We start from the raw sequence: 121,473 nt of genomic DNA on the forward strand, positions 1-121,473 counted from the left end.
CATGATGCATGTTTGTCCAATTTTTGACAGTAAACAAATTATAAAATAAAAAACAACAAATTAAATAAATTGTGTTTTAAGGGAGATTAGTTGAAAACACCCAAATATAATTATTTTCTTGGCCTTACTTCACATAACATCTCTCTCTCTCTCTCTCTCTCTCTCTCTCTCTCTCTCTCTCTCTCTCTCTCTCTCTCTCTCTCTCTCTCTCTCTCTCTCTCTCTCTCTCTCTCTCTCTCTCTCTCTCTCTCTCTCTCCTCTCTCTCTCTCTCTCTCTCTCTCTCTCTCTCTCTCTCTCTCTCTCCTCTCTCTCTCACACACACACACACACACACACACACACAAAACACCCTCAACAAGACATCAAATATCAAAGTGGACACATGAAAAACCTTAAAGATAAATACAAATCCATTGTTATCATTGAAGTGTTTTTCATTTGCTGTACACGGTCTTATATCAAGGGGGCATGAAAGAGGACTTGTGGGTCTTATGATTAGTGCAGAGCATAAAATAGATGAGATGACCCAATCTAAGTTGCACATAATAAGTATTAAAGTATTACATGATATTAATCCTGCCATTCCATTACTCGCTCAATCACGGCATGCCAACTAATTACTGGAGTCCACACACACACACACACACACACACACACACACACACACACACACACACACACACACACACTTACATCAGGTCGCAGTAATCTTCTTAGTGCACAACCAGACTGCCTCTGTACTGGTCAAGAAACAGACTAAGAGAAAAAGAGAAAGACAGAGAAACTAGAAAGATTAGAATGCATTGCAATGATGGTTCCAGATAAAGCAGCAGGTTATTTATTTTCATTGTTTGCGAATAAATCCTCCAGCATGGTGGAAAAAAACTATTTGTAGATGCAGATTCTCCTTTTCCCTCAGATGTGAACAAATCTTGTTTGAGTGGTGTGACAGCATTCAAATCAAATGTAAAACACACACGCTAGCAGAGATGAATGATCAGGGAAGTATCAGGTGGCGTTCACATAATACAAACTAATACATGTGTGTGTGTGTTAAAACAAATATATGCAAAAATATGCACATAATAAATAATAAAATAAAAATTCACCTTATGTCAAAGTATATATATATATATATATATATATATATATATATATATATATATATATACTGTACTGTATATAATGCGCATACACAAAGGTTATGTTTTCATGTTTTATGGGGACTTTCCAAAGACATAATTATTTTTATACTGTACAAACTGTATATTCTATCCCCTTACACTAACCCTACCCATCACAGAAAACTTTCTGCATTTTTACATTTTCAAATACATCACTTATATGATTTATAAGCTTTATAATACATTTTTCCCACAAGAACAAGGCTTTTGGATATTGCCATCTTTGTGGGGACATTTTGTCCCCATAATGTAGGGTGTACAAGGCTACACATGCACACACACACACACACACACACACACACACACACACACACACACACACACACACACACACACACACACACACACAGTTATTTAGGGTCCGGTACCTCTTATAATCAATGCTGAAAACAGTTGTGCTGCTTAATATTTTTGTGGAAAGCATGATACATTGTTTTCAGGATTCTTTGATGACTAGAAATTTAAATAAACACAATTTTTAGTAGAATTATTTTTGTAATATACAAATGTCTTGACTGTCACGTTTGATAAGTTTATTGAACTTCTTATGCTTCCTATACACTCCCCCCCCCCAAATCCCATAGTACTCAACAACTATTTTTCCAAAAGCAAAAGTCAGTTCCAGACTGACTTTAGCAGTGAACTTTTTACTAGCAAAAGAGTCCATTCACCTCTGACCCTGCTAAAAACACTGTTCTCCTTTGCTAGGGGTCAAAGGTCAGAGTTATGTTGATTAAACCATATTTGTGTGATCTCACTTGCCACGTCTAGCGGTGACGAGTGTGATGGCTCGGAGCGTTTCATTAGCAGTTCAACTTTTGACCCTGTGTTTTGGGTTGAGTAGGTCAGTCCGGACAATAGAGGGTGAGTTTAGGGGTGAGAGTGCAGGAATGTCCGACTGGCTACATCGGCCTTGACAAGGTACGTCAAACAAAACCCTTTCGACTTCACCAATGGTACTTCCTCCTTTACTTCCATATATTGACCTGTCAGTGGTGTAATACTTGCTTCTTATTCATTCTCCTTTTATAAAAAGCGTTTTCTGTTTATTAAAAGCTAATGACCATCTACAACAGCACCTGCAGTAATCAGAGCCTTGCCCTTGAGCCACAAGATTTGCTTGTTGGTATTGTGTCGTCATCTAAAACAGTGGCTAACTGACATTCAAATCCCTCTCTCTTGCCTAACCTGTGTGAACAGTGCATTCACAATGCTATAAATAGAAGTGTGGTAGCATATTACAGAAGTACAGGACTCTAAACAAAACCATACATAGCAAACATGCATAGTAAGTACTTGAAATATTTTTGACCGTGTTAATCTGAAGGTGGCGGTAGTAAGATTAAAATATGAATGGGTCGCCACTCTGACCCAATTTTAATACTTTATCTGACCTAATCCAGAGTGCATTAACTTAATCCCCACAATGAAACCTCAAGGATTCAGTGAAGGCAGATAAATGACTCAAAATCAAACCATCATATAGGAGCTTATGACTGACATTATTGATGATTATAGAGTTAAAATCCTTCATATACGAAGAGACTGTTTATCTATCTATCTATCTATCTATCTATCTATCTATCTATCTATCTATCTATCTATCTATCTATCTATCTATCTATCTATCTATCTATCTATCTATCTATCTATCTATCTATCTATCTATCTATCTATCTATCTATCTATACATATATAATGTGTGTGTGTATAGAGAGATAGATACAGGTATGTGTATATATATATATATATATATATATATATATATATATATATATATATGTATGTGTTTTTGTGTGTGTGTGTGTATATATATATATATATAGTCTCTTCCTATATGAAGGATTTTAACTCTAATCATCAATAATATACACACACAACCTGCTTATTCTTTATTATATACAGTTTCATAAAAATGCATTCTAAAACCATGAACTAAAACTGTGACACTAGGGCAGTAAAACACAAATCGAAGTATGGGTATTATTATATGTAAATAAATAAATAAATAAACAAATAAATAAATCTAAATTTTCTTCATGTGTCTTGGGCACTTGATGGCTAGTTTTTAATCATCCATTTTTTAATTATATTTAATTTGAATTTGTTTTGAGAAATTATACATAGGATTTTTTTTTGTCCACAAAACATAAACTGCGTTTAAACATAAATCTTTAGGCTTTTAAGATCATAAGAAACATTTAAGTCAAGTGTGTCAAAAATTTTAACTGGTATTAGCCTGAATCACTAATTCAGCTGACTGAAATTGACAGACTGAAAAGCTTCAAACCTAGAAATCACAAACTACACAGAACTCAACAGTGAAATGCTTTGAATGATGTGGTCAATTTAAACTACATCTAAAAAATTGGCAAATTAAAGCTTTTTCAGAGCTACTGGAAAAATGATTGACCGGTCCCATTTCAGTGCTATTTTATATATTAATGTGTTACTTTGTGTACCTTTTTCTGTGTACTATTAGGTGCTCTTAAAATACACAGATGTAAATCAGTCTTTCTTTCACTAACTCACCATGTCTTAAAAAAAGAAGAAAAGAATAAACACAGTAACTTAAAAACTAAAATAAATAAACAAATAAACATGCACAAACGCCTTTATCTCGGAATCCACACACACACACACACAGGAAGCTTAGAGGAAGCCGAGATCAGCTCTCTCGCAGCAACGAGACTACTGCAGGAATTCACACCGTGTGTGTGTTTGTGTAGCAAAGCCCTTCCATGTTCCGTGTGTGTATGTAAAGCGGTCTAAGGATAAACCAGGGACCACTAAAAAACATGCGCTCTCAATTTTGGTTCAGTCGCTGTGGGAGGTCACAAAACATAACGACTGCCGTTGCATAGACAGCAATGTTTCAATAAAGTATGTTTCCCCTCATGTCCACACACATCTTATTTAAATGTTGTCTAGTAAATGGAACAGACATGATTACGTTTTTACCTAAGGGACCAAAGGGAACCTCTCACACATACTGTATGGAGATTCACCTGTTAGTTTCATGTGCCCATTGCCATGGGAACTGCTGGAGGGATCAAGTGGAGGATACTGATGACTGATTCACTTATCATGGAGCACGGCTGACTGCTTCTTCACATACTTGACCCTAACCTGGTGTTACTGCGAATCCAACGAAGGATCTAAGTGATGGGATACACCATGTTTTTCCAGAGTGCCAGAGCACTTTAAAACAGACTCCCTGCAAGCACGTTTACATATAGTGACTAGCTATATTCTTTATTCTTTAATTTTGTATAGCCCCTTGAGATGTACCATCTCATTTTCAAGGGGGTCCTTTCAATCACTGATTGTAAATAACAACCTGAGCCACACATGCTCAAAACAAGACAATACACAATAACACAGAAAAACAAGAAAAAAACAAGACATCATTCACAGCATGTTCCCCCCCCAATTTTTCATAGAGCGTGCAGTGATGTGTCATGAATGGATACCTTAAGACAAATCTACATTTGGAATTAAATTACAAATCTAGAGCTTTAAGAGAAGTAACACTTGATGTGTGATAAACAATATCTGCATAATCAATTAGCGGTAGAAGGAGTTGCTGCGCAATTCGCTTTCTTGTATCAATAGGCTTGTTGCATAAACAGAACGTTCGATATTTCCGGGTTGTAACGGTAGGCCGCACGACTTCCGGTTACTCCTGTCAGAGCGAGTCTGACAGCGAGCAGCTGCTTGTCAGAGCGAGAACGCTAACGTTAACTTTAGTTAGTCAACGAGGAAGATGGCATTTTACACACGATGCTTGCAGGACCTGCCAAGGACTACCGTTAACGATGTACATAGGATTATACAATCCTCAACATCAGCCCCAAAGAGCAAGCGGGAGAAGGGGTTTAAAATGTATATTTCCAGCTACATTGACCATTACGAAGGTAAGTTAATTTACTATGCTTTGTTTTAGTCTAGTAGCCTAGCCTATGAGCTATCTTGCTAACCGGTAACGTTAAACATTGAATGAGCCTGATGAATATTATATTGTTTTAATTGTTTTGATCATAACATGATATTATTCTTAACTCAGTGTCAAACAAAGAGCCAGAGACAGGGAGAGTGAGCGTCCGCGCTACCTGCCATAGGTCACTGAGGAAGAATGAGAAACCTCACGACCTCAGAGTAGGATCTAAGATAGTTCAGTTGTTCCAGCCAGTTCTGCTCCAAACATGTCCTGGGGATTTTGTGTTGCTAGGATAGGTTCTGTATCAGTAACATAGGCAGAAAATAGCACTCGGATATCTAACCTAGCCCCCATGAAAACTCCAGGAACTGCTTGTGACGGCTGTTGTTTATTATAAGTTAAGTTTAAGTTAAGTTTGTATGGTAAGTTAAGTTGTAAGTTTGTTGGAGTTTCAGTTATCTGTATGTTCAGTATTCATGTAACGTTTTTGACTTGTAATAGCCTACTAACATCTCACATATGTAATACTAACATATATAACATTTATAAAAACAGAACTAAAAACGACCTTTTTTGGTCATTTGTTAACTAATATGATATGGTTAAGCCTACCATGACTAACAATCTGAAATGTTGATTTTGTTCCATTTCCTGTGCCTGTACTATATTTAAGATGGCAATGGTTATTGGTAATGTTTTTTTTTTTTGTTTTTTTTAAGATTACACTTGAGCACTCATTCCCGGTGCAACTGTATGAGGCTGTGTGTTCATGTGTGGCTGGTAAGGCACTGTGCAATCACAATGTTGCACTGCTCTATCAGACAGCACACTTCTCGCAGCTTCAGATCAGTGCTGTACCCCCTGTCCTTAGTTGCACTGAAACAGAGCAACGCTGGCACAAGCCAAGGTCTATGGTAAGTCTGAGAGCATTATTTACCACACTGTTTCATAGTGTAGTCAGTCAGCTGAATTGGTATGTGTGCAAAGCTTGCTTTCATTAAAGACCATTACTATCAACAGGGTGTGAAGCCAGGCCGGGTCAGAGACATGGTCGTGTTGGCAGCCAAACCCAAGCAAAAGACGGTTGGAAATGGTGTAAGGTAATAATGTTTTATGTTATTTCTATAATTTAGATAAAACATGATTTAAATATGAAAATAAACACATCTGAAACACAGCATGTTACCATGTACACAGGAGCACACTTTACAAAGCACTGAGGGGAGAACTGCCAGATGTGGACATGCTCAAAGTGGCTGAGGTGTATAGTGATTTCCCTGCGACCTTGGCACCACTCATCACCACCATGGCCATTAGTTCTGATGTTCCGTTAGTCCAGTCAGCACTAGGGGAAGTGCAGGAGGGAAGTGCCATCGCCTCTCAGCACCCAGTAGCACCCACCAGGACCATCCAGTTGCACTCAGATGCACCTCCACCTCCACTTCTGCCGTTGGCTGATTACAGGTTGGAGCCTACAACCTGTCAATTTGTTTGCAGTGAACAACAACAACTTCATCTGGTCTCCCTCCAGACAAGTATTGAAATGGCCAGACAGGTGGAGGCTTCCACACGGGACCAGAGCTTGTCTGCAGAGTGGCATCAGGTTCGTCGACCACGAATAACGTCCTCACACTTTAGAGAGTTGTGCCATGTTCGAGGTGAGAGTACAGCACAGCAGCTCGCTCAGAGGATTTGGAAGGGCACTGTTCAAACTGCTGCCATGAAGAGGGGCCTGGTACTTGAACCTGTTGCCATTGAGGAGTACTGCAGGATCAAGAACACAAACTATTGGCCTTGTGGGTTTATCATCCACCCTGATGCCCCCTGGTTAGGGTCTTCTCCTGACGGGGTTGTATTTGACCCAACCGAAAACCCTCCCTATGGTTTGGTTGAGATTAAATGTCCAAATTGCAAGAGCTATGTTGATTGCAAGTACTTGAAGTTGCATGGCAACACAATGCAATTAAAACGGCAGCACAGCTACTACTGGCAGGTCCAAGGCCAGCTTCTAATAAGTGGAATGGAGTGGTGTGACTTTGTGGTGTTTGCAGAGGATGACATGGTCATCCAAAGAATCTACAAAGATGCAGAGGTTGCACAAATCATTAGGGAGAAGGGGGATCACTTCTTTTTTTATTTTTACATGGCTGTGTGTTTGAAATAGATACTGTTACTATTTACTGTTACTCTTAGAATAATTTACAGTAAATCAGTTCTATTTTTGTATGTATTTATTAAATTGTGAATGTTTGTAAACAAACAACATATCAGTTTAACCCTCATTTATGTTGTCACTTGTGATCTTTGGGGTCTTCAGATACCCCAGACAATAACATTTAATTTTGTAACAGGATTATAAAAATGTTTTTACAAATGCAATTTTACTCTGTTTGTTAATGTTTTTCCTCAACATTTGTGTAGTTTTGGGAGGATTTATAATATCTTGTAAATTTCTATGAATAGATTAAAAAATATTTATTTAAATAGGCTTTTAACAAAAAAACAACAACAGTATTTTATGCAAATTTCACTTTATAAAAGACCCAGATATCTAACTTTCATTCATGGGGATAACATGGATAATTTTAAATGGTTTAATGTAACATTTATGCCCATTTTTGAAAAATCAATTTAACCACTAGATGGCTATTGTCACATTCACTGTCTGTCTTCATCTGTACTACACTTCCCAGTATCCTCCGTCATCATCATCACCTGTTCATCATCGTTGTCATCCCCGCCTTCACCTGTGTTTCACTCATCATCGTCACCTGTTGTCTTTGTCATTATCTCTGTGTATTTAAGCTCCCCCTGTTTCTCTGTTCACTGGCCGGTTATTGTTTGTGTTCATACACACTTGTTTCGATTGTTGGATTGTTTGAATATTAAACTTTAAGTTTGCTGCCTGAAACATTACAGCTACATGGCTCCATTATACTATTTGACTACCTGAAAGATATATTTTCACAAGTTGGATTCATATCTAAATGTTATAAAATGTTTAAAAAAAATGTCAAAATTTAGCATTTTTTGTACAGAAAAAACTACAAAAAAAACGTTTCTCAATAATTTTACATTATGCTTAGAATCAAATCTGAACAAAGTGTTACAAAGAGAAATGTTGGACTCTTAAGATGTTATTTATTTCAATCATCTATTACTAACTGTAACAGAACAAAAATGAACAGAAATGAACAATTATATTACATGTTGGGTAAAAATACATGACCATCAAAATGGAATGAACTGAACAGCAATAACAAATGAGCAAGTATGTGTGTGAGAGAGTGTGTGAGTGCATTTACAAAGATATATATAGATTTGTAAAAATGAACAATAACATCTCTACATTTGTGTATGTTTGTAAACATACAACATACAGTATCAGTTCAAGTTTTGTATAGATTCGTAAAAATTAACAATAAAACTTGAACAAAGAAATTGGAACTGATTGTAAACTGATTCATAAAAATTCTAGTCCATTCATTTCTGTGTTGCCCATGCCTTAACCAGTGGTCCATTCTGGTAATTCACCAAGAGACAAGCGACGGTGAACAACTGGTCAATGCTCCCACACACTGACAGAGGAATGACTTTATCAAACAGTTTGTTCTCTTTTACTCGCCTGATGCACCTCTCAACATGCACTCTCACACGGGCAATAGACTGTGTCTGCTGGACATCCTCTTTGGTCATCTGTTTGTTTCTTGCAAGGAAAGCAGGTCGGTAAACCTTTCCAGAGAAGAGATTGTCCACAAGAAAGCCTTTGTCAACCATAATGGCCATCTCTGGTGTGAGGAGTTTGGCTATTCCTGACTGCTTAAAAATTTCCCGGTCACTCATGGAACCTGCATACAGAGGTGACACAAAGGTGATGGGACCATGAGGTGCAATGCCAATCATGGCCTTGAAAGTGGTGTGTGACTTGTATGGGGAGTAGACTTCGCTGTGCAAAAGAAGAGAAGAGGGAGTTTGGCAAAAGATTTCTGTGCAGTCAAGCACCACTTGTGTGTCTGGGAACAAAGCAAACTCAGGTGGTAGATGAGCCTTTAATTCCTCTGGTGGTATCCACAGGCGGATGGAACCCAGTAGATAATAGAGGAAATGTGTCCACGATGTAATTATTCTGCTTGCTGTGGTGGTATGGATGTTGAAGCGTTTGGCTAGGTCCCTCAAATGCAGGCCCACAGAAAGGTGCATCAAGAAAAGCAGTAACTCATCTATCGGTGCTAGTCTCTGTTAAAAAACAAAAACACACAACACACTAGAAATCACTTGTACTGTAGTATTAATGTGTGTTGCCCTAACAAATCATCTGAAAACACCCTTGATTAATAATGGAGCCTTTGACAGTCAAGATATGTCAAGTAAACTGTAACAAATGTTAAGACTAACAACATAACTTACTGATGGTCTCAGAAGGCTAGGTTCTTTGGAGGCAGCATGGACACTGGTGATCCGTACCATTTTAGTTGTTGCAGCAGGCTCCACCAATTGCCAAAAGGCCTGGAAATGCTTGTATGATGCAAATCTGCAATGAAATTATAATCACTTTAGAACTTTATGTTCATAATAATACAAAATGATGACTGACATATTATTGATGGAACAACATACTTTTTTAAATTTTACTTCAGTTTCTCAAAAAGGAAATTTTACTTTTACTCGAGTACATTTTTTAGGGAGTAATTGTACTTTAACTTTAGTATAGATTTTCAGTACTATAACCCCCACTGCAACCCAGACACACATAGAGTTAGCTACTACATACAATTGCATAATAGCATGGACCAACCTTGTGTAAAAACGAATATCCTCATCAGATCCTTGGAGGTGTTGGAGTCCAAACCGAGACAGCAGTTGCAGTGATTGGACTTGTTGTTGGAGCTCCTCTACCTTTCTCCTCAGGGCTTCGTTTTCATCTGCCAGATGATGTGTGACAAGTGCAGTAGTGGGGGTGACACAGTAGGCGTGATCACGATGTACAACTTCCATCTCTGTGACCACCTCGTTGTCAGACGCCATCGGTAGGTCAGGGGAAGGAGGCCTTGGCCGACGTTGCCAGACATTAAGCCGAGGTGCCGGGACGCTGAACTCATTCCAGGCAAACAAACAAGGGACACTGCCTTTCTTTAGTCGTTTCTCCCCTCCAGTCGTCGTTACAAAATCCTCAAAAAGGAAATGACAACTGCAGACTCGAGTGCATTCAGTTGGAGTGAAGCTATCCCTGCGGATCTTGACTAGCCACTTTGATCTCACCTCAAGATCCACAGGGAAGCGATGAAAACTAATCGTTCCATTGTATTTCGACGAATTTCCACATATCGGCACACAACAGTGTAAAGACGTTCGTCTGGATTGACGCTGTAATTTAATTCGTTTTTCTTTTAGTCTTGAGAAACTCATAATTGCCGTCTAACTAAACTATCACTCTCTCGCTCTCTCTGAGAGGAGATAACGTCAACGTAACCGGAAGTTGTGCGGCCTACCGTGACAACCCGGAAATATCGAACGTTCTGTTTATGCAACAAGCCTATTGTAAAGCAATCAATTGAACAGTACAACTGACACAAACATTGTTTAACTTTCTTAACTGTAGCTTCAATATGATCATTGAATAATAGCTCAGTATCTAGCCACAGACCCAGGTACTTAAATGCATTTACATTTACAAGAGATCTTCCATGAATCATACAGATTTGTAATTCATTCATATTAACTTTAGATGGTCTCAGTTTAAACAACATAGTGCAAGTTTTTTTCTCATTAAGAAAAAGGTTGTGCTCTCTGAGCCAATTCTGAACAGTAATAAAATCCGATTGTAGTGCATTTTGTACCTGGTCCTTCTGGTTATGCGATGTATATAAAACCGTATCATCAGCATAAAGATGAACATTACAGGATAAACAAATACTGGGCATTTCAATAATATAAAAAGAAAAAAGGAGTGGCCCCAGCATATATATAAATGTGCTAAACCCAAATGGGTAACACTATAGACTTCCCTTATAAAGTCACTTACACACAGTATAAATACATTAATTATATAGTCGCTAACACACAGTAAATACATTAAAGGGTAACTAAACACTAAACCAACTATTTTTAGTTAATGATCTGTAAGACTGGGGCTTTATTAATGCTGTTCATTGATTCGAGTAACTTTTTTGACATTTGGGTATAAAGTGTTTTAATTCTACAATATATGGTGTAAAAACGTCTGAGTGCTGCCCTCTTCAGGTTGAACGGTGGCTACTGCACTTGAATTTTCCTATTGGATGTTTGCGGTAGTTCGTGACGGTAGCGGTGAGACGTAAGCCGGTTTCAGCTTACCACGCCCTTGGTACGAGCTACCACGCCCGTGGCAGTATAAAAACCATCAAAAGTGGTTTCGTCAAAACCACTTTAGCGAGTCAGGAGTTGGAATTGCGAGTATTGAAAACGATCAGGATAGAGTATCCGTTCATCCCCTCTATCTCCGCTGGGCTCCGCCCACTTTTCCAGCATTTTTCAAATATTGCCAGTGGGTGGAGTCAGGCTCTGACCAGGGGTTTAGTTACCCTTTAAAGGCCCACTGAAGTGCCTTGGAATCAAGGGGGTAATCCATCCGCCGGGGGCCACCATTGTAGCTGGCTATCACCTACTGTTAGCATCCCATTGACTCCCATTCATTTTGGCGTCACTTTGACAGCGAATAACTTTACATCTGAGGCGTCCAAAGACTCAATTTGTCCATTATTTATTTCTCAAGAAATGGGACAATGGATAAAAGGCTCCATTACTTTGTATCTTACGTTATGGTCCCGTAGAAGCCGTTTTTGTAAAAATAGGCTAACGATTGCGTCATAACCACGGGACGCTCTGTCGCACAGTAGAGAAATTACCGTATAGACAGAAGGAGAAACTCGTAGGCAATCGTTTACTGTCTATGAGGCAATCGGGTGGACATGGAGGGATAAAGTCAAGGAAGAAGCCCATAGATGGAGAGTTCATAAAAGCAATGGGACAAAATATTTCAACAACAGATTTGTTTCAGATTTCAATTCAGATTTGTCTCGGCACAGCTACTAGAAGGTCAGAACGGTTGCTCACGTGACCTCTACGTCGTCAAGCTCAGTTTTGAGCCTGCGCAGTGCGCTTGGCTATCAGGAAGTGAGTGCTTTATGGGCTTCAACTTTCTCCGTTGAAATCTATGGGGTCGCTGTGTCCATTTCTTTTATTGTCTATGCTTGGAATGCGCAGCTTTGTATGATGCGTTGACGTAATTTCCACTGAAACAGGAAGCTAAGGCGAGACATATTGAATGGCTCCTCCCCCTTTTCAAATAGCCAATAGCATTTTGTTTACCTCACAGACTGCAAGTAGTACTTGACAGCAACATGGAAGCGAATCCGAGCGCTGGTGATACATTGGATTCAATAGTAGAGGAGTGAATAAATTCTAGCCATTTCATTCTTAACCAACGTACAGTTAAAACGGAATAAAACTCGTCTCGAGCATTTGAGCAACCGAACACACATCTCCAACCCATATTTCTCTGTGACGTGTCAACGGTCGCTTTGGGCAGGTGGTATTTATATCATAGGGGGCGGGACTTCAGATTCTAGAGAGCATTTAATTGGACAGAATTTGTGATGAGAAGCTGAAGTCTGCGGTGATGTCAAAATAATCCGTGATCCATTTTAGCGGAAGTGAGAGACTAAGTTTTAAATGCTTATATCTCCTAAATGCGAATTTTGTCAATGTTTTGGAACACACCAGCTTATTCATTGCTTATAAGCTAACATATTCATACTAAAAGCTAAAAAACTAAAATGTTGATTTCAGGGGACCTTTAGTGATCTGTTAAGCATTATTTATTAATAACAGTGTTACCAAGACATGCCTGCTAATCAGTGAGGAAATATAGTTTTAAACAAAACTGCACAAGTCAAGTAAAGAGCTGTGGGCCTTACGTGCTAATTTCATGCTTTTGTCAACTCTTAGCATAGCAATAAAACATAGTTTTCAGACAAGAATAGCATAGTCTTGTGAAGACAAAGACGAGGTGAAACATAGGGCAGTCTTTTGGAAGAACTTTCTGCTATCATATCTGAGGCTACGTCTCTATTTCTCTCTCTCTCTCTCTCTTCTCCTAGCGCGAGCGCCGCCGCATTATGTCCTACCTTTCTTGATGATTGTCTGAAAGACTATAATTAATCGGAGCAGAAGTGTGGCTGTTGACCTTTTCGCAGGTGATCGTCAGCGTGGCTATGTTCGTTAATCGCCGAGCGATCACTCTCTTGACGACGGCAATTACAGATGAGTTGCCAGCGCAAGCCACGGGGGGACAGCCAACGCGGCATGATTTATCCTCACATACGTTTTTCCACTTTCTCTCTCTCTCACATACACACACACACACACATATCTTCTTACTACACACAAATCAATCTCATGCTGGCCCTCTGCTGCACATTTTACCTGCGTATTAGCTGCCATTTGTCTGACATTAGAATAATAGTAGGCTGTACCAGGCTTTAGTGATCATCGCCAGAGAACACACAGGTATCATTATTCCCCGCCTCCATCAGCCTTGTCACTTTGTGCTAGATAGCGACAATGCCATAGAACATCCTGTTTAGAGCTGTGCCTATAACAATGTAATAAACTATAATAGTGTTAAGAAAAATTTGATAAAGAAAAATGTGTATGATTCGAAAATGTATATAATTAAAGTACTAATTAGGGTTATTATAGCTCATGTAATGAGAGCAGGGACCATTACAAAAGAATCGGACATGAATAAGTGATCCAATAAAATCCCCTTTTCTGTACATTCGATAAGCAGATTTACTATAAATACATAAAACACTGCCAAACATTACATTACTGGTACACAATTTGACATGTATTGTTAAAAATGAACAATTATTATGTCATAATTTACTCACTCTCATGCCATTTTAAACTTTCTTCTGAAGAACACAAATAAGATTTGCATTTCTAATTTTTTTATAAATGTTCTCTGAGGTCCACTTATAATGTTAGCTAAATTTTAAACATAAAAAAACCATCATAATTTAGAATATGATATTTTCTATTCAGTTTTGACCCTCTCATTGAAATTCTTTTGACATACATGCCACACTCAAGACTTGGAAGTAAACACCCACTGTTATGATTGAGTAACAGTGTTGCGTATTAAAATAAATTTCAACGTCCCTGCCATTACACATGTGGAATTGGTTTGAAAAGTTCTTCTGATGTTGAAAAATGGCAACTGGTGAAATTCAGCTATACATAATGTTTAAGTACTTGGAGTTACCACAGTTTGGCCTATAGTTAGAAGTTTTGGAAGCTTGGTTTTAATAAAAGATGTTTTTGGATTAACAAGAAAGTTTTGTGTTCTGATACTTGCAAGATATTTTTTTATAGTACAATCAATGACCTCTTATAAGTTATTTGGCTCAAAAACAACATTGCAACACATTGACTTTGTATAGACTAACAAATATATTACAGAAGAAATAAATTCATACAGGTTTAGAGCATGAGACTGAGTTGGCAAATTATGACAGAATTCATTTTTAGGTGGACTATCCCTTTAACAACTAAATTAACATGTAAATATAAAGAAATAGTGTTTATTTTTGATCACATGATGCTTTCCTAAGCTGGATTTTCCAAATGGTCTAAAAATACACCATTCAAGTAACATTAAATTCTCTTGTATTACATAATGAAGTCTAAATGTAGTAGCAAAATTTACACCCAAATTAGTGTAAAAGAATAGTGTAATGCACACTTAACAACACATTTACACAGACACATAAAGGAAAACAAAACAAAACAATGGTTCCACATGTTCAGGGCCTGGCTAATTGAAATGTTTGTATTGCTCCACAATCTCGCTCTCGCTCTCTTTCTCTCCTTGCACAGGCATAATTATTTGCAATTTGCCTAAGACATCCATTTGCTGGGATGCCAAGCATGAAAAAGAGGCAATTTCTGAAAAATGGAAATGCCTGGTGGAACTGGCGGAGGGGAAATAATGCAGTGCCATCCGCAAGCTGATGTCTGCCATCTGATAAGCGTTACAGGCGCAGGAATATTAATGCCACATCACCGGGACACAAGGTGCACACTTTTATTAAGGGGATGCTAGTAAAGTGAGAGATATGATATTTATTTTGTAATAGCTGTAAGAATAGCTGGTTTGGAGAGATGTACAGAATATCTTCATTTGCTCAGAATCAAGTGTTAGAAAAGGAGGTTTGGACCGAAAGATCGGTTTTGGATTGTACGGGTGTCATGTTTAAAATGACGGTGGATATCTGAAGAACTGACAGTTCAACAAAAGGGTCAACCTACCAGTCAGCGCACATCACCACGTCAAAGCGACCCTCCAGAGCGGACACATCGGCCTCATTGTCCCATCTCACCACCCTGAAAGAGGACAGAACCAGGGATGATAGCTGCGTCATAAAGCCTGTTGCACAATTTATCATTCATCCAAGACCCCCATAATAATGATGCGTCCAGAGACATTTCACACACCTGACACTCGTTTTATTTGCGCCGTTGTCTGGCGGCAATCGTCTTCTCTCTTTTCTTTAAGTGCTAGGGCCGGTTTCCAGGCAAGCAAATCTGATTATTAATTAGCCATTATTAACAGTCAGTAAACAAAAATTACGTCTTGTGGAAATACAATCTCCTCTCTCAGCGGGGGTCCGCACCGCTTATTCACTGACTTGAGAAAGCGAATCCACCCCCCCTCCCTCCCTCAACCAATCACACGCGACCTTCACCCCACTCAAACCGCGCGCTCTGACAGGAAGCCTAATCTCTAAAGAAAACAATCAAAGTAATGCAGGCTAATTATACGTTTACTCTTTCACTTCATCAGCCCAGTGTAAATACACAGGGAGGGGGAAGTGTGCAGAGCAAGAGAGAAGAGAGGAGACGAGAGGGGGAGAGAGTGGTTAGATCACTGAGTGCCAAAATTACTTTTTAGGTGATAATGCATTTGCGTGATGGTGTGCACAGTGGATGAGCTGTGTTTTGGCAAATGTGAGAGAGGGGTGTTAGAGAGAGTGTGTGTGTGTGTGTGTGTGTGTTTGAGTTTTCTAGATGAGGGCATTCAATCACGGAGAGTGGCTCATCATCGCTCTGCCTGGATACATCTTAGCGCGTTAGAGAGCGTAGCGCTCGCTCCGCGGGCTGTGGATACCTCGTTACCAGGCCAACTGGGTTCAGGAAGTGACACGGAGCCTTGCGACCTCATTTTTGCCTACTTATTGACACTATTATGTCCCGAACACAAGTGCCGTAAATGCCTCTTTACCCAAAAACACTTTCCTATACTTCATGGCATGCTCAACTCCGCAAAGAATTCACATTCACATTGAATAATGACACTTGAATTTGTATTGACATAAGAGATGGACTTCATATGCAGTAATGTAAAAGCAATATTAGTGCTCTGTCTTTCATTGTCAGAGATATTGGGAGGTGTATGAGAGGTCTTACCTGCTGGACACATTGGTAGACAGGAAGAGCCCTTCTCGTCTGTTCCTCTCGATCACACTGCGCACATCTGGTGCTCTATGTCAAGAAATGCAACGCTATTTCATTATTAATAAAAGCATGAAAATCAAACATCAACTTCATGAAGACAGATATATATCTACTACCACCAGTCAAAGGTTTGAACACACCTACTCGTTTCCCATAATAGTGGAGGCCTCAAAAGTATGAAATTACACAAATTCTAAACTGGATAGTTTCAGTCATGGATGCTTATTGGTCAAAACTGCTATGCACACTGTCAATCAACAATCTGTCACAATCAACTTGAGGTGCACCCTGGGAGGATTTATAAACGGTACTGAAGGACACTTGCTGGACACTTGATGGCTGCTTTCCTTCACTATTCAATTCAATCAAACAAACAAACAAACAAACAAACAAACAAAAAACCTTCTAATAATACTTTAATATTATTATTCATATTATTTATTCATATTATTATTAAAAACAATGTATCAATTATCATCAAAATAAATAAGTAAACAAGTAAATAAATAAATACATAAATAGATGGGATTTTAAACTTTACTTACTTTTCACTTTACTTAAAGCCTTTATGTATAATGCATTATATAAGCATTTTGAATGCATTAATTACGCCTTGTAATGAACATAATTAATGCATTGTATGATCTCATGAATAATCATAACGACCGTTACAATATATTATAATACATTGTTACACCTTTATAATGAACCAAACAACCAATCAAACAACCAATGTCAGATGTAATGTGTGAATATTATAATGCATTTAACTTTGGTTACAATTATTTATGAAATTATACAATGCATTACAATGTACATTATGAATACCATTATAATGCATTGTACATAAATTGTAAAGCAAAACTTTTGCCTTTCCCCCAAAAAACGTTGTGTTTGCTTTCAAAAGTTTTGATTAAATAATATGAGGTGGGAGGCAAAGGTATATTTCATTGCTTTAGCAAGTGTTTCAAACTTTTGCAAAGTTTCTCGGGGAACGCAAAAAGAATTGAATATAAATTTGTCTGTGACAAAAAAAAAAACACAGTCAGAATAGATAGATAGATAGATAGACAGACAGATGAGACACTGTGGAACAATAGCAAGATCATTTCCTTTATCCCTCTGACTTCAAGCCTATTACATGAGCTGATTTCTTGTTTAATGTTACTCTATTATGTCAGGTTCTCTTATATGACATTCAACCCACACAGTCCGTTTGCTTCCTTTTCTCTCCGCACCTCATCCTCAGATTACCACTGAGCTCAAAACCAACTCATGCAAAGCATCATCATAGGTAATCAATAGGGAGGCTTTTAACCTGCGGCCATCTCTTCGGATGGGCCTCCACCCATTGTGGTTATACTCCGGGATTGATGTCAGTGCATCTATGAATAGACCTTTCGACAGTTTTAAACTAATTCAATTACGATTTCTCGCTTTTTCTGCCCCGCTTTCCCTCTCGCTCCATGGAAAACAACCGTAGCAAATCCAATCTATAGCGCAGGGATGGAGGGCAAATCCCTTGATGAAAGAGGGGAGGAGGCTGGGTGCGCGCATTACACTGGTGCGATCTGCTGCTAAGGAGAGAGAGAGTGGAAAGCTTACAGTGTAATCCCATCAGGAAAAGACCACTGGGGGAGAGGTCAGCGCTGAACCGAGACACAATATGATCAAAACTGCACTTCCTGTGTAACACCTGTGCATATATTGTCTTCCAAAGTTTCATGACTGCTGCTTTATAGAGTTTGTAAAGCTCAAGAAAGCAGCAGCCATTAAAGAATGTGAGAAGTGAAATTTAGCAGCTAACAGTAGGGTCTCTTGATTATACATGCACAACTTTAATCTGAGCTCAGCCAGTCTTTTGAGAACACAGACTGAGATCAAAACTGAGTCATGAAACCACTCAGCACTTTGTGGTACACTTTAGTCACTCCCAATTGGGCTCATTGGGCTCATTTCTTGATTAAGTATGCAGAGAGAGAGAGAGAGAAAGATAAAGAGAGGGGTCCATGTGTTCTTGTAGTAACGTCTAATTGAGTCATATTTAGTAGAGGAAGCAAAAAAAAAAAAAAAAAAAAAAAAAAAAAACCCATTTACATATCGTATTTGGAGTAAAATCCAATTGTCAGCGTTTATGTACACATATACCAAATAACAGGCGTCTTAACACTAGCCAGGGGTGCGTTTCCCGAAAGCATCGTTAGCCAACTATGGTCGCAAGTTCCGTCGTTACCAATAGAGTTCAATGGAAACTGCGATCATAGTTGGATAACGATCCTTTCGGGAAACGCACCCCAGGTTCAGTTCTCCAGTTGAGAATTTTGAACTATATACACTATACTAGTTATTGATGCCGTTACTGCATCATAATAATTATATATAATTATTACATATAAATAAATGTCTTTTTTAGGTGGACAGGCACAATGAAATATATCATTTAATTGTCGACCTTAAAAAAAAAATATATATATTTATTTATTATATAAAGTATATAAAGTATAGGTCCCACTTTAGATTAGGATCTAATTCTCACCATTAACTAACTATTAACTATGTTTTTTTGCCTCGGTGAACTCTAATTACTGCTTTTTAAATAGTTATTAAGGAAGTTGTTAAAGCTGCAGTCGGCAAGTCTGGCAGATTGAGTGGATTTAGGAAAATTTTGAATGTTTACAACTCTCATGCCCCTCCCCCACAATCAACGGATACCCTCCCACCGAGTTCATGCTCGTCAGTGCGTGTGCACCAGATTTTCAGTGAACGGAACGCGCCCGTCTCATCAGCATCCATCAACACCATGGAGTATTTGGAGGTATGCTGTCCTGGCTAATCTACCGATTGATTGCAATTGCTAACGTCATTTATACTCTAAATGAGCTTACTTGATTTTCCGCCATCACTCTTCGTTACTGCGCGATCTTCCGCGAACTTCAGGCGTGTGCATGTGATTGTAACGTGCGCGAGGGGTGGCGTGTGCCCGATCTGTGATTTACAGTCAGATCTCACACCCCCCTGCGCTGATTGGACATGATGAACCGGGAGCTGTGGATTTTTGCAAAACAAATAACACGCTCCAGGTGGAGTTAGAAGCTCGGGTTTTTTCTAAAACCACTTTATTTATGTTGTTCTTTCAGATTATAGTGTCGATTTCACTGAAAATTATCAAAAAAATGTTGCCGACGGCAGCTTTAAGTTTAGGTATAGTGTGATTAAAGGGTTAGTTCACCCAAAAATGAAAATTCTGTCAGTAATTACTCACCCTCATGTTGTTCCAACCCCGTAAGACTTTCGTTCATCTTCGGAACACAAATTAAGATATTTTTGATTAAATCTGAGAGCTGTCTCACTCCTCCATAGGCTTCTATTGTAATTGAAACGTCAAAACGTAGGTTCACCATTGGCCAGCATCACACTCATGACCAGCGTCGGCCAATAGTGAGCCTACGTTCTGACGTAGCGCTGCGCTGTTACACTACGTAAACTCACTCAGAGGCCCCCACAGAATAAAATGAATAGTTGAATAAAGTCATTATTTTTGTTTGTTTTTTGAGCTCAAAAATTATTCTCGTCGCTTAATAAACTTAAGGTTGAGCCATTGTATTTTAACGATGTTTTTACTAACTTTTCTGGGCCGGCAGGTTTCAATTACAATAGAAGTGAAATGAAAATTTTAATTTTTGGGTGAACTAACCCTTTAAGGGATGTAGAATATGGAAATGCAGAATAAGGCATTAATATGTGATTTATAAGTACTAATAAACAGCCAATATCCTAATAATATGCAAGCTAATAAGCATATAGTTACTAGTGAGAATTGAACCCTAAACTAAAGTGTTACCAAAGTATATATAAAATAAAAACTTTAAATTGTATAATATATACAGTAACAGTACAAGAAAAAAACACGTATTAAAAAAACAAGTTATGTACTGTATATGCACAACTGTACATTGACAGTTTGGAACAATCCTTTGATCTATGATCCATGCTAATTTGATTTCACACACTAAATGGTTTTAATAATTCTGTCATACCTTCTTTTTCTTCCCTCTAATACAAAGAAAGAAAACACTATGTATACAGTTCTCACAAGACAGCTTGTCCTTTCCTGGCCTTGTCCGATCATCAGATCATCTCTTCAGCGTTCTATTATGGCAGACACATCTCTGAAACAAAGCACTGCCAATTAATGCTCTATCAGCCTACTGCCAGTCTGTTCACACTCTATTACAGGAAGCAGTTTAGAGACAGACTCTGAATGTTTTGAGTATGTCTTGCTCTGCTCCCTTTCCCTCCATTTTCTTTTAAACAAATCTCTTCTCAATGAGGAATTGTGTTAATTTCATGCCACGGCCATTGTTCTTTGAGTCTTGATATTCAATAAAAGCTCATTGTAGTGGCAGCGCTGGCTGTTGTACTAACGAACGTGGGCACGGTAATTTTGCAGCGTTTTGCTGTCACGTCTGTCATCTCCGTTTTTCCTGCCTTTGTGAGCCAAGCGACGTGGCTAATCTGAGTGACTGCGGTGGAAAGACGAGATGGAGAGCGGGAATAAGAAAAAGCAAAGAAAGGGAATGAAGAAAGAAGGTTCGAGCTATACCCTGACACCTGTTTAAGCTTCATCTGTGCTCCTGGCAAAAGGGAAAGTCAATAGAGGAATGGAAGAAGGGGGGGGAGAGGGCGAGAGACAAGGAGCAGGTGAGTCAACACACACAGCGGTAGCCTTCAATGACATGAATATGTATTAAACATGCTAAATGCAGGTTTCGGGTGTCAGCTAGATGATTTGCCTCACATTCAGATATGTCGTGTGTGTGTGTGTGTGCGTGCGCGCATATGCGGGTATTCTTTGACAGAGTGCACGTTAAGAATGGCTGACTCTGTTCCAAAACCTAGTGAGTTGCCTCTGTCTGTATGGAGCATTTTAATAAGGTGACGATTTACAATGTGAAGGTTTTTTCATAATTATGCTGCCTTCTAAGTTACCTCATTTTGGACTAATTTATCACAGAATCTTAATGAAAATAATTGTATTAAGATGGTGGACGAACAAGAGAAATGCTAATGATAATACTGCTGAAAATCAAACCTATTTAAACCAGCATAAACTGGTTTGGTTTGCTGGTTTAGGCTGATTATGTTCTTGCCTAATTAAAAAGTGCCCAAAAACCCTTTAAAAAAAAACAGTCAACATACCAGACTGACCAGCAAACCATCTTAGGCTGGTTTAAGATGTTACATTTTCCTGCTTTTCTTCAGCGGGGAAATTCAGTACAGAACCATTCAAAAGTTTGGGGTCGGTACGATTTTTTAATGTTTTTGAAAGAAGGCTCTTATTGTCAATTTGGATTATATTATTTCAATTTAAAATAGCAGTTTTCTATTTGAATACATTTTAAAATGTATTTTATTCCTGTGATGGAAAAGCTGAATTTTCATCTGTCATAACTCCATTGTCACATGATCCCTCAGAAACTCTATGCTGATTTGCTGCTCAAGAAACATTTATTATTATTATCAATGTTTAAAACAGTTGTGCTGCTCTATTTTTGTATTTATATTTTTGTGGAATTTTTGATACATTTTTGTCAGGATTCTTTAATAAATAGAAAGTTCAAAAGAGCAGCATATATTTGAGATCAATTGAATGCATCCTTGCGGAATACAATTTCTTCTCTTTAAAAACACTTTAGTTTTCGATCCAATTCTCTTTAACTAACTATTAACTCCTAATTACTGCTTATTTATAGTTAGTAAGGTAGTAGTTAAGTTTAGGTATACAGGGGTGTAGAATATGATCATGCAGAATGAGGCATTAAAATATGCTTTATAATTATAAGTACTAATAAACAGCCAATATCCTAATAATATGCATGCTAATAAGCAACTTTAATCACGAGAACTGGACCCAAAACTAAATTATTACAAAAAAACAAAAAAAAAACTTACCGAGCCCAGTCCGTTGACCGATATTGTATTAAACAATATTTGTGCATTCAGTATGTATTTATTCTCATTAAAAAAGTGTCTTTCTTCTCATGTTGCCTGTAATTGTTTCTTGTGCACTTAAATCCTGCCTAAGTAGATTTGCACATGTTTCAAATCAGTCAATTATAAGGTTCCATTTCAGTTCAGGCACTGCCTTAGAAAGCAGCTGCCTATGTAGGGAGCGGGCAGCTCACTAGGTTTTTGGCACAGAGCCACATACCAGTCTGAAATGCAAGGATACTTTGAATTGCCTTCTCGTTGCCATCAGATAGCAGAACTTCCTTCACATCAGCACAAACCGCAATCTGCCGGAAAAGAGAAGAAAAAAAAAAAAGATGAAAAATAAACAAATAAATAAATAAAACAAAAGCAAGACATCCTCAGCACACTGTTCGCAAGCAGTCATATCTGAAGAGCGCTGATTTTTAAAGCCCTACTCCAAAACGACCATCCGTCTCTCTTTCTCCCCTGCTCCCTCTCATCCATCTCTGTCTGTCTCTGCCGTTTTTTCATTTTATGTCTGCATTATTTTAATCATTCAATCAAATCAGTCAATACTTTTATCATTCCCGGTGGCTGGGAGCCCTCTATCTTGCTATCACTCTGTTGGGTAATTGCATTGTGACAGGGGATGATGGTGAGCGCCGAGCCTTTCATTTGCAGGGTGGCGTTTATCATGCGGGGCCATCGCGCTCTGCTGTCACTCCTTACTCGGCTCGCGAGGCCTGCCTGATGCCCTTCATATAACTTTGTACTGCGAAGCTTCTGCCTTTGTGCTGCTCCACTGTCAGCTCTTTCTGTCCTCTTTTTATATAGTCTTTTCATTCAAGTAGTCATCTTTATCAGAGGTGCCGTGTAACAGTTGTTTGGAGAGGTGCAGTGGGCAGAAGCAGGGAGTGTGTGTGTGTGTGTGTGTGTAAAAGTGCTTGCAAGGATTTATATTTCTGATTTTGGATTTCTTTCCTTAAACACAGGAAGCAAAATAACTTTGTCACACCTGCCAATGCTGAGTGAATTTTAAAAATGTAATTTTTAAAAAATATATATTTTTTACCAGCCATGAAACTGAATTTTGCATTATTCTTTAATAAATATTATTTTCTTATTTTTTAAAAATCATTATCATTGTTATCATTTGCAGATTATTTCGCAAATAGTTAAGAGATGGGTTTAGGAATGGATATAGTGTACACTTCCGTCCAAAAGTATTTTAAAGTCCTCCTGTAGTCAATCATTTTATCCCTTAAAACTCATCTTTGATCACCAAAATTACATATTTAATTGTATTTTTTCCTTTTTCTTCAAAAAATTTCTTCATGCCTTAAAATAGCTTGAATGTAACTCTACACCCTTGCCTCATTTAGGATACGTAGTTCTATGAATATGCTAATTAGCCCCGCCTCCACTCACTCACACCAGATCAGAGATCCACTCGTTGACGATCACACGTTGACCTGATTGGTTACAAGGTATTTTGTGATGTCAGAAACACCAGCATGTTCAAACCATGTTTTTGAGACTTTCTTTGGTTCACTGAAGTTTTAAGGAGAGAATATTCAGTATTGGTGTTGACTAATGAATTTGCACATGGTTTGTCTTAAAGCATATTAAAAACACAACATAGACATATAAACAATATTAAAACCTTGATTTTCACCACAGGGGGACTTTAAAATAAACTTTTATTCAGGGTGCATTAATTGATCAAAAGTAAAGACAATTATAATGTTACAAAAGACTATTTTAAATAAGTTATGTTCTTTTGAACATCCTGAAAAAAAAAGAATTTTTTTTTCAACATTGATAATAATAAGAAATGTTTCTTGAGCACCAAATCAGCATATTAGAATGATTTCTTAAAGATTATGTGACACTGAAGACTAGAGCGATGATGCTGAAAATTCAGCCATCACAGTAATAAATTACATTTTAAAACATATTAAAATAGAAAACATTTATTTTAAATTGTACTAATATTTATTTTTATCAAATAAATGCAACTTGGGTGAGACCATAAGAAACATTAAACATTTTGTATATATTTGTTTTGATGGCATAATGTGACGAATATACCATGTGTTGTCACAGAGAACTAGCCTGGCAAGCCAGACCTACATCAAGATGTTAGGTCTGGGAACTCACAATTGGCATACCTCAATCCGAGGGCCGGGATAAACGGTTGTCTTTCAATATCCCTCGCCACGCAATAGGACAGCGCTACAACCAACCAGAGCAACGAACGGCTGTGGCTGAGTGAGTCCCATGCGTTTTCCACCAGTGAACCAGCTAGTTGGTATATTCAACTTTTGCCGTATCCGGTCGTCAAAACTCTGAAGACATCTTCCTTTTTTAGGAATGACTTAAGTGACGTTCTCTTAACTCCAAGTCATCCAGAGTCGCGGGCAAAGCCGATTCGAAAGACCGCTGTTCGCCAGCAGCATCTTCTTTGTTTTCAAGCAGAGGGAAATCACCTATGGAAATCACGCGGAACCGTCATAACTCTACCGTCATTATGTTAAGCCCGCCCACCAACTCAACACGATCTGATTGGCCGGACCAGTTTTTGGTTTTTCCAGCTCAAAAGTCTATGGAGAGTTGCTAGACCACACTTTGCTGCAAAATAATTTTTGCTGCCGCTAGGGTGCGTCTAGATTTCTAGGCTAACAGAGAACAGCTTCCTGGACAAAAAGTCGTTTTGAAGATGCACAATTCGCAAAATCATTAGCAGACTGTTTAAATGTCTTTATATGAGCTGCTCATGTTAACATTAACACAAAGGGACTGACAAAATGAGACCATGCAAGATAAATATCTCTCCAGAGTGATGCTGTGTTTTTTGCCCTGTGGGGAAGAGTCAGGTCACGGGGCCCACACCACCAGCTAGCCATATGGGCATCAAGACCTGCAGGAAACCAACCAGTCACCCAAGAAAAACACGGGCGGTACTGCCAAAACCACAGCACTCCAGGGCACAGGACAAAGAAGAGGAGCCATTTTTCCTTGTCGAGGACTTAGATAAACACAGGCACTATGTCAGACCTGAGAAAAGGTGGAATGCGAGCTAAAAAAAAAGAGATGAGAGATTGAGTGGGGGGGGTGGGGGGCGAGGAAGGCGATCCACTGGTGGTCCGTAATGTCACAACACGGGGGTATTGAGTGGAGAGATACGGGAAGGCTGGTCTTGTGAAGGTGAAATCGATAACATGTTAAGCCTGTCCATCTGGAGAGGTTACTACAAACTACTATACACTACACATAGCTAGAGTCTAAGCCACTGGTGTGTGTGTGTGTGTGTGTGTGTGTGTGTGTGTGTGTGTGTGTGTGTGTGTGTGTGTGTGTGTGTGTGTGTGTGTGTGTGTGTGTGTGTGTGTGTGTGTGTGACTAAGAAAGAAAGTGCTTGCATATGCAAACCCGTGTGTTTGAACGCTTTTGATGACGTTAGCCCATTGGGCCACGTGTGTTTATGGTCACTGAGGTAGAAATGTCAATGTGCAACGGCCGATTTCATGTTGCTTACAATATGCCATGTTAGATTACCCATGCTGATGCAAATTGCCCATTTGCCTGTGATCGTCTGTCTGTGTGAGAGTACCGTGTCATTTTTGCGTTCACTTTTGACTTACCATGAGCCCGGCAAGACACGTCATCCCTCCTCCCAGCTCACACACCGAGGAACCCCTGTGAGACAGAGAGACAGAAGGGGGCTTGATGCGCTGTTTAGCGTAAAATTTGAAGTACATGAGTACAAGAGTGAAGTTTTTCAGTTTAAATGAGAGGAAAACAGGAGGATGAGAGAGATAAGGAGAGACGCAGAGAGGGAGATGGCTGTTGTGTCTTGACAATAACGCTAATTAACTTGCCCGTGTAGGGGGATGCCATTGATTGGAATGCAATTCCACTGGGCTCATTGATCTTAACCTTCCTCTCCCTTCTTCTCTCTGCATGTGAGCGGGTGTATATGTGTTGACAAAAGAAAGCGCAATTGTCCTTTTTTCCTGCTGGAAATGTGGATTTGCGGTACAGAACTGGAAGTTAATTAAACGTACGGGATCAGTTTTCTGCTTCGATTCTGTACAGTACAGTGATGTATCAGATGGTAATACTGTTGTATTTTTATATATGTATAATGGTACTGAATTAGGGGTGTTGCAATATACCAGTATTTATGATAATCGTGATATTTAAAAATAAAAGTAGAGATATTGATATGTTAATTTGACATGATAATCCTAAATAATCCCGCACCAGTAACTGACTCTCCAACATGCAATGCCTCCTAGGTGGAGGCATTGCACCTTAATGCTGGTTGCCACCCATCGTAAAACACAAAAAAGAAGACCTAGGCTGCGTCCGAAATCACATACTTCCTGTGTAGGTACTTATTTTAAATAAGTAATTACTCTGCGACCGTGTGATGTAAAAGGTATGAATGTATTCCAGAATGTAATGTTATCATGCTATTCACAAACCCTCTCCCACGGCCTCATGGGATGGTTAAGTATACATCATACGCACACTTCAGAATCTCACCACGAATAGTAGGTCATCCGTGTAGTTTTTGCTTACTCCTTTATGAGAACTGTGAATATGGACATACTTCTTTTGTCACAAACTGTTTTTTAACTTGCCGCACAAAACACACTGAATTCAGCATAAATGCTTAACCTTGTTGCAAGTGAACGTACTTGCAACCATAGTTGTGTCCCAAATGACGCACTACACACTATGTACTCAACGATGTAGTGTATGAATTTTATGAGGTTATTCTGTCAGTAAGCTGCGACATAATATTTAACAATTGGAATGTATAGGGATAGAGGAAGTCTTAGGATCACATATAGGAGGTGATATAAATAAAGAATTATTGAAACGAAAAGCATTTTGGATTTATAATTTGAAATCACTGGCTCTTAACGGCATAAATGAGGAATTCGATTTGTATGTTTTCCTAAAATGTGATGTAGAGATATTTGGAGATTTTTTACAAATGTAATGTTTAAATATGTTTAAATTAAATATTCTAACTGTGAAGATCGGTGTTGATTAATGACGATGTATTTCTAATGACTTCAATCATTAGGTCTTTTACTGTTGTGCAATTGATGTGGTTACCTGGATTGATATATAAGGATTTTTAATTTCTCTAAATGGTTAAAGGGAAAGAAAGGTGGAAACAGTTTTTTTTTTTGACTGTGGGATACTCTGTTATTGTCTTTAATGTAAAATTATGTCTTGTGTTTCATGAAAATTATGCGTCGGATGCGTTTAACAGGATCATATTTTATGTGGATAAGTGCTGTTGAACACACATTAATTGAGTGAGTGATTTTTAACATTGGCCAATTTTGATGACGTCAATCTAATTAATTGTTTAAATAGTGGCGGAGGGATTTAGATTATTCAACATACTGAGGAAGGCCTGTGAGCCGAAACATCTGTTGTATTATTCGCGTGAAATAAAGTGACTAAAAGGATTTCGGATTCTGAGTGCGGATCATAGCTGTTTCTTGAAGTTATTCTGTCATTTAACATCGGAATCTGATAGCCCCTCCCCTTCTGCTGCGACAGTTGAGTGCATGAAGTGTCCAACATTCCACACTTCGTTTTTTCGGTTAATTAAGTGTATCATTCGGGTATGTGAAGTGCACTTTTTCATTTTGGAATTTTCAGTGTGAACACACTACTCACACTCAGGGCTGTTGCTAGGGACGGAAGGTGGTGACGAATCTAGGGCCCTTCGGCCTTCCTTAGGGGGAACCCCGCGATTTCAACCAAGGGGGACAAGGAACACGATTTCAAGCACCGGGGCTCTGGATACCCCAGCTACGGCTCTGCTCACAGTACTTATACTACAAAATGCCACAAATTGGGACACACGTTAGCATCTGGCTAAATTGCGTAGCATCTACAGCAGAATTTGACCGGAAAAATGTAATTCAAACCACATGTCAACAACTATATAGATATTGGAAGCATTTTCCCCACTCTTTAAAAAGTTTATAAGCCTAATTGGCTTATAATAATATTTATAGCCTAGATAGCCTAATTGGCTATCTATGCATAATTCTTTTATTATTTGCACTTAGAATTGCTTTTTTTTTTTCTCAGAACAAACTAAAGTTGTTTTATAAAGTCACAATTTTCTTTTTTATTCAGTGGCGGAATTTTTTTTTTTTGAGTCACACCACAACAGTAAACACATACAGAAACCTACAGCAGCCGAATGGAATAATTCATATGAAAGGTAATTCATATAATTCCCACAGGAATGGAGAATTTACACAAAGACTATAATTTGCATAGAGTTCATTTGTGTTTGTCATACGCAAAATATACAGTAGAGAGTCCTTGTAGATCAAAAGCAGTCCACAGCCGCACACACACACCGGCAGCTTGACTTCATCACTTTGCCAGTCTTTTCTGCGCTCTGTGACAACAGTCTCCATGTGTTTGTCTGCTCTCAGCCCGTGATCCGACACCTTCCATTGACAGAGAGACAGAGTGGAGGATGAAGAGAGAGCGATTGTTGTATGAGGGAGTGCAATTAAAAATTAATGCGCACAAAACTGCTAGTATGAGTCGCGACGGGGACAAAGCCCTAGTGACAGGTAGCTATTTGGCTGTACATTGGACTAGTGGAAAGAAAGGCGAAAAACCAAAGGGATGAAGAGAAGAGATGGGCGCTCTCTGTAAATTGACTTTTTTTTGTTCTGCTTTATCCTCCTCTTTTTCTCTTTTTGGTGAGTGCCTGATAACAGGTCTGGAAGATAGCGAGAGGGTGACAGTCCTTGATGACATACAGGAACAAGAGCGCACATCGACACACACACGTGCACAAACACACTACACACACTCATGCAAATGAACTTCAGCTTTTCATTTAGAGGTCTGAATATGCGCAAAAGCGATACACGGACCAAATCACAACAGAACACGTGTCTTAACATCCTCCGTACACACACACACACACACACACACACACATTCACACACACTCCTGCAGAAGCATCGGCCCAAGGGCGTAAAACCCTGTATATGCCCAGTTGACCTTCAGCTTGCCGCTGTGTGATCGATAAGCCTCTCTTCCCTCCTCTGCCTCTTGAATGTAAAAACAGGAAATCAAAGGCTTGTGTCCTGCCTTGAGTGCAAATCAAAAAGTGCCCCTTGCCTTTCTGTCATTTGGCCAAAGTGTGTGTGTGTGTGTGTGTGTGTGTGTGTGTGTGCGTGTGTGTGTGAGAGAGAGAGAGAGAGAGAGAGAGAGAGAGAGAGAGAGAGAGAGAGAGAGAGAGAGAGAGAGAGAGAGAGAGAGAGAGAGAGAGAGAGAGAGAGAGAGAGAGAGAGAATGTTATTGTACCTTACATTGCACACATTCTGTACGCAGCCTAGCTGCAATTGCTTTGGCAATGCAAATGTACAGTTTTTGTCATGCCAATAAAGCACACTTAAATTATAATTCAGAGTGAGAGAGAGAGAGAGAGAGAGAGAGAGAGAGAGAGAGAGAGAGAGAGGGGGGTGGGGTCCTCACGTAAACATGTGACGTTTCTTCAGGCAGTAGTAGGCCATCACCTCTTCAGAAGGCCAGACACCTGAAACAGAAAGAGAGAGAGGTTAGAAGCAGCATACTCACTGGTATGCCGTAACGGCAAGTCTGTTGAAAGTACTGGGAAATATTCTTGCATACACATACTTGTGTACTCCCTGTCCCTGTGCAAAAAGATTGCCCTGTCAATCTAACCAGACAAGTTTTCACATTAGATTTAGTGCACATTACAGCATAACTGGCCATAATCAGGCCATTCAGATATGAGTGGGCCATTTGACTGAGATCTTTAAACCACCAATAACAACTATTTTTTTACTTGGCATTTAGAGACGGGCAATACATTTGCATTGAAAGTGAGTAAAAACAGTATTATTGTGAAATATTTGTATAATTGAAAAGAACAGTTCCCTATTTTAATATATTTTAAAATGTAAGTAATGATGGAAAAGTTGAATTTTCAGCAGTCATTACTCCAGTCTTCAGTGTCACACGATCCTTCAGAAATTGTATGCTCTATAATAACATTTCTTATGTTGAAAACAGTTATGCTGCTTAATATGCTTTGTGTGAATTGTGGCTTTTTTCAGGATTCTTTGATGAATAGAATGTTTAATTAATCTTTGCTGTAAAAAGTATGAATTTCTTTCAAATAAATATCTTATTGATCTTACTGAATATACAGTATAGGCTAATTATAAAACCATATGAAATACTAATGTTTATATCAACTGTTTTTTTGCAATTGTAAGAAGTGAATATTCAACTAGTTAATCATGCATGTAGTTACTGTAGTGTATAACCAACACATTTCATCTCACATTTCCTTGCATTGCAGTTAAGAGGGATTGATTAAAATCACATAACCAGATCATGAAGAGAGTAGACCTTAAGAACATATGACATTATTCATCACAGAAAGCAAGGAAACATTTGATATATTACATACTGCATGCTCACACAAGGACAAGCCTACTTGGTTACCTTCCCATGATGCAATATAAAGACAGTGTCTCACTCTCTTTTGCACTGGGGCTTTCTCTGTGTTCATGAACGCTCTCTGCTCGCTAGTTCGCTTCCAACACACACACACACACACACACACACACACACACACACACACACACACACACACACACACACACACACACACACACACACACACACACACACACACACACACACACACACACACACACACACACACACACACACACACACAAGATTCTGGCTACTTAGGCTTGTAAGCTGTGCACAAAGTGAGTGGGGGTCCAGCGAACGATTATCACAAGAAGCAGGCTGGTGGTCTTATCACCCACTGTCAGCCTCTGCTCCTTCTGCTAGCTCCAGCAAGAGCCATAAAGCTGCCATTGTCTCTCAGACACACACATACACACGTGCAGCTGAGGAAAAAACAGTCATTTCAATAAACTTAGGCCCCTGAGCTGTCTGCCTTTGATGGGAGCTCTTATGTGTTTGGATTTGTGTGTGTAACTTTACTTTCGTTTGCAACGTATCTTCATGTATAAATTTGTGAAGTGTTTTAAAAGAAAGAAGAAACAAAACAGTGTTTTTGGTGTGCAAACACTGGATCATTCTATGAAACACTGCCTTTTTTAGGTTGTACATTTCTGTAAGATATTAAACAATCTGTCAGACAAACATGTGTTCAGAAATTAAAAAAACTTAACTGTGCCAACTTAAGTTTAAAAAGGGATAGTTCACCCAAAAATTCTGTCATCATTTACTCACCCTCATATTGTTCCAAACCTGTATGACTTTCTTATTTTGAAGATATTTTGTTGGTAACATAGCAAAAAATAAGTAAAGGTTTGGGGAAATGATAACAATAAATGATGACAAATTTCATTTTGAGTGATCTATCCCTTTAATTAAGAGATTTTGATATATGTCACAATATACAGTAAATATGCCCATTACATTACCTTATGCTGGAAGGTACTTCTTAAAAGTAGAATTTAATATTGATATTTACATATTTACACAAATGCACTTTGTAGTTATCACAAGGTTGAAGGTAATAGGGTTGACATTTTAAGAGAAACCCCTACTGACAAAAGTAACAAAACGTAAGATAAAATAAAAAAAGGAGACTTGAAATTGTCTTAAAAGGATTCTTGTCAGGAAACTTGTCATTATGACAGATTTTTTGATTTATGCAATAGTTTATTACTCAGAAATGGGGAAAATATGACAGTAATAAAGTTGAAGCACAACCTGGGTGCATAACTTTTTAATAATACATGTCTAGAAAAAAAAAAAAAAACAGAGAGAGAGAATAAAGCCAAATGATAGATTGATTTCCAAAATGTGACACTTATGTATATAACAGCAAGGAGAAGTTAAAATCGCATAACTTTGACTAAAGGAAAAGGAAGGGAAAAAAATCCTGAATTTATATCAAAAACTTATTTTGTATTTATAAAAAGATTTATATTGTTGCAGCATAGTAAAAGTTGGCATCCACTATTATAAAATTATTTTCACATAGGTATATACAGTAAGCAGTCCTTTTGAAGAATGACCCTGCTAATGATTTTGTTCAGTGCATGCAAGAACGGTAGAAATGCAGAAGGTTAGAGAGAGAGAGATGGTGAGAAAAAAAATGTGTGTGTGCATTTGTAAGACAGAGTCGATATAATAAGCAGCTTATGACCTGCCTTTCAGGAAGGCCTGTTAAAGCCTGTCTCTCTCAACCTCTCTGCACCATCAGCTGGAGATTAACTCACCCAAGCAAGATTTAATAATGTCTATTGATAAAACGTCAACATATGCCTCTGCCATTAAAAGAAGGCAGCACCTGCTTGCTATTCCACTTGCTGATGAACCATCTGACATTTTGAGAGGCTAGTGTAAGATTTATCACATAAGGATTGTAGCTAGACAGAAAAAAAAAAAAACTTATGACACTTAGAGGTCATAAACAACTACTTCTAGGCTCATCCAGGTGGCCCACCTGGGCCGATTAATTCGGCTGTCTGTAATCTCTGAAGACCCAGCCTTTCTCTGTGACTGAGAATTTAAAAAGCCAATAACCGTGAGTTTGAATGATGGGCTAAATCTTATCATTTTTAATTTTGCAGTGATAAACCTAGAAATATGCTTCAGGAAAGTGTAATGCGGTGTCTTTAATAATTAACTCCTGTAGTGTTACATACACAAAAGAACATTTCTGAAGAAAGCGCCTGAGGTTTCTCAAATAGACTGTGTACACAAATGTATTAATGGCATTTTCATAAGTTAGACGTTCTTAAAAATGACATTTGAAATGGATTGATTCAGCAATTGTACAAATGGTGAGATAACACAGGAGCTGGTTAATAAGGGCAAGAGTTTTTCGGCTTTTAGAGGTCTTTTCAATAATGATATGCTGAGATATAGTTATGGGAATAGGCAGATTTCTTTCTCTTCTCTCAGCAGAAGTACACCATGAAGAAATACTAATCCTTTAAAAAATTCTCATTTTATTCAATATGCGATGAATAGCAAAAACACACTACCTTGGCAAATACAATCGATGTGCAGAAAATCTGCAGGTAATATCTGGCAAATATGCAGAAAACAACAACAACAACAATATAACTTCCAGTAAAGCAGTTTTGAATCACAGTCAAAGGCGCTATGCAAAAAAACATGACCATAAAACACAATATTTATAAGTGCTTTTTATGCAACAATTATACGATAATACGTACCACAATTTCATAATATATTCTTGGGAATATTCCTTAAACATTAAGGTCGAAGACAGCATAATACAGTTTTTTTTAAACCAAGCATCTGCAGAAGAAAATCAACGTCTGCTTCTACATAATTGCCTTTTTATCCCCGCCCACCAATTTGCACATTATGTACAGTAGTAGTAAAACACTAAAGAGACGCAAACACAATTTTACTCCAGCAACAAACGATAGAAATGTTTCTGAGGATTACAAAACATTTTTAAGGGCCAAGTAGTGGAAAAACGCAGTCTTTACATTGTGATCCTAACATTAAGTTTGGATGAACTTTATATTTCAAAGAAGTTTCAGTGTTCATTTGTTCACTTCATTTTACTGCAGATTTGTCTTTAAACAAGACAGTTCGGTGCAGGCTTTTCAGAGAGACTGAAAATAAAAGATGATGTCATGACGAATGTCGCAACACACAAGTGTGAGCAACAGTGTTTTTACCTGTGTAACAGATTGTTTGATATATTTATACTGTAGTGCAGCAGTCAAACTGTGGATATTTGTGAAAGTTGTGATTTCCCTATCTTTTCTTTGCTTCGGCATTTAGGGGGTTAATGCGGGGGTCCCGGATATGGAAAAAAAGCATGTAGAAAACACTGCTTTTGTTAATGTTTTCATCTAGGCTATGTGCTGTAATCCTGAATAAAAGCTTCAGTGAGCGATCTTCTGTTTTGTCATCAGTAAGACATTACAACACAGTTCATTTTAATTAAAACACAACCCTGCAAATGATAATGTATGTTTTTCACTTTAACGAAAAGGATAAATGATGAATAGCATTTAAGAACAAAAGTGCGACAGAAGTCGGTACTTTCATTTATAATTATTTTTACAGTACATGAAACATCGCAAGTGATCCTCTCAACAATAACTGTGGTAACTCAAAGAACTTAAATACTTTATTTGCCACAACCAAGACTTAGCTATAAAGCATAGGTGATACATATAAATGTTTCACATTGTTGGCAAATGTTTCAACTATGTAATGAGGTATTTTTCAACATAGGAAGTTCAACAATACCACAAATTATTTTAATATGCAAAATGGTTACCCAAACATAGCAGAGGGTGTTTACTTCCAAGTCTTGAATGCGGCATGTATATTAAAACATGTAAGGATAGAAAAATAGCCTATTACTTTGCATCAGGGGAATAAATTACATTTTCAAATATATTCAAAAAGAAAAGTTATTTTAAATTGTAATTTCACAATATTACATTTCTTACTGTATTTTTAATCAAATAAATGCAGCCTTGGTGGACATTTCAATAACATTAAAAATTACCTCCAAACTATTGAACGACAATGTAGTACATTTAGTACTGACATGAACACTAAGACAGACAATAAAAGTCCTGTATCTAAAACTTGAATCTAAATTACAGACCAATAGCAGACATGTGCATGTAAAGGTGTGTGTTTTACTTAGGCCAGAAGTCAAGATGCACTTGAGGAAATAAAGAAGACATGAGGTGATAGCAGATAAACCTCTTCATGGGGATAATGCAATCACTTCTCACCATTAATTACCAAATGAGACACAGATCAGTCTCTGCTACTCAAACTTGTTCTTTCTTTTTCTCTACTTCCCTCAAATGTTGATGTAAAAGTGTAGTTAAGTAAAAACGTACATACGCAGCAGCTCATAATGCTACTGTATCTGAACAGCAAAACGATGTATAAAAAAGGTGTTTTAAATTGTCTTTGAAAAAAATCAATACGTTTGCAATTTTGTTTATTGCCGGTATGGTGCAGAAAAGTCACCCAACTGTGGTCCTCCAGCAAGCAGCCTAAGTGTAGGTGAACTCTTAACCTTGTGAACTTTGGAAAAGTGCAGTGCCTGGCTAATCCTGGTGGAAATGCCAGACACTAATCATATGAGCCGGGATGAGACGCGCAGATGCCGTCCGGTACTTACTTACGCACACACTATAGTTGCTGTGCTTTGGAGACACTTGTTTGCTTGCATGTACGTAGAGACCCTCAACGTCATGGGCTTAAACAGGAACAATGAACAGGACAAACAATCAGCTTACCGCAACACTTTATGGAATGTTAGATACTGAGGTCAAAGATTGACATGCCACACAGCTCTAGCTAAAAACTTACAATGAATCAATCATACATCACAACATTAAAAATCTAAAATACAGCAAAGCGAAATGGGAAAAAAAGACCGTTTTCTCATAATTGTGTGTTCCCTCCTCCCTTTCAGTATGCGGGTCGGCCCTGAGCTTTCTCCAGATGATCTCCACATTACCGTCGGCCTCTGATAATTCCTAAGCCTCCTCCATTTCAGATCCAATAACGGATAAGAGAGCATTTCAGCATGATCAACTGCAATCTGTTCCCTCACACCGCTACTTTACTCCAACTCAGGATTACTGAACACACACTCACTCACTCTCACACGTACATCCGAAGACATCCAAAGTCACTGTGTGGTGTAACTGATTGCTTCGGACCCCAACCTATCCTCTCTGAGATGCAAAAACACAGTGGTTCCTGCAAGAGTTCAACAACGGTTGGAGAACCAACCAGATCTGTTGAAGACCTGAACCTATATAACAGAAACATCCTGTTTTAAGTTTGAGAAGTTTAATGTGCAAAATGAGATCCTAATCATTATGGTTACTAAAAAGAAGATTCTGAGTTGGAATGTTTCAATAACATGCCCACTGATTTCAAATGTTTACGCCAAATACTATGGCATACACTCTAAAGTGTGTTGCAGATGGTCACTTTGTTGATTATTAAGCTATTTATTTTTGATGCGCCATGCTAGCTGATATCCGCTATGGAGTGCAACAGTACCCGGCCGCCCACTTTTTCTGTGGCTTTGGCTCTGGAAGTATTTTAACCATAGGATAAAAAAAAAAAGTCTCTGTTAAAGAGTGATATGCCATGAACCAAACCACAACATTGCAAACGTTGATTTAAAGAATTCGGAAATAGGACAAAAAGGCAAGACTGTGTACTTAACGACCTTATTGAGAGAAGAAACTACATTACAAATGGCAATCAAATTAAAAATGACAGATAAATAACACTATTAATTGAAAGATGTTCATTGTGTATACAGAAAATATATATTTTAAAGGGATAGTTCACTTTGAAATTAATTTTTGGTATGTTTTAGCTTTCCTCAAGGGCATCCAAGATGTAGGTGTCCTTGTTTCCACAGTAGGTTCAATTTGGATATTTTTAGGTCAAACCGTTCTTGTCTGTCAGTCATATAATGCAGGTCTACGGTCACTTCCTCAAAGAGCATGCACAGAGAGGTCTTTTCCGGAAAGCGCCGGAAGTGATCTCTCGCGCGTGTACGTCACTCATACAATTGTTTTATTTTTAATTTTTTTTTAATTGTTTTCTTTTACGACGGTTTAAACATCCCGGATAAGCGCAAATTAGTACCATTTTAATTAGTCGTCTTACCTACAATCTCTGTTCTGTGTAAACAATGAGTGAGTAAACGCGCGAGAGATCACTTCCGGCGCTTTCCGGAAAAGACCGAACCGCCGGCGCCGCCAGATCACTTGGACCTGGCTGTTTTTACAAGAGGTAAAAACGATATAAATACTGTTCGTTTTCTCACACAAACCGCTCGTTTCATGTCGTAGGCCATCAATGTGTACTTACATTTACGAGTCATTAAATCATGTTTAATTTGGACTTCTCTGTGCATGCTCTTTGAGGTGGTGACCATAGACCTGCATTATATGACTGACAGACAAGAACGGTTTGACCTAAAAATATCAAAATTGAAACTACTGCGGAAACAAAGACACCTACATCTCGGATGCCCTTGAGGTAAGCTAAAACATATCAAAAATTAATTTCAAAGTGAACTATCCCTTTAAGTTTATTTAAAAATATCCATATATATATATATATATATATATATATATATATATATATATATACACACAAAAACATTGCAGTAGTCTGAGAGCAGAGGGAGAATGACTCATTCACAGTGCTTCATGGGATTGGATGGGTACTAAAGAGTTCTTTTGGCATGATTTGGGTGTTTCGATTCTCTGACTGGTGTAGATTTTGGTGTAGATCTTCTTTAGTTGTGGCCTAATGGTTCGAGTGTTAGACTGGTAACCTGAAGGTTAAGGGTTCGATTCTCAGTACCGGCATGTTTTGACAGAATTCAGCTGTTAAACAATTATTTAAAAAACAAGTTGAGATAATGCTGGCTGATTGCTTCAACAAAAACATATACCATTGTTAACAATGTCATAGTTCAAAGTAGGCCTGTCTTTAAAGGTAATAAGTTATTAAAAATCAATTCTCATATGGAGAAAATGAATGGGATTTTTACTTTCAAACCTTAACTGTTGTGCTATATAGCGGACTAAATTTTAATACTATTCTAAGCATTTAATGAAACCATCCACGTGACATGACCCAGGTCAGAATTGAACCAGAGTCCCAATGAGTCGGGTCTTTGCGTCACTGTTCTGACATATAAGCAGCTTTATAATGGTTATGGCTTCAATCATACAGTATACTGCCACATTTAAAATTGGTATTACCGCCAGGCTTTTGTTTTTCTCAAGCATTACATAATGTGAAGCTATTAAGCCAGACTTCGTGTAATGAATAACCTTTGGATTTCCGTCCATCAAGTTTCCAAAAACAGTTTCAACTGAATTCTGAGCCAAAATACCTGTTGCTGTCATATATTACTCATACCATGATGCATTTGGACATACCGCCCACCCAAAACACTTGGTTCACATTTGACAAGCTTAATCTTTTACAAACCCACACATGCATTCATAAAGACACACACACACACACCCCTCAGCAATTTTCAGTGCACAAAAAAGGAAGCCTCTAACCACACAGCTCCAGCACACCAAAAAGACAGAATACAGAGCCTTTCCGTCTTGCCCAGCTGCGCACACGAGTGTGTTTTCAAAGCCGCAACACTGTGCCTCGGGTAGATAAGGCTGCCCTCCTCTCTTGGTAAACAACTTTTTTGGATTAGGGGTGGCGGCGTATAATGAGGGGAGAAGAGCCATCGCTGCATTGTCACCGGCGCGCGGGGGCCGGTGCAACTCTTTGCTCTGCTATTTATCCGGTGGCCTGATAGCTTACTTATCTGTGAGAGAAAATGCCAAAGCTGACGGAATCTCATCTTCGCAGTGGCGCGGCGCTGACGGCAGACTAATAGATATATCAGCACGCGGGTGCGGGGCTAAGCCGGTCAGATGAGCGGGTGCAGGCCGCAGCTGATTGATTAGCATAGGCTGGAACGGCGCGGGCCGTTGACAACCCCAGATTACAGACGCCGTGCAAGCCTAAATTGCTAACTTCTCTCTGCTGCACTGTGGAACAGGGGCCCGCCAAATTACAGCCCTGTCACCTGAACAAGGTCTATTTGGAGAATGTTAATGCATATAAACAATTAAAGCGAGAGGGAGAGAAATGATAGGGATGAATAGAGAGAGAGGGAGAGAGAAGGAGAAGGGAAGAGTTTGATGAGAAAAAAGGGGTGAAGAGACGGGTGATGAGATATTGTAAACGTGCTGACGAAAACATCTCTTCTTATAAGCGCAGGCCCTTTCCTTTGTAAGAAATGAATTGTTTTAGTGCATCCGGGTAATTACCACTGAGGTTTTTTTTGCTGAGGTATAATGACCAGGGACAAAAGGCCTTTGAATGAGAATTGATTCATTAATTGATTAATTGATTCACCTCGAAGTGATAAAATAAAATTCTGTATCAAATTTATAGGCAAGACAAGTAGTTTGTTTAGGCATGGTTTGTTGGGAAATTACAAACCTGCGCACACATATTCAAACGAATATAACTATAGAATCAATTTTTAATGCGCATGTGAACGCCATCAGGTCACAGGTTCGCGTTTAAAGTCTGTTTAGAGAGAACGCCGTCGTCTTAGTGGCCCCTAATGTAATAACAAATGATAATTTTGCTGGAAGTGAATCAATCAAAACCAACTTTAGCTGGAAATAACACTATTCAAAAATCGCTATAAAGCCAAAACAATCTCTGTTACCGTAAATTGTATGTTTATCTCTGTAAAGCTGCTTTGAAACAATCTCCATTGTTAAAAGCGCTATATAAATGAAGATGACTTGACTTGACTTGATGCGTCGGGAAAAAGTTCCTATTATAAACCTATTGAAAAGTGAGATGAAAATAGTGTCACTGTGGCCCACTTTCCTTGTGATATAGCATCAAAGTACTCTTGTTGGCAGCTATCTTAACCTACATTACTGCACGGCCCTGTAGGGGATACAGGAACAGCACTGTGAGAAAATGTGTGTGCTCAGTGGGTGATAATGTGTGAACAGTTATCCACTGCTGCAGGTGTGTGTGTGATTTAATGTGTACAGGTGAGAATGTGTTAACAGCAATAACAATGGACAGGCCAGAGCCAGACACACACACACACAGATGTCTCAAGTATGACATTGTCTATCATTGTTTACTTCAGAACTGTAACCATGACAACATGTCATCATGGTGTCATCCGTCTGACAGGTACTGCAACCAGTTTTTGTCCCTACCAGTGAATATTAAACCCTTTTACTGACTGATATATATATATATATATATAAATAAAACTACACTTATAATTAAACTAAAATAAAATAAAAAAATTATACATATATATATATATATATATATATATACACACACATACATACATACACAGACATACATACATAAAAACTACATTTAGAATTAAACTAAACTAAAATTAAATAAAAAAATTATACATATATATACACATATATAAAAACATATTTATATATATATATATATATATATATATATATATATATACACATACATATTTTATATATACCGGTATATATATATATATATATATATATATATATATATATATATATATATAAACATTTATATATATACTTATTTATATATATACACACACATATACATATATATATATATATATATATATATATAACATTTTTTAATTTAATTTAAGTTAATTATTAATGTAGTTATACATGTACATATACAATTACCATGCAGACAGAGACAACATGTTGCGCTAAAACCCTCTCGGAAAATTGTTGATCATATTAAAACAACATAAAAACTTGTCGATAATCCAGTCAACCTCATTAATCGGCCAGACAGTTGTTGAACAATTAGTCTACCGTGACCCTCTCTGACATTTTATGAAAGAGAAAAAAAAAAAAAGAAGAAAAAAGCAATAGTATTATTGTCACAACATTATAAGTTGCTAAATTAAAAATAAGCAAAGATTAAGAGATAAACGTGTGCGTGATTGAGATGAACGAGTCACTGATTTGCGTTTCACTGTCTGTGGCGGGGCATTAAGGTCACAGAGCATTCCATAGGGCACATATGCTGGCTGTACCCTCAGCCCCGCATACAGCAAAGGCCACTGAATTCCCTCCGCATCCCTCTCTGACTCTCTCTTTCTCTGTCTGAGAACGGTCAAGCAGGGCGCCTGCAGGCTGTGCTTTGCGTTGCCGCTTTTCACTCTAAACGGAGATGAGCGTGGTGATATCCCCGGGCCAGCTCAGGGGGCCTCTATCTAACCCGAAATGATTTTTAGCACGCCGACTCAAGCACTTCCCAGAAGCAATGTCAACCCACTGCCAGCGTCTCTCTTTTTCTGCCTCCTCTCTCTACCCGTGTGTGTGCGTGTGCATGCGGATTTGTGTGAGGAGAGAGAAAAGCAGTACAGACAGGGGGAAGTTAAAAAGCTTAGCAGCGAGGGTCAGCTCGCGACACAAGGGCTTATCGTTTTTCTGTCGCTCCCCCGCCAGCAAAAGAAGGGACCTTTTTTTTCTCTTCGTCTTTCAGGTGAAAAGCTTACTACTTCCCCTGCTCTCTCTCGTTTTCTCTGGTGCACACCCTGGCTCCTTTTCACATCTTGATGCCTTTTAAATGTCACTTATTTTACATGAGGTACTTTGTGGAGATGGGGAATCAGGAGCAATCAGGGCTATTATCCCTGTGGGGCGATGTCGGGTCCAGATGCATTACGACACCCTTCCTCCGGCTGGCCACTGCTGCAGTGTGCCACTTCTTGGGGAATTAAGTGGCATTATGGGGGAAGTGGCTGTGATGGGAACAGCATGGGCAGTGCAGGTAGAATGCTACTCTCCCTCAGCCTTAAGTGAGACTTCACCAGGGCCTAATCAGAGAGAAAGCCCTGGACAAAGCAAAGCTCCGGACACATGCAAACCCCGGCCCACCAGGGGAAACCCAAGCCACTTAGAGGCATATGTGCACACACACAAGCGCACACATTTTTCCCTTAATATGCTCACACAATTTTGAGTGGACATGCTCCTGCTCTCTCTGTGAAGAATAATTTACATATAAATAACATATGTAGAAATACCTGATACCAAGTTTTAAGGGGTGTCATGCATTTGTTTGAAGGGGGACCAATAGCAGTCCTGGGTCACTTGGTATCCTATGATGAGATAATGATGAAAAACCTCTTAATATTTAATTTTAAATAAAAATGTATAAAAAAAAAAATAAAAAAAAATGTAAAGCTCCAACCTTGATCAAACTCACCTGCCTGTAGCTTTAGGACCTGAACACACTGATTAACTTGTTCTGGTGTGTTTGATTAGGGCTGGAGCTTAACTGTAACTGTAACTTAACTGTAAGAAAGTGGACCTCGAACACAGGGTTAACAACCCCTGCGCTAGAGGGCACATAACTGCACTTAACCCCGGGTTATTGTCGTTCTAAACACTGCTTTTAACCTTGGGTAAAAACCAGCTGCTGCGTTTGCCCAATCAGTGACCCAGACACCACAAATATACAAATATGATCGTTTATTTGATGTACAGTGTCATTTGGAAACCGCAGCATTTTATTAAAAATGTTATTAACACACATTTAACAACAACACACACACACACACATACATACATACATGTGTATATATATATATATATATACACATATATATATAGCCTATATACAGATATGTATATACAGATTACATGTATATACAGATTTAATTACATTATCGTTTATACACATACAGACACACACACACACGTGTGTGTGAGTGTGTGTGTGTAAACGATAATGTAATTAAATCAATATGCTGTCAATTAATTAACAGATTTTTTTCATTATTCTTTTTTACTTATGTTTTGTTCATTAATCTTTATTTCTTATATGATTCTTAAGCTTTATGTTTTATGATTTTTTATTAGTTTTTCCTGCGTTCTCTGTAGTTACAAATTTAACCAGCTAGCCTATATAGCAACTAGCACGCTATTTTCCTAAAAAAGAATACTTTCCTAACATAAAAAAAAAGATGTTACAGTCTTAGGCTTGGGGTTTAACAAGGGGTAAATAAAATGACAAAGGTCTACGGCATTCCTAAACAACACTACGAAAGTGTGACATCTCAGAGAATCCCAACAGACAGACGCTAACAGTGCCAGAAAAACATTAGCGGGGAAAGCCAAAACACATTAAGCGAGAACAACACTTCATGTAACTTCACAGTGGATCGAGACAAGTCCAAACGCCTTCTATGGACGACTCAAAGCATTTAAATTAGAACAAAAAGATTAAATGCGGCATTTTCTTCCCTCCTCTAAGGACTTCAGGCACCTAGCAAATGAGGGTTATTCTTTTAAAGACTTAGCCTAAGGGCAAAGATACACTTTCTCAATCTGTGTCACTCCAGATGAACTTGGAGCAGATATGCCATCGGGGGAGATATCTGTTGTTGGGGGGGATCATCTTGAAGCAAATTACAGATAAGATGAACTGAGTGCTGAGTATACTACTTGGCGGCAGATATTATGTGAGAAGTTGAGCGAATAAACGCCTTTGTCACAGTCCTCATCACCTCATGCATAATAGTGACTGGGTTGGTGACCGAGGGAGAAATTACAGTAAGGAAGTGCAAAATAAAAAAATCTTGTAGAATCTTGTATTTTCAGGTGTTCAGCATTCAAAGCAGAATTTACAGAATGGTGATTCAATCCTGTGACTGTACCTGAGTAGCACTGGTTTATAGCCATTGGCCAAACACAGTCACAGGCCAGATGAAGCCACAGGTTTCACAGACCCTGCTGCTGTGGATGAGCTATTTCAGCAGGCTTACAGCAGCACTGCATGGGCCAACACCATGGCAGGACACATCAAGATATGTGCAACAACTGCACAAACAAGTCAAAGACACAGGGCACTTAAGATGTGAAAAGAGACACACACATGAACAGATTGTGAACTGTCACCTTTTTTCACTGAAAGTCAAGCTGTTACTCACCATAGCAAAAGGACTAATCTCCCAACATACCAGAGTACAATTGAAGAGCCTATCTGGTCAGGAATGTATTGTGAGCACCATATTACCACCTCTCAGAGCAGAGAACTATTGTATCCCAGCAAACCACAGTCAGCGTGAGGAATAATAGGCTTGTGTGAGTATAAAACTCCAATTTCTGTAAGAAAGAAAGAGAAAGAACAAAAAAAAGAAAGAAAGAATGATGAACAAAAGAAAAATAGAAAGAGAGAACGAAAGAAAGAAAAGAAAGGCCCGGGTATACTTCATTTTCCGCGCTCTGCTCTGTCTTGCGCACAGTTGAGCGTGCAAGCCTTTCAAAGTATACGCCTGTGGCCTTGAGCACGGTAAGATTTGTTTGGCACACACACACTATCTAGTGGACTTTGTTTTCAAGCGCTCAATTCACTCGCATGTGCGTTGCTGTGTGGATGTCTGCGGACCCTCCTGATGACAAAATTACGTCACGCGGACCGTCGCAGAACGCGGGCAGCCGAAGTATACTTTGTGCTTAAGCTGGTTTGCTGGTCATAGCTGATCTCCCAATCTGGTCAAGCAGGTCTGGTTTTAGACAGGTTCTGGTCATAGACCAGCTAAATCAACCAGTTTAAACTGTTTTTTTTTTTTTTTCAGGAGAGATGTGGTCATTGGAGCATGAATACACAGGCACCCGGTGGTCATTCTTAGGTACAGCACTTAAAAAAAAAAAAAAAACCTAGAAAGCAAACATCTCTTTCTTGAACCAAAAGTATTAATAGGTGAAGATCCTACTTGGTCATTAAAGCAATTTACGGGACTGAGGCCTGTTGAGGAGTACTGTTATGAGACAGCCTTCGCTGCTAGCCACAAACTAAAATAGAAGAGATGACCTGTGATATGCCTGCTGGTGAGGGACAGCCCAGAGATCCTTATTACTCCGATGAAGCTCCTTGTTAAGACACCTCCAGAGGCCAAGGATGAGGAGGATGGGGAATGCAAGTGTCCCAATTTACCCCCCAGCACTACAGGGCACAGACTCACCGCATTAAGGTACAGTCAAGTTTATCGGAGTAAAGATAGTGGTCAGTTACTGACACAAAGCGACCTTGAACATCATAGCTCTAGTAAATAAGTGGCCTAGTGAGCTGCTTTACAGTCTGCGGTCTACATAGGCAATGACATTCAAATGGGCCATTAACAGCAAAGGTATTTTGCGTTTAAACAAGTGAGACGTAGGGCAGTGGAGAACTTGAGAGAGCATGTTTTTAGAATGTTGTGTCGTGTAAAAGACGCAGCAAAGGACACAAGTGCAACGGTCAAACATGTCGGTCTAGCTCACGTTTATAGAAAACCAATGGAAAAGCAGGAAAGTGAACGGCCAACTATGCAAGAAAGATGCATGCCAACTAAAAAGCTATACATAGGCAGGAAATACTGTGTGTCACACAAATTGCTGTTCATTTGAGTAGTTTAATGTGAGCATGTTGCTAAGCTATCAACATAATAATGTAATTAGAATAAAAATGCATAGCATAGAGATAATGAGTAAAATAGTTCATATTACTGACATTTAACATTTTTTTATTGATCACATTCAGCAGTGAATAAAATATATTTATATTTATATATGAATTTAAAGAGTGCAACCATGGTGATGCCAACTTCTGTGTTGGCCTACAAAAATACATCATCACTGCAGCACTCTATTCACAGAGCTTATCGCAATGCATTCTGGGACTGCCTTCTTCCTGAAGGATATATACAATGCAATACAAATTTCGGCCAAAATGAAGTATCTTAGAAGGCAGCATGAAATGTGCCATCTAGGTAGTAGCTCACTACGTTTGGGAAGAGAGCTCTTATATTGAATTACAAGGGGGAAAAAAGTATTCTATGAACTCATGCAATTTGAGGTAAATGTAACAAATTTTGACAGCTTAAATGTCTAAAAATGATCAAACCACATCCAACTAAAAAAAGTATATATATATAAAAAAAAAAACAGCCCTTCATTGCCTTTCAAGGGGTGTATAAAATCCCTCTGCAGATGAGATATTAATCAGAGTGAGCAGGAGATACATACAGTCTAATTGGAGATGCTGATTTGGTTAAATATTTAATTCCTAGAAAAGCCATGCTTCCCACAAGCATCCCTCCATCTCTCCTTTTTCCGCATGACCTTTCTTTCTGCCATCTCTTGTTGAAGACCCAGCTGGTTGGAAGACAATTTAAAGGCTCATGTTTTGATCTGCCTCTTACTAATCTATACATACAAACATACACATCTATATCTGTACACTTAAACCGTAAATATACACACATAATCTCCAAAGAGACTGTAAACCTATTTAATATGCAATGATACAAAGCACACACTGGAAATAAAAAAAGGGTTGGGGGAGTCCTGTCGGTGTGTAATTAAGCATAATTATGTACCTTGCTTTAATTAGGCTAAGTAATAGGGCCATGTTCTTGCCAAGTAAAACAGCCTTTCACAGCACAGGCACAAACAACCGGTAACCCCATAACAGAATTGAATCCTATAAGACAAAACATCAGTGTAAAAAGTAGTAATTGGTCATAATTTTAGATGATGGGAGGCAAATAGTTTCTCTCTACATTTATTACTGTTTTTATATTTCTATCAGCTGTTCTTTCATTTGCATTAGTGTGAACAATAACAGTTCTTCAGAAACATTCTTCGAAATACCTTCTTTTGTGTTCCTCAGAAGAGTCTTACAGGCTTGGAAGGACATGAGAGTCAGGTTGTTTTTTGGGTGAAATATGCCTTGGAAGTCGATTAGTTGAGATTTTTCATTGCTCAAATCAATTTTTTACCATAGCATCCTATTTCACAACAGAGCCAACTCCTTGCTGTGGACGACAGTGATCTGTTGTATGTAGATGTGTGTGTGTGCGCGTCACAATACGGAGAAGTACTGCGGTAATGAGAGCTCTCTCTTCTTCGGCTAGAGCATCATCTCACTAACCCTGCCAGCACTAGACGGCCATGCGCTGTGACGGACAGGAGCTATTGTTCGGGTGGGCTTGTATCTCTGGGTGACGAGTTGCCGTGGTGCTCTTGTCGCCGTGACACCGATGGACTAAAATGAAGAGAGCTCATCCCACCCACTCAATTACTGACCCTGACAGCTTGCCATTGTCTGCCTGGCTCTATCATTAACGTCACTTATGAACTAGCAAGGCATTTATATATAGAACAGCCTTCTCAGCCAGCCACTTTCCACAACCCTTTTACACACACACATTTTTGCGCTCTCTCTCCAATCCATACACATACTATTCGAAGTGGTCCTTCTACATCTCTCTTGCCATTTCAACACACAAACGCTAAGGAAAAAACAAACAAACCTCATATGCACCCACACAAAAAGTCATATTGACAGGATGCACGGTCGAAAATGAAAACACCATACTGGAATATAATGCAGTGGCATGTGCTATTCTGTGGGTTTGATATCACACAAAAGGGAAGGAGCTGAGAGATAAACAGAGGCATTGCAAGTGACAGTAAAGAAAAGGATGCAGGGGAGAGATAGGGGACAAAATAGAGAGACTGAGAATGAGAGTGGGCCGCAGTGCAAACCGTATCACACAGTCATTTTAACCAGCGTGATTGAAACGAGGTGAAGGCTGCGGTGGGCCCAGCCATTCCACTGTTTGCATTCATTCCAAAGAGCAGACTAAATAAATCCCCCACCATCTTCGGGCCAGCACGGAGATTAGAATGTCAAGATAAGCAAGGACATATGGCAGCCATTCAAAGAAAGCGCCAATGAAGCTGGGGCTGCCAACAATTCCCAATGTCACACTCTCTTCTTTCTTTCTCTAATGTACCCACTTCTCCCTCCCTTTCACTGCCTTTCGCTCGCTCAAACAGAACGTTAGTCACTCCTCTGCTCTAGTGCACATTGAATGAACCCATATGTAGTATATACTAGCAGAAGCAATTTGTACTGGCCTGCTTTGAAAGACAATCCTGATGTACGTTATGTGCAAAAAACAAAAACCCCAGCGTGAATAGAGACAGATTATAAATAAATAAATAAGAAAACCGAGGAATGCAGATTTGATGTTTATTCGCCTACTTAACAGTCGATAAATTTAGTGGTGCGCTTTTCTCTTCAGGACTGTTGTAACATTAAGTCATTTGATAAATACCATTTTCAGCTAAAATCATTTCACTTTGTCGCAGTCACATTCCATTCCTCCACTTTAAAGAGACAATACTCGCACCGGCGTCCTCCTGGCTCTGTACTGACTGACAGCACATGGGAGGTGTGTGCGTGGATGGGTGGAGGGGATCCTGCCAGGCCTGGTGGGGACCTCATATGAATATTTCACATCTCCATCTGAATATTTTAGGGCTGACATGCGCATGTAAACAGAGGCAGGCAAAGTGCCCAAATCCACTCAGGAGAGACTATTAAGCCGTCAGGCTCTTACTGACAGTCACTGTGCGCTGTGGCAACACAGGAAAGTCAGCAGACGATGGGGCATCGCCGCCAGACTGCTAATTTAACTTGTCTTTGGGAAAAAGAAAGGAAGGAAAGAAAGCAAGTTCACTTCTTTATGAGGATCCCCAGAGCAGAGAGCAGAGGCTGAGGTGTTGCTGGTCAACAGGCACAAGTGTTTATGTCTGTCTCTAGTGTACATTTGTTATGTGTTAAGGTCACATAAGCGGAATTTTACAGGCAAAAAAGCCCCACTGCGTCTATTGTCAATAGTGTAGTGATGTATGAAGCACAGCTCACACAGAATCAGCTTTCGCCATGTTGACAAACACAAATCTGGGTGACCAAATTGGACCCGCTGCGAAATATGTGTGGGGAAATGGTTTCCTCTTTACTCAAAAATCCAGTGGATTCCAATTGAAATGACTGGAATTCGCCAAACAAATGTAAATGTGACCGCAACTTTAGTCAAACCACTAACTGGAAGGTGAAGTATGTAATTTAATTGGTTAAAATAGTTTCTCCTTCAAATTTGAATGAGTATAGACAACTATGTTAGTTTTTTGTAGCTATTAGATAGTTAGCCATTAGACAAAATGATGAGTACTTTCAGAACATTAAAGTATCTACAACAAATTTACACATACCACAAACGTGAATTTTGAATCCTGTGTTTTAAGGACTACAATCACCACAAATATGTGAGCTTACATGTTTTACAAATCGCACCAACTTTGCAATAACAACTTGATAGCAACTTAAAGGGTCAACTCAAAATTCACATTTAAGGTATGCCTGTGTAATTTAAGTTGTAAGTATTTTCAAGTATGTTTACCACAGATACAAACCCTATTAAAGAACACCTTCCTGGGGGTATTATGGGGGGGAAAGCATTCCATGTTCACCCAAAAATTGACATTATGACTGAAAAGCAAAAGTGTTTGAGGAATGTTTTTTGCCAACACTCATTATTTTTGTCATTCCATTTGGTGCCACTAGAGGTGCAGTAATTGCTTCACTAATTTCCCATCTTTATCTATGAAACAATTTGATCCTTCAAGATCTGAATCCTGATAGGGTATCTTATACGATGTAGGATAGTTTTCGAAGAGCAAAACTCGTATTGAACAAACTTGCAAATCAGAGTAAACAAACAAGTCTGGCATAGAGGACAAAAGAAGTGAGGAGCGATCCATACGCATATCTCAATCACGCCATCTTCCTCAATCACTCTCACCATTTCATATAGTCATTCCTTTATGTCTTCACTTTTCAAGCAACATAGGAAATAAGCACAAACTCTCAGATGCGAGCAACACACACACACACACTCACTCACGCTCTCAATAAACTCTGAACAAGTCTTTGTTTCTCCTGCTTCCACTCACTGGCTATAGTTTCTTCTTTGAGTTTATATCCTTGAAACAACTGCACAATGTCACACTAAATTAGTATAATTTCAAAGCCTCTAATTCAGCCTGGATGAGCTCATAGTTATGTCACTATATGCACCTCTTATTTTCCAAGGTGACACATATGATGATGGTTACAAGTAGGATAAAGTGAGATGTAGACAAAGATCACATCAATGCTCTTTCTGAGAGGTATTGCAATCAACCAGCCCCATTAGTCTAATGTTTATCATTTCTTTTATATGTGGTAAACGATAACACATCAAACACATTCAAATGCTCTGACGTCTTCTCCAGAGTCAATAGCTAGCTGTCCATTCAAAGAAAGTTAACGGGGTCCAACATTGCAAAACACTGGACCCCATTGACTTTGGGTGGGTGAGCTAGTGTTGTAGTCAAGACCAGCTCATTAGAGTTAGATTCAAAACTGAGAAAAACTGCCTTGCCACGGACTCGACCCAAACTCAAACCTATTTTGGTCTAAGTCTCGACCAGGACAGAAATGAGCTGGTCTAGCCTACAACACAGGGTTGAGTAAATGACAGCAGAATTTTCATTTTGGGGTGAACTGTCCCTTTCCCTTTAACGCCCTAAATCCCACCAGTTAGATCACTCAGTGGAATCAAGCTGAGCAAACATCCTTCCAACGATGAGAGTCAGGTTCATTTTTCTGCTCATTCAACTATGTACCAATCATCATGAAAAGAAGTTAGAAAGACAGACATGCACAGTGCAGTGACTCAATCATGGTATTCATGCCGTAATTTCCTTTGACACTGATCACAAAGACACATGACTCCGCCTGGCACTGATCCTGTTGTGGCAGTTCAACTGTATACAGAGCAAAACTGACTGAAACAGATGCCCATCTAAGTGCTTGATAAAAAGTTAATCAGTAGAGGACAATGTGAGCACCGGCCTTCAGCAAGACTGAGGCCCTGCCAGCTGTTCCTCTCCCTACAATGAAGTCTCCAGAGCTGGGCACTCAGTGGGGGAGCAGGGCATCAGACACCAACTGGAGAGCACGGGACAGACTTCAGCTCTACGAATCATAAAGGCACGTCAGTGCTGTGGCGAATGTGGCGATCTTGTTTGCTGAGGGAAATCAAAACACTTATTTGAATTCACTTCCTCCCACATAGGAAACAGTGGCAGGAATATATTTCCATTCAAATTTACCCATGCATACACAAATGATTAGATAAATTAAAAAATAAATGAATTTAAACCAATTCTTGCAAAAGGTGGTTTTTTTTATGACTTCACATAGATGCCTTAAATGCAATCCGATAACTGACCTTGATTACAGTCTCGTTCAAAAGCTTGGGATCAGTAAGATATTTAAAACGTTTATACAGCAAGGATTTATTAAATTGATCAAAAGTGACAGTTAAAGGCATGTGTCCTGAAAAAAATACACAGTATCCACAAAAATATTAAGCGGCGCAACTGTTTCTTGAGCACCAAAATCAGCATTAGAATGATTTCTGAAGGATCGTGTGACAAAATTCAGCTTTGCCATGACAGGAATGAATTACATTTTTAAATATATTAAAATAGAAAATAGTTATTTTAAATTATAATACTTCACAATAATACTGTTTCTACTGTATTTTTGATCAAATAAATACCGCCTTGGTGAGTATTTTTCAAAAACATTTAAAATCGTACCGACCCCAAACGTTTCATCGGCAGTGTATGTTAAATAAAAATGTTAAATAAAATGTGTTAGCACATTTTTCGTTTGTTTACAATTGTTCATTTAACTGTATAAGATACTCCTGACAAAACACAATCTGCACCTTTAAATGCACAAACAACCAATCAACAAACAGATATTTACTGCAAGTCTCAAAATTAATTGTAAACTATGTTTTGATTCATTAATTTTGTAATCAGAGCAGTCTGATTCTCTGTATGTATATTCAGTAGTACGTGAAAGAACAGAACCGTACTTGATTCAGAAATGATAACAGATCTCCAAGTATTAAAGACCTCCCTACTTTAAACACAACTCACACCCTACCACCCATATTCCTGTCGATTATCAAACAGTCAGACTTATATGGAAGATGTTTTTCGATTAGCCGTTTCTCTTTTTGAGAACTGGAGTGGTCTGTATCTCTAGGAGGAGGGTACGATTCAACTAGAGGCCATAGAAAGCTCAAGGCTGGCCTTGCAGCAGAGACGCATCTGTGGAGCACTCCATAGATGAAACAGCGTGTGTAGCCAACACAATAGTCTCCCTTCTCATTTCCCCGCAGGAGGAGATGCATGGATACTTGACTCATGAGCTGGGAGAGAAAAATAAGCACCCGTTAATTCACGGTCAATGACGGGCGCGAATAGACTACAAGCATAAAAACACAACTAAATGCTTCCTCTTACTTATTCAAATGCATTGAAACTAATTAATACTCAGGATGCTAAATGAACAGGTGATCATGCTCCCAAGAGCTTGTTTTCCATCAATCACTTTGCGTCCGTTTCGAGGGTGAGAATCTATATAACTGCAAAGTAGCACGTGGGTGTAAATAAGTTGGCTGAGAATCCAGGCTTTTGTGCATGTGTGCTTTGAGGAGGTGTGAGTCCCCCAGCCCAGGTCAACAGGCAAGCAGCCAATAATTTACCCACCGACATCATATTTCATCTGTCTACCGCCTCTATCCACTGATTATGCCGTCAATACTCCGTGGATAAGAGGAGCTGACAATTGACCAAGTCGGATCGATATGGGCTAATAAGCATTTCATGGAGGAGAGAGAGAGAGAAATAGAGCGAAGGAGCGTGGCCCAACTGGAGAGACAAGTTTGATCCAATTCAGTTGTTCTGCATCTTGTGGTGTAAGTGTGATGATTGGGGCTGTTATTGCCGGTTTAATGCTAGGCAATCAAGCTATAGTGGTCTAGATATCAACAAACAACAACAAATTGTCCCTTTTCTTCTGATACCCTCTTCTCTGACTCCGCCTGCCCTCGAGGGAACAATGCCTGAACAATCGAGCCAGGAGCAATGCTTTCAGAACCAGAGGAGGGAGAATTGATAGCCACAGATGAGAATAGAAAGCTTTTTGTTTAGCATCTTCGCTTTTTTTCTTCTTCTATCATTTGTGTACCAATGTTTTGCCTCGCTTTTCTTTCTCCTCCCCATGATACCAAGCGGAGGAACCCGGCGGTCCAACTCCTGAGATAATAACACAGCCAGGAGTCGATGGAACGGTGTGATTTGACTTTGCGTAAATCACCATGTTTTTTTGTGCTGGTGTCATTTTCTTTTGCTCAAATTACCTTTTCCGCTGCCCCATAGATCACACAATTGGAGGTGCTCTATGGATACTGATTGAGGCCTTTTCTTGCTGTCGACACGCCGGCGTATCTCCACCACTGTTAAAGACATTGCTGTTATTACAGGCTATTGTGCCTTAGGTATAGGGAGAGGCATAAAGGGAGGAGAATATTGACTGCATGGGTGGAAATAGCTGGGTTTACAGTCTGGGTTTTAGGCCAGGAAATGGGTGAGCTTTTTCTCAATGGGGCATTACAGGCAGTAGGTTTTGGAGTAACGTCTGTAGATGAATAAACTGGTTAGAGAGGTGTGATTTCGGGTTGATTGTATAGTTTTGTGTTGTTTTTGAAACAACAAACAGCTACATGATATTGGTACATCAACAAAAGATCAATATCTGGTTTGAAATATGATTCAGAGAGACTTTGATGGTAATGTCAGGGTTGGTGTCAAGAGGAACGTTGTTTGGGCAGCCCTTACCAGCCAACCGTCCTTTCTAGACAAGTTCCATCAAAGGCGCTGCCCGCTGCCCTAGTCTGTTAAGTGGTTTTCATTGCTGCTTCAGATTCCTTTGCTATCACCAAGCAACTTCATGCTCATTTACATTTTTATAGATCTTCGGTGGGGACGGAGCGAGGACGTGACCAATTATCAGCCACTGCTTCATGTGACAACATCACTGTCTCCATCACCGCTGCCTCATCTTCTTCCCCGCTGAACATCCTCCACCCCTCGCTGTCCCTGTCAGAAGATGTGATGTAGCGGAGCCAATGCTGCAACACTAAAGAGACACAAATTGAGGTTGCACAGCAGACTAAATAGTCATGGGAAAGAAACATATTTGGAGGTAATTCATCTTCAAGTTCTGGAGGTTTCTTCTAGACACTGATGTCATTGACGTCCAAAAATAAAGTCGTTCTTCGTTGGAATTTTCGGCTTTATTGTAGGGTTTTTACTGTTCCTGATTTCTCTACATGGACAAAGTCCATAGGATTCCATTTCTAAGCATATTAGCATTGAGAATTGTCATGTCTACACAAATTAAATTCATTCATTCTACTATGAACCATCTGGTCTCTCTGGGGCCTCTACGGAAATTACATTACTTATAAAAATGAAAATACAATAGTCTCGGAGCTGGCTCCACATGATGAGGGCTGTTAGCATTGCTTTCTGTAGTATCACAATTTTAAGCCCTTTAGGATCACTACAGGTAATCGGATAATCTGTGAAATCCAGCCATTATCATTACACTAACACTTGTTCATTATCTTTATTGCATATAGTCTGTGCAGACTGTGTTGGAGTTTGGTAAAAGGGCATTATATGAAACATACACCCATGTCTAGCACACCACAGTGACCCCAGGCAATGTTAACTCCTCACATCTAGAGGCTGTACATACAACATGTTAATCTAAGACACTATGCCTTTATGTCCATTTATTCACCCTCATGTAATTCCAAACCTGAAAGACTTCCGTACAGCATAAAAGAATACATTTGTTTTTCAAATACAAATTAGAAATTTTTCAGAATTTTTCAACTTTTTTGTCCATTCAAAATAAAACTGGACCTCAATGATTTCCCCAAAAAATGTGGGTGAACTTTCTCTTTAAAGTCATTATAACCCAAGGTATAACTTCATAATAACTATAACTTAGGTTCTCATGTCTAAAAACTACTTTGGCAGCTTCAGCCTGGAATTTATCACTTTTCTTAAAAAAAAAAAAAAAAAAAAAACCCTGAAAAATGAAAAAGAGAATGGTCATAAAATCCTTTTCTGTGGGAAATATTTGGCTATAAAGTATGCACAGACACACATTTTGAATCCAGGAATCTACATTTTCAATGTACTACGAATTGCACCACAATAATTCCCATCTCGCATACTATTAAAAAGGACGGTGCTCTGCCGCCCACTCTCCATGAAAGGAATGATTGACAGCTGATTCCTCTGCTGCAGAAGAGTAGGGATGCTGACACAGCGATGCATTTCATTAAACTCAGCTCTGTTATCATGAAAAGTAATTTACCTAACATCTGCTCTGCCATCCTATAGTCTGTCAAAAGACCTGATGTGAGTGAGAAAGGAGAGCTGAGGGAAGCAGAGAGGGGGTGAAAGAGAATGAGACACCCTGACATTTGAATAAGACATTCTTCCTGCACCTGAATAACAATAAGAAGTGATTATAGACTATTACATCTGAGGGGAACACAACCTTTGGCCTAAACTGTCCGGCAGAGAAGACAAGGCAAATAGAGCCGGACATGGAAATCAGTGTGATTATGTCAGGAAAGAAAAAACATTGAAAATCTGGGATTCAAAAAGCTGGAAATTAATAATGTTTCAGGACTTCAAAAGAATTAAAAGCAATGAAATGTTATGTTGTAAAACTATTTCTAGGTCACTAATAAAATAAGTAAATCTGTGACATTGATCATGTGACTCTCTACACAGATGGTCAAATAGCCTTCAAATGAAGCACAAGATCTTTGGATCATCTCAAATCATGCTGGAGAACATCAGGTTTTATACAAACTGCTGCCATTTATCTATCCTTTATTTATTTCTTTATTTAGTGTTTGGCCTTTAACTTCATGCCTGTGCAAAGCTCTGGTTCAGACTTTTTTTGGCGCCAAAGCCACAGTGTTTGAGACCGAACAATATACATAAAATCATTTAATCAACAGCACCGAAAAAAGGAGCAATTTCAACTCTGCCATGATATTAAATCACCTTAATCCTCTCTCTGATATGCTTGAATATTCACCAGCCCGGCAGAAGAGCAGACAGACGCATAAATGGATGTTTAATTGGGCTTAATTTGTCCTGATTTCCACTCATTACAGTGCTGCGTCTGTCAGTCAGGAGCAGCAGTAGAGGTGAAGGGTCAGGAAGAGAGAGTGTCACTTGGCGTGGTTTAAACGCAGAACAGTTCTCTAAAAGACAGCCTGACTCACAATCCATGACACCTGCTGCCCAAGACCTTGAGATCGCCTCTATTATCCAGTTCAAATACACTCAGAGTCGCTTTCTTTTTCCCCCACAAAAAGTAATAAAAAAAACCACTCAAACAGAACCACTGTATACACTGTTCTCACACACACACATATTATTCTGATTTAAAATAAAATAAGCACATACACATTTACACATAGTTATATTATGTCTCACAGGGACATCATGCGTGTTTTGTGTGTGTGTGTTTAGGGAACCACCAATAACAGTCCTGGCCCAATTGGTACCCTAGTTGAGAAAAAAAAAAAAAAAAAAAAAATAATAATAATAAAATCATTAAATAAACCGGTTTAAACCTATCATTCTGAAAATCCTATCAATTTTCTTTATTTAGACACACGTTAGGGATCAGATCAGAACAGACGTGTACAAGCAGATGCCAATTCAATGTGCCCCCCAACCAAATCAAAGGGGAAAATATTATAAATTAATAAAAAAATAAATACAAAATTACTTTAATTTAAAAGATACCGGTATATAAAAAATAAAAATAAAAAAACACTAAACTAAAACAAATGAAATACAAATAAACAAACTAAATAACCAAAATAAATTAAAATAATTCTACTTTGCATCACTGTATAGGTACTCTTGCAGGCCACATGAAGACTTTGATAAGAATTACCAGCAGATTATCAGGTAGTTGAGGGTCAGGGCCTTCTTCAAAGATGACAGGATGATCCCTCAGTATGACACAAAGCTCAGGTGGTCTGTGTGCAGGTGAGCAAGATGATCTAAAGGGACAGCTGATCAAAGCTCAAAGCCTAATCTCAAGAGGCCAAAGAGCAGCCGCGTCTTCACGAGACTACTCAGCGACGCCTCACTACGCAGACACTACTGCCTGGGTCACTCAACAAAATGAACTCCGCTTGGCACTAAGGACAGACAAATCCTATTTTTTGAGGTAAGTCGAGCACCTTGATGAAGATCAGTCCAATGGATCCCGGTCTAAGATGTCTATGAGATCATCTGCCTTGTTTAAATCTGCACACTAAGTCCAACCAGATGCCTCCCACAAGCCTCTTACACCTGTGCATCAATCCACACACATCCATTTAAACCATTCTGCTGTTATAATACTGATCCAACCTGAAGGTTAATGACTTCGATAAGAGCTGGGCCATTGCAGGGAATCTCCAAACTTCAGTTCTCACAAGTCAATGGTACTACACGGGACCCCTGTGGAAGAAAGTGTCCACTTCATGCAAAAACAAACATTGCTTCTCTCACACCCTGAGAGCAATGTTTTCCCCACTCAACCTCTTTCTCTCCGAGACAGTTTCTCCACTCTCTCTCAATTTCTCCCTGATGACAGCAGTCTGATCATTCACCCTCTTGTTGAACTGCTCTTGGGTGCTGGGCTGGTTTTATAGCAGTCATGGTTGAAAGGCTTTTATACACTGTGTGAGATAGCACTAAGGTGCAGTCATCAGGGGCTTAGGAGAGCAAGTGAGATGTGTCCATCAACAAAAACCGAATCAAACCCACACTTATGCGCTTGTTTGGTCCCCTTCTATACAAACCATGAGTATCCAAAAATATTCTTGCAAAAACCTTTTGAAGGATTCCTGTAAACAAAGCAGAACCACAGAGAGCTCTCAGCATCATGAGGATTTAAAAACAAATAAAGCATCTCAGCTTAAACACACCAGTGACTGTGTGTGTGTGTGTGTGTGTGTGTGTGTGTGTGTGTGTGTGTGTGTGTGTGTGTGTGTGTGTGTGTGTGTGTGTGTGTGCGTGCGTGCGTGCGTGAAAAGAGTCCATTTGCTTATGTCACACTCACACAGCCCTTAGTGTTATTCTCAGATGACACACTCACTGACTAGTATACTGATAGATAGGGATGTGATAAATGAAGTCTTTTAAAGTCTATGTGAATTGTCATTTATAACCAGGGTACTGAAACAGGATATTCAGCAAGAAAAAAATGTTTGTTTTTTTCCAATGGGATTTGACTGGATCATGGAAAGTGGACATTACATGCAAGGATGGAGACAGTCAGAGAGAGTGTTTGCAAAAACAATGCCTATAACAGCTATTTCACTATTGGTTAACATTATCCGGTGTTGTTATTGCTACCTAAAAGTATTAAAAATTATGCGTGTAAATTGAAATGATAAAATATAAAAAGCTGAAATAAAATATAAATATTAGATGAAAAACTGAAGTTTAAACTAAAGAACTAAAATTACTAAACTTAAAAAAAAAACATTAACAATTGAAAACTAAATAGAAATATTTTTTTTTAAATGACAAAAGGACAAAGATATTAAAACTGAAACTAAAATGAAAACTGCAAACGTAAAAATAAAAGCTAATTCAAAATATTAATGCTAAATATAATACTATGTCCACCTTATTTTACAAAGTGGAAATAAGCAATTTACAGTGAGGAAAGTGCGAGACTCCGATTCATTATAGCTGCTATAAGTAAATAACTAAAAATAACAAAGTGCAGTAAACAGTAAAACTATTCGCACGACAAACCAGTGTGTTTATGATTATGACAATACCAGCTGTTTTGTATAGCTCAAAATAACTGGAAGCTAATGACATTCAAACATTCAAAATGAGGTGGATACTACAAATAATACTAAAACAACACTTATCCAACAGCTCACACTGTAATGTCAGCGGAAAGTCATTTCAGAAGAAGTAAAAGTTTTTATATTTTAATGAATTAAAGATTAGACACACAAATGTGTTTTTCTTTGCACCCTAATCCTAGAAATGTGAATCAAGAAAGCGGGTTAGAACGCAGTTGATGATATCAAAGTTTTTTGTGATTCCAGAAGCAGAGAAATGTTGGAGGGGTGTGGGAAGGTACACTTATATTCTGGGATTGTCCGAAAATACTTACATTTTGGCAAGGGGTTAAGGATGAGATTATTAAACTTTTGCATGTAGACTCACCTTCACTCCCCTTTAGGTTTTTTTTCTTGTTGCAATACCCTAGTGATACCCCATACCCTGTGTAGCCAAAACCAGAGATATATGCATGTACTCCTATGCACGAAAAACCTTAACAATGAACTGGATGCAACCACACCTACACAAAGTGGGTCAATGGATAGAAAAACTTACATCTATCTATACAATTGAACACATGACTGGCCAACTCCAATTGAAACTGGACATTTTTATGGCAGAGGTGGACAGTACACATGTTTTATGTATCTTGGTACATTGAAAATGACCTTTGACTCATTCCCCATTGTAATTTTTTTTATCTCTTTTGCACCATCCCACATCCTACTGGGCCACTACTATTGTCAAGCACTGTTTAGTTCGTTCATTGTTTGTAACTTGTTTCAATGTATAAAAATAAAGTTCCCCCCCAAAAAAAGCAAATGGGGTCAATTTTGATTTTATTTTGACTTTAAATGTTGCCTAATTTACTGACAGTGTGTTGAAATGCTAGTGGGATCAGTAACGCTTCTAAATTACAATAATATTCAATTCAACATCATATATACAGTGTGTGCATCAGTATTGCATATTTTCAACTGTAAAATATGAAATCTGAAAAGAATTCATCTTTTCTAACAGTGTTTCCTCCAGCGGGAGCAGTAGGGGTATATTTATTTGTGTGTGTGTGCCTAAAAACACGAGAGCTGATGAGAAAGTGTGAAAGGGAGCCCCAATTATTAGTGCTCTGAGGTTACCCTTTAATAACATACAGGGATGTAAACACATCATTAACACAGTAATGAGAGGAGTGGGTTTCAGGGGAAGGAGGAGGGGAGGGAGCGAGAGAATCCGAGTAGATGGGCAGGAGGGCACGGGGCCTCGGGAGGGTAAAGAGATAGTTTGGGGGTATTGCACCTCACCTCTAGCTGCAGTTACAGAGTCATTAGAACCACAGAGAGGGCGTGTGGCGAGCAACCCGATGACACGCTACCAGGCTGCCGAAGCACATGGTGCCCTGCAGAATGAGGGAGTAACTTTATACACACACACAATATTCTCGCCTGGATATTATCGTCAAATGCTCTAGCGGGCCGGGCACACAGATAAATCACACTATTCAACTGCAAAACTGTAGGCAGACGCAAGAAATGTGTGGCACAGAAAAAAGCCCACTGAGTATGCGTGTGCCTAGTCATACAAAAAGGCCACTAAATGGAAGAAAAATATATTTGCCCCTCTGACTCACTGTAACCCTTTTTGTTCTTGTGCCACAAGGAAGGCTAACCAGAACTGGTCAATTACGGCCAAATGAATAGAAGCGTGGTTGTTTCAAATAGATGTGGGTCCAAGGGGCCGACTCAGGCTTTGGCAGAGGGCATCAACAGAATAGTTGGGGTCCCTCGCTTTGCCCCGGCTCATTTTGTACAGAGAAAGAACCGTTTGGAGGCTACAGAAAGATATGAGTCCATACAAATGCAGGAGTCTGCAGCTGTCAAAGCAGCCCAATCAGAGCTGGAGATAGAGGTTGTGATGTGTGATGCGAGGCCGGTCTGGGTCACACTCACACAGAATACACTTAAAACATTTCAGCTCGGCATTGTACAATTTCAAATAGGCTGACAGCAGGCAGCAATAGCAGTGGACACGCATATTCCACCTATGGACACATACACACACACACACAGAGGACAAATTAACACCCCTGTGAACTCTTTGAAGTATTACGCTTGGCTTGATCTCTGATGTTAGAACTATCGTTCTTCAATTGTGGAAGCGAGAAGTATTTAGCTTTGAGAGCAAGCTACCCATGTTACCCATGTCGCCCTTCAACCCGGATGCTTTGATCAGAATATCAGAGTGTAGCAGGAAGTTCAATCACATGACAAATGGTAGCCATTTTAATCTTTTTTTATGTTTTATTAATAAAGACCAGAAGGATTAAGTGGCCAGTGACAACCCCCAGCAGAATCCTCTCCACCTACTTAATGCCTGATCAAAAAAAAAAAAAACATCAAAAGAGTTTTTGCTAACCCCTTAGCCCTATATTAAGCTAGTACGCTAAGCCGTTAGCTTGCTAACCAACAACAAACTGAAAACACAAAAAAGGGAAATATGTACTGTTGGGAATTCTATTTCACTATGTTTAGCTTTGGAAATCTAATGTGCAAAATATGTAGGGATACACAGTTGTAAAAATTCTGGACCATACACAATACTATTTTTGTGTGCGTGCGTGTGTGTGATGACCGTGTGTAAGCAATAAATGGCAGACAATATAAATACAATGTAAAGTAAAAGTAATAGATATTAATTTAGCTAAAAATGTAATTTAACTGTTAACTAATTATTACTAATTAGTTATTAGTAAAGATTAAAACATACAGAGACTGTCAGATAATGGGAAACTAATACAAAATGTAAAATAGGGGAAATGTACAGCACAAAAAAAGGACAGTAACTTACAGTATACATATTTTTTGATATTTGCTTAAAAAAATATTTAATAGGTGTTAAGAAATTACTAGTGTTTTTACAGATTAAATATAAGTGAACAGATTAAGTACATCCCAGCAAAGGTATGTAAAATGTAAAAGAAAAGGGAAAAGTGAGCATTAAATAACTATTAAATATTCAATGTTGTCTGATATATCTTCAATATATTAGCAAAAAACTCTTGTCTAATATGACGAATGGAATAACAAATGATTCCAATATACTGTCCATTCCTAGTAATATGGAATTTAAAAGACATTAACATATTTTCGTGATTTAATACACAGTACACAAATACAATACACAAAAAAGTCTATTATTTCTAATCAGGCACTGAACAGAGTACATACAATTAGTCTCAGCCAAATTGAGGCAGTGGAAAAGGTGCTCATAGTGGTGCTAATGAAGTATATTCTCACTGATTCTATTGTATCACTTATTTGTATTTGGCTGACATGAACATTGGTAAGATGCTAAGATCAGTCTGAGGGGGTCTGTGTCCTATGGTGTCTATTGTCTAGCATTGGAAGCGGAGACAATACACTCCTTTGAGCTGACAAATACAGCCAGACAGTGGAAGGTTGTGTGTGGAGTGGGAGAGAAGGCCTTGTCAACATGTCTGTATAACAATAAGGGTGTATGACACAGGATGTGCTCAGAGGACAGGCAGGAAGTGTCCTTTTGACGACTGGGTAACCGTATTCACTGAGAGAAAACAGCAAAACACATTCAGATGTAAAGATAAACATTTCATGGAAGCGTAAACTTGTTTTCTGAGGCGTAGGCTACATTTTGTTAATGCACAGGTGAGAATATAAAGCTGAGATATGAGAATGAGTAGCAATCATTCAGAGAGAATTGTCAATAATAACCTTGAGAATGACCTTGAGAATTGTCAATGTCCGCATTGAGGCGGTGAATTTAGAAAAGACCCAATTAAAATGTGAAGTGTGTCATTTTTTTCTTGTCAAAACACTTTTTCCTATCACAGTGTATTGTGTGTCGAGAGAAAACTAGAAGTAAGCCATTCATACAGTAGGGCTGATTTACTGAACACTGTAAACACACTTTTAAAAACTGCTGTTTGTCGGACCTATCCTTCTGAACCCTGAAGTGGTGCGCGTTTGTAACATGCATCCATGAAACCAAATTGAAAACAAATCAATATTTTTGAAAAATAGTTTGGTACATTGGTGTTTCACAAATCTTGGTGTCCCCTGGCTAAGGCCCAATACCACTGGTTATCACTAATGATGAATATGACAAATAATTAATCAAGACATTAGAAGAAATCACTGAATGGTAATTTAGGATTACAGTCATTTTGAGTATTTTAGAATTACAAACCACTATTTCATAGAAATATTTGAAGACCACCTAACATATATTGAAGACGTCACCACTAGTTTTGTTATTTTAGTATCAGAGCTATACACCTTTTTTATAGTTTTGGTCAGAAAGGCCCTGTTAACAACTGGTATTAAGATGAGATTTGGTCGATGCGATCACAAGTAGACGAGGCAGACACATACCTGTTTACTGTTTACACCTACTTTTTTCCACTAGGTCTTTCTCTTTTGTCCACTTTCTACCACTTCTGTCCTGATTTCTTCAAGGGGAGGGTCTATGGGCAGGTAAACGTATGGGTTTTTTCATAACTTTCGATCTAATGGACAAAATAAGTTCATGCAATTTACATATGAACAAGCCCGGAGACGACTGAAAAACATACGGAGAGCATCAGCTTTCGTTTCTGCTCTGATAGCCGGAAGCTGAACACTGTGAGTGCGTGTTAGAAGAGAACATTGTGCTTAGTACGTTTTTCATCTTCGAACCAGACTTGGGTCTCCAGCCGACAAAGTTTAAATCCCGTCTGACTAGACCACATCCAAAAATGTTTACACATTAGATCAGAACGTGGAGAGTTTTCGACCATATGAGCGTCTACACTAAGAAAGCAATCCGGTCTAATGCGTTTTCGGCTACCTGTGGACATGGTCGAAAGTGGACAAGCTCAAAACTTTTAGACCCCGTGTGATCCGATCAACTGGAACGCATCTTAAAATGCATCTTAATACCAGGTGTAAACAGGGCCTAAGAAACCATTTTTTTTTTGTAAGAAACATGCTTTTATTCAGCAAAGATCCATTAAATTGATCAAAAGTGTAAAGACATTTATAAATGTTTAAAAAAACAACACTTTTATAACCTTTTTTTTTAAACATCATCAAAGGTTTTCATAAAATAATATGAAGCAGCACAAATGTTTTCAACATTGATAATAAGAATTTTTTTAAAGCAGCAAATCAGCATATTAGAATGATTTCTGAAGGATCATGTGTCAAAGTCAAAGTCAAAAAGCATTTATGTTTCATTGCACAAGACCATGCTCTGAAAAAGGCTCTGTTGAGTCAGTAGGTCATTGTGTAATAGATTAAAATAATATACTAATAGCTCATTAAATTCTGTAATTGAAATTTCAGATTGAAAAGTCAGATTGATGCATCAAGATTGATCACCCTTAGTAGGAATTAATGTATATAATTGATTTTTGTTTTAAGAACAAGTGCTGTGTTCAGAGTCATGCAGTACTCCATTATTCCACTATGTAGGCCTATTTTGGATTTATTCCACTATGTATTTTGGATTGTCTCCTGATGAAATAATTCACTTGCTAGGTTGAGGCAGGGGGGAAATTCCCAGTGCATTAGTAGAGTCAAATTAATGAAATAATGTAACAGTGAGAAAATCTGGAAATGCTTTACAAATTCAAAAGCCTCCCCTGCTAACATCTCTCTAAACGACCCTGACAAAGGTGTAACAATAGCTGGCAGTCACTGGAGACAAAGCATTTCATCAGTGGGGTTGCATCAGACAAGACCCATGGGTAAAACCCACAATAAGCAGCTAATCTCCTAATCCACCCAAATTATGCCCAACACTGCCCAATGATGATTGCACAGGAGGAGGGAATTATAATATCCTGATGAGTTTTGACCAGGGATACAATATGTGAGTGTTGTGCTTGAATTAATTGCTCTTTGTAAATGGAAGTGACTTTTTTGTTGATCATTGATTAAACAAAGAAAAAAATTAGCCAGAGTTACTCATAAAGGCCAATTTTCATCTGTTGTCCTTGGCCAGTTCCTTAAAGGCAATCTAAACTTAAAGGGCAAGTTGGGTATTTTAAACTTAAAGCCCTGTTTTAAGATTGTTTCTGATGAAATAGAATGAAGCGATTTTTGTGTGAGCATATCAGTGAACACCCCAGACCACTCGGTGAGTTTCACGTCTTTGTAAACTAAAGTTTAATGCGTTTTATGAAGGATTGTTACACAAGGTTTATCACAAATATAACACTTAACCTACAATACAATCAAGGGAAAAAATAGCTAAAGATGAACAAAACAAAGAAAGACAAATCATAACCAAGTGGATGCTGCACACTGGTGGTTGAGGAGAGATTCCCTGATATGATTGTAAAGCGCTTTGCCTCATTCATTCAATTCACTAATGCTCAGGTTATTGACAAGCCACAAGTATTAATTTCTCTAATATACACTGGGAAAGAGTTAAATTCTTTCAAAGCAGTTACAGAAAAAGTGGACCAAGTACTTTTACCAATCGAAACAATAAACCCCTCTAGTCATTCCTCTTGTACCTTGAGTATTACTACTTTGCATTATGAATTTGTTAAAAGGAGTGGGAGCGGTATTATTTAGAATCTTAAACACAAGGCAAAGTTATTAATAAGTACTGCATGGTTTACTGTATCGAAAGCCTTTCTCAAATCAAGAAAAATGTCCCCTTTTCCACCCCACCCTCATCCCCCCTGTCAACATTATTTTTTTTTTCTCTAGAAAATAACAGATAGCTGTCCCGTGGAATGATAAGCTCTGTATTCAAAGGGTTTAGAGAACTGAATAAATATTGGAATATGTAGAGTGAGAGTCACTAAAGCTCAGTAATAGAGGTGTGAATTTTTTCCTACTAATTTTTATGGAATCACTACTAACAAAATTCCGGCCAATAATTATTGCAATGCTATGGCTGATAACTGAAAAAGGAACCATTAACATGAGTAAATGCATGCTCACATTTAGTCTAGATCTACAATAACCATCATGTTTACACAGCGCACACAAAACCTCTACACTTACAGTACATCTGATTTCTCTCAGCATGGGGACAGAAGAGGTGTCACGTCAGTCAATAAATGGGAAAACAAAGTAACTTGTGTTACTTTAAGTTATTTGAAAAAGTAACTTGGATATTTTTTTGTAAATTTAAAAGTAATGGATTACTTTACTCGTTACTTGAAAAAAGTAATCTGATTACGCAACTCATGTTACTTGTAATGCATTACCCCCAACACTTTGAATGAATCACAATATTATAGCTGAATGGATTTTTAGTTTGAGATTTGCTAAAGATTACATTCACTTAAAGGGATAGGTCACTTTGAAATTAATTTTTGATATGTTTTTGCTTACCTCAAGGGCATCCAAGATGTAGGTGTCTTTGTTTCCGCAGTAGGTTCAATTGTGATATTTTTAGGTCAAACCATCATATAATGCAGGTCTATGGTCACCACCTCAAAGAGCATACACAGAGAAGTCCAAATTAAACATGATTTAATGACTCGTAAATGTAAGTACACATTGATGGCCTAAGACACGAAACGAGCAGTTTGTGTGAGAAAACGAACAGTATTTATATCGTTTTTACCTCTTGTAACGCACAGACCGAAGCGCCCGCGCCCTCAGATCACTTGGACGTGGTTGTTTACAAGAGGTAAAAACGATATAAATACTGTTCGTTTTCTCACACAAACCGCTCGTTTCGTGTCTTAGGCCATCAATGTGTACTTACATTTACGAGTCATTAAATCATGTTTAATTTGGACTTCTCTGTGCATGCTCTTTGAGGTGGTGACCATAGACCTGCATTATATGACTGACAGACAAGAACGGTTTGACCTAAAAATATCAAAATCGAAACTACTGCGGAAACAAAGACACCTACATCTTGGATGCCCTTGAGGTAAGCTAAAACATATCAAAAATTAATTTCAAAGTGAACTATCCCTTTAATTAATAGTGTGTTTAAAGGTGGGGTATGTGATTTTCTTTTTTGACCATTTTTTCAAAATCCTATTCCTAACCCACTTACAGCCACTGAGTTAGAAGCACTGAAATGAAAATTAAGCAATTTAATCATCTGTGGAACGGGCAGGACTCGAAAAACTCCAGCCAATCATTTCCAAGACCACCTAGAATCATTGGACAGTCAGTGCGTCAATCAAACGGCTGTACCATCCCCCCCTCCCCCTAGCGCGCGTGTCCCCTTCGTGCGCATACTCAAAGCTCGTGACCCAGTCACAGTAAGTGCAAGTCGCCCCGGTACAGAGAGAGAGAGAGTAAGTGCAATCTCGCGCATCTGAGTTTTGCAGATGCATGATTGCACGTCCATGTTCTTCGAATGGGTGGAGTCAGGGCCAGCGTTGGAGGAAAGAAGGTAGGACCTTTTGAGTTGTGTATTTTCAAAATCTCCCGGCCGTTTTGCAAATTCCATACCCTACCTTTAAAGATCACATATAATGGCTGAAAAGTAATGCAAATAAAAATAAAAATAGGGAAAATTAGCCTGAACAATTAAATATCCAATATCAGTTGGTGGTACATATCCAATATTGACCGATAAATTGAAATAATATCAGGGGATTACTGATATGATGCTGACAGTAAATCCCTAATAATACGCATTATGCATTTATTTCATATCCAAAATGTAATTTTTGAGTATGGAGGTAAATATTGATCAACTGTCTGTCAATATTGCATTTCAACATCTGCAATAATAAAAAATAATACAAAATAACTGAATCATACAGTCATACAACCATACAATGCATAGATTTGAACAGCTGCCATAGAAAAATGGTCTACACCTGGTGAAAAAGTACTTTCAAAGTGTGTACGAATAACAAAAATGTCCAATGAAATGACTAAGGACTTTACAGTCTGCATTTTACACCCTTTATTAAAAAAATTAATAGCCTAATAAAAACAAAATTTTAACTTTAAACTGCTAGATTAGTAAGATTAACATAACCCACACATGATTGAGAAATATAATAATTTCTCTTGATTTACTCAATATCTGCAATAGGTGCAGTGGTCGAGTGCCACACACACATATACGCAAACATACACACACACACCACTGTAATTAGTAAACCTCCTGACTTCCTTAACCTGCTGCTCTCCCAGCAGCCCACCTATTGAAGTCCTGCTCCAGAGAAGTCCTGTCCTCCCTGGTCACAGCGTACAGGGAGGGGAAGCACCTGTCTGCTGAAAGCTGGGCAACCCAGATAATGGGACTACCAGGAGAGGCAGCGTCTGGTCGAATATTAACCCCCTACTGAGGAACGTCTGTCTAGACACACCTAACACTAGACAGTTAACTTTATGTGACTCTAATGTGAAAGAAAAGTATCCAATCTATAGCAGATTCTTATTTGATAATAAAAGAACATAAATCCACGAAAACGTTAACCAAGTTAAATGCAAAAAAATGTTTAGCAAAAAAAAAAAAAAAAAAACCCAGCAGAAATCGCTTAACTGAGCAGAGTTTTTCACCCTAAGCATAAAAGTAGTCTCTGAAAAGCAAAAGCACAAGCATTTATGTTTTTAAGCACAGCAGCTTGTAAAAGACGCTCAGGACTCTGTGAGTTCTATTCAACACTGAGTCCTCTTACACTACTGACACACACAAACACATTTTGTTCACTCAGTTGTTATCTAATTGACTGTACTTAGTCCTAACAAAGACACCAGCTGGTGTGGGCTGGTGCACCAGGCAGGTGTCTAACACCCTCTAACACTCAGGTTCACTCACACACATTAGTGGGACGCAGCAGGCAAGGTGGGGTATTACATTAATGACATACCTTTCAGAGGGTGAATAATCTGGTAGTCTAAAAAATGTAGTTACCAACTAAATTCACGAAATGTAGAACTCGAACAAAGTCAGTCTGGTATGTCTTTAAGGCTGACTTCTACCTGTGACGAGTCATCATGGTCAGTTATAGGTGCAATAGGTGATTCTCTACAAACATGTTTTTTATGGTTGAAAGTCTCCTCATATCCTGATAGCAATCACTATGTTAAGTGGTCAAATTGTATTTTTATAAATATATATCATCTGTGGACCACCGTAGGACCATAAAATGTTCATTCAATCATTTCATTCGGACTGAATGTTTCACGTACACTGCGCAGACAGAGCGAGAATGGCAGGCAAACAACCTAACTGACAAGTGGCAATATCTACATTTTAGGTTTGACAGAACAGTTCTATGTACCGCTGACTTTGCCCTATGCAGATAATTCAGTGAGATTCGACTGTGTTGCCGCTATGTCCTAAATTTGCATATGAATAAAGCTGAAATACAGTGCATTATTTCCTTCATTTCAACCTCTGAACTGGAGTCATTTCACAATCACATACTCATGTATGCAAGGCAGCACTTCTGTTTCTTCCCTCACTGTACTGTAAAGTTTTCTCACCGGTGAATGACACATGATGTAATCTAATAACGTTGTTTCTGGTCGTCTCACTTCTAGTCTGTGCGCGTTCATGTGTTTGGGAGGAGGCGTGGCTTTGGACGGCAATTTGCGGCGAGGGTGGGATCGTATGCCTTCAATGCTAGCAGGCTAAAGTTAACATTTCCCAGATCACCTATTGCACCTTTAATTGACTAGTTGTCCAACAACTGACTAGTTGATTAGAGAGGTCTAGAGATGCACAATTAAATATCCAATATCAACTGATACACTAAAGTTTGGGGTTGGTATGATTTTCTTTAATGTTTATGCTCACCAAGACTGTTTATTAGATAAAAATACATGTGAAAACAGTAATTTTTTGAAATATTAGGCTATTACAATTAACATGACTATGGTAGTGTATAGTATATCCCAGTGCTTCTCAAAGTCCGGACTCCGGTCCGGATCCGGACCCGGAGGGAATTCAATCCGGACCCGCCTCCATTTCGTATTTCAAGAGCCCTAATTGTGTGTAAGGGATTAAAAGTCTGGATTTCCTATTTTGATAAACGCATGTTAAAATCATTTGTTTATTTTTTATGATGGTCCAAAATTAAAACGAAGGCGAGATATTTAAAGTTTTCCTCCGTGATTTAGTTGCCATGACATCCAGTGAGCGTGTGACTTTTGACGTAATCGGGCGCGACCGCGACGCGACACTTCCCGGCATAAGCGTTTGAATGGGTGTGGAGGATGTCATTGTCCAGGAAAAGAAAAGTTGACGAAGAAAATTGAGTTTTCAAAGATGATCGGACAGAGAGGTATGCGTTCACAGATATCCCAAATCTCCCGGAAGTTCCAGGAGTCTCCCGCATATTGATAGCGGCTCCTGATGCCCGCAAATTAGTTCAAATCTCTCGGAATCTAGAACTCGCGAGCTCCAAACCGTGCAGCGCGCGTACGGCAGAGAGGGAGAGAGCGAGAGACCTTACGTGTGTGTGCAAATGCGCGTGTGTCTCATGAAGCGCATGTAAGCCCCCCCCCCCACCCTCTAGTTTCGGACCTTTGACATTGATGAAAATTCAGATTTGGACCTTTGAATATAGACTTTGAGAACCCCTGGTATATCCAATATAAACCAGTACCAATAATAATAATAAACCTCTATAATCGATGTGTGCATCCTTCCTCTGGCGAAAAATACAAACCATTTAGAACTACAGTCATTTAGGTAATTCTCGGCTATTTGATTTTGTACATTCATAATTGTATCCAGGGGTACCAAGTCCTATTCCTGGAGATCTACCTTCCAGCAAAGTTCATCTCCAACCCTGATCAAACACAACTGAACCAGCTTATTAAGATCTTCAGGAGCACTTGATAACTACAGACAGGTGTGTTGGATCATTCTGAACTCTGCAGGTAGATAGATCTCCAGGAACAGGATTGGGCACCCCTGATTGCATACCCTCTTCATCAACATGCTAGATCACCATACTGTCTCACTGCTGTTGGAGGTGACAATGGGCCACACAACATCAAATTATATGGATGTTTTTTTTTTTTTGCTGGAGGACACATTTGCATAGTGGATTCTGTGGGAGGCTGAAGTGTGCGAGTTGTGTTTGCTGGTGAGTGGATGAGGGTGGATGAGACTGCGTAAGTGTGTGTTTGTCAGGGTTTTGATGATGTTCAGGATCTGGTACAATTGAAAAATGTTACTGATTCCTCCCACTTGATTAACAGTAGGCCCACTACTGTTTATGTCACAACACTCTGCATAATATGCTGGTGGAGGACAGGGATCCATATTCAGTTATACATTGGAAAGTATAGGACACAAATACCGGTTTGAATCCATGTGAAACACTGCCCTGTATAATTTACAGCATTGGCACAGAGAGATTTATTTTATATGTAAGCAAAATGGTCATTGATACTGAAATAAAACCAAATGAATCATAAATTAAGCAAAATCAAATTGAATCATAAATTAAATAATTTCACATACAAAGCAGGTGTTTATATAGAAGACAAGGGTCAGTGGGAAAAAGAGGTTACTGTTGTTCAGTGAATTTACTAGGGCAAATTCAGTAATTTCAATAGGAATCCACATGATCGGGAATTCCTCATGGCTCGACAATAAGGACTGCCCAATGGTAAGCGTGAACGACACTCGGGACAGTAGAAAGAACTGTCACTTGCCTGATCGGGCCAATTCTGAATCGTCACGAAAGTTTATCGTTTGCACTTGTTTTAAAGTCTTGTTTTAAAGCCAATTTCAATATACAAGTGGAAGAATATGTGAAAGAGAACACAATTCGGTATTCGCTGTTCGATAAGTTTTGTGTGTGCAACACACATCCGAAGCTCGTGCACAGATAGCGTGCAAATACTGAATTAAGTCCTCATTGACATCCTCTCCAAACAATGGAAACGTAGTGTAGTGGAATGGAAAAACAGTATATTTAATCTGTGCATTAGTTATTAAAGTGACAGCAGCCTAATATGCCTACTGCTGCCAGTGTTTTTAATGTTAATCAAACAAGACAAATGGCTGAAATTGAGCTGAATAGCAAGACAAATTGACTGAATAGCTTTTGTAACTTTAATAAGGATTTATGTTCAATTTATATAGTGAAGACCAAGCAGTACTATTTTATATGTGAATACTTTATTCAATTTCTATACCTGAAAACTACTGTTAGACCAACCTAAACACCCTGAAGAGCACTGTTTATTTAATTTACCTGTTGTATTTATTTTTCCTATTGCTCGTAATTTGATAATTTGTTCTTATTTTATTACTGAGTGTTTACTTGTCTTTAATAATGTTTAAAATTTATATAAGTTAGGCTAATAGTTTTTTGGTGATAACCTTATTTATTAAAGGGGTCATGAACTGGCTTTTTAAATTGTTTATATTGTTGGCTGAGGTCAACTTATGACGTTCGCTTGGTTTTTACATTCAAAAACATCAAAATGAATAAGTAATAGGCTATTTTCTACCCTAGTTTTGAGCCTAGCTCAAAAACGCTCGGTTTTTATGGGCGTCTCGCATTGAAGACTTGGAAGTAAACGCCCACTGCTGTGAGTGGATAACAGTTTTGCATATTATAATGAGTTTCGTGTAATGCGCGAATCGGTGGGCGGGGCTAAACCGTCCGTGTTGAAGTAGACGTTGATCTTCTTCTGCGGGGGTGGTGTTGTTTTATCCTCTTTGTCGTCATAGTTCCCCACTTTGAAAAACGAGTCGTTTGCTGAGCCTGGTGCATGTCAATAAAAGCTTTTATTGGACTAACAAGGACGTTTTCAGTTCTGAAACTTACAGGATATTCTTATAATATGATGACCTCTTAGATGTCAAAAGCTCAAGGAAAATTTGATTTCTCAGTTCATCACCCTTTTAAGGTTACATGATACAGAAAACAATATTTTATTTTATTCTATTTATTTATTATTACTATTTTGTGGTGGGGCCAGTGACAATTTTGGCAGCCAGGGTAAGTAAAAAAAAAACTGAAAAGACAAGGGAAAAAGTGTTGAGCCCTGTTCCCCCACGCAGATTTCACAGTGGGTTTAAGTTGGTCAACACACAGACCAACAGAAAGCTGCTTGGTTTGAAAATGATTTCTGTGAGAATTGTGCATCGCTCAAATTTCACTAATTCTTCGAAGGATATAAAATGAACACAAACATTCCTTTTAAGTAAAATTCAGCTCACCACATGCATTCCATGGTCGATAATAGCTCAATGCTAACTAAATCAGGCAAACACTTCTGACTTTTGTCAATATGGTGTATTCTATACACCTCATTTTCATAGAAAGAGGCATGTTTATGCTGAAAATAATCTCATTGACTTAATCTAAAAACTTGTGGTGCAGCGCTATTCTAGTATAAGATGGATTGTGGATGGTTCATGAGCAAGATGCAAGGTTTTGTACAATCAAAAACCATGCACAAAAGTGGCGCAATTGGTTGCAGTTCGCCATTTGAATCCGTGTTTTGGTAAGAGACCATCAGAAATTTAGACTACAAGGCTACAAAGCATCAAAGAAAAGCATAAAGAAGTTAGTAATAGTCAAGTATGTATGTGTTAATGTCTGCAGGAGTCAGGCTGGACTGCAATAGAGGAGGAGAAATGGGCTTAGGGAGGAACAGCAGAGAACACACTCACCCTAGCCTATACTGTGTACTGCGCCCAGAGAGCCAATCACGAATGCATTGAAAAGTCCCCACACTGCAATTATTCAGCAAGCAAGCTACGATGATACAGAACAAGGTGGAGGGAAAGAGAGAGGGGGCAGAGAGGAGAGGATTACTGTGCAGGCCACTCACACACACATGCAATCCTAAAACGGTAGCACTCTAAAAGTCCACAGTCATGACTAATTCAAAGCTTTCCCCTGCTATTGCTATCTGAGATCTTTTTTTCAAAAACAGAGTTGCTGAAGGGGAAATCAGTCCGACTCGCACATACACACACCAAGGCTCTGTTCCAAAACCTAGTGTTCTGTATTGCCTACTGCCTAGGCAGCATCATTGAAATTGAACCTTTTAAGACTAAATTTAACAACCCAGGCTCTTTGGAAAATGTGTTTGTGGTGGTATTTCAGAGTTGAGCTAAAAGTGAGTTCAGTTTTTTCCAAAACAGATGAACGTGAATCTGGCAACGTTTCACTACGATATTTGTAGTACGTATTGTGGCAGTTCAAAAATGAAATGTCCGGTAAATGGCACTAAAAGGTTAATGCTCTCCCAGGTTTGAAAATAACACAATAACTACGGTAAACCCAACTATAAACCAAACCAATAGTGCACTGTAAAAAGTGATCAGTTGACTTAACTTAAAAAAAAAGTGCAGGACACCCGGCGTTGCCTTAAAATTAAGTAAATAAACTTCATCTGTAATTGAAAAAATTAAGTGTGGAATTGTCAAGTTTACAACTTATTTTTTCACTTACGCCTGAAGGCTATTTACTTAATTTTAAGGCAACGGGTTTCCTCACTTTTTTTAAGTTGTCAACTGATCACTTTTTACAGGTTGGTAAGTAACAAAAGCAAACATAGATAAAAATACACGCATACCATTTTAGCTTGTTTCTAAAAGTCTTTAAACTCTTTTATCATGATTTGTTTTTCACGGGACAGAGCCTGAGCGCTTCATTTCAGTGCAAGTACAACGCTGTATCAGGTGAGCTACTGAGCAAGTTTACTACATTAGAAAAGCTATACAAATGGAGCTGGTTATGTGATGCAAACGTCAAAATGTATTAGTTTAAAATCATGCACTATTGTAAAAGTGGTTTGAAGTCATAACAGGCGAAAATACATCTTTATTAATGAATAATCTGTCCCTGTAATCATATTTTGTTTGAAAAGGAATAAAGCCACTAGTGTTTATTTCAGCTGGAAGTAGCAGTGAATTTTATGTAAAGGTACATTTTTGGATTTCAGCAAAAATGTAGGTAGATGCATATTTTCCCAATTTTCTAGGTTGAAATTTGAACCCTCTTCATGGGCGAGCCCCACCAATAGTAAAGTGAAGCACATTGAACACTGGCAATTGATTCTTAACACCACCATAATATAGCACAGAAATCCCTAGGACACACAAAATATTATTGTGTAATATAGTACATTTTAAAATAGATTCAACTATTTATACTTTATTAGTATATATATATATATATATATACTATTTATAGAATATATGAAATAGTTGACATTCACTGTGGTTGGCGCAAAGAATTCTGGGATTGGCTACCTTAGATTCTGGCCGAATCAAACCAGAATAATGTTCCTGCCAATCTATTGTGTCTGAATTTTGCCTAGGATGCCTTAAAATGCTATCTAGGTAGGCAACACGCTAAGTTTTGAGACAGACATTTTGTGTGTGTGTGTGTGTGTGTGTGTAGCCACGCTCAGTATGTCCACATTCGAGTGTGAGTGGGTGTGCTTATGTGGGTGCCAAGCTCCGTTACTTTGTCCAGTCAAAGTCTACCATTATATGTCCGCTACACCTAAACTTGGAAAAGGTACATTCAACATGATAAAACCAAGACTGAACTGAGGATCAGCAAGATTGTACTTAGCTGTATCTATCACTCACTAAGAGAGCGACGCCTCATTCACGTGCACAGACACACACACACAAAAGCAGGGAGGAGGTGTGTGACCTGTGTGACATGGGCTGCAATCTGTGCTTGTTAATAGGAAGTGACATCTGCACGACCCATGGCATGTTTAGTTCACTGCAGTCCTTCCTATCCGGCCAGCCAAACACAGGGCAGCCGGTGCTTGCTTTAAGGCAAGGTGTTTGTGTACGTGTGTGTGTGTGTGTGTGTGTATGTGTGTGTATGTGTGTGCGTGTGTGGCCGAAACCAACCACACTGAAAGCTGCACTCAGACAAGAAAATAACTGAAAATTGCATGGAGAGGACTGAAAAAGACTGGAATGCAGGGAAGACGTTTGGCATTTGAAGACGCTCGCAAAAGAGTTGGCACTCGGTGCGCAGCTCAGCTTTACACACTAACGCTGAAAAAAAAAAAAAAGATGATGATGACCGAGTATATTTGCTGCAGGTGTGGGAGTGTCCATTGAACCTTTTCGTGCTTGTTTTCTGCTGTATGTTTTGCCATGCTATGCCGGCAGCTCCTACCACCAGAGTTGGTTTAGTGCTCAAAGGAAATGTCAAAAGAGCTAGTAGACTGACGGTGACTAACCTTCATGCGCACTTTCAAACTTATTGACCCTAACTTGTCATTGAGTCAATCAAACTGTACTGAAGCGACAACTAAAATGACAACTCAAGTGTCAGCAAACAAGACAGAAATGGTTTACTTGGCAGTGCAGATATGAGGATAATCGAAAAGTTCAAAAAGGAGTTTGAGAGGGAACGTAGAGGAATAGTTTACTCAAAAATGAAAATGTTTAAGCAAACCATGTCATCATTTGCTCACCCATGTGACTTACTGCCATTGAATACAGCTGTCAGTTTGATCAAAGCCCATTTTTTATTTATAATCCGGATCAGAAAGAGCTTTATTTGCCAAGTGTGTACAAAAACACAAGGAATTCTTTGTGGTTTCCAAGACCTCTGGCTACTTACAGTACATACACATGTATGTATAACACAAGAAATGACAAAAATAAAATACAAATTTATATAAAATAAAATAATATAATATAATATGAATATAAAATAGAATGAATTAATGCAACATTATACATAAATGTAATACAATTTAGTTAATAATAACTTACATTTTTAATGCCTTTTTGAAGCTTGCACAATGCAGTACGCATTCACTGCAAATGCATAGAAAAGACTGTACATCAGTACATTTAAAATTTCTCCTTTTTTATTTCCACAGAAGAAAGAAATGACTACCAATTGAGTAAGTTTTATTTAAGGGGGAAGTAATCCCTTAAAACAAATAGAAATCGCTGCCAACCTTCAGCACTGACAGTACACAGAACGAACACACAAACAGTAAACACTAATCCTACTATGGCAAGCGCCTTCTTACCAACGTCTGCCTTTCAGTAAATCAATTAGGTCTACTGAACAACCTTAAGTCACGTAATTAATATTCACAACCAAAGCCCTTTCAGATCACTTCTACAACCCCGACACATTAAAGGCTAAACGAGGATGTGTAATGCATATTGACAATTTTACGGACTTTAATTGAATATTGTTCAATACAACACTTCATGAATGTTGCACCGTGACCTAACCAGGTGTGATGGGTCAGGTTTCCAATGACAAGTGGTTACTGATCTCTGATTTCTAAGATACTTCTATTAAATAACTGGAACATATTGCTTCTGGATGAACAGATTCTAAACTGCTTCTGAAAAACTGCTTATGGAGACTGTTGTGCCCTTTGGCTTTATTTTATGCTGGTCTATAACTGGTATCATATGCTACAGTTCAAATGTTTGGGTCGGTAAGATTTTTTTTATGTTTTTGAAAGAAGCCTCATTCTCACCAAGGCTGCATTTATTTGATCAGAAATACAGTAAAAACATTCATATTGTCAAGTTAAGTCACCTTTATTTATATAGCGCTAAGCGCTTTATACAACACAGATCGCTTCAAAACAGCTTCACAGAAATAAACAGAAAAAATAATGATCCGTAAAGCAAACTACATCAAGTATGAGACAAATTCAAATTCTCTACAGAAGACAATAGTGTCATTATTTATTTCAAGTCAGTTGTTGATTCCATTCAGTTCAATGCTGCTGTTATAAAACAAAGCTGTATAAAACACTCAGCTCTGCAGAACAATGTGTCATTGTCTAGCTCAATTCAGTTCAAGTTAAAGAATGAATTACACATTGTAATTTATTCATTCTGTACTTTGATGAATACAAAGTAAAAAAAAAACAGCATTTATTTTAAATAGAAATCTTGTGTAACATTATAACTGTTGTTACTGTCACTTTTGATCATTTAATGCACCCTTGCTAAATTAAGTATTCATTTCTTAAAAAAAAAAAAAATTCATAGTTAAATAAATGTCAAAAAAGTCGCTTTATCTGTTAGTTGTTAGTAAGAAGACATCTAACTATATTAGTGTGCGGTTTTTGACCAGAATGACCGCATTAGGAAGTGAAGGCCCAGACGGTCCTCTGACTTTGGTTGGTTCTAACAGAAAGTGCTCTGGTCCCTCATCTGTACTTTCTAGAGTCGAACGTAGAGTCGAACGTCTCATCAGTGGTTGAAAAGCCCACCACGGGTGATATTTTAGCACTTGGGAGAGATAATAAAAGGCAAAATCAAATCATTTGATTAAAGTTGAACTAGGACTGCGGGACCCCTGCCACTGTTAACGACTGAAGCCCTTCTATCAGAAAATCAGACGGTCAATCAGAATAATTTGGCTGCTGTGATGATGACATCCCCAGCCTGAACATACCCCCAACGGTGTGTGTGTGTGTGTGTGATCATCAGTGAATGGAGTGGTGAGAATGTTTTCCACAAAAATAGTATGCAAAAAACACACACTCTGGGTTCTGAATGTTGAGGAGGAGGGAGTGTGTTTGTGTGATGGTGATTTGGAGTCTGAGTAGTTGAGGGCAACAAATGTGCTTTATCCACAAATACATTCTGAATTCCAGGGTGCAAATAGTGCAATCGACTGTGAGAGGGAACACACACACACACACAGAGACAAAGCCACGGATGAACAGGCCATTGTGCCTGAGGATACTTTAGTTACTATAACACTGCTCAAATAAAGTTGTCTTGTGCACTGCTTACAGGTGCTTACACACACATAGGCTGAATCTGAAATTGCATACTTCCCCCCTACATAGTAGACAAAAAAAAGAAAAAAAGAAAAAAAGAGTAGGCAAAAAGTAGCCGGATGGCCTACTATTTCCAGCAAGATACTGAAGTGTGCATATGATGGACACTTTACTATCCCATGTGGCCACTGGAGAGGATTTTGAATGGCAGTGAAGCGACGCAGCTGATGCTGGGAAGCCACATGTCATGATAATGACAACATGGCGAATGTAGTACTTCCAGATTATGTTCAGACTACAGACACTCATACTATAGAAACATACTTTTTTTAATGGCCGCAAAGTAATAACTTCAAAATCAAATCAAAATAAGTACCTACTTAGAGTATGCGATTTCGGATGCTGTTTTTTAAGCAAATGCTAACATACTTACTGAATAATACTACACAGCATTTACATAGCATGTAGGCTATATAAATATAGTAGGCTATTTAAATAATATGTAAAACTGTATGTAGTAGTACAAAAAGACAAATGTTTTACACAGTACATTGATACATTTAATCATTTTTAAACATTTAATAACATTTTGGATTTTTAGCTGAAATGTTTTAACTTTTGACAGTCCAATGAAATAATGATTCAAGAAATACACATTGTACCCCATGAGATTTTAAGTTAATATTTCAATAATTTAACAACACATTTTCAAGTACACATCTCTCTGAAGTCTGTTAATAATCATATGTTATGCAGGTAAACAAATAACATATTAAATTCTTTTAGAAAGTGCTTTATTTAGATTTTTTTTTCATTTAAATGTATTAATTTTCAAATTACATTTGTATAATTTGATTTATTGTTAGCTTTTAATCAACTCGATAAGGATAAGATGACAATATTACTAGGTGAATGAATTTAAGCTCAATGTGGGCAAACTGCATTATGGGATTTAGTATACAGCAAATGTGTCTGCAATATATCTACTGCATACTGACAAAAAAATCTATTCTGAACATACCCTAAAGTTAACATTCACTGTAAAAAAGAAAAAAGTTGCTGCCTTAAATTAAGTACAATCAACTTGGATGTTTAAGTCATTTCGACTTAAATTACATTAAACTGACTTTTAAAAAAATTAGTTGAATCTTGTATACCTTATTTTGATGAGTTAAAGCAATGAAAAAACATTTGTTGTCATAACTTATTGATCATATAATTTTTTTACAGTGTTGTTAGTCTCTGCTATGTCATAACTACACATTCTTCTGCCATATAAAGCATTTTTCTCCACTGAAGGCCCTTCAAAATTAGCTGTATACTATAAAATTCAATTAGCTTCTAGTGTCAAATGACCTGACGGAGGCGTCAAAAGTCTTCGTCCCCTGACCTTGCATCCTTTAACCCGAGGCGAGAGTGTGCGAGTCTCCGGATAATGAAGGACTGGGAAAGGTCTGAGCACACTAACAATCCTTCAGTCTCGTCCTTTGTTCCAAAGTACACACGCACCACGCTATTTCTGCCCTGGAATTACAGGAAAAGCATTACAGGGAAAGAAAAAGAGGCCAAAATGAGCGCGACATAGGGTGAGAGTGGGTGAGGGAGAGAGGTGTACGCCATATGACCACTTTAATGCACTAAGATGTTGTTGAGCAGGAATATTATTGATGTTTCTGTGGCAACATGGGCTGAAGCTGAGGATTATACTGCCAACACTCTTGAGAGAGAAAGAGAGAGAGGAAAAACAAGGGGATGAGTGAAAATGAAACAACTAAAAGGGCACCGAGGGTGAGGGGGGATGGATAGAGAGAGGAAGAGGGGTACGACAACAAGAAATGTCGGGAGACGGAGAGTGTCCCCTCAGCAGAGAGATGACATGGTTTGTGTGTGTGTGTGTGTGTGTGTGTGTGTGTGTGTGTACTGTACATTTCCAGCTTTTAAATCTTCCTAGAAATCCCAGGCAGACCACCTTTCTCCCTCTAATTCTCCCCTTTTTTGCCGCTATCAATCAAATTTGCCAGCAAAATGATCATCTGTTCAGGATTATCTTGGCTCAAGCCATCTCTCGAATTACAATAGCACTACTTTTATTCATCTATCCAGAGGGTCATCCCTTAAAACGTGTGTGTGATAGTTTGTTAATGTACACTGCTGGTGTTCAACCGCATTTGCATAATTGTATGGTATTATAGTGCAGCCCAATCCATGTTAAAATATATATAAAGATATAGATACGTCTATATATATATGCATAATACGATTATCTTCTTAATGTGATGAAAAAATACCAATATCATTTCCAAAATCCATTTTCAGAATGGCCAGATAATGGTATTGTAAATATCCATCCCTCTTTATGTAGGATTTGCAAAAAGCTTTTGTTTTGCCAGACACTTTCAGAGCGCTGAATGAACATTAATTTATTTTATTTTTGTTTCTCCTCATTTGGTCATTGTCAAAAAACATGGAACAAACATAACTCATTTGTTTGATAAATGGCATTGGCATTTCAATTATAAAACCTAATTACACTCTCTAAAGATTGTTCAAAAACTCCCTCCCACCCCGTAAACACCTGCTTCTCACATTACCTAAATTTAATCTCCACACTAAAATTGTCCCCACACTTTACCTTCCAAATAAATGTGCGATTACAAAACATACTAATATGCAGGAACAGACATCAATAAGACAGAAAAGCTCTGGGTAGTTTTTTGCTAAATAAATAGCATCATTCATTATCCAGATTAATACTTACGCTGACTAGCTTCCAATTAAAATAATTTACTCACATTGCCAACGAAATTTACAGGGGGAGGAAAAACAAAATAGCAGCAGGAGGTTTAAGTGTGTGTGTGTGTGTGTGTGGGAAAGAGAGAGAAAGAAGCTACAGGGTTTGTTTCTAAATGGAGTCTTAAAGGCTGTCATGAGTCAAAGTGCTCTATTTAAGGCTGTATGGGCATACAAACACAAGCACACACACATTCAACATAATCCAACCCAACAAGTGTGCAGAACATTTGCTGATGATTGTAACGTTAACAGGCCCAATGCGTATCATTCGGTCCAGTTAATTTTAGTGGTAAAAAGGACTAATGTAATCCATTCACTTCAATCGCTCCATTCCTTCCTCTCTTCCCCTCCATTTGGTATCAAAAATAATATCAACATGCTTCAATACAAAAACCCCAGTCTGACTATTAACGGCAAAAAAGTCAATTTTAGGGTTGGCTAAATAATTAGGCGACTGTAAAATAAAACACGATTAGGCAGGTTCCTGAGAAAAATAAGTCATTCGCATTCATATATAAAAATAAAAACACACACAATCTCTATGAAGCCACTAAACGTGCTCATGCTGGTCTGAGAGGTTTTATTATCAATCTTGACCTAAAGCCTACCAGATATTGATGTTAGACCTTAGGAAGAAAACTGAAAGACAGAAAAAGCTGCACTCCTCAGGCTGGGCTATGTTGGGATCCATTTTCCTGTTATCGGTTTCATTAAAATGTTGCAGCTGCTGCCACCTACAGTTGAGAGGAAGTACAGCAAGACAGAAACTTTTATTTCATGTTTTGCTTCATATACTCCAGGTGTTTCTAGTTCTAAATTTTGCTTAATAAAGTCTCTTCAAACTTGGGAAACTATGTAAGACACTTAAAATTAAAACTTCAACAAAAAATCACTTAAACACTTTTTAAAATATTACATAAAGTGGACATAAATATTAAACCAGGCTTATTTTAAGACACATTTTTTCAGGGTTTGAAATCAGAATCTTCATGATTTAATTTTGCGACTTTCCTATGCCTTTTCTGTAGAAATGTTATTGTTTTAAACTAGTCCAAGAGACAGACGTATTTATTTATTAAAATATGCATTTAAATTTGAAATATGCAAATACTTTTTCTATATAATCTATCAAAAAAACAAAGATTGAAATAATCAAAGCATTTCAATATGTACAATGTGATTTGTTTTTCATCAATTTTTTCACATATTTTCCACACTGTCCCTCAGTTGTGGGTCATTTCCATGATTACTAATTTTTCCACTTGTTAGAGAACTTGATTACCAGTGACAGTGTAGAGCATGTTTGAGTTGAAATAACAAACATTAGATGGACAAAATAAAAGGTAAAATTAACTTTTAAATCTTTCATATTCACAGCTATGTATCTCTTAATATACATATTTTAATTGAGCTTCATTTCCAATCAGACTAACTAGTTGTTTGCATTTAGGACACATAAAATGCTAGCCTATACACCACTGTCGTTTCCATCACAGAATGCTATTAAATTCAATACAGTGGTGAAAATAACATTTGTTCACTCAAATATTGATGTTCAGAGAAAAAAAGAAACATTAAAGAATTGTTCACATGGCCAAAGTTAAAGAAAAATCTGCATGCAATGTTATAATACAGTATCCGTACTGAGAGAATGAAGGGTTACAGAGGCTTTGTGATGAATTATGTGAGACTACAGTAGTGTAGGAGCGGATGGGGAACAGGCTGTTTGTGCAAACTCAGTCCTCACAAAGGAAACCCACCTCAGAGTAACAACATCACTAAAATCCTGTCAGACTTCAAAATAAACGGCAAAACAAAGAGTCGAATTGTGTGACGGTAAAAAAAACCTCTCACAATAACCTCATCTTCTAAACAAAGCTTTGTCATTTTCACAAGCATTTCATGAAAACCAAAATCCATCCGCTTTGTCCCACAACTCGAGAAGATAAATTTGAACTTGTTCCGAAGTTCAGTTTCTTGTTGTGTCTTGGATGTCAAGGATGCTCAGTATACATAGCCGACTTGTATATATTTTCAAATTAGTTAGTTGAAGCCAGAGTGTAGGACATGTATACAGAGTCACCCATCATATACACAGACGCAAAGTGCTCAGAAACTCAGCTGAGTGTCTCTTATATAGAAGTGTACGCATGTGTGTTACAGTAAGTACTCTATTGCTTTGCATTGTGTAAACATCTGCAGAAGCATTCAGGCACTCACACACAGATATCTGATGATTGATTTGTTTGTGTACTAGACAGAATGAGCTCTCAGTACGGAGGCCTGAAGAGGACAATCAGTAAGCTTGCTTTACGTGGAGTGTTTTTGAAGGGCATGAATATTCACCATCAAACAGCTGTATAAAAGTCAGTTTGTGGGTTTTGTGCATTATTGAACTCACTATGTAAATAAATGAAAGCAGAGTAAGCAAGATAATACCCATGACATTTTGTCATGGTGAAATGTATACCAAGTTACAGAGTAAACTGCAATTGACTTGTGCTCACTGTTGGTAGCTGGTAATCTATGGGGGAAAAAACAGCTTTTGATGAGTGGAAACAAGAGTGTTTTTGTTATTTTTGGGCTGTTGCCTTTTTTAGAATGATAAAATGAAGAAGAGACAGGACATAATTGGGTTGCAGGCTGGACTCAAACCAACGTGAGCACCAATGTGTCAAGTTCATGTGCACTACTGCAAAAATTACACACAGCGCAACTGCTTATATGTTACCGAAAGGCTCTAAATGACTAATGTAAGTGGTGCTTGTACAATATTGCCATGGTGGGTTCTGAGTGGTTAACAAGATAATGCTAGGTCAAAAGACATGGGATTTTTAGTATCCACCAAGCACATATCACAAGTAGAACACAAATGAAAGCAAACCAGGTGGACTTACAATAACTCGGGCCAGTATTGCATCCATTCACATTAAAATCACTCCCCAAAGACACGATACTGCATAACATTACTAATATAGGCCTATTCTGTAATGTTTTAAACAAATAAATGCTGCATTGGTGAGCATAAGAGACTTTCAAAAACATTTTAAAAATCATACCAACCCAAAATGGTATGTATGACAGCTGCTAGTATTGCTAGTACCATGGTTGGACCCCTTGCCTTCAGAACTGCCTTAATTCTTCGTGGCATAGATTCAACCAGGTGCTGGAAGCATTCCTCAGAGATTTTGGTCCATATTGACATGATAGCATCACACAGTTTCTAGAGATTTGTCGGCTGCACATCCATGATGCTAATGTCCCGTTCCATCACATCACAAAGATGCTCTATTGGATTGAGATCTGGTGACTGTGGAGGCCATTTGAGTATAGTGAACTCATTGTCATGTTCAAGAAACCAGTTTGAGATGATTTGAGCTTTGTGACATGGCACGTTATCCTGCTGGAAGTAACAGAAGATGGGTAAACTGTGGTCATAAAGGGATGGAATTGGTCAGCAACAATTCTCAGGTAGGCTGTGGTGTTTAAGCAATGCTCAATCGGTACTAAGTGGCACAAAGTGTGTCCAAAAAATATCCCTGACACCATTACACCACCACCAGCCTGAACCATTGATTCAAGATGGATCCATGCTTTCATGTTCTTTATGCCAAAATCTGACACTACCATCTGAAAGTTGCAGCAGAAATCGAGATTTATCAGACCAGGCAATGTTTTTACAATCTTCTATTGTCCAATATTGGTGAGCCAATGCGAGTCGTAGCCTCGGTTTCCTGTTCTTAGCTGAGAGGAGTGGCACCCGGTCTGTCTTCTGAAGCTGTAGCTCATCTACTTCAAGGTTTGATGTGTTGAGCATTCAGCGATGATCTTCTGCAGACCTCGGTTGTAACAAATGGTTATTTGAGTTACTGTTGCTTTTCTATCAGCTCGAACCAGTCTGGCCATTCTCCTCTGACTTCAACAAGGCATTTTCACCCACAGACCTGCCGCTCACTATACATTTTCTCTTTTAGGACCATTCTCTGTAAACCCTAGAGATGGTTGTGTGTGGAAATTCCAGTAGATCAGCAGTCTCTGAAACACTCAGACCAGCCTGTCTGGCACCCATCCCCATTCTGATGCTCAGCTTGAACTTCAGCAGATTGTCTTGACCATGTCTACATGCATTGAGTTGCTGCCATGTGATTGGCTGGTTAGATATTTGGCGAAAACGAGCAGTTGAACAGGTGTGCCTAAAAAAGTGGCCAGTATATAGTACATAACTTGTTAGACGTTCTAAGCTTATTTGTATCCTGTAAAATGGAAGAGAGCAAACCGAGCGCTTTTGAAGGCTCCAAGTACAAGGTCATCGCCAGAAAGTGCAGAAAGGAATAAAATGCTACCCGAAATACAAAATGGAGTGAAAGAGATGAGAGAGTGAGAAGAGGTAGAGTGGTTGGGGTCACTAGATTGTAGGTAGATGGAGGCTGAGAGTGGAGAGGGCTAGAGTGCCATTACAACTCCAGTAGCAATGATGACCTCGGAGAGAATAACCAGAGTATCTGTATTGACCAGCAGCTACATGTTTCACCCATCTAAACACTCACGAACAAAAACCTCTGCTCGTATGATTTAGGATTAAATCAGATCTCACTGTATTGCCAGACAGTTTTAGTGTGAAATAAAAGGTGTGAAGACAGACAGACAGAGTGAGGTTAGATGCACAACTCCCTCAGGTTAAATAATTTGAGCACAGAGTGTGAAAAAGATTTTTTTGCACCTAATTATTATTGTGCATACTCCGATTAGTGGCCGATAAATACTGCTGAAAATTAATATTCTATAGATATTTTAAATGTTACAAAAATACTCTAATATTTGATTAAATATGAAATTCTAGAATGTTATAACTTCAACATTTATAACATTTTATGATCTTACACATGCACGTACGCACACATACACACACACACACACACACACACACTCAATTTAATTTTGAAACCCGGATTCCAATGTGGTCAATGCAGATTTTGTTTTAGTATGAATTACAATGACTTAAAATGGATGCCCCCTTTTCGTGTTTAATTATAGGGGTTAATCATATTTGACAAAACGCCTCTGTAGACGTGCAAAGTAGAAGGAATGATTGGCCATATGGGCATCTGATCAATATCTGTGAGTATCTGTAATGCACTTGTCACTCAGACAGACTGCGAGCCAAATTAATAGACTGCACGCTTGTCTTTGATGAGTTTGTACTACAGCAGAGGTGACATGCTCAGGGCAAGCGATCATGCGCTCGGGTCACTCTTTTAATGTGCAGCGGCATGTATGTATCAGTAAGAGAAGAGTGAGGTGTAAATGCATCGTGAGTTTGTGTGTTTCTCTCTAATGGTCCTCGGGGGCAGGGAGCTCCTCCATCAGCAGGGCATTAGCACTCTGTTGCCCCGCCTGGGTATCGATGGGTCGCTGTGGTGATGCCACCCCCTAAGGGCCGCCACGCCCTCTGGACCGTCTGGCTGAATGACCTCTGACCCTGGGGCTGTTTGGCAGGGCTACGTTGACTGCGACACAGTACTGGCCATTGATCTTCCACTGACACCAGGACAGCACTTAACACTCCGACTGTGGGAGTAATGGAGCCTGCCCGCTGTTATTACTGACCCTGTGTGTGTGTGTGTGTGTGTGTGTGTGTGTGTGTGTGTGTGTGTGTGTGTGTGTGTGTGTGTGTGTGTGTGTGTGTGTGTGTGTGTGTGTGTGTGTGTGTGTGTTAGAGAGGCCAATACTGTGCAACTCTCAACCTTTTCTCTCGCTGTCCATCTCTATCAATATTAATAATGAACTTCTGTATATCCAGACGAGCAGCAGTGTGTCTACTCAAGAAATTAATCTTTCCTCACATCTACCCCTCCTTCACTCTTTTCCTCTGAATATAGTCTGATTCCTAGAGCCCAATTAGAACGTTTCACTTAAAAAGTACCATGGTATTACCATGGCTTTGGGACCTCATGAAACGTAATATTTCACAATATTGTCAAAATATTTTTTTTTTTAAGGAAAAACAGCCTATTTTTAAGACCATTCAGCATTTTTGCACGGTCACATTGTTTTCATAATCAAAATGTTACACAACAAAAATCTCATTACTTAAATGCAAAACAAGATATAATTTATTTATTCAAATTTAATCTAGCATATTTGATGCACTGCCTTGTTTTATGCTAATATATGGATTTTGTTTTTTGCTTAAATATATTATTAAGTATTACTGTAACAAACAATATAAAAAGAATTAGAAATTACAACAAAAAATGTCCAGACAAACAAAAAATACTTCATTATTTTGAAAATGTCACAATGCAAAAAAAAAAAAAAAGGTAGTCGTCTAAAAATTAAATTTTTTTAAATAGATATTGGATTTTGGTGTGAAATATCACATGGACGTGTTTTCATGAGATTAGCCCACATGGTACCATAGAAATAGATTTTTGGCCATATTCTTCAATACCATATGCACGTATACCGTGAAACTTCAAATAATAGCCCGGGCTTTTATTTTCCCAAATCGTCAAACTGCACCGGCTTGTATTTGAGACAGGCGTCTATATGAGACAGGCCTTTATAATTTAGTGTTGAGATGTTGTTCATTGAGATGTTGTTCCTAGAGTCTCTAATCTCTAAAAATCTCCAAATGCACCACGTGAAACTGTGGTCTTCCGACCTTTTACTATCGTGTCAATTGATTTTGATTAATATGCGCGAGGGAGAGAGAGCAAGACAGCGCTCGTGTTTGAAGACGTGATGCGCGCGCGCGGCCGGGGTTCTCTCTCTCTCTCTCTCTCTCTCTCTCTCTCAAGCGCAGTCAAGCGCAGCAGTCATTATATTCTACATCACTCACCGATCAAAAAAGGCTTTGGCATGACACAAATTTGCTTTGGCGGCCGCCAAAAAGTGGACGATCTGACGGGTTTTAGAAGATTAAATACAACCCGAAACTAAAAAACAGACCCGGCCTCTATTTGAGACCGGCCTTTATTTACCCAAACCTGCAGCCACACCAGGCGTGTAAAAGAGACAGGCGTCTATTTGGGACTCGGCTATTATTTGAAGTTTTATGGTATATGAACATGCAAGTCATTCAGTACCATGATATTATCATCAGACACCATTACTGTACCTTGATACCATCAAAGTACTCTTTGCCAGAGTTTAAGGCCATGACTGACACAAAACAAAGTCTATTACTAATAGACAGTGGAAAAGAATGCATCTTATATCGACCCAACTCTGGCAAAGGAGAGAACAATACAACAGCGGATCCATTCCATGCCCTCTCAGTTTCTCTCTCATGGCCACAAGCTTGTGTCTGATCGCTTCATATCTGAAGCCCATCTCTTCATTATTTACAGTAATAGCCTGTCAGAGCCATGCAAGCCTCTCTAAATAACGTACACCCACAGTTGGGCAATGTGCATGGTGCATGCACTGGCCAGTTAGAGCTCTCTCCCGGTGGCAGCCCGGGGCTAGCTGCTAAATGGAATGCTTCACCTCAATTGAATGGGAATCATTTCTCCTTTATTTCTCCATGTGCGTGACCTTGTCTTTCTTCCCCTGTGTGAGGTGAAGGACGCAGGGGGCTCGCCGCTGGCTGGTGGGGGCTTAGTAGAGGCTGGAGAGGGACATTAGAGAAGCAGTCTTTACCAGACACGGGCCCGGAGCCCAGGTCACGGCAGGGGAAAGAGGCTCTTGAGTGATCTGATTGCCTGGTGCAGGATGCGGTGGTCCTTAGAAAGGTTGCTAATAGCATAGCCCCCTTTTAGTGAGCAGGACAATACTGGCTAATTCAATCTGATGCAGAGCTCTTGTATACACACAAGAGTACATCCAAATGTAGACGGGCGTTTAACTGAAGAGAAAAAGCGGCAGAAAACATGCGTGCGCTTACGCCGACGCACACACACACGCGCCCGCATTCCTGCTGAGTTCAGGCTCGTTCGCACATTCGTTCCCTACGAATACTCGCTCGTATAGCTACGTGTACCGCAGACTGGAAAAGCCAATGGCACTTGTTTTGAATTGATTGCTAAAACGCTGGGTTTTGTGGCACAGGAGAGAATGGACTTAAATGATTCGCATTGATTAGTGATGCCCCACTTTGGAGCACGCTATGGGTTTCAGCTCACACTCGCAGCGAGGGCAACAGCGCATCATCAGTGTGTGCGCTCGCGTTAAATTGAGAGTGAGTGAGTGACAGAACAAGTGCGTGAGTTCAGATAGACTGAATTACCTCTTCATGCAACGTAATGTGACACTCGTCAATTAATATCTTCATCACGAGGGGAATTAAGTGTCAATTTAGCAAGTCAGCCGCTGCAATTTTAACAACACAGCAAGTCACTTGTTTGATTGGTTATCACAAAGTTCTATAAAGTAAGGAGGTGGCATTACAAATAAGCCAGGTGTTTTTTAGACCTTTTAAAAACTGAACAAATAACAGAGGGACATTTGTCCAATCCGATAATGCCAAGAACAGTTTTGCATAGTATGAGAGTGCCCCCAACTGGATGCACAATTAATAAAGCTAAAACAATTACAGCAGATACCGCCATATAACCACCATGAGAGGTTTAAAAATGGCCGATCCCCCCCAAAAAAACACCTAAATAAACATGCCTTCTCTCCACAAGTATCCCTCTGAAGAGTTTCAGCAATGTGTTTTTCTCACTGTGTCAAAACACAGAGGTCATATGAGAGGCATTCACTGCCATTTCAGAGGCCCCAGGTAAGAGAGATGCAATTAGGACGCTAGCACGATCAATTAAACAGCTCTCCAAATCTACAGTAATTAGCTTCTCCATTGTGGAACAGTTGTAAAAAGCCACTTGGCAAAGCAGCGAAAAAGCATCGACTGGATTGTTTGGAGGGAATGTGGGTGTGTGTGTGTGTGTACGAGTATCATTGTGTGCATCTTTGTGTGCCACAAACTGTTATACAGAGTGTGATGTGATTGTGTGCTAGAGAAGGGGTGGGTGTTGGCAGGCTCTTTAACTAGTGTACTTACAAAACAATAGTGCATCTCTCAAACGGCGGTCAGATATTTGAAGATCACGGGCACGGTTTCTACCGAAACGTACAGTTGTGTTACATTTGAAAGGCTCTTTTCTGAGACAGGCTTTACAGACATGCACCTAAAAAGCTCAGTGGGGAGGTTTGGCATCATCTGGCCACTGGACCCGCACTACATCAATCCCCCATAATCCTTTTGGGCCGGATGGGAAGGGAGAGGTGGGTGAAAGAAGCAGCAACGTCACCCCCACAACACTCCCCTAATTCTGCGTTCTGATTGGTCGGCACAGCCTCAATACGTTTTGTGAAGCATGAACCCCTGGGTTGGGACTAATAAATGACTTCTCCTTTCTGCTGAAGATTACATCCCCTCATGGCTCCACCAAGACAATGAGACAGGAACCAACCTGCTGGAACTGAGGTGGGCCACTCCGAACTGAGTGAGAGGGCAGAAATGAGGTGCAGTGGTTGAACCAGTATCCATTCACTAGATTCATTCACAACTTGGCCAGAAAGTTTATTCACCCTCATGTTGTTCCAAACCCGTATGACATTTTGTCTTCTGCAGACCATACAAAAATTATGCTTTTCTCCATACAATTAAAGTCAATGGGGTCCAAAACAATACTGAATGGACAAAAAACACTGAGTTTTTTTTTTTTTTTTAAATATCAGAAAGTCATGCGGGTTTAGAGCAACATGAGGGTGAGTAAATGCTTTTCATTTTTAGGGTAACTCTAAGACAAAAAATTCTACTTTGAGCCTTTGAAAAGAAAGATAAGAGTGGACAAAAAGCAAAAGTGTGGGGCCTCTGTCCTGTCCGGTCCTGTCCTGAAAAGCTAGTGATGTGAAACGGCTTGCGGTACATATGAAAAAGTGCAGACAATGGGCAAGCCAAGCAATCAGCTTGTTTCTACACTTCTCTGCGCCGCGACCCAAAAGCAGGGGGTGTGGGCTTCTTAATCTTGCTTCTCTTGCCAGAGCTGGGATCTGGAGGTGTCATATTCCTTCAAAACATTCCTGCTCCTTTCGCTCCAAATGGCCGACGTTTTGTCGCCAGTGCAGGGCCCCTGTAATGAACCTGGGGGGGGATCTTCAGAACTCAATGACTGGACGTAATTACTTCTCTCCTTTTCTTCAGTCCCTTTCTCCGCACTGGCTCTCCCTCAAAGCAGTACAGGCCCCCAGCTTTCAGGCTGGCTGGATAAATACAAAAGACAGGCTGCACCAGGTCCAGCTGGGGGGGGGGGGGGGTTGAGAGGGGGAGTATTTCAGGATCCAGAACCCCTGATCAGCTGTCACAGAGACACTAAGCAACTCAGCACTCTTCACCAATACCGACCTTGACAACATTTGACAAATAACATATGTGATCTGTGCTGCCGAAGTAAAACTTTTTGATTCATTCTGATCAACCTTAACTTTTGTGAATTATGGTTAAGTATATTAGTCAAGGTACAATGGACTAAAGATACACAATATATCTGTTATCATCCGATTTATTAATATCAATATTGATATTGGATATATATCAGCTGGCATTTGAAATTTAACTGTTCATGCTTATTTGACCTGTTTTTACATCCAGATTACCTTCGCCAATTATTTAAACACCCACTTAAATTTACAAAACACTTTAATAACACTGGTAAATGTAATCTTTAGAAAATCTCAAAATGAATATACATTTTTCTCATTGTACATAATGTTGTAATACCTAAATTCACTTAGCATTTATAATGATTGATTTTAGACTTTTTTATTATTATTATTGATTTAGACAAAATAGTCTAGAATTATAATATCGGCCATAACATGAAAATAATTGACCAAAATATTATTATTAGTGCATCAAAGATAAAATTGTAATATATATTGAAATAAGTAATTCCAATATATATATATAAAACCCGTTTTTTGACTAAATGTTGGTGAATTTAAGTGTCTAATAATATAGAGATAAATACATCTGTTTATTTAACAGGTTTTCACCATAGGATATAAAGTTTTTAATTAAATTAAAATATTCAATATTTATATAAATGATTAAAATTAACATTTGTAAATACATAAAATGCTTTTTTCTGTTAATTTTCTGTTAATTAGGTAACAAACATGTAAACCAAGAGACAGCACTTACAAAAATAAGTGTGTGAGTCATTACATTGAGTGCTTTACAGACGAACATACATTCAGACGGCACACAGGCATCCCTCCCGGGAGTCAGGTTTTTTGGAGTGCTGCCCAAGCTCTGAGTCAGAGTTGGCCATTCAAATGGCTTGTTCTCCACCAAGACGCTAATCAGATAAATGATCTATTTGCTTTAAAACATCATCAAGTACATTAGGGCTGCTGGAGACCTGGCATGGTTGCTAGGCAAAGCGGGAACTGGGGACTCAATACAGTTGAAAGGGTGAGTTCGAGCATTGAGAGAGTCCACAAACGCACCAATAGGATGACAAAAAAGTGCAGTCTGATGGATTGGGCACAGAGATATGAGAGACAAATTAACTACATTGCAATAATGACTTACAAGTCCAATGGGAGCACAGAAACACACATTCATAGAGAAACAGAGGTCTATGGGTAATTTGTTGTTCTCTAACAAAGTAGTGCTTAAAAGTACAATGGTACTACCGTGGCTCTTTAGACATGGTATGGATGGAACAACCATGAAGAAGTCTGAGCTTGATTTGGCATCGAGATTTTTATTCATTACTTTTTGATTGATTATTTAATAAAATAATAAATAAAGAGATTGTATCTGTATTAGAACTCTCTGAGAAACTAATATAAACTATTTAACATCATACTGGTGTCATAAGTGCAAGTTTGCTCTTCTAAACTTAAAATTTGCCCCTGATAGATTATCCAAAGTAGATGTTAGACACTTTCAGACTATCCAGCCACACTGTTGCTTTTGGAAAGTTTTAAATGCCCTTTACCCATGATAAAATCACTGTAAAGCATGGTGTCTTATGGTCTTAGCAAAGTAATTCAAACGTTTAGGACAAAAATTGTGTGAACTTCATCAAAGCCTAGCTTTACCTTCGAAAGCCAGTTAGTTCACAGGCAAGTGAATAGTCAAAAAGGTAATGCAAAAGGTGAGAACTTGAAAAAAAATGATGGAGAAAATATCTAATATTATACAAGTCCGGAGTGTGAATATCTAGGGTGTTATTATTTTCTTCATTCTCCCTCTCTCCCTTCTAATTCCATACGAGAAGGGACCTTTGCAACAAAAGAAAAAGTGTTACCTGGCTGCTAAGGTATGTTAGTAATTACAGTGGCATTACACCCCGCACAATGTCCCTGCAAAGTCTAGTATTGTAATTTCTTTCCCTCAGGGTTTCCTTTATCACATCTCTTAACTCTGATACAGCTCGCCCCACTGCTGACCCCTGTAGCCATGATTAAGAACATTTGCTTTTACACTAGTGCTTATATAGAAAAGCAAATCCTTTTATGATGCCATCTTGCACATAGAAAAAGAACATTATGTTTTAGAATAATGCTTCCCATAATGACTTTAATCTGGGTCAGGTATTTATCATCCAGGTCAGTTCTGATTCACTCAAACATACACAATATTTCCCGTATGGTGGCTTTATCGTGAAAGCAGTTCTTGTCCTTTTCACCAGTAGCACTAGTTTTTTTGGACACAGAGCTTTTGCACACAAGGTTTAAAATTAACTTTGTGTGAAATAAAAAATTTACCGGCCACATTTTTAGCATTACGTAAAAAAAATGGATATAGTATAGGTGAAATAGAACAAGGAATACTCTCAAATAGGCATTGTTTGAGAATAAAATCCTGAAGTTTCCAGCCAAACACAATTGGAGTTATATTAAAAAATATCTTCCTCTTCCAAGCTTTATAATGGGAGTGAATGGTACCTTAGATTTTGAAGCCCCAAAAAAAAGCCCAAAAATGTTTTCTTTTTTGGGGTGAACTAACCCTTTAACATTAAATGGTATGGCATCTTACGCACAGAAGCAATTGGCACATACTGCTATGCTTAGTGGCACATATAGTGGCACATCCAGTTTTCATAGGCATTTCATAAAACCTGTGAAATGTGCCGATGGATTGCTTCATGTGCAACTGACAACATGTCGTCAAATGTTGTGGCACCTGCAGTTGTGACTGATTGCTGAAGCTGTAATATTTTGTCAAAATTATGAAAATAAAGAATTTGGCATTATGAAACTAACATTTGCAGTTTTTGGATAACAATTATAACTCTATAAATAATAAAAAAATATTGTACAATATGATGCCACTTCAGTGATATGTTAGAATAAATAACAAATCTAAAAAAATGTGTTTGTATGTATTTGTATAGTGAAAAATACTACAGGTAACCTGACAATGCTGTGTGAACTGAGAACAGTCATACAAATTTCTTATTGGCCAAAATTATTATTAATGAAAAATAAAATGAAAAAAATTCTTTGCAATATTGATCATTATTTTGCACATTTGATGTAAAAAAAATAATAATAATTTAACTAGTAGTAGACGGTTTAATTTGATTGACTGAATAGTTCACATTGCTTACAACAGCGGGTAGTTCCTAATAAAGTTTCCAGCCAACTGGCGAGAAACTGTTCTATTTATTCGCCAAGGACAATTCTGGCTGGCATTTGGTGCTTGGCGAGTGTTCATTTTTGGACCCTGTCTGCACACGTTCAACAGGCCGTTCTGCAGTAATGAGGGCTTGAGTCTGGTCAGCGAGCCGTCCTGTAAACAGTCTGAGAGCAGCGTTAATTAACTCTCACCAACACAGGAGAGCAGAATAAGGCAGAGATGGAGAGCCAGACCTCTGACCTCTGCAGGTCTAACCAGGCCTGATTGGACAGCCTCAATCTGAGCAATTAGTACACCGGGTCCCCCAATCTACATAATTGCCCAAGCAGGGGGTAGGACAGACGGGCATATGAGTGGAGACCATTGGATGCACACAAACAAACACATGATTCACATAAAAAGAAAGACACACACACACACACACACACACACACTAATAACACTTATTTAACTATGAAAAGGCTCTAAAAGTCACCATCACACATGGATTTGTGATAACTGCACTGGTGGGGTGTTCAACAGAAACCCTGCTGAGACTGAGCACTGCCCAGAGTAAGCTTGAAAGTCGTGATTTAAGAGAGGATCAGTTCCTCCACCTCATCATGTGACCTCTCTAAAGAATGTTTTAACTCAGGATAAAGAACCTGGCTGGACTGGCTTTGAGTATCCTGCAAATACCCAATGACGTCTGGTCTGTTAACGGTTCTCTCACATGCATTCTTCATCCAATGCGGACAGAACAGTGTCCTAAAATACTAGTATCTCGCTACTGAATCTAAAGCATAATCTCGCACTGATCTTTGCAATTCGATTACTGAATGACACTTTTAAGTGAATCCCACACTTACAGCTCAAGTTATTTCATAGGTGTTCATAATACAGTGTATGATGTGTAGTTAAAGATACACATGAGTTTTACACATACACATGTCCTTAAATCATGTTTCAAAGCACATAACATTACAATAATAATGATGAACGTAAACAAAGAGCTCTGACTTGTACCACCTGACTGCTGCAGATTCATTTCACCATTGATAATGTTGGGGATGGAAAGGCGTAGCGCCAAACATTAGTCCCAAACTGATGAGTAATATCTTCTTGCGGTGCGTAGATCCAAAAGGAACTAAAAAATCAGAAAAAAGATCCGCATACGAATATAGGCCAAAAAGCTCACAGGATTTTATTGTCCAGAGGCCAATAAAGTGCAAAAGTCCAAGTGCAACATGTTTTCGGGTTCAACCCTTCATCAGTGCCATGTATGCTGATAATGTTGCCATAGAGACAGATAATTACCAGTCCAAGGACGTAAACATCAGATATGTATATGAAGATGCCACATTCAACCGTTCCGAACACGCCATCTTAGAACAGTCAGCATGCCGTCACTCACAGTAAGAATCAATGATGCCACAACATTGCGCAGCTTCTGGTTGTTAAACTGTCAAGATTTCAACTCCAGAAGGAATGGGATAACCTTTCACAGGAATGTGTTGGTTTATGTTTTCATATATTAACTCAATGTCAATATTACAGGTTTTTGCTATATGGTACTTTTATGCTAGGGTTTTTACTTTTCCTATGGTAACTTTTTAATGTCATGTTAGCTGACGCCTTCCTTTGTCTTGCTGTAATGTGTCTAAGTCTATTACGGAGATGCGAAGATAATAATACATGCGTCAAACTACGGTTGCAGATGCTCAGTCAACTTGCTTTGAAGTAAAGACTGAAATGGAATTTTCTTGCAAAACTTATTCCAATAATCTCCGTCTTAGTTACGTCAGAACATCCTGATTGGTCCAAAGCAGACTTCTTTCGTCAACTACATCACCTGGCTGCAAAGAGCTCCTCTGAAATGAGTATCAGTATTCCAAATTAAGAATAACTTAATAAATATATAATACATTTTCTTTAGTTTTTAACCAACTCTGACCCGAGCATATGACAGCGGAAGAACTGATGTTTGAATCCAAACCAATGGTCAACAAGCCTCTCTAAAGCTCTTCATGTCCACCCAGCATGTTCAGATAAGACCTTTTGTGTCTCTCTTGATCCCTGCTGGAAACAACAGCACTTAAACCCACAGCACCATCAACCCTTCCAACCCTGACAAGTTGGATCACCGTAATCCATACATTTGGATAGCTAATCCACATTCAGTGCCTCAGAGGACATAGAGACCTTTCGGCTTGTCAAATCCTGAGACAAGGATTTTAAACTGGGTATGTGAGGTGGGTAATACATGGGGCACCCCCCCTTTGCAGACAATGAGCCTGCCCAGCTAAACTGACAAGGACATGGGGGAGATGTTTGGGCTTACCAATGCGTAAGATCAATTAAGGGTGGTTGAGAGGAAGGTCTGAAAAGAGAAGCGATGACCCTGCCATAGAAGAGAGCCATGCTGCCCCTTTTCACTAATCCAGTAAAAGAGCCAAATATTTCAAGACATTTCAGTCTACAATCTACTAAAAAACAGCACAGGATCAGTCTCCTTCCTATTCTAAAACAAGTAATCTGCATTTTAAAAAAAAAGAGAGTTTTAAATATGTTTTCAAATAAAAACGTCTGAGCCATTCTTTCATCCTACGCAATAAAGAACCATAACTGAAAAGTGTGTCTTTGGTGTATCTGCCGAACAAGTCCTTTTGTGTTCAACAGAAGAAAGGTATGGAACGGCATGAAGGTACATTTACATGTGGACAGACTTTAATACTTCACTACAAAGGCAAAAAAGTATTCATTTCTTCCAAAAAAACAAAAATCTTACTAACCCCAAACTTTTAAATGGTAGTGTATAACATGAAAATGTGCATTTCACAGACTATTTAATGCACTGGGAAAGAATAATATACTACAATATAACACCCCTGTCATAGACAGCAGGAGTCAATAAGTTGCTTATAATGAGGTGCTTATGAGGCTCAAGTGTGCCTGCCTCTGGTGTGCCATGGAGCTGCAGCTCTATCTGACCCCCTGCTGCCTGCCATGGGTCATGTTCAGTTTAAGACTACAGTGAAATATTCTAAATCAAAAAGTATAGCAGACTGCATTAAAAGAGCATGATTACCACCATGTGATCTGTTTCACAACCTACATGCAACAACTGAAGTATGAACGTGAACAGGAGAGATACTCACAGACATTTCCTGTGTTGTCAAAGCTGCTGAGCACCTCATCTACTCTAATAGGTCCAAGATTGTCTCTGTAATGCATAAAGAAACATGATTTAGACATAAATATGCCGAGATGCTGACCTAACCCTAACTGTTAGCATGAAATGTGAACAACATAATGTGTTTACAGTTTTTCTCAGTCACTTTGGTGCATTTCTCAGATCATAACTGAAACTCTCAAAACTACTTGTTCAGCCTCTACATAATTTAGTCACGTCTGCACATCATAAAAGCAATCGATTATGTACAATCGCCTGCTGTTTCCTAAATTATCAATTGCTTACATCATGTTGATCAAAATATATTATACTGGTTCCCTGCTGAATAGTCTTCACCCTCAAAACATAGGCATTAGTTCTTTGCACAAGTCATTAAATGCAAAATGGTTGTAGTTGTCATAAACTGTCAAGCATATTTTCTATACATTTCTATTAGACCTTTTTTGTAAATGTGTCCTGAATTGATGAATTGCAGAGGTGAATTTTGAATTTCACTATTCACTATAGATCAACCAATGATCATTGATCAACCAGTTCTCTAAAATAGCTCAGAAATGCATCTCATGAAGCTTCATTTGGCATATAGACAGAGCACAAAACAGTGTTACAAATTCTGACAATGGAAAAACAACAAGTAAACAGATAGGGTCAACAGCCAGGAAGAAGAAGAGAAGTAAGGATGCGCCGAAAGGGTCAAAAGGTAAAGCCGAATGTTGGGAGAACAACCTTTGTCCTCAATCATTCAAACGTTTGTACATTAAGTATGTTCACTACTTAATGTAATGCTATATTACAATAGTCCATTTGAATTTGCACATAGAGAGTAATGTATAAATCTGTACTGTTGAAATGTACACTCACCGGCCACTTTATTAGGTACACCTGTCCAACTGCTCGTTAACACTTAATTTCTAAGCAGCCAATCACATGGCGGCAACTCAGTGCATTTAGGCATGTAGACATGGTCAAGACAATCTCCTGCAGTTCAAACCGCGCATCAGTATGGGGAAGAAAGTTGATTTGAGTGACTTTGAACGTGGCATGATTGTTGGTGCCAGAAGGGCTGGTCTGAGTATTTCAGAAACTGCTAATCTACTGGGATTTTCACGCACAACCATCTCTAGGGTTTACAGAGAATGGTCCGAAAAAGAAAAAACATCCAGTGAGCGGCAGTTCTGTGGGCGGAAATGCCTTGTTGATGCCAGAGGTCAGAGGAGAATGGCCAGACTGGTTCGAGCTGATAGAAGGGCAACAGTGACTGAAATAACCACTCGTTACAACCGAGGTATGCAGCAAAGCATTTGTGAAGCCACAACACGCACAACCTTGAGGCGGATGGGCTACAACAGCAGAAGACTCCACCGGGTACCCCTCATCTCCACTACAAATAGGAAAAAGAGGCTACAATTTGCAAGAGCTCACCAAAATTGAACAGTTGAAGACTGGAAAAATGTTGCCTGGTCTGATGAGTCTCGATTTCTGTTGAGACATTCAGATGTTAGAGTCAGAATTTGGCGTAAACAGAATGAGAACATGGAACCATCATGCCTTGTTACCACTGTGCAGGCTGGTGGTGGTGGTGTAATGGTGTGGGGGATGTTTTCCTGGCACACTTTAGGCCCCTTAGTGCCAATTGGGCATCGTTTAAATGCCACGGCCTACCTGAGCATTGTTTCTGACCATGTCCATCCCTTTATGGCCACCATGTACCCATCCTCTGATGGCTACTTCCACCATGTCACAAAGCTCTAATCATTTCAAATTGGTTTCTTGAACATGACAATGAGTTAACTGTACTAAAATGGCCTCCACAGTCACCAGATCTCAACCCAATAGAGCATCTTTGGGATGTGGTGGAACGGGAGATTCGCATCATGGATGTGCAGCCGACAAATCTGCGGCAACTGTGTGATGCCATCATGTCAATATGGACCAAACTCCCTGAGGAATGCTTCCAGCACCTTGTTGAATCTATGCCACGAAGAATTGAGGCAGTTCTGAAGGCAAAAGGGGGTCCAACCCGTTACTAGCATGGGGTACCTAATAAAGTGGCCGGTGAGTGTATATATACCATACAGATAAAGTGCAGTCTTGAGCATTTTCAATCATTGTCATCAAAATCGTAGCCATAGTTTACATCTGAAAATACTGACAGAGTACACTGTTATATTGACAACGTGGCTAAGCATACCCTAGTGAAAAAAACCTATACCATATATGAGAAATGTACCAAAGTGACTGAGAAAAACTGTAATCATCATACTGACATGAACAAAAGGAACACTTAAACCAAAAATGAACATTATGTCATCGTTTACTCACCCATTCTGCTATAAATAAAAGCAGTTATTATTAGCAGAATGTCCAAGCTGCTCTTAATTTTTCATACAATGACAAGAATTATGACAATGGCTGTGAAGACATTTTCACAGAAGGATTTTTGACTTAAATGTCATCCAGACTCTAGAATAGAAGTCACACATGGAACTTATGATGCTTCTATGTTGATTGTTTTGTTATTTTTGGAGTTTGACACATTTAGTCTCCATTCATTGAATGGAAAAAAAATCAGCATGAACATACTTCAGAACTTTTCCTTTTGTGTTTCAAAGAAGAAAGAATATCATACAAGTTTGAATGACATGAGGGGGAGTAAAAGATGACAAAATGTTCATATTTGAGTGAACTATCCTTTAAAACGGATATGTGGGCCGGTCTTTTTATGGGACCTGTGAAATTTCATGTTAAACAGTAACAAGACAATATTTTTATACACATGGAACAGAATCAGTGGAAATGAAAAACACCAACAAACAGTGTGTACTCAACAATTTCTCCAGCATACCGGAGTAAGGCACTGTACTGGGGAAAGATTGCACTTCTGTAGTCCACCCACTGCCCGTCTGACGGGTCATCCGTCTCTGTGGGAGTGACCCTGCTCCTGGAGAACAGGTTAAAGGAGGAGAATCTTCGTACTGACACCTGCTGTACATCTGAACTGTCGAGCTGCTTCCGTTTCAGAACCTGCATTTTAAGAGATACACAAGATGCTACTACCTGGTAACACCCATTTTCTAACGTAATAAACGCATTACATAATGCATTATATTTACGATTATTAAATAAATGCAATCAGCTCTACATTGAAGGACATTCACTGAAACCCCCTCACCTGTCGCAGAAGACCCCATCGTGCACGGGCCACATCTGTTCCACAGTGAGAGTCGTGATTTTGGTGATTATTCGCAAGCATTTCTGTCGCAGCTAACGGAGGATCTTTACATGTATTCATGCCAGAGCAACCTGGTCGATTTGTTTCGGCTTCATGCGGAAAATAACGTAGAACTATAACGACAACAGAGTGCAGAGTCTAGTCGAAGGCTTATTTGGCATTTGTTCTCTGGATGTGGATAAATTCGATGGTAAAATTTAATACCGTTTTTACCAATTCGCCGGTATGTACTGGTCTCTGTTGCTTAGTAATAAAATCCCACGCTACTTCCGTACACCACCTCCTCTTGTTGCAGGAGGAAAGGAAATCCAATTCATTACCAGAGTCTTCAAACACTCTGCTCTATCGGCTATCATCTATGATTTTTGACTCGATTACTCATGCCTGACCTAGATGTCATATTTTAGCGCCATTAGAGATAGTGAGTCATGTATGCGAATCGGTTCTTATGAACAGTTCATTTCAAAGAGCCGATTAAAAAAAAACTTGCGTAGCTTGACATATTGATTTTGAAATAGGTTTGATAGCGGTGTTTATTTTAATTTCATACGTGTTCTAGCTCAGTTTGTTGCAGCCATTCAGCTCATAAAATAGTCATTAAGAACATCTCGGTATATTTTTAGTCGGACATATACGAAAGAGGTTCAAGTGTTGAACCAATTCAACCGTTTCATTAAAATGATCCGACTCAATTGAACGAACACCGAGTGTCAATGCGCCACAGTTCTACAGAATAAGCACATGGGCTGCAGGGACGTTTAAATATTTTTAATGTGACACTTACCCAGAATGAATAATGCACTGTATTTTTGACATTTAACGTTAAGGTAGCAGAAAGACGCCGTTCATTCATAATCAGAAACTAAGTGACATTCTTGCTGCATTAAATGAATCGTATCACCTCCTCATATCTGCTGCTTTTGCGATCAGTTTCACGCAATATACATCGGGCGAATATACACCCGTTCATTTCACGTCTTTACACTGAGGTAATGTCAAACTCCTACGTTACATGTCTTGGTTTTACGTTTGCACGTACTTTTTGCATAACTGCTGTAATGAACAATTCATTGTTTGACATTTGTTGATCAAATTAAGAGACTCATAAAAGTACATGGCAATAATAAACAAACATAATTCATAGATTCTAAAATATGTAGCATTAAAAAAAATAGAATGTAATAGTGTGAATTTAGCGCAGAAGCAAGAAAAATATTGTTATTCATTTGAAACAGTAACAGTATATCAGCATGCATAATTTGAAAAAAAATTCGCAAAATACTGTTTAAATTGCATGTAGATGGAGTATCATAAATTAATCACATTGCAAGTCAACTTCTCAACAGTGTTTTGTATCAACTGTCATTTAGGGATTGTCACAGACTACAGAGGAGCTGTCTAAAGCCCAACTGCAGAAACTCAGAGGTCAGGAGCAGCGTTTTAAAAGAAGATTGCATTCGATTCATAGGAAGTTTGCCAATGTGCCAGAAAATTTTGAGGTAAGCAACAGTAATGGTGCAAAGTGTGTATAATACATATGATTGATTTACGTTTTAAATCAGTCTGAGTCATCATTCCCTCAACATCATCTCAAGTTTCAGGGACACCATCATGTATACTTTGAAGATGGCAAAGGAATCTACAGATCGACCTTGGGACACGGTAAAAGATATTAAAGAGGAACCATTTCAGAAAAGACATTTTATTTAGTTCCAAGTAGAAACCAGTGAATCTATGCATACAGGTGAGCAAGAGATGGTGGAGGTGTTCAGAGCAGACTGGGGCGGAGATGGATATGGAAGCATCCAGAGGGTCAGACTCTCTCCCACAGAGACCATGCTGGCTGCCACTGTGAAGAAAGACCACCATGAGGAGACCAGATGCATGTTGGTCCATCTAGGTGGTGTCGACCTTCATCAAAATGCCATGTTGGTTTTAGACAACGTGCTCAGCTTTGGTAAGATTTACTATACTTTAAATAGTAATTGAAACAAGAGTTTTTCCTCCACAAATGTCTTCTCTCTTGCAGAATGGGCCGCAGATGACGTCCTCTTCTACAGCACACAGGAGACTCTTCGTTGCTTGCGTGTTTTCCGTCTTCATCTCAGTGATTCTGGTGTCCAAACCACCCTTGTTTATGAAGAAAAGGATCCAGAGTAAGACAAGAGTGTGCTTAAAGCGGGCATGAAATGGAAGTTACAAATACTGCAATATTCCATAAAAAATTAAGAATTGTCCATTTTGATTTCATGGTGACTTTAAGTCCTATACTATTTTGTCCAGCATTGATGTGGTCTTCTGCCCCCTCCTCAGGTTCTTTGTGGAGGTCAGTCGTTCCAGAGACCAGAGGCTGGTGACCATTAACTGCAGTAGTAAGATCAGTTCTGAGGTGTGGTTCGTTGACAGCAAGACTCCACTTTCATTCCCCACCCTCATCCAGTCCCGCCAGCCTGGTCTTCTTTACCATGTGGAGCACTCGGACAACCACCTGTTCATCCTTGCTAACACTGGAGCACATCAGGAGTATCAGGTTATTCCAGCACCAAGAGACTTGAGCAGTATTGGTTAGAATGAAATCATAACTATGTGTAATTTTTTTCCTTCTCAAATCTCTAGCTGCTCAGGGCACCATTAGCCTCTCCGTCCATGCCACACTGGGTGCCTGTGTTCAGTGCTGTTCCAGGAACAGTCATTAAAGATATGGAGCTGCTTCAGGATCACTGTGTGTTCACAGTAAAGGATTCACAGTGTCGACTTCAGATCCAGACTCTTACCACAAAAGAGCCCTATCAGTTAAACACCCTCCAGGTATGACAAATCCCAAATTCACATACACTAGTGTCTATTTATAATGATGCTAATTTAAAGAGACCTGTTTTATTTCAATTTTAGATTTGTTTTACTGGATAGATGACATCTTATTTGATTAATTTCTTATTTCTTCTCACTAATGTATTAGAAAGTCTAAAGCCTTTACTTTTTCTGACTTCACTGTCTTTATGCTTTTGGCCTCACAGAACCTAATGATGTATATGTTCACTACAGTTCAAAAGTTTGGCATCAGTAAGATTTATTTATTGATTGATTGAAATTAATACTTTTATTCAGCAAGGATGCATTCAATTGATCAAATGTGACAGTAAATACATGTATTATGTTACAAAAGTGTTCTATTTCAAATAATCTTTTAAACATTCTGTTAATCAAAGAATCCTTGAAAAAAGAATTATAGTGGTTTCCATAAAATTAATTAAGCAGCACAACTGTATTTACCATTGATAATAATAATAATATTTTTTTCTTGAGCACCAAATCAGCATATTAGAATGATTTCTAAAGGATCATGTGACACTGAAGACTGGAGTAATAATGCTGAAAATTCAGCTTTACCAACACAGGAATGAATTACACTTTGAAATGTATTCAAATAGAAAACAGTTATTTTAATTCCGCATGATATTTCACAGTATTACTGTTTTTCACAGTATTACTGTTTTTAATCATTTACTATAAAGTAAGCATAAAAGTTTATTACATTGTGGAAAGATAAAATAAAACAAATCTTGTCAGGAGAAAATTGGAAAAAAAAATAGAAAATTGTCAGGAGTTAAATGCTACAATTACATTGTCTTATCTCGGGTCTCTAAAGACCCCTAACATAAGTGATGTAACCTTTTTCATAGAGTGCATTTTATACATGTTATCAAATTTACACTTTGCTTCTAATCATTTCTCATAAAGAAAATGCCACAAAGAACTTGTTTTTGATATATTAAAAGGCTCTCTCAGACCCCATGAGGGTTAACCTGATACATTACTATGGTCCAAAGATAGGATCCAAAATGCTCTTTGTACTCTCTAAGAGCAATGTTTCTATTTTGCCCTTAGCTTCCCCACTGGGCCTGTGATTTATCACCACAGCGTGTTGGGACTGTCGACAGAGGGTCATTTGGTTTTCTCCTGTCCTCCCCAGTGCACCCACCTGTACACTACCTCTATTCCTCCAGAAAACATAAGCTCTCAATAAAAGAGGAGGACACTCGGTATATCTCCCTCCCTGAGTTCAACACTACACGCCTGCAGGCAGCCAGTCAGGTACAAATTATTTACATATGAGAAGTCATAAAGCTACAATGGTACAAACAGCTCCCCATGTTATTCCAAAAAGCCATAATATCCCAATGTCTGATTTTTTAGGATGGTACAATGGTGCCTTTGACTCTCCTCCATATGCCTGCATTACCTGAGCTGCATAACGCTCCACTGCTTCTGCATGTATATGGAGCGTATGGTGTCGACCTCAATATGAGCTTCAGTCCTGAGAAGAGACTGTTGCTGGAGGACGGCTGGGCTCTGGCCTACTGCCACGTCAGGTACTGAATTTCAACTCTAATCATATTTTTTCATAGGGATTCTGAAACAAAATGCATGTTTATGTGCGCTTGTGCTGTTTGTGACTGGGCAGGGGTGGTGGTGAGCGTGGTCTAGCGTGGCATCGAGCGGGCTCTGTGCTGCAGAAGCAGAGGGGAGTGGAAGATCTCGCTGCTTGCATTCAGACTCTTCATCACTTGGGAGTGTCTCATCCTGCTCTAACCGCCCTCACCTCTCGCAGTGCTGGAGCTGTCCTAGCAGGGGCGCTGTGCAACCATAACCCACAGCTTCTTGGAGCTGTAATTCTACAGGTGGATCTTCAATACATCATTGAGCACACATTCCCTGAGCCATATTTCCACAAGATATATGACATTGCAATTCTCGGCAGGTGCCTTTTCTGGATGTTCTTGACACAATGCAAGACCCTTCCCTGCCGCTTACTCTTGAGGAGAGGGGGGAGTGGGGAGACCCCCTTATAAGGGAACACAGAGACAACATTGCATCTTACTGTCCCTGCCACAACATTATACCTCAGGTAAATCCCTCAGATATCACATACAGTACACTACCGTTCAAGATTGTAGAGGTAGTTTTTGTTTTTCTTATTCAGCAAGGATGCATTAAATTGATCAAATGTGATAGGAAAGACATTTATAATGTTGCAAAAAATTTTTTCTTTCTATTCATAAAGAAATCCTGAAAACCCAAATGTATCATGGTTTCCACCAAAATAAGATGCAGCGCAACTGTTTTTAGCATTGATAACAATACGAAATGTTTCTTGAGCACCAAATCAGCATATAAGAATGATTTCTGAAGGATCATGTGACACTGAAGACTGGAGTAATGATGCTGAAAATTCAGCTTTAACATCACAGAAAGTATTCAAATAGAAAAGTGATTTTTTTTTAATAGTTTTACTGTATTTTTTTTAATCAAAAAATGTAGCCTTAGTGAGCATAAGACTACTTAAAAAAAAAAAAAAAATCTTACAGACCCTAAACTTTTGATTAGTAGTTTGTGTCTAATGATTCGAGGGCTATTTAATAATTTTCTTATTTTTTCCACAGCTTTACCCACCAATTCTGATCACTGCATATTCAGAAGACCGCAGAGTTCCTTTATCTGGGGTCATGAAGTATGTGGAAAGACTAAAGAAGGCCATCCAAATGTGTACCACTCGGGTTGATGTTAACGGTGAGTGTATAAATGCTCTCTTGAGCCTTTTTAATCAGCTTTACAATTCTCTAAAGCAATTATAGTCCACAACTAATGGATGTTCCTGGGCATTAAGTGGACATTTACAAATCTGTGAAACACACAAACTTGAGTGGTATATTACTTGTAATAGTGGAAACAGCAATATAATAAAAGCCAGTAAAAATATATTTATCAGAATAAATTTCCCATAAACAATTCTACCATCAAGAATTGACAATAAAAAATAAGGCCCAAGTTTCCAATAAGCGGGTGAGGGTTTCCTGCGCATTTTGTCTTTTCTGTGTGGCAAAGTAGTTTAATTCCAATTTACTTTTATCCGAGTCAATTTTATCGCGACCTCAAATGTCAATTGGTTATTGGTCATTTATATGATAATTTATCTAGACACTTGATTATTGATTATTCTATTCAACTTATATTTTACTTGTTCATTAGGACTCTATGTCGCACAGAGAGCCTCGCGCTGGCCATTTAACACAGGTCTCGCGATCACAAACTCGTCAGTTTTGGTCACAGAGGTAATGAATCAAGCGCGTTTCCTCTGGTGTTGTTCGTCGAGCTACACAATAGCCAATCAGAAAATAGCACTATTGTATCTGGGTAAGATTTAACGCAACAACCAATGACAAAAATGTATCCAATGTATTTTTGTTGCTGTGCACTTTACTACCTGTGGTCCTTTAAGTGTATTAGAAAAACTGATGGCTGACTGACTCAAAACATTATTTTGGCTATAGCCTTTTTTGTTGCTGTTTTTAGTTTAAAGTAGTCTAAAGCTAAATTTAAAGACTCAGATGTTCTGTCTTTTATTGATTTTATTTTATATTCTACAGGAAAGTTGTATGTCAAGCCCTAAGCTGCTCCCAATAACCAAGCTGCTATGTCAATACAGGTCCTTCTCAAAAAATTAGCATATTGTGATAAAGTTCATTATTTTCCATAATATAATGATAAAAATTAAACTTTCATATATTTTAGATTCATTGCACACCAACTGAAATATTTCAGGTCTTTTATTGTTTTAATACTGATGATTTTGGCATACAGCTCATGAAAACCCAAAATTCCTGTCTCAAAAAATTAGCATATCATGAAAAGGGTCTCTAAACGAGCTATTAACCTAATCATCTGAATCAACTAATTAACTCTAAACACCTGCAAAAGATTCCTGAGGCTTTTAAAAACTCCCAGCCTGTTTCATTACTCAAAACCGCAATCATGGGTAAGACTGCCGACCTGACTGCTGTCCAGAAGGCCATCATTGACACCCTCAAGGAAGAGGGTAAGACAGAAAGAAATTTCTGAACAAATAGGCTGTTCCCAGAGTGCTGTATCAAGGCACCTCAGTGGGAAGTCTGTGGGAAGGAAAAAGTGTGGCAAAAAACGCTGCACAACGAGAAGAGGTGACCGGACCCTGAGGAATATTGTGGAGAAGGACCGATTCCAGACCTTGGGGGACCTGCGGAAACAGTGGACTGAGTCTGGAGTAGAAACATCCAGAGCCACCGTGCACAGGCGTGTGCAGGAAATGGGCTACAGGTGCCGCATTCCCCAGGTCAAGCCACTTTTGAACCAGAAACAGCGGTAGAAGCACCTGACCCCGGCTACAGAGAAGCAGCACTGGACTGTTGCTCAGTTTTGCATGTCATTCGGAAATCAAGGTGCCGGAGTCTGGAGGAAGACTGGGGAGAAGGAAATGCCAAAATGCCTGAAGTCCAGTGTCAAGTACCCACAGTCAGTGACTCTGGGGTGACATGTCAGCTGCTGGTGTTGGTGCACTGTGTTTTATCAAGGGCAGGGTCAATGCAGCTAGCTATCAGGAGATTTTGGAGCACTTCATGCTTCCATCTGCTGAAAAGCTTTATGGAGATGAAGATTTCATTTTTCAGCACGACCTGGCACCTGCTCACAGTGCCAAAACCACTGGTAAATGGTTTTCTGACCATGGTATTACTGTGCTCAATTGGCCTGCCAACTCTCCTGACCTGAACCCCATAGAGAATCTGTGGGATATTGTGAAGAGAAAGTTGAGAGATGCAAGACCCAACACTCTGGATGAGCTTAAGGCCGCTATCGAAGCATCCTGGGCCTCCATAACACCTCAGCAGTGCCACAGGCTGATTGCCTCCATGCCACGCCGCATTGAAGCAGTCATTTCTGCAAAAGGATTCCCGACCAAGTATTGACTATTGAGTGCATAACTGAACATAATTATTTGAAGGTTGACTTTTTTTTTTTTGTATTAAAAACACTTCTTTTATTGGTCGAATGAAATATGCTAATTTTTTGAGACAGGAATTTTGGGTTTTCATGAGCTGTATGCCAAAATCATCAGTATAGACAATAAAAGACCTGAAATATTTCAGTTGGTGTGCAATGAATCTAAAATATATGAAAGTTTAATTTTTATCATTACATTATGGAAAATAATGAACTTTATCACAATATGCTAATTTTTTGAGAAGGACCTGTACATGTTGCTTGCAAATAAATACACAGGTGTCAATTCAATATGCATTGTCTTCTCTTAAATGTAATACTTAATGTACATTGTTGTTAAATATAGTTTAATAAGTAATGCTACATGATAAAAAGAAGTCTTCAAATAGATCCTGTAATCGGTGATCGATATCGGTATCGGGTGATACAGCTTCCAGTTATCGGCGATCGGTGATCGGCTCCAAAAATACTGATCGGAGCACCCCTAGTGTTAGCCGGAGCTCTAAAATCTCAGTTAGTGTGCCCTATGCTCAACTCAAAACTGGACTGGACTAAGTCCGTTACTTACCTGACGCTGATTTGCGGTAAAATAAGCCTTCACTTAATCTACCGGTACTTGAGAAAATAATTTCAGAGTAAGTCTTAAAAAAAATTAAATGTAACAATGAATTATTAGTCAGGTAGGAGATGTATCATGACAATTACACAATCAATAGAATAACATCAAATGCTCTGAAAGAATGAGTAGAAGATGCATACCTGACATTAGAAAAACACATAATGCTGAGAGTCTGGAGGACAATCAGTATTATGGGCTGATCTGACTACAAATCGCCCCAAGCCTTTTTCAGCATTTCTTTAAATACCCAGACCAAGACAAAACATCCACCAATGTGGTACATGAACATACAATAGGACTAGGGTTATAGACCTAGGGAGTTCGCACCTTGTCGAGGAACAGGAGGTAGTTAGGATGGACTCTGGGAAAGGGACATAGCCACCACAGAAAAACAAAGTATTTCTAAACTCTTAAAACCTTTTGGTTTACTTCTGTGGAGACGAGACCATTGTACAGCAGTCGCACTGAGACATTTTAAATGATACCAAACGTGACTGTTAATTCACTTGTATTAACATAGAACATTATAATAATTTATATAATCTTTCTAAGTGAACTGAGTGAAGAGAAGAATGTGTAAAGGGAAGGAAGTGGGGAGAAGGAACAAATGTGAAGGAAGGAAAGGAGGGAAAGAAGCTTTCCCGCAACTTCACTCTATGGGGTGTGGAGACAAATGGCTGTATGTGTTTGTGTTGTCCATATCTCAGGAGATCAAAGTATCTGAGGTTATTTATGTCTTACAAGCATGATAGATAGATAGATAGATAGATAGATAGATAGATAGATAGATAGATAGATAGATAGATAGATAGATAGATAGATAGATAGATAGATAGATAGATAGATAGATAGATAGATAGATAGATCTGGGATTAGTCCAAGAAGTGAAGAATATTATTAAAACTAAGCTGCAGTATTAAAAACTCTAATAAACCGAGTGTAGTATAATGGAAATGAACTTGGAGGTCACTGGCTGTAATCCCAGCTCTCAAATAAACCCCTGGGCTTAAGAGAAGCACTTACACTCTCTCCTCAGGAGAGAAGAGCACTGATCTGGAAACAGGTGATGTGCAGCGATTCCTCTCCATATCCACCTGAGGTCACCTTGTGTGCGAGCTGCTGCGCGAGACGCACTGTCAGCACATCTTAGTCCGGAGCTCTGCGTTAGACTCCCTCTCCATCTGTGTGCTATTAATTATTTTTATTACAGACTCACACACACATAGAAACACCTTCGCTAACACCCCACACACATACACAAAGAAAAAAGCGAAAGTTCCTCTAATCTCTCCCATTCCTCTCCGGGAGATAAAACTCTGATCACACATGCTGCCAGCTCGGACGATTAACATGTTTATGAGATAGTGTATCAGGCGAGGAGATAAGAAACAATACACTGGGCTGCGCCAAGGTCAGGAGAAAGCTTGTGAAACATGCGGCCCGGAGAAGGAGCAGGATGGAGAGAGACACCGGCGGCCGGACTGCAGATAAGAGGCAGATGACAGAGTTTTAAGGATTAGGCATATGATTTTTCCACTCAGCTTCACTTCAGAGAGATCTCATCACCGTGGGGAAATAAGGCAGCCAGGCAAAGGAGTGGGCCAAGTCCACCTACATGGCAGCCTCTCATCATCCACTCCGTTTCAAGAGCGTTGACTTTAAAGTGCTGCATGTGATGCCCAGGTGTTGTGATGGAGAGCCAGAGCACCGGATTACGCTTGGATATTGTCAGTCTAGTCTTACACGTTCACTGCGTTTGGCCTTGTGATAAACAAACTAGTGTACATGAATTTCTTTATCTACTGTATTCCCTAGTGAAAAATAAATATACTAAAATGTATTTGAAATACATTTATTTTATGCTAAGTATACTACAAATACATTTACATATTTATGTACTTAATATGAATACCCTGCAATTGTACTTTTAGTATACTAAATTGGTATACTTTGGAACAACTAATTTTGTACTTAATGCACTTTAGTTGTCAGGAAATAGTGCTGAGGTCCAACTAAAGATATACTTAAGTATATTTGATTGTGCTAAAGTGGAACGATTGCAAGTATACTTTAGGTACACTTTAAATATCTTGCATTTAAAGACTGATATTATACAGAGATCACACTATCCTTACTAATAGTGGTATTAAAACAAATAGATCTCGCTTAAAGGGTTAGTTCACCCAAAAATCAGTAATTAATCTAAAATCTCTCAGTAATTACTCACCCTCATGTTGTTCCAACCCTGTAAGACTTCCGTTCATCTTCGGAACACAAATTAAGATATTTTTGATGAAATCTCAGAGCTGTCTCACTCCTCCATAGGCTGCAAGGTAATTGCCGGCCCAGAAAAGTTTGTAAAGACATTGTTAAAATAGTCCAAGTGACTACAGTGGCTCAATTTAAATCGGTTTATCATATAAATGATAGTCTCTTCTGCAATTTTGGACTAAACCGCTTAATTCATATGGATTAGTTTTATGATCTTTACAATGAACTTTTTAAAGCATCAAAGTGGTTTGTTGCGTTGCTGTCAATGTAGTGATGCACTCGTGTGAGTGACAGTTTGTCCCGTCCTCACGCCTGTAAACATCATCAGAGAAGAGATGTCGCTGCAAGAGGGAGGGGGGAGTTATTTTGATTCAAGATTGCAACTTACGAGGGCACAGAGAAATAAGTTATAAAAAATACTGCAATATTCCATAAACAAATTTTCGATTTTGATTTCATGTTGATTTTAAAGTGCACAGCTGTTTAATTGATACACACTTCCTGCTCTGTTGAACAACCAGCACGTGTCCCAGCTGTCATTCTGGACATGCAGCCAGGAGGTGATCACTTTGGCCCTGAGGATTTTCATCTGTCCTTGAATGAGGTACATAAACACTCAATTATATTCATCCCAAACCTTATCAGACCAAATTGCTAAATGGCCTGCTGTTTACGTTAACACACTCAAGCATGCTGGGTATTATGAAGCTTTGGATTAAGCGGTTACGGTTGTGATTATATAAAGTGGATTTTTCAATAGATATACTTTCTCCTGAGAACAGTTGAGAGATCACCTTCTCTCACGGTTTGATGTCACACATTAACTTATACTGTACTGTTCTGTTACTTATGTTTACAGCTTGATGTCATGGTGTTTTTTTGCTGGCTGTATAGTAATCAAATATTTGAAGTAAGCTTTTATTTGTGTAATATCTGCTACTTTTTTTCCTCTCACAGAGTGCCCAACAGTTAGCCTTCCTTTACACAGAACTTGGACTAGATCACCCAAAAACTCGACGGAGACAAAGGAAAGCTCAAAAACCTAAGTCCCATAAACCCTGAAACAGATGTTTGTGTATGTGAATGAAAACAAAAAAACAATTTTTGTTTCATGTATGTTGATCATTTCTTTTTCAATAAAGGTTTGTCTTTATTCTGACCAAAACAAAATCTAACAGTGTCCAAACTAGTTGTGATGTGACAATTTTGCACCAACAAGCAACTGTTCACACTGAACACAATAGATATCACAGCCAATTAAACGATACTTGATGTTCAGTCTACAGTTCTATGGAGTGAGATTTTGGACCAATGAGATTTCAGAGTGGGCAGGACTAGCCAGCATGATATCACAGGAATAAAACATGGAAAAGATAGCCTTTATTGCTTGTTGATTCGCTGTGTCAGCCTAGTTAGGACACAAACACCCTCAACACTTGTACAGAATATCTAGTGCGGACAAATAGCAGGCTTTCTCAGAAACATAACACTCAGATGCATGGTTAGGGTGAAATCGCTGATTGGTGGAATATTCCAGGAGCAAACCTTGCCCTCGAGATGTTGGAATTCTGGATTTAGAGAAAGTCTTCTGGCTTATTGGCACTGTACTTAAATGCACAGTGAGGGAATCTGGCAGCTCACTAACCGAAGACAGGTCTGTTGTAGTATCCATGCCGAAGTTTAGAACCACCAGGAAGCCTTTTTTGAGCCCATCCAGCTCACGCAAATATGCAAATACGTTGACATCACTCCAGACGTTGCAGAACCAGCCTCGGGTAAGGACAATGTCCGACCCTTTGAGCAAACTCAGAGCACGATACTGTGAAATGATAGAGTCTGGATCGGCCTGCTGAAGCTGGAGAGAAAGATATAAGATGGGATTAGAGGATTCCCTACTTAAACACACAGATTCTAGTCATAGCAGTCGGAATCACGTACCTCCACATTGACAGTGCTGTAGTCTGGAGCGATGTCTAGCCATGTGCCCGTTTCATTGTCACTAAAGCCAGAGTTGAGCTGATCATTCCACTGCATTGGTGTTCGCTGTGGGTCTCGACCGTTGCTCTTAATGGTAAAATAAGTATATATTTAATAATAATAAAAATAATGCATTCATTTGATCAAAAGGTGTCACTTTTTATAACGTACAAAATATTTCTATTTTAAATAAATAAACTTCTCAAAAAAAAAAAGTATCACAGTTTCCACAAAAATATTATGATGCACAACGGTTTTCACATTTATAATAATAAGAAATGGTTCTAAAGCATATTAGAATGATTCTTTAAATATTTTGTGACATTTAAGACTGGAGTAATGGCTGCTGAAAATTCAGCTTTGCTATCAGAGCAATATATTACATTTTAAAATATTATACGTTTCTTTTATGGTAATATTTCACAATATTGTATTTTTGATCAAATAAATGTGGCCTTGGATCATAAGAGATCATAAAATCCTACCGACCCCAAACTTTCAAATAGTAGTCCGTATAATAGTAGTTCACTAAAGAAACGATTAAAGGGGCCACTAAAAGGACTTTTACAGCTGAAACAACACATGTTTGAATAAGAGACTTCTTTCAAAAAATATTTTAAGAATCTTACCGACCCCAAACATTTGAATGATAAAATACATATATTAAAATACAATGTGCTAAATTTAACTATTACTTAAAAAAAAAGAATGCAGTATTTTACACTTACTGGATCATCTTTTCCAAAAGGATCCTGAATTACAGATACATTAACATTCACCATGCCGATCTCCTCTCCGTAGTACGTTGTGGGAGTTCCAGGCAGTGTTAACAACAGCATGTTTATAGCACGGACATATTCCTTACCAGCACTTGAGCCTATACGTGGCTTGTCATGGTTTCCCACCTATATATGTATACAAACATATTTTGTATATATATTCGTAACAAACTGAACAAAATATATTAGATTATATGAAAAAAAGGTAAGCTGGAGTGTGCAATTTTTTACATTTTGACCATCCAAAGGCAAATGGGGGAGTGTTTGGGACAACTCAAGTTGAAAACAAACTGTATTGTTCCATTTAGGGATGCTAGTGTTGCTGAAATTACACACATGAGATGTGATTCTTAATCAATGAACATACATCTGGTCACTCACCACCCAGTTTGGCCATTTTCCCTTTGGCATATTCGACATCCATAAATTAACCAGGCCTTTGGCTTGATTTCCTGACAGATCATCAGGAAGATACAGTAGATAGAAGTTAAAGGGGAAATTGCTTTCTGTGGCATAGCTTGTGCCGTAGTACCTCATGGTTTTTTCAATTTCTTCATAGTCGTAACACTCTATAACCATGAATCTAAGTTAGAGAAAACACAAAAGAGCCATTTACAAGAGAGAAGCACATGGAGATTTGTGAGGTAGAAGAACTGAGGATACCTGTAGCGGCCAGGCTCTCTGCTGTAGGCGTCCATCTGTATCCTCCAGTCTGTCAGGATCTCATGTAGCCCCTGTTGTGTGTAGGTGTAGTCATGGTACAGCTCAAACTCTGTGTCCACAGTCGACTGAGGAAAGAATGAGGATAACCTTGTGGTTAGTCACACTGCACACATCTCGTTAAGAAATATGGTATGCATTATGATTCAAAAGTTTGGGGTCGATACACTTTTTTTTCTATTTCGAATAAATGTTCTTTCAAACTTTCTATACATCAAAGAATCTGTATGCATCACAGTTCCCACAAAAAAATTAAGCAGCACTGATAATAAGAATGTTTTTGAGCAGCAAATCGGCATATTAGAATGATTTCTGAAGGATCATGTGACACTGAACTGACTGGAGTAATGGCTACTAAAAATTTAGCTTTGGCATCACATGAATAGAATATATAATTAAATGGAACTATTATTTGAAATTGTAATGATATATCGTAATAATGATACAGAGTTTCATAGCATTCAGAGCTAGCAAGTTCATAAAGCCGTTAAAAAAGAGGGCCAAGTCTACGGAGTCATTCCACGGCCTTCCCTAGATCTCCAGTGGCTTTGTAATCATCTGGAATTAGGATAATGGGAATGACTTTTCAGTAAATCCAGAGAAATATGCACTAGTAATCCTTAAATGACATTGTGAGAACAAAGAATAGTAACATGACTCCTGAATGCATTCAGAGAATAATTTTGGCTTAGGCAGATGAAGTGCTTCAATAAACAGTCAACTGAATGAACAACATAGCACAGGACATTGTTTGGCTTACTGGATCTTGGTCGGGGTCAACCTGGGGTTCATTTCTCAAATGTGTGGCCTCAAGCATGTGTTTCACAGCGTCCATGCGGAACCCGTCCACCCCCTTCTTCAGCCAGAAATGGATTATGTCCTATTACACAGATGTGAAACAAAGATCAAAGAGTGTCCATGTTTGTAGTGCAACATGATATGGTATGGTGGATTGCGGATACGCATGAAAGGCCTTTTTGTTCAAGAGTTTGAAAGCTAATATTCCTCCTCCACCAATATTTAATTGTTCATTGTTTATTCATGTTAGTTCACAGTGCATTAACTAATGTTAACGACCACAGCTTTTGATTTTAGTCATGTAAATGTTGAAATTAACATGATCTAAGATTAATAAATGCTGTAGAAGTGCAGTTCATTCTTAGTCCATGTTAACTACAGACCATGATTTCCAGGTCTGGAAAAGTCATATGTATTAACAAAATCTTAAAAATGCATAAACAATATATTTTCCAGTTAAGCTCAAGAGCATTTAATTGGTTACAAATAGGATACAATAAAACTTTTTTTTTTTTTTATCTTTGTATATTTATCACAAATGACTGGAAATGTTATATACACTCTTTAAAAAAAAGGGTCTTTATTGCCATCTATGACTCCATGAAGAACCATTAACATCCATTGAAACTTTTCTCTACACTAAAGGTTATTTATAGTGGATTATTAAAATGTTCTTTAAAAACAGTTCACACTAGAATGGTTCTTTTAAGAAGTGGCATCAAGGCAAAAAAAAAAAAAAAACTTAATTTTAAGAGTGCAATGTGTATCTTGTAAGTTTATCTTAACCAGGACTAGAACCATTGCTTGTTGCTTTGCCATGTCGCACTTTTGCTAGGACTCAAAAGTGTAAAAGTCTGCATAATGTTCATAGTCAAGCCGTTGTCTTACCGTCATCTCCTCTATGACTCTGGGGTTACGGTAGTTCAGGTCTGGCTGTTCCTTGAGGAACTGATGGAAATAGCACTGTTGTCGTATTTCATCATACTCCCAGGTAGAATTCCCAAAGACACTTATCTAGGACAAACAATGTGACACTATAGTCAGCCACATCTAACTACTGTATATATATATGTTTGTAATCGTTTACTTAATTCAGTCTTAATAGGCTTTATGCCGAGCGTCACGTGACCAAACCGGAAAACGGGTCTCATTGCATCCGCTTGTCAGAGAAAGTGTTAACGGCCGTAAGAACTAACTACGATATTTATGGATTTTTAAAGGTAATCAGCTAACCTACTAAGTTCACTTTATGATTGGTGTTTTATGCTATTTAAATATCTAAACGTTAGTGTGAAGAAGAAAAATAAAAAAACTTTTAAATATCAATCTGCACATGCGAGGGACATTGGTTATGCTCATTTTTGCTTGCTCCTTTTATATTGAGTAAAACCGCAAAAAAATTCATGAAGCACATACAAAAGACCTGAATCGGAAGCGATGTGATCTGTTTTCCGGCTTGGTCACGTGACGCTCGGCATAAAGCCTATTGTAACAAAAAAATATTTGCTATGTAACAAACAGTATCAGATGAGATATAATTGCAAAGCTTGGACAAACATTCCGAATAGCACCGATTCTTTATGTTGATGTGATCCGAATGTATAATGCTACAGCAGCTGTCACTATTCCCTGATTTGTTTGCATTGTGAGGATGGACATTCATACCCAGTTGTTAGGAGGTTTGTCTGCAGTGCAGTTAACCCAGATATAGTAGTCTTTATAGGGCTCTGTGCCATTACGGCTAAGCTGGAACCAGATGTGTTTGTCGCTGGTGTGGTTCGGGATGTAGTCCATGATCAGCTTTAGACCTGGGCCCCCCCCCCCCCAAAAAAAAAACAGCTCACATTATGCGGTTATCAAACAGAGCATTTTATACTGATTGTTGTAATAAATGGTGTTATAACATTGTAACAAGTTTGGAACTGTTAATTATTAACCATCATATTATTTGTGAAGCTCATAACATCCTAAAACAGCAAAAGTGAGTTGTCATTGTGTTAACTTGACAAGTTGTTGGTTGACAACAATGTTGATTGAAATATTGATAATTTACCATGCATGCCCACCTTTGTCATGCATGCTTGTTAGGAGGTCGTCAAAGTCTTCCATGGTTCCAAAGAGAGGGTCAACCTGCCTGAAGTCCTCGACGTCATAGCCAAAGTCCCTCATAGGAGACTTGTAGAAAGGACTGATCCAGATTGCTTTAATGTTCAGGTACTCGAAATGACTCAGTTTCTCCCTGATTCCTAAAGTCAAACATTGAATTATTAAAACGTTATCTACACATTTTTGCACCTTTGATCTTTACAAAGACATTCGACAAATCCTCACAATGGATTTATCTTGATCAATCCAACCTTTATAATCATTTCAATATGATCTTTTTAGAGGGTCACTAAAGTTATTACACATGTCATGTAGAAGATAAGCTGGTGTTTTGACTTATTCATAGTGTTTGCTTTGTGTGAACATGTTTCACGGTAAAAACTAATGAGCCTGTATTGTACCACCATAAAATCAGTTTTATTTACTTTTTGGCATGTGTAGACGCAATTTTACCCATTACATAAGAGCAATTAAACAACCTCCTCCTTTTGCATGAAATGGAATACGCAGCAATACTGAACCATTATGAGGGGAAAAAATGGCTTTTGTGTGTCCGTCCAAGGCATCAATACACACTTCTCAAATAACACTACAGCTGGAGGGAACTCTCAGCTACTGAAAAGAGAGTTGTTTTTCAAGGCTGCTTGAGAAACTACTGCTGACTTTTTCAGCCTTTTTGTTTTAGGCCAATTTTATGGTCTCTGAATTATTAAAAGAAACCAATTTGCTGAAAAATGATGACATTATGCACACTGGGATGCGTGTAGGTACATTTGGTGTTCTCGGAATACAAGATCCAAACCTGACACAAAAGGTTCTCAACAATATTGTCTCAACAATAACTTACTCGAATTATTATTATTACATAATTTGTATGTAAAAATGGACAAAATGTTTACAGTAACATTTGAAGTGGATCAAAACCTTTCATCTAAGTTGTACATGAATTTTGAACAATACCCGTTCTTGTTTTAGGACAACTTTGATTAACTTTTTTGATCCACTTTTTGACTACTGTATTTCAAAATACTATGTCATTGTATGCAACAAGAAAAGGATATTATTAATAATATTAATACAATCTTAAAAATTAATTAATAATTTTAAGTCGTATAATAAATACTAAAATAGTTTTTTGTAAGAATACATCTAAAGCGGTATATAATGAATTACCAAATGTGCATATGTTGGGGGCAACTTCTAATACGAGATACATAGCTGAAAATATTGTAATAATCAGTGTTATCATTAACTATTACCTATAATTTTCTGTAATTGAAATAAAGCTGAAATAAAATAACAAATATTAGCTAAAAACTTTTTTTTAAAAACAAATGAAAATTAGAAATGTTGCGGTGTGTGCTAACTTTAATAAATAAGTTGAAGTTGAAGTACTTAAATTTTGGAAACTAAAACTGAAATAAATATTAACCAAAATAGATTCATTTAAAACAAAATATTCTATATTTATATTCTATATTTAAAAGATAAAATTCAAAAACTTTTTAGACTAAAAATAAAATGAAATAAAAAATATAAGCCGTTTGAAAATATTATTAAATACTATAACATAAAAAAACACACACATTTTTACCCTTTTAACCTCACCTTAAGGATCAAAAATTACCTTTGAGGTCTCCAACACCATCAGCATTTGAATCTTTGAATGATCGAGGATAAACCTGATAGACCGGAGTCAGCTGCCACCAGCTCATGCATCGAGGCGACAGCGCCACGATCGTAATGGTCATGGCAATCAGAGCCAGGGTGCATGCGATGATCAGCCAGAAAAGAAGCTCTCGAGGGATCCTGTAGCAGGCTTTACTGGAGTATAGCATCAGGACCTCTTTGGGCATCCCAGCATACGGTTTGATCTGAGTGTACACGTTTTCCTCCGGCCTGGTGAAGGAGAAGCTGGTGGCCTGGTGCTCTCGAGAGCTTGATGCCTCAGATGGATCATCATCGTCCTCTTGAAAGGCTGCATTCTGGGAGCCTTCTTGCAGCTCCACCGTGTCGATGTTTGTGATTTTGGTCAAGCTCATCGTTCTTGCTTCATTCAATTACCAGAGCACAGGAACAACGCTTGTGAGAGCCGATACAGCCAAAGAGTCCTGTTAAATAGAGGCATTCACAAGTCCATAGTGCATTACACTGATTCAGTCTCCATCGCTCTCTCACACAATAAAACCCCTCCCAGAGGAATGTGGCAGAGATTAGCAAGGCCAATCACACATTTCCTTGGCTACAAATTATTGAAAAGTCAATGTAACTTATGGCATCAGAACAACCCTTTAGTTTTTCAGCTGACAGATTTTCCCTGAAATCAGATCTCTACAGAAGGAACAAAATGTCCAACTTGTAAATTAGTTAACTAGATTGTAAACTGCAAGCTTGATTACATCATTTTCATGATGTTTATGCATACGGTCAAGGCCTAATTATAATAATATTAAAAAAAATTGTGCAGAATAATCAAATAATCTACCAAAAAAAAAAAAAAAAGATTTTTGATGAATGCATATTAAAAAAGCAGTTAATAATGTATTGCCTAATTTGCATCTGTTTTGGGGCAAATTCAAATACAAAATACATTTTTTTTAAATTATAATAATCATATTAGTGTTATTAACGAAAACTAAATATATTTTTAAATGTTTTCAGTGATTGAAAAAGCTGAAATAAGATGAAAAATTAGATGAAAAACTTAGTAACTAGTAATATTGCCTTAATAACTAAGAAACAAGTTTAAGTATTAAAATGACTAAAAATGAAGCATAAAAAAGCTAAATATAATATTTTTAAAAACATTAACAAAAACTGAAAATATAAAAAAAGCTAAAATATGAATAGTATATGAATAATACTTAACACCAGTAATAATGAGAATAAGAAGAGCTTTTTCACCATTTGAAACATTGTC

The 121,473-nt window shown here is 38.5% G+C and overlaps 4 protein-coding genes across 5 annotated transcripts; 1 reads left to right on the forward strand and 3 right to left on the reverse strand.

Annotated features, from left to right (window-relative positions):
- Nucleotides 1-679: 679 nt before the first annotated feature.
- Nucleotides 680-101,773, reverse strand: camkmt (calmodulin-lysine N-methyltransferase). 2 transcript variants are annotated; one of them, XM_056238402.1, is made up of 9 exons: nucleotides 101,409-101,773; nucleotides 101,082-101,260; nucleotides 98,202-98,266; nucleotides 30,200-30,260; nucleotides 26,299-26,353; nucleotides 22,917-22,980; nucleotides 16,637-16,709; nucleotides 15,479-15,553; nucleotides 680-757 (listed from the first exon to the last, which is right to left on the reverse strand). In XM_056238402.1, the coding sequence occupies exons 1-9, from the start codon at nucleotides 101,526-101,528 to the stop codon at nucleotides 715-717; spliced, it is 735 nt and encodes a 244-aa protein (XP_056094377.1). In that variant the 5' UTR covers nucleotides 101,529-101,773; the 3' UTR covers nucleotides 680-714. The 2 variants fall into 2 exon arrangements, with proteins under 2 accessions (XP_056094377.1, XP_056094378.1); XM_056238403.1 differs by having other exon boundaries at nucleotides 16,637-16,703; nucleotides 101,409-101,770.
- LOC130073022 (uncharacterized) lies at nucleotides 8,559-9,706 on the reverse strand. Its single transcript, XM_056238401.1, has 2 exons — nucleotides 9,533-9,706; nucleotides 8,559-9,361 (listed from the first exon to the last, which is right to left on the reverse strand). Exons 1-2 carry the CDS (start codon nucleotides 9,590-9,592, stop codon nucleotides 8,609-8,611), a joined length of 813 nt encoding a protein of 270 aa, XP_056094376.1. The 5' UTR covers nucleotides 9,593-9,706; the 3' UTR covers nucleotides 8,559-8,608.
- A 439-nt stretch (nucleotides 101,774-102,212) lies between the features above and the next one.
- prepl (prolyl endopeptidase like) lies at nucleotides 102,213-113,255 on the forward strand. The gene is made up of 14 exons (XM_056238405.1): nucleotides 102,213-102,457; nucleotides 102,839-102,967; nucleotides 103,064-103,130; nucleotides 103,213-103,425; nucleotides 103,498-103,624; nucleotides 103,782-103,998; nucleotides 104,085-104,276; nucleotides 105,357-105,563; nucleotides 105,666-105,841; nucleotides 105,934-106,150; nucleotides 106,231-106,377; nucleotides 106,913-107,039; nucleotides 112,695-112,777; nucleotides 113,131-113,255. Exons 1-14 carry the CDS (start codon nucleotides 102,356-102,358, stop codon nucleotides 113,233-113,235), a joined length of 2,109 nt encoding a protein of 702 aa, XP_056094380.1. The 5' UTR covers nucleotides 102,213-102,355; the 3' UTR covers nucleotides 113,236-113,255.
- Nucleotides 113,256-113,531: 276 nt separating this feature from the next.
- Nucleotides 113,532-120,745, reverse strand: slc3a1 (solute carrier family 3 member 1). The gene is made up of 10 exons (XM_056238406.1): nucleotides 120,181-120,745; nucleotides 118,514-118,693; nucleotides 118,113-118,255; nucleotides 117,336-117,461; nucleotides 116,410-116,529; nucleotides 115,593-115,717; nucleotides 115,311-115,512; nucleotides 114,879-115,055; nucleotides 114,112-114,237; nucleotides 113,532-114,028 (listed from the first exon to the last, which is right to left on the reverse strand). The coding sequence occupies exons 1-10, from the start codon at nucleotides 120,593-120,595 to the stop codon at nucleotides 113,603-113,605; spliced, it is 2,040 nt and encodes a 679-aa protein (XP_056094381.1). The 5' UTR covers nucleotides 120,596-120,745; the 3' UTR covers nucleotides 113,532-113,602.
- Nucleotides 120,746-121,473: the final 728 nt, after the last annotated feature.

The sequence above is a fragment of the Rhinichthys klamathensis genome, unplaced genomic scaffold (assembly GCF_029890125.1).
Source record: "Rhinichthys klamathensis goyatoka isolate OS25496 unplaced genomic scaffold, OSU_Roscu_1.1 h1tg000522l_1, whole genome shotgun sequence".
In the NCBI taxonomy this organism is placed as follows: Eukaryota; Metazoa; Chordata; class Actinopteri; order Cypriniformes; family Leuciscidae; genus Rhinichthys; species Rhinichthys klamathensis.

What these genes read in the sequence shown, in the direction of transcription:
- slc3a1 (XM_056238406.1), bottom strand. Translation starts at nt 120,595, where the DNA reads ATGAGCTTGACCAAAATCACAAACATCGACACGGTGGAGCTGCAAGAA. An exon ending in ACAAACCTCCTAACAACTGG is followed by an intron (nt 117,462 to 118,112) that starts GTATGAATGTCC and finishes TGTTTGTCCTAG; the next exon opens with ATAAGTGTCTTTGGGAATTC. An exon ending in TTGACCCCGACCAAGATCCA is followed by an intron (nt 115,718 to 116,409) that starts GTAAGCCAAACA and finishes TTCTTTCCTCAG; the next exon opens with TCGACTGTGGACACAGAGTT.
- prepl (XM_056238405.1), top strand. Translation starts at nt 102,356, where the DNA reads ATGAATCGTATCACCTCCTCATATCTGCTGCTTTTGCGATCAGTTTCA. An exon ending in TTTCACGTCTTTACACTGAG is followed by an intron (nt 102,458 to 102,838) that starts GTAATGTCAAAC and finishes ACTGTCATTTAG; the next exon opens with GGATTGTCACAGACTACAGA. An exon ending in ATCAGTTAAACACCCTCCAG is followed by an intron (nt 104,277 to 105,356) that starts GTATGACAAATC and finishes TTTTGCCCTTAG; the next exon opens with CTTCCCCACTGGGCCTGTGA.
- camkmt (XM_056238402.1), bottom strand. Translation starts at nt 101,528, where the DNA reads ATGAATACATGTAAAGATCCTCCGTTAGCTGCGACAGAAATGCTTGCG. An exon ending in CAGTACAGTGCCTTACTCCG is followed by an intron (nt 98,267 to 101,081) that starts GTATGCTGGAGA and finishes TATGCATTACAG; the next exon opens with AGACAATCTTGGACCTATTA. An exon ending in AAGAAACGTCACATGTTTAC is followed by an intron (nt 26,354 to 30,199) that starts GTGAGGACCCCA and finishes TCTGTCTCACAG; the next exon opens with GGGTTCCTCGGTGTGTGAGC.
- LOC130073022 (XM_056238401.1), bottom strand. Translation starts at nt 9,592, where the DNA reads ATGGTACGGATCACCAGTGTCCATGCTGCCTCCAAAGAACCTAGCCTT. An exon ending in CTAGCCTTCTGAGACCATCA is followed by an intron (nt 9,362 to 9,532) that starts GTAAGTTATGTT and finishes GTTTTTTAACAG; the next exon opens with AGACTAGCACCGATAGATGA.